This window comes from Anabrus simplex, chromosome 2 (genome assembly GCF_040414725.1).
Source record: "Anabrus simplex isolate iqAnaSimp1 chromosome 2, ASM4041472v1, whole genome shotgun sequence".
Lineage (NCBI taxonomy): Eukaryota > Metazoa > Arthropoda > Insecta > Orthoptera > Tettigoniidae > Anabrus > Anabrus simplex.
The window spans coordinates 1,187,331,489-1,187,475,667 of NC_090266.1; the positions used below are offsets into that span (position 1 = coordinate 1,187,331,489).

A 144,179-nucleotide genomic window follows, 5' to 3' on the forward strand; every position below is an offset into this window, starting at 1 on the left:
GTTTCATAGAGCCATGGGTTCGATTACAGCCTACTCAGGGATTTTATCACGTCCGGCTAATTCTTCTACCTCAAGGGTTGGGTGTTCGTGTTCGTCTTAATACACACCTCTCCATTTACATACACCACATCATAGTACAAACCACCACGAGAGACACGTAATAGTGAACACAACCCTCCACATAGGTTTGGCGTCGGGAAAGGCATCCGGCCGTAAGAAATGGGCTAAAGCCGCTAAATTCTTGCAAAGTTCCGAGCCCAGGTAATTGGAAAAAGGTCCGGAAGAAGAATGTATTCGCACTTTTGTCAAAGCAAAGTTATCATCTTGTATGTGGGGCAAGATCGTGGATTCACTTGAGAAGTATTCTGCAGTTTGATTACACAACATCTAACCTACGTAACACAGTACCTTATTTCTCTACCCACAACGTCCACTGACATAAATTATTCTTAAAGAGAATGGTAAAGGAATTTGCAAGGTAATGGTGCAGTCTTTGCAGGTAACCTTGATGAAAATGTAAATCTGCAAATCTGACAGTGTCACGAAGACGACCATATGGCCTCTTACGGTACAAAATCTCCGACTGAGTTTTATAAAAGAACACAGAACTCCGTTAACAAGAACCCAATTCCCAACCATTTTATACGGAGTGACAAATGACTTCTATAAACACAAGTGTGTACTGGACGTGTGCCACTCGTGGTCAGTTGCTCAGTTGGGTAACACACCAGGCGATGACATTTTATGGTCAGTTTTCTGTTTAGTTATGCTAACCTATGGATCCACAATAGCAATGCCCTTAATGGTTTTTACCAAAGACGATCATGTTTGAAAAAACTCTGTGGTACCTGGAACTTTCCCTATTTGTCTTCGTTAAAACTTTCGACACTATTGATTTTTTTGCTAGTGGCTTTACGTCGCACCGACACAGATGGGTCTTATGGCGACGATGGGATAGGAAAGGCCTAGGAGTTGGAAGGAAGCGGCGTGGCCTTAATTAAGGTACAGCTCCAGCATTAGCCTGGTGTGAAAATGGGAAACCATGAAAAACCATCTTCAGGGCTGCCGACAGTGGGATTCGAACCCTCAGTTGATCTTACCCTAAAGGTCGGACTCCTTGGATTCGGGATTCGATTCCTGACCAGGCCAGGGATTTTAGCCGTCGTTCTGGCTCGGGATATGCATGTTACTAGGTAACTAATTTCGAACACATTTCTTTGCTTACTGTTTAACGGCATTTAAAGGGAAGGCTTGGGAGAAAGGAGATGAGCTGCTCGAATAGGTGGTATGTTACGAGCTGTCCGTGGAGAGATGGCATGGAATTATATCGGTAGAGAAATAAATTTGAGTGATGTTTTGAAAGTAGGAAAGTTCACAATAATATAAAGTTGGAATTCAAGAGGACAAATTGGGGCAAATATTTCTTTATATAAAGAGAAGTTAGGGATTGAAATAATTTACCAAGGGTGATGTTCGATAAATTTCCAAATTCTTTGCAATTATTTAAGAAAAGACCAGGTAAACAACTGGTAGGGAATCTGCCACCTGGGCGATTGCCCGAAATGCAGATCAGTGGTTATTGACTGGTAAATAGGCCGACAATATTCACGATACTTGCCTGCACCGGGGACGAAACTTCCCTTGTTTTGTTGGAAAGGAATAGAAGAAACCTAGCAGCATTATCGTAGTCGTTTATTACAAGTACGCCAAGAACGAATTTCCGTCAGTTAAACCCATACTGACGGGTTAGTTTCACCTAATCACCGTTTAGCACTATATTATGATTACTGTTGAGCCTCACAACATTACACAGGCCAACCTCAGTGGCACAGTCGTTTAGACGTCCTATTCCATAGGTAGTGGATTCGAACTCTGCTGAGGTCGGTGTTTTAATGCGACACTTCCGTGTCATTGGTTTCCGGCAGTAGCGGCGATTAGTGGGAGAGGGGGGCAATTGTCCCCCCACTTTCGGACAAAAATATTTAAATTCCATTTTAGCCACTTGATTTTTTTTAGTTTCGGCAGACTGAAGAACCTAACAGTTACTTAAAAAAAACTCCTGAAACTAGGAATTATACAATAAAGTAATTTGTACAATCTCTATTGCTTTTCCCCTAATTCTTTTCTTTAATGTATTTAATTATTGAGAAAATACTTAGCGGAAATGCGCACAAAATATCGTTCGTTGCGGCTAATCGATTCTTACAGCGTCTCAGCAAGTAGAGGAGACTCGCACAGCAGCATGTAGCAAGTACTGTGAGGAAGGGTAGCAGGGGTATATTTTTGCCAAGGTCATGGACACTGAGGTATGATTAACCCGCTTACCGTGGGCATTCGCCAGTTTTTCTTCTTCTTCTTTTCCTACAGCTTTTTCCAACAACTGTGGGGTAACTCATATGTGGGTTTGGCCCTGTTTTACGGCCGGATGCCCATCCTGACGCCAACCATATATGGAGGGACGTAAGCACTATTGCGTGCTTCTGTGGTGGTTGGTAGTATGGTACGTTGTCTAAATATGATGAGGAGAGTGTTGGGACGGACAAATATACCCAGTCCCAGAGCCAGAAGAATTAATCAAAAGTGATTAAAATTCCCGACCCGGCCGGGAATTGAACCCGCGACCCTCAGAACAGAAAGCCAGTACGCTGACCATTCAGCCAACGAGTCGAACACTCGTCAGTCTAGCAGTATTATTCAGTAAATGGGTCTGTGCAGTTCTATCTAGTGTCTGTTCCTTTGTTAGTGAGATAATAAATGGCATTTTAATTGTATAATCCCGCTGAACTTCTATTTAATTGTTATACACGTGTAATTAATGTTCCTTTAGTGAAAGTTTTATTGTATACGGTAGTCCTATTCTTCTTCTTCTTCCTCTGCTTTATATGTTTACCCTCCAGGGTCGGTTTTCCCTCGGACCCAGCGAGGGATCCCACCACTACCGCCTCAAGGGCAGTGTCCTGGAGCTTCATACTGTGGGTTGGGGGATACGACTGGAGAGGATAACCAGTACCTCGCTCAGGCGGCTTCACCTGCTATGCTGAACAGGGGCCTTGCGGGGAGATGGGAAGATTGGAAGGGATAGACAAAGAAGAGGGAAGGAAGCGGCCGTGGCCTTAAGTTAGGTACAATCCCGGCAGTTGCCTGGAGGAGAAGTGGGAAACCACGGAAAACGACTTCCAGGATGGCTGAGGTGGGAATCGAACCCACCTCTACTCATTTGACCTCCCGAGGCTGAGTGGACCCCGTTCAAGCCCTCGTACCACTTTCCAAATTTCGTGGCAGAGCCAGGAATCGAACGCGGGCCTCCGAGGGTGGCAGCAAATGACACTAACCACTACACCACAGAAGCGGACTAGTACTATTATTCCTGCACTAAATTTGGTAGACTCAACCTTTACGTCATTATCAAAATTCCCTCAGAGAGCATTAAAAGATTACTTTTTATAGCTTTTTTTCTTTCAATTTTGATGTTCTCTCTTCCCCTCTACCCCCTCCACCCTCCGGTTAAAGTGCTCAGACCCGGATTGCCTACAATTTGTTGTGCCCCCCCCCCCAACTTCTAATTCCCAATCGCCGCTGCTGGTTTCCGGATTGAACTCATGTGGGATGAAACTCTACACCCTGGTGTCTCTTAAAATACATCGAATAATATGAACATGATATGAACAGCTGATGGTACTATTATTATTCTTCTTAATCTGTTTATCGTCCAGGGTTGGCTTTTCCCTCGGACTTAGCGAGGGATCCCACCTCTACCGCCTCAAGGGCAGTGTCCTGGAGCTTCAGACATCGGATCGGGGGATACAGCTGGGGAGAATGACCAGTACCTCGCCCAGGTGGCCTCACCTGCTATACTAAACAGGGGCCTTGGTGGGGGATGGGAAGATTGGAAGGGATAGACAAGGAAGAGGGAAGGAAGCGGCCGTGGCCTTAAGTTAGGTACCATCCCGGCATTTGCCTGGAGGAGAAGTGGGAAACCACGGAAAACCACCTCTACTCAGTTGACCTCCCGAGGCTGAGTGGACCCCGTTCCAGCCCTCGTACCACTTTTCAAATTTCGTGGCAGAGCCGGGAATCGAACCCGGACCTCCGGGGGTGGCAGCTAATCACGCTAACCACTACACCACAGAGGCGGACACTCAGCATTATTACTCGGTGATTCATGTACATTGTCTGCCTCATTCATATTTACAGTGAATACCACGACTATTCGTAAACCTGTACACCTGTGTTGTGCTGTATATACCACTCAAACAGCTGTTGAATGATAACGCTTAGGATTACAGTATATTAATGGAACGAACTTCATTTCAAAGAAGGGCTGATGACCTTAGATGTTAGGCCCCTTTAAACAACAAACATTTCAAAGATAGCATATTGCCGAGCTCGATAGCTGCAGTCGCTTAAATGCGGCCAGTATCCAGTATTCGGGAGATGGTAGGTTCGAACCCCACTGTCGGCAGCCCTGAAGATGGTTTTCCGTGGTTTCACATTTTCACACCAGGCAAATGCTGGGGCTGTACCTTAGTTATGGCCACGGCCGCTTCCTTCCCACTCCTAGCCCTTTCCTGTCCCATAGTCGCCATAAGACCTATCTCTATCGGTGGGACGTAAAGCAACAAAAAAAAAGATAGCTTATTATTTCTTCCTTTCTATCGTTTTTCTATGTTCACAATTTACACGGTGAAGTATATCGAAACAAACAAGCAACACTACAAAAATCTCATAGGTCAAAGTTATTAGTACGGGCATGAAAACTCTCCGTAAACAGTTTTGATAAGGGGAGGGCTCATCCGACAAGCTGTCTCCCGAATGCAAGCTCACAGCTACGTGACCCTAACCACACGGCCAATTTGCTCGGATTATTATTATTATTATTATTATTATTATTATTATTATTATTATTATTATTATTATAATATTCGATGCCATTCTGAGGGCGATTACTGCATAACTGTCCGGCTCCATGGCTAAATGGTTAGCGTGCTGGCCTTTGGTCACAGGAGTCCCGGGTTCGATTCCCGGTGGGGTCGGGAATTTTAACCATCTGGCTGGGTGTATGTGTCGTCTTCATCATCATTTAATCTTCATCACGACGCGCAGGTCGCCTACGGGAGTCAAATCAAAAGATCTGCATCTGGCGAGCCGAACTTGTCCTCGGACACTCCCGGCACTAAAAGCCATACGCCATTTCATTTCATTACTGCTTAACTGCAATTAATTAGCTTTATCACTGTAATATATGCTTCTAGAACAGGGGTTTCCAAGTGGCGGCCCGCGGGCCGCATGTGGCCCGCGAAGGCAGATTATGTGGCCCGCGAGGGCTTTTAAAAATTATTTTAAGAAATGTGAAGAAAATGTACAAAAATTTATTTCATAGCTCATTCAAAAATGCATTAATTTTTATACCCATTGTAGACCCTAGTCAGAACTAATTCATCCTTTAGTATTATTTCCTGCTTTTAAGTATTAACTTGATTTGAATAGATTATTTTTTATTTAAAACTTAAAATGTAAACTTTGACGGAAAATGAACCCTCACAAATGCCAGTGCTAGGTATTAATCATTATGAAAAAGGGCTATGGGATCCATGCCAACCTCACTGTGTACGTATGAATACCAAGAAATACTTTAATTGCCGTTAGTGTAAGAAGTGGTTTGAGTTCTTCGTTCTTCCCTCATTGGTAGTACTGGCTGGCACACAGTGCTGCACACTCGAAGGAATTTTCAGAGAAGAACTCCTGGAAGTACATTGCTGGGATTTTAGGCTCTTACAGCTGTATATAATTGTTCCCTTCACACTAATCCCACTAATTGTCCTTCTTTAAGTTTTGTTTTGACTATATTATTAATTCCAGTTTACCTTTAGGTATAATTTTCCTTCTTGTCATTTGTCAAATATCACTTAAAATGAACCGACATTGATGGGTGCTCTTCAAAATTCAATTGTTCTGGATACAGTATTGTTTATTTTTAGTTTCTCTGTTTTATGCAATTTTTAAATAGTGTTGCAAGCAATTGAAATTATAAAACCTTTGTTTCATTTGGACTATGCATATTATCTCATACTGGAACCTCTATTCTCTTTGCGGAATTCTACGAAAATTGGCCTACTATAGAAGGGCGGCCCGCGACCCTTCCTAAGGCTGCCAGTGTGGCCCTCGAGCCCCTACAAATTGGAAATCCCTGTTCTAGAACCTGAAATAAAGTACTATCCTAGGATTTTTTCACGGCACTGAGATACAAACCTCAAATCTCTGAACGCTGTTACTCCCCAATGCTAGAGAAGAACGTACGTAACCGATGGGCAATGTCAGCTGGCAAGGATCTTACCAACAATAGTGAATTACTATCATATTCAAACTTACCTTCGTTCTTCACATGGAAGGTCATCCGATGACCACAAAATTCGAAGTCAGAAGCAAAATTCCCTAGTGGATACTGAGTGACTGACTGTAGACTGAGGTTGAAGAAAAGGGTTTTTAAAGATGCTGAGTTACTGATGAGAGACGTGAGAATTAACATTCCCGCACTTTCTCGGCCTTCGGTATAGAAGATAGAGGTATTGTTAGTCAAACAAATATTTAAAATTACTTACATTTACTTATTTTATTTTACATTTTAAATAATTTTGATTAACCCTCAAACACACGCGTATGGGGTGGAATCCACCCCAGGTCATTTTATTTCGTAGTGAAATGTACAAATAACTTTTCTGTGGTCTCCCTGCTCTTGTACCTTTCTAGCTGGATCTCCGGCAGAAAGAGTCATTCTTATTTAATCTATCTTAAAATCTCAAATTAATACAGTAATTCACATTTTACAATACAATAACGTGTGGGGTGGAAAGCACCCCTACGCGTGTGTCTGCGTCCTAAGATCTGGCGTGTGTGCTTGAGGGTTAAGCTGATGTTTAAGGATCATCTTAGGATACTACTGAGGATGTAATACCCTCAAGGGGGTGGCAACCATGCGGTAGGATACCTAGACGAGTCTGGCAGTGTTTTCAATTACTTGTTCCAGAATACTCACTTTCATCATTCCTACCGACCTTCCATGGTCAACTCTTCTTGCCTTCCGACCTGCAGATCTGTGAGGCAAGAGGAGCCAATCTTTTTCACGTCCTTCATGGCCCTAATTTTTTTCTTTCTGATTGCAAATTCTTCGAAGGGTTGGTCCTCTTACTCTTGTTCCTCTGATTAGAATTAACAGGAGATGGTTGTACTTTCCTTTAAAATCAGCACAACTACCACAACCTTTAGGGACGTGATGAGAGAATGATATCGTCAATGACTTCTCACTAAGGCGGCCGCGGTTCGAATCCCATTCAATGTGAGATTTCAGAGTTCAGATTTCAATTGAAACTAGAAGTCTGCTGCCTATGCTGCCTTACTAATACTTATAGTTAAAAGGACGTAACTACACCAAAAATAAACGTGTTCTACTAGACTGCTAAATTTCTACTTCGGAGATATGTACATTTTTATATTTTATTTTATGTTACTTGCATTTTTACCAACAAATGGCTATTTGTTTTACGTCGCACCGACACAGATAGGTCTTATGGCGACGATGGGATAGAAATGGTCTAGGAATGGGAAGGAAGCGGCCGTGGCTTTATTTAATGTACAACCCCAGCATTTTCTGGTGTGAAAATGGAAAACCACGGAAAAACTATCTTCAGGGCTGCCGACAGTGGGGTTCGAACCCACTATCTCCCGGATGCAAGCTCACAGCTGCATGCCCCATACCGCACGGCCAACTCGCCCGGTACCAACAAATGGTGTAAACATGTTTCTGCAATTATATTGTTATACGATCTTTCTGTTATTTTACATTGAATTGTGATTTAGATTCATTTAAGTGAAGAAAACATACTTACGACTTTCTGGCTTACGGTAAGTTATAAATATTCTAAGATAAAATGTGGTAATACACTAAAAATGAAAATGTTCCACTAAAACTATAAAGTTGTATTAAAATTATGGAAGATTATTAAAAAGCTAAAAAGAAGTAACTACACAAAACAATAAATAGGCTATGTTCCAGTAAAACTATAAAGTTGTATTAAAATTATGAAAGATTATTAAAAAGCAAAAAAGAAGTAACTACACAAAAAATAAACGTGTTCTACTAAAACTATAAAATTGTATTAAAATTATGAAAGATATGTAGTTAAAAAGCTAAGAAGTACCTCGGTACCCTGGTGTCTCACAAAATCGTAAAATTAGTTCGTGCGACGTAAAACCAGTAACTTTGTTAGAATTTCAGAAGCATTTATTACCTAGAATCGTCTCCCTTCTTTACAAAAGAAATTTGACATTCATTTCCATTCCTTAATTATTTCCGCAAGGCTAGTTTATGTGTTCATGCTTAATATAAATACGTTTGCTGGTGAGACCTATTGTTTACAACCAGTCCATGTTATGAATGGTGTGAGAATGTCGCTCATAGGATCGGTTGGTGCATGCATTTCTGTGGGCTTGGCAGACTGATAAGTAATGACAAATTCTTGCTCGGTGAGGAAAGCAACGGGAAACTACACAACTTCCCATTTCCCTAGAATGCCTCTTCAGTAACGCCTAGGCATTCTATGAAAGCCGATGGCAGAGCTGTTGAAGACCAATCCAGCCTTCAGGCAAAATATTCAAGGTACAGCTTAACATTAACTACTGCTATACTCTGTTATATTCACAAACTTGACATCGGATCATCTAATGTGGAGTATCAAATCTCATAATTAATTTACTGGTACTCTCAACTAAATGACGTGTCACTCAACGTTATTATTATTATTATTATTATTATTATTATTATTATTATTATTATTATTATTATTATTATTATTATTATCTTTCTTTCTTTATGAATCTATTTATTTTCCGAAAATGGTGATCAATTTAAGGCTGGATGTTGAAGAAAGGGCGAACCCCACTTACACATTTACTTCGGCTACTTCGCCTGCACCAAGTACAGTATATGGGATTGTTGATTATGATGTCCTCAAAGACACTTGAATGAAGCAGCAGCAGCCACCATCGTCTACTTTTCTCCACTGCTTAAAACATCCCCGTGAGTCCCGAGGAAGTGTTTTTACCAGGCCGTAGATTTCTTATTGTAGGTTTTTTAATTATATTGACTAATTCCTCGCGCTGCTTGGTTTCCATGTTGCTTTTACTTACCGTTTACCACCCGGCTCCATGGCTAAATGGTTAGCGTGCTGGCCTTTGGTCACAGGGGTCCCGGGTTCGATTCCCGGCAGGGTCAGGAATTTTAACCAACATTGGTTAATTTCGCTGGCACGGGGGCTGGGTGTATGTGTTGTCTTCATCATAATTTCATCCTCATCACGACGCGCAGGTCGCCTACGGGTGTCAAATCAAAAGACCTGCACCTGGCGAGCCGAACATGTCCTCGGACACTCCCGGCACTAAAAGCCATACGATATTTCATTTCATTTCACCGTTTACCACGAGGGAGGATCATTCCCCACAATAGTGAGAAGCATTTAAATAATTTGAACTTTGATGGATGTATGTGCCTACCTCCATGTCGTTTTCGAGAAGAGGACTTTTAAATCCAAAACGTAATATTCGATTCTTGCTACATCTTAAATATAATATCGCCGGACTGAGTGGCTCAGACGGTTGAGGCGCTGGCCTTTTAACCCCAACATGGCAGATTCAATCCTGGCTCCGTCCGGTGGTATTTGAAGGTGCTCAAATACGTCAGCCTCGTGTCGGTAGATTTACTGGCACGTAAAAGAACTCCAGTGGGACTAAATTCCGTCACCTCTGCGTCTCAGAAAACCGTAAAAGTAGTTAGTTTGACGTAAAGCAAATAACATTATTATTATTATTATTATTATTATTATTATTATTATTATTATTATTATTATTATTATTAAAGATAATATCGTGTTGAAGAATGTTTACAAAATATTCCTTAGACTAGTTATAGTAGAAAGAACCTAACACGAGAATCGAGGTTCTTCTCATCTCCTCAGTGCCGGAAATACTTTTTATGAAGATTCATGTTAATGTTTAGTCCAGTTCCAGAACTTTTGTTTTTGGTTGACCTCACTACTTCATAGCGAAATCACCGATACCGTCTTGTTATCTAATTCATGATTATTTTACTTATTGCTCTTTTAGTTTTATTGGATTTACGTCCCATGAACTACTTTTACGATTTTCAGAGACGCCGAGGACATGAAAATTTTGTACTGTAGGAGTCCTTTTGTCCGCCTGTGTGACGTAGTGGTTAGTGTGATTAGCTGCCACCCCCGGAGGGCCGGGTTTGATTCCCAGCTCTGCCACGAAATTTGAAAAGTGGCACAAGGCCTGGAACGGGGTCCACTCAGCCTCGAGACGTCAAATGAGTAGAGGTGGGTTCGATTCCCACCTCAGCCATCCTGGAAGTGGTTTTCCGTGGTTTCCCACTTCTCCTCCAGGCAACTGCTGGATGCTACCTAACATAAGGCCACGGCCGCTTCCTTCCCTCTTCCTTGTCTATCCTTCCCAGTCTTCCCATCCCCCACAAGGCCCCTGTTCAGCATAGCAATTGAGGCCGCCTGGGCGATGTACTGGTCATTCTCCCCAGTTGTATCCCCCACCCAATGTCTCACGCTCCAGGACACTGCCCTTGAGGCGGTAGAGGTGGGATCCCTCGCTGAGTGCGATGTAAAAACCAACCCTGGAGAGTAAACAGATTAAGAAAGAAAGAAAGAAAGAAAGAAAGAAAGAAAGAAAGAAAGAGTCCTTTTATGCACCGGTAAATCTACCGACATGTGGCTGGTGCATATCAGCACCTTCAAATACCACCGGACTGAGCTGGGATCGAGCCTGCCTCTTGGGGATAAGAAAGCCAGAACGCTACCATCTAAGCCACTCAGCCCATCTCTCCACTTCAGTCTTCTTCAGTTTCCTGCCGTCGTGGTTTAGGAAATGTAATTATTTGTTTTAGACCGTACATGCTAATTCGTTCAGTGCTCACACGCCGGTTGTTTTGGGACGGTTCCCCCACAGGCAGGGTGTGGGAGTCTCATCAGCTGGTCCTTGGTTGCTGACCCATGTTCCCCCCACCCCTACCACTCTCTCAAAGCTGCACCATCTGCCGGAGTCGGTCAACCAGTTGGCAGTCAGCTGCTGTGTGCTGTCTTCGACGTCATTCATCGGAGCAGCGGCTGGCTGGAGAGGAACCCAAGGTGGGGGAAGGCCTGGGACATTGGCAGTGTAGTTGCTGGCGGACAGCCTTCTGGTGCGGGCGTGTATGCATGTGCTTTCGTCTGGTGCTTACTCAGCTGTTGCGAGTTGTAACCGTCTCAACTTCACAACAACGCTCCATTGTGTGAAACTGAACATTGAACCGGCTCTATTCATTTTACAGAAAAAGTACAAAATTATTAATTCGTTTGATGTTTTTGAACCCCCGTGTGTTGAACAAATTAGATACGATAGTCTTCTGGACACTTGTGAGAGTTCTGCAGTATTTTGAATGACTCATACAAGTGTACATTATATTATCCAGTGAGTGTTGTGTGTATAAACAGAGGGAGCAAAAAGCAGGCTTGGCTAGCCAGCTTCGTATGTATTCATGTGGTGTGATCAACTGCCAGGACTGCTCTTTGTTATGAGACAGACACTTGGAATTACTAATTAGTCTCCCTTGTTCGCCATCGCTCTTCATTTCAGTTAAAGTACCTTATTTATAACTGTGATCTTAATTCAGATTGTTTTTAATGCTAACAAGTTCAAAATTCTTGCTGTGAACTGCGAACGTCTCTTCAAGCAAGGGCAACATCGGCTTGTGGGCTGACGAAAGAATTCGAACATTATCAAAGAATGACTAAATTTACCTACTAGATAGAACCTGTCGCGAAAGCCATATAATGGTTCGTAGCCTTGCACAGTGGACCAAAACTCTGAGCTTCCCTGCTCGTATCTCACCCCAGAAGCATTCGTCGGTGACAACACAGACATGTGACAGCGTCATCAGAAGCGGCGCGCCAGTGGCGTCTGCAGAAGTAAGTATTCACTCATCATATTCAATACAAATGCTCGTACAATTCTCATAGTCTCCTTTCAGTTTGTTAACGGTCACTCTGTCTCAAGCTGACGTCTTCATCCGACTAGTCAGGACAAACTGGGACGGATTTCCTGAGATTAATCATAACATTTCCTTTCTTAATTTATTGGCTGTTTAATATATGCTTCCACTCAAACATATCTGGTAACCCTTGGTTTTTCTTTAATGTTATTTTTGCATAAAACAAATGTGATAATATTGCATTGCATAGGGTCAGTCTACTCATGAGTAAGACGATTGGAATTTTATGAAGTCGGTCTGCTTGACTGGGTTGGTTGAGAATTTACGACCTTGGGACGATCTCGACCCAGGTCAATGGTAGTTTAAGGGCATCTGAGACAACCTAATTTCGGTTGATTCACTGGAAAACAAAGGAACTGCTGTGCGATTCCATTCTATCACTCCAGAGTTTTCTAAAACAGTCATCTCTTGTACATTCAATCCAACCACTTCTGCTACTAACACGTTTTCAAACACTGCCATTAGCTCAATTTAGGACTTGGCCTAGGATTTAAGATAGGTGCTTTTACTGTTACCACGCTCTGCTTATGGCGAAAATCCCACCCGAAGTCATCAGTTATCGAACCTGGGACACTTGAGATGAGATCACAGCGCTAGCGCGCTTTGCGCTAGTGCTAATAGTTCTACGATTATTATTATTATTATTATTATTATTATTATTATTTATTTATTTATTGATACGTAAGCCTAAACGAATTCTTGTTGGACGAAATTCCAGCATCTCGGCTCCGAAAACCGTAAAAGTAGTTAGTGGGACGTAAAACCAGCATTTGATTAGTAAGCTGAAAGTTCCGAAGGACTGAGTTTCATATCCTACCGTTGACAGCTGACATTCGTGTATTGGTATTCTAGGATTTACATTTTCTCCTGGTAACAGTGGGATAGGACATTTTCCAAACTCATCCGCAAGATAATTACTTTTACCCACACTTTTAACACTATAACACAGGCTATTAGAAAAGCTTCACCCAGTATTGCCGTGTTGACCGTCTACCATAAAACAGTTAGAAACAACTACTTCAAAATTAAGTTAATATTACCTCCTTTATGAAGCAAATAATTTCGTGAAGCTATTTCTGCAGCCGATGTAAGACAGACCCTCCGACGAGGGTGGGCGGCATCTGCCGTGTATAGGAAATTGCGTGTTATTGTAGTGGAGGATAGTTATATGTGGTGTGTGAGTAGCAGGAATGTTGGGGACAGCACAAACACCATTTAAGGTTAAAATCTCTGACCAGGCTGGCATTCGAACCCGGGGCCCTGTGAGCCTAAGATCACTACGCTGACCATTCAGCAAGGAGCCGGACCTTTAGGTAGTAATGCTGTTCCTTATATACTCGTCTGGGTTTACGTCTTTGAGGGTGGCTGTTGATTACGTTATTTTTCCCCTTAAGACAAGAATCACAAACAATCGTCTGTCAGCTTTTTGTCTTACGATTGTTGTCATTGTTAATGTCCGAGGATTGCTTCTAAGAACGTCCAATTAAGTGCGGCCAGTATTCGGGAGATAGTAGGTTCGAACCCCACTGTCGGCAGCCCTGAAAATGGTTTTCCGTGGTAACCCATTTTCACACCAGGCAAATGCTGGGGCTGTACCTTAATTAAGGCCTCGGCCGCTTCCTTCCCACTCAAAGCCCTTTCCTGTCCCATCGTCGCCATAAGACCTATCTGTGTCGGTGCGACGGTAAAGCAACCAGCAAAAAAAAAAAAAAAAAAAAAAAAAAAAAAAAATACGTCCAAGAAACCCTGGAAATTTAATACAGTCTTTTATAGAATGTGGCGTCTTCCCGTTTCGAATACCCTCCTTGAGGTTCGCGCCGTGGTTGACTTCGTGAGAGGCTCGTATTGGTATCACCGAGATACAACACACTCGATCGTTGCGACGTGCAATTGTTTAAAACTTTGAACTGAGACTTGTAAAGATAGCTTTCTGCCAAATACGCCAATTAGACCAGTTGTAAATTTAAAGTATTTATCACTGAGCAAAGGGCTATGCAGTTTGGGTTTCGTAGCTGTCAGCTTGTATTCGGGAGATAGTGTATTCAAACCCCACTGTTGGCAGATGGTTTTCGGTTGTTTCCCATTTTTACACCAGGCAAGTTTGGAGGAACGGAGCAGGCTACATTCAGCCTCAGGTAACAACCGAGTAGAAAAGCTGGCCAAAAATTGAAAAAACCACACACATGGCTATCCTAGGATGGGTTTTCCATGGATTCCCATTCTAGTTGCTGGTGAATGCCGGGATGGTACTCGTCATACAGATATGATCTGTTCTTTACCAATCCTAGCTCCCCCTTACAAACACACCTGTACAGACACCATCTCCCCTTTTAAATACTCAGCACCACCTCACTGAGACATGCAATAGTGGATGCAACCCTCTACCTAAGGTCAGAAAGGGTTTTCGGGAGTAAAAGAAGGCAAGTCCACATTTGTGACGCAGTTTGAACCCACAACCTCACCAGTGCATGGAGAAAAATTATAAGAAGAAGAAGAAGAAGCTGCTGCTTGTACAGTCACAACAGCCACACTGGTTAGGAGACAGGTCTGGCTGGTTAGGAGACAGGTCTAACACATGCCGAGTACATCCACGATGCGCTGCAGACAAAAATCCTTCAAACCTCGTAAATGAAACAACATTAGCATCCTTGAAACTACTGTACTTCGCTGCCATGTCATTTTATTCTGATCCGAAACTTTTCCATGAGTTAATCTTCCTGTCTGATTTGTTGTTGATTACATTCGGAAGCCAGTAACTTCAAGATATGCGACTATAGACATAGTAATCACAACCTTAGGACATCTGTGTGAACTTTCGAACCGCGGTCACCTTGGTGAGTAGTCAGTGACTATGCCACTCGGCTATCACGACCTCTCGGTCAATGTTTATGTTCTCTGATCATCTTCAAACTGTCCGCCTCCGTAGCGTAACGGTTAGTGTTATTAGCTGCCGTCCTCGGGGGCCCGGGTTCGATTCCCGGTACTGCCAGGAATTTAAGAATGACAGGAGGGCTGGTATGTGGTGAAAATGGTACATGCAGCTCACCTCCAACGGGGGTGTGTCTGAAAAGAGCTGCACAACCTCAGGATCTTCAAACTTATGTTACAAAATGTTGCCTGGCGATAATAATAAGTAGTCATTCATGGTTATTCGAATTCGTCCAGAGAGTACAAATCGACTTACCTCGTATGATGTTAGTCTATACTTAAAAGCTAAAAAAAAAAATATTAACTGCTAGTGGTGTGCTGGTTACTTTTATAAAGTGCAAGGCGACGTGATCATCAACCTCTTGGTCAAAGAATGTTAGACGGGAAAGACGAAAGAGGTAGGTAAGTGGAGGCAAGGGTCGCCAAGTCGCGACACTCTTCTAAGGGGTTATGAGCCTCGGAGGGGGCGGGGTTAATGCAACTCAAGAGTGTTCTTCCCTACATTTCAGCAGCCTTCAAATGTAGACGTAAGTTTGTGTACGTAATCGTGAAAGAAAACCTCTCACGTAATAATAATGCGCATTTAGCGCACACCCCATGGTATAGGGATAGCGTGCCGTCTTATTGCCCAAAGGTGCCGAGTTCGATTCCCGGCTAGCTCAGCGATTTTAATCTTGGACTGAGGGCTGGAACGAGGTCACTCATACGTGTGAACTCAGCTTGACAGTTCTTTAATTTGTGAGGATCTACAGACCCGTTAGAGATTTTTCTTTCAATTCGCTTTACGTCACGCTGGCACAGATACGAATTAAGGCGATGGTGGGATAGGAAAGGACTAGGAGTTGGAAGGAAGTGGGCATGACCTTAATTAAGGTACAACCCCAGCATCTGTCTGGTGTGAAAATGGAAAACCACGGATGAAACCTCTACAGGGCTGCAGACAGTGGGGTTGGAGCCCACTATCTCCCGAATGCAAGTTTACAGCTGAGCGCACGGCCAACTCCGGTCGAGAAAACCAATCGATGCGGAATTAGGAAGTTTCCATGCAGATCATGTGACACTCCAATATATGCAGGTCATCTGGCTATCTGGTTGAGAAGCAGTCGTCTTGATAGTTCAAGGCCCTTATGGACTGTACAGTATGTGTGGTATACATTTACGTCCCTTGAACAGGTAGTAGATTTCAGGAAGCTGGGAGACTGAATTTTTTGTCTGAGAACAGTTCCGCAACGTTTTGGTAGACCTATATAATTTCGTGTGGCTATTTCTAGCCGAGTGCAGCCCTTGTATGGCAGACCCTCCGATGAGGGTGGGCGGCATCTGCCATGTGTAGGTAACTGCGTGTTATTGTGGTGGAGTATAGTGTTATGTGTGGTGTGTGAGTTGCAGGGATGTTGGGGACAGCACATACACCCAGCCCCCGAGCCATTGGAAATAACCAATGAAGGTTAAAATCCCCGACCCGGCCGGGAATCGAACCCGGGACCCTCTGAACCGAAGGCCATACGCTGACCATTCAGCCAACGAGTCGGACAACGTTTTGGTAAAACAGCTTTTTATACCTTCATTTCAATGTCTCTTCTATTGTTATTATTTGCTTTACGTCGCATCGACACAGCTACAGTAGGGATGGGATAGGAAAGGCTTAGGAGTGGGAAGAACACGACCGTGGCCTTATTTAAGGTACAACCCCAGCATTTGCCTGGTAAAAATGGGAAACCACGGAAATCCGTGTTCCGGGCTGCCGACAATGGGGTTTTACATGTCTTTAAATATCTACCATTTGGGCAATAATCCAGTCGTGCAACATTGGATCCTGGTGCTGAACAATTGCGCGATATAGCCAGCTTCTGCAAAGGGAGGTTATTGGCGACGTTTTAAATGATGGCATCAAAAAGTAGCGAGTTCGATTTTTACCAAAAAGTTTTAAACTAGAATTTTAGTGATTAGCCTGATAAACCAAACCCCCATGGCGCTACAGCCCTTGAAGGGCCTTGGCCTACCAAGCAACCGCTGCTCAGCCTGAAGGTCTGCAGATTACGAGGTGTCGTGTGGTCAGCACGACGAATCCTCTCGGCCGTTATTCTCGGCTTTCTAGACCGGGATTAGCTTAGTAGTGACATATTATTTCAAATCATAATAATCATCATATAATATTTCTGGTCTTCTAAAGCTAACGTCTCAGGAACTCGGTTCAGTTCTACGCTTTTCCAAGTTCCAGTACGTTTAACGTCCCTTCGATTATTTGTTTTTTACAGCTATGTTTGTTCTCACACGCAAGATATGTTAATTTTATCGGTTCTTTTCAACTCTTAGGCCAATAATAGGAGCTCGAAATGATATGGATTTATCGCCGAAGAATATAAAACTGGTAAATCTTGATAACAAAAATTTATACTAAATGCAGTTTGCAGCAGTGCGTAACTGGATCTCTCCGCCTCTATGTTGTGTGCATCATGGTGTAACGTTCCCGCTTGGGCGACCTCGTCCCTTCACCCGCAGCGTTTCTTGTTTTACTCAGACTTGCTTTCTGCTCATCCTGTTCGTGTTTCACTATTGCCTACCACTAGACCCAGAGCAAGACATTTTCCGACTAGGAAAATAAATCTTAAAAAGATGTATTTAACGTATTCTTCTTATGTCCTGGGCTTTTGCCCAGTTGCCTGGGATCGGCACGAATGTGGATCAAGCCGTGTTTTACGGCCGGACGGCCTGACTAGCGCCATTCCTATGTGTATTAAGACGATCACAAATACCCAGCCCCTGAGCTAGAGGAATTAACCAAAAATGGCTTAAATCCCTGACCCGGCAGGGAATCTAACCCGGGGCCCTATTAACTGGAGACCTCTACGCTCACCATTCAGCCCAAGGAGATGGACAAAATATATATTTATTCCAGTTGATAAAAATATAGTTAAATACATTATTATTATTATTATTATTATTATTATTATTATTATTATTATTATTATTATTATTATTATTATTATTGTCTTATGACTACTAACTGTATTCAGATGCGTTGAATTGCTATAAGTTAGTTTAGACTGCTGGCAAAACTTGCGAGCTGAAACTGTCACATTGCATATGACTTGTCATTGTGAGCTGCAGTCAGATCTTCGCCTCGATGTTTTCTTTTGAAGCGACATGAGATGGCAATGATGAGAATGACAATTAGGACTGGCCTTTTTATTTTATAACAGCGGGTTGGCCGTGCGGTTTGGGTCGCGTAGCTCTGAACTTGCATTCGGGAGATGGTGGGTTTGATTCCCATTGTCGGCAGCCGTGAAGATGGTGTTCCGTGGTTACCCATTTTCACATTAGACAAATGCTGAGGCTGTACCTTAATTAAGGCCAGGGTCGCTTCCTTCCCATTCCTATCCCATTGTCGCCATAAGACTTACCTCTTTCAGTGCAACGTAAAACAAATTGTAAAACAAAACCTACATTTATATAACTAACAAGATTTTCCGTCTGTCAAACGAGAGTATAGTTCAGAACACTATAAAATAGCTGTCAAAAATGAACAATTGTAAGTGGGGTGATATGTTTCTTTCTAAAAGGACATTTCTTAGATTCTTACAAATCACTTTTAACCATATGTATATGTTATAGTATATACAACATTTGTTTACCTTGCGAAAACTTGTCATAGATAGTGTATTGGTGATATTATGAAACAAATATAGATTGACGCTCATTGTCAAAGACGTTTTTGTTTGAGGCACTATCAAGGGCATGGTGCACGAGACTCCTGTTTCATCAAAGGAGGACCTTATCGCACAAATCCACTCAGCGAATGAAATACTGAACACAAACCCATAAGTCTTTGTCCATGTTTGCCAGTCTCTGAACTGCTGATGCAGGCTCTGTAATCAAGTTGTATTTGGTCGACAATTCGAAACTCGTTTAAGTAATGTACAATGTGATGTTCTTCCTGGACTGTTTTAGGACATAATATGGAATGCATGTACGTTCACCATGTCCGAAGCGAAGAGTATGACAAAAAGTATTTGTTTTACGTTAGACCATAGTAAGAGGCGAATTATTCAGAGAGTGATGATTCCTCTGTATGAGAGTCCGCTCAGTGTTTGTACTTGCTGGTACTCCCGTACAAACAATATTTGGCATTTGTGAGTAAGAACCGCTGTTTATAGTCATTTCAGGAAGCCATACAAGTTGGGTTGAAAACATTATTTTGAACTGAAAAAAATGACTTTGCTGATGAGAAAATTAAGTCCTCTTACTTCGCTATTTAGGGGCTGCCTGGCCGAGGTGATAAAAGAGTGATTGGTTCATCCGTAAGGACATGGGATCGATTTCCCGTTTGGAAGTCGAAAAATGTAAGAAACTATATTTCCACTAACTGAAGTGCACACGACCCTGAGGTTCACTCAGTCTACACCAAAAATGAGCAACAGGTTAATTCCAGAGGGCAAAGCCCACCACTCTACCCCACCAAATGTTGAGGGCCTTTATGGTCTTTACGGTGATTTTGTTTTTTAACTTCCTTATTTGTTGAATTTCACACCTGTCTGTGTATCATAAGTCAGTATGAAATTTCACAGGCATTAGCGTGGGAAGCGGTATTTAACCAAATACGCTACGTAACTGTCCATTTTCAAATAATACAAATGTAGACCAATGTCTGGTTTCGATTATTTTGTAAATTTAGAACTACTACTTTGCATTGTATGAAAAATGAGTTCATAGCCTCAGCAGTAAATAAGCTTCAATTAATTCACCTATCTAAACTTCTGTAAACGAACTCATAGTTGTCTTTAGCTAAGGAAGAGGAGTGTACTGTTCCTTCGAATACCTTTCCACTCCTTGTAACTTCACATTCTCAATTCATTCCATTTACAATACCAGTTCCGCTGGGTGAGGTGCAAGATTATAGCCTTCGTGCCAGGCCGCACGCTTTATGATGAAAGTTCTCACAGTAACGTTTTGACTTTATATGCATTAATTAGCGTCCTTTTCCAAGAAATTGATTCATACTAAAACTAGTCTTGTGAGCTGCGGTGACTTGACTGCACCGTTCACTTTTTAGTGTGTAGGCATATTTTTTTATATAACGCTTCTCCCTAGGTCACTTACAGTGGCAGCAGGTCGGCGACTGTCCTTGCAATGCTGAGTTGGTGATATGGCTGTTTAGTGCGTCAGATTGTGTGCTTCGTTTTCATATTAAATTATCTTTGTATTAACAGGTGGACCATTCGTAGTGTCGTCATATGGATCCCAAGATCACGGGTTTAAACCCAACGTAGGTACTCAGTCTTCTGTAAGAGCGGTAGAGAATTCAAGCAAGATTATATTATGGTCATAGTCACGGAACCTCAAGTCTTACGTGGAATCCGAACCATAGGGATGTGGTTTCTCATTTCAAAAATCCCCACGTCCGTTTTTCCATTTACAATGCCACGCGGCTCTCACGCCCCTCGTAGAAAGCCATTCGTATGATAATGGCGTGTAAAATATCTCTGGCGACGCAGTCCTTGTTTTCCCGAAGGGTCATCCAATGGAGTTCCGGTTTTGTGCCATCTAGTGAAGTTGAAATTGACTCTTAAGCAGCCTAAATGGTGTCAAATAAAATTTATGGCACTCTGTAGCTGAGGCCATACGAATAATAGCCTAATGATAATAATAAATAATAATAATAATATTTTAATCTTCAAAACATGTGTATACGTAGTGAGTAATCGCAGTTATACAGAAAAAGTGAACTCCCCGCCCAGATCTCTATAAAGTGTATCGAAAAATATTTTGTTTGTTTGTTTGTTTGTTTGTTTGTTTGTTTGTTTGTTTGTACATCAGTATTTACTTAGTTATTGGATATGGCTACCTTCAAGGTTTGGCCAATATTTCGCACCAGTGTCTGGGACAAAGAGACCACTAGTTCCGAGTACTTGGTGTGTTCTAGTGGCTAGGTTAACAGCTGTTGATGTTGTGCTAACCACGCACTCCCGGTAATCCGTAAGGCACTTTAATAAAGGCCACGGCAGCTACCTTTCCAATCCTAACCCTTTTCCATCCTTCCGTCGCCGTAAACCTCCGTTGTGTTGGTGCGACGTCAAACAAGTAACAAAAGAAAAATTCAAAACAGGGTAGTGACACTTTATATTCGCTATGTAATGTTTGATTTGCGTTGGATGTGTTGATCCGGTGTGAGGTAGGGGAGAGGGACCTACCGGATGGCACTGCAGCATTCTTCACAGCAGTTTCACCTGTTCAAGGAGCACACTTCCGTTTTCCTGTTCTGTGGTTATGTAAGATACCAGTGCTTAAACCCCTCTGGGAGGCTAAACATTTGATTGTAAACGAATCTCGCGGCCATTTCTGGTTTACTTAGGATTAGAAAACTATATATTAGGTGAATTTTTCGAGGAACCCTCCTTTCTCTCCTCTTACCAAAATTTCCGAGAGTTCATTCATCACCAGGCTGAATGGCTCAGACGGTTGAGGTGCTGGCCTTCTGACCCCTACTTGGCAGGTTCGACCCTGACTCAGTCCGGTGGTATTTGAAGGTGCTCTAATACGTCAGCCTCGTGTCGGTAGATTTACTGGCACATAAAAGAACTCCTGCGGGACAAAATTCTGGCACCTCGGCGTCTCCGAAAACCTTCAAAAGTAGTTAGTGGGATATAAAAGCAATAACATTATTATTAGTTCATTCCTCATACTTTTTCAGTCACGCTGCCCTATTCACATTATGTATTTCTTGTTAGTGGTTTATCGGGCATTAACACATGGTTTGTGCCGACATAAGGGTGGGCAAGGGAAGATTGAAGTCGTACTCGTAATTAAAGTACAGCCCCTACATTTTTCTGGTGTGAGAGTGGGACACAGCGAAACACCATATTGAAGGCTGCCGGCGGTAGGATTTGAACCCATCATCTTAAGAATGAAAGCTCACAGCTACACTAGAGTTGCTACGGGGGTTGGGTAAAGTAGCGGTCAGCTTGTATTCGGGAGTTGGTGGTTTCAGATCCTCCCACTCTTGGCAGCCCTGAGGGTGATTTCCCGTGGTTCCCCTTTTTCATGTCAGTCCTTTTATAAAATTCCCTGGGCTCTTTCCCTGTTACACCCAACTGGTAGAAAAGAAACGGCATAAATATTGATACACGAAAGACGCAGCTCAGCTTCATCGTAGAAGGCAATTTTAAACTCCCAAATTATGATGCATCCCTCTGGCACGCTCGAGTGATTTGGATCAAACCTTTCAAGAACTCGCTCTTTTCTCTCTCATAGAGGGAAGATTGTTTATTTCTTTCAGTGTATGCGGGAACGTGGTCTTTTTTTGGCCTTGCCGGAGGAAACGAAGTAATTATCTCTCTCTGTTCATGTTTTTACTGTATTCTGTATAACTGACGTTTCGTGTTCGATCTAGTGGAGGAAATTCTATTTCCATGTTGAAAAGCTTATCTAAACTTGCTGCTCACTTACACACTTTCGCAAGCCATGTTCCTTCCTTCCTGTTTTTCCGCTCTCACTCTTCTTTGCTTTACGGACACTGATTATGTTTCGCTTCTTTCCTTTTGCTTTTTAGAGAGCCTTGAAATTATTCCATTGACTCTTGCAGACACAAAACACGAACGGGCACTGTACGAGGGCCTCAAGTAGGTCTCTTTATTTCTTAATTACCGTCGCAAAGTTGCTTTTAACAACTAGTTTGCCCACGCTGGAAAACTGCCATTTGGGCCTTCCGGTCAGGCAAACTTCACGTCCACTTCATTTATTAATGGTAGTAGTTTAGTAGCTGAACACTTCTCTCTGTTCAGCATGACGTCCCTGAACTCTTTGGAGGTCGAGATTATGCCAGACATGCCCAGTCGTTATACATGAAATACTTTAAGTCACATTATGTTACTAACATACCACAGGGATAGATAACGCCTTGTCTCATCAGAATACAGTATAGCAAGTACGCAATGATGCCACGTTTTCCAAAAAATTCAGATTTAAAAATTCAGAAATTATCAAATTGGTGGAAATCTCCCGTTCTTCCGTTCTCACATCATAGATATATATTACTAGAAGGAGTCTACATCCACGATATAGTATAAATCCCTAGTGCCGAATTTCTACATCTGGCGAAGAACGACAATGAAACTTGTTCGGAAAATATTTACGGGACTGACCCTCGACAATGAACATCACAGAATTCGAGTCCGGAGCAGGGCTACTCTTATTTTTTATTAGTTTTTCACCGTCTTTTAATGTAGGGGCCTACATGAAATATCTTTTTATGCACATTTTCAGTGAATGAAAGTGTTTGCGGCCCTAAAATATGCCGATAGGGTCGGACGAAGATGGGATAAGTAGTGGGTGGCGGTGATGGGGACCAAATTGCACTAAGAATGGTTAGTTGCATTAACTAGTGCTCGAAGTGATAACCTGCGGGGTACTCCGCTGAATGGATACGCTATACACTGTGGCAGAGCCGGTGTTATTGATCTGCAGACGATGAGTTGTCGAAGGCGCTCGGGATTTTGTGACTCCTGTCACTGCTTGTTTCAAGTGCCCCCATACGAAGAAGTCTAATGGCGTTAAAGCCGGTTACCTGGCGAGCCAAGAGACAGGTCCGCTTCTTCGTACCCATTTTCCTAGGTGTCTCATTCGGGTAGATACGCACGGCTAACTTCTAGTGTGGTGGAGCTCTAGCCTGTTGAAACTACATCGTTAAACTCTCTCCAAGTGGCACATCCTCCTGCAGAAGCGGGAGCTCATGGCCTAGAAAATGCAGGTAGCGCGCGCCTGTTAAATGACTCCCAAAGAAATACGGTCCCAATTTAGGCGATCAGCCAGGATTCCACACCATACATTAATTCTCCATTGTACTTGATAGGCTGCCTCTCGCACCCATATGGGATTATCAGACCTCCAATAGTGCATGTTCTAGTGGTTGATGGTACCAATATTGCGGAATCGCGATTCGTCCGAGAGCAGTTTTTTCGATAGGATTTCCTAACAGGCACCGACAGAAATTCATTCGAGCTTCGAAACCCCGCCCGTGCAGATCAGGATTTATCTGCAGATGGCAGGGATGATATTTATGCTCATGCAGTATTCGTGGTACGGAAGTCTGGCTGATGTTCACTTGTGCAGTTATCCGTACACTCGTGTGAGGGTTATTGCGAGCTGTGTCCAGAACAGCCTTTAGATTCTCACCTGACAGAACGGCCTTCTCTCGGACAGGTAGTATCGTTTGAAGTATCCCTACTTTTCGTTAGTCTTTCAACATTGCAGAAATTCTTTGTTGTCGGATGTCACCTGTCCATATACCTTTCCTGATACAGACGTAGTGCCTGCAACGAATTCTCTCTTGCTTCCCCGTGGATAAGGAGCATGCTCAAGTATTCGTCCGTGGAATACATGGCGAATGACTGAAGCGACTTCATTCCGACCGCAGTTCCGTTAATTGGTAGGCTAGCATTTGACCATATGCGCTACGCCATTGTTGTGAGAGAGATTTGTATGAAGAATGCCTAGGAGTACTTTACTTCTCCAGTTGGCTGTTTCGTACGCTCTCCACGTCAGTGTATCGAAGTTTTAAGCCTCTTTGGTTTTAAGCGTCAATTTCGCGTGTTACTACAACCCGATCGCTTGGTATGACATCTTAACATAGTTATATGGTACAGTTATGTAGGATAAATGATTAAACGTATGCCATATTTTTCGAACGGTATGTGGTCACAGGGTGGGAACGAAAATAGTGTTCACCATCATTAAGTCCGGCTCCATGGCTATATGGTTAGCGCGCTGGCCTTTTAACATTCATTGGTTAATTCCAATGGCTCGGAGGCTGGGTGTGTGTGCCGTATTCATCATGAGAAGTTATCATAGGTAGGGCCCCATCCTCACAGACGCGCAAGTCGCCTTTACGGCGTCAACTTGAAAGACCTGCACCAGGCCTCTTCGGAGGGAAACAAAAAAAAAACAAGAATACATCGTTAAGATGTGCTTACAGTCCATTAGTACCGTACGGGATGTTAGCAAAGAAATATCGGCCTCAAGACGATCTCACAAGTTTGTTGGGCTGCAGAAGAGAATATTGGTAGGGGCAGCTGATTCGTCCAGTGCCTAGTATATAAACAGTGTTGTTTACGAGAGAATCCAAACATTTTCGAGCGAATAAAAAGCAACATGAGAGATACAGCTTATAAAATGTATCTTAATCGCAATTGTTTATTAACTATTTTACACTTGTATTATTCACGGACCCGTAAATTTCATAATGTATATTTATTGAATTGCCGAAACCAAAAGCATTGATGTATTAAGATCTCTTTCATTTTAGAATATAATTAACATTTTAATAATGATCTCAACAATAATGTGGACAACACGCATGATTTATATATCATTAGAAAGTCTATATTATATGTGTGAGAGTAAAACATTCTAATTTCTATCTACGAGGATATCTGAAATATGGGACTCGAAAGTTACGAAAAATGTGATAGGACAATTTTAACGGCTTTTCCTATAAGCGCTGTTGCAGTTCAGAAAATGTTTTTATATTACCTTCATTTTGACGCTTTTTCATATATTTGAAACTTTCCGAAATTATTAAAAAGCATGTTATTTTCTGCAATTTTTGTCGGATATGACGTGGAATACCCCGTACGGGTGGCAATACCGACCTGTAGGAGTGTGTCGGCTGTTCGTATGTTATTGTAGCAAGGTATCCATTCACCAGGTGTAGCTTGCCACAATGGGCCGGATGTGTCAGCTCCTGGATCGCCCTTGGCTTCCCCCAGACCAACAGCTGTACACAGTCTCTAGGGGAGAGATCGTAGCTGTTGGGATTCATTTAATGTAGTCGGTACGTCCGCGTACCCCCTCGCTTGTTCTTTTTAAGCGGTACGGCGAACAATTTTCAAGGGAAAATTTGAAGAAGAAAAATGAAAAAATAAATGAAAAATACGTAGCATACATATTTTTCTGTCCTGGATTTAAACTCAATATACCACAATTCCGTTGGCTAAATTATAGCATTGCCATTCTCCAAATGCAGGAGCTTCCCAGATTTCTTCACTCATTTGGATATACTTCTGGCTTCAGAAAGTGAACGAGTTTCCTCATGTCGCTAATTGTGCTGTTAGGTTCGATACCATTTTCAGCAACATAGCCATGTGGGAATTGATGTACCTGAACTATAGGTGCCGCAGCAAGTTAAATTTTGAAAGTTTCATCTGGTCAGTCAGATCAAAAATGCCGGGCTGAGTGGCTCAGACGGTTGAGGCGCTGGCCATTTGACTCCAGCTTGGCAGGTTCTGGCTCAGTCCGCTGGTATTTGAAGGTGCTTAAATACGTCAGCCTCGTATCGATATATTTTCTGGCACGTAAAAGAACTCCTGCGGAACTAAATTCCGGCACCTGGGCGTATCCGAAAACCGTAAAAACGTAGTTAATGGGACGTAAAGAATATAACATTATTCACATTGCATTCGACACCAGAAAACAATGCAGACCCATGCAGGCACACCCATCTCATGTAAAACTTTGATGTTACATTATTTCTCGTCTAAGGCAAAGGGTTAAAATTATTCATGTTTAGTTATTATTTCATAATTGGGCTAACACCAAGGTGTTGTAAACTTTCATACAAGCAGAGACTCTCAAAACTGGTGTGATGTGTTATAACTAGCACTAAAAGCTGCCTTAAAATCATTTTCCAGGTAGTCATATTTTTCAACCTATCATTTAAGGAAATGGTCTGACACCGTGGTTAGCGGGTTCGACTCCCGTTAATGGAAACAATTTTCACTATCAGAATATTGGCCGGAAGTGTAGGAGAAGTGGTGGCGTACAATTCCTAACTATTGATTTGCGTGCAAAAGCTTGGGTTCAGGTCCAAACCTCTCCGCAGTGCTCGTGTGGAGCGAGAGCATACAATGCTGTTGATCGTGATTCCCCCGTTGGATGGCGACCTTAAGCCTTGAACAGACTAGTGTTATTCGAGAGGAGCAGGTTTTGCGCCGACATCGGGTTTCATCCATCATCATCATCATCATCATCATCATACAACACATGCACTCGCTTTATGATCTTCGCCTCCGAGGCAAGGAGCAAATAAATCCTTACCCAAAGATAGTGCGCACAAATAAAACGAAGATCGCTAACCGCTCATCATCACGGTCAGTCGACTTTTATCCATGTAAAATTGAAGGTCCCGTGGCTTCGAACACGATATCTGCAACAATATATATATATATTTTTTTTAAAGCCAAAAGCTTTCTTGCATATATGTTTGTTTCAGTTTCATGTGGCATCCGAAACGTAGGAATGTGACTTTCCATTTGAATAAGCACAATGGATAGGGTGAGATTCGAACAACGGTAGCCTTGGAGAGATGTTAGCGACATTTCTGCTGACTTACATTTCAAGTCTATAGTTTTTCAGTTTTAAATGTTGTGTGTTCTTTCCGTCCTCCGCGATATTCCCAGTAACGGTAAACCATACATTTTGTCGTGAACGAGTGTTTAATATTGCCATTCTACGAACATTTGTGTGCCTCACGCTCAGACCGGGTTTCTGAAGCATACAGCACTCAGTGTTGGACGTATGAGATGATACCACTTACATTCGTACCGTTTTAGACGATTTCCTTAGGTCATTTGGGACAGTGAGTATTGAACGTGTGGGATGATCCAACCAACCTGCGCACCATTTCCATAGGACGTTTAGAAAGGCTACAGAAACAACATTCTCCCTCTCATTTTATGAAGGTTTGGGTCTCCCGGTACTCGTAACTGGTGTGGTTAAAAATGTTTCCTAAATGTGAAAAATAAAGATAATCGTCGTCATTTGCTGATTTAAGCCGAATTTGGACCATAATGAAACGACGCATACTTTCAATATTTCATTAGTTATTTCCCCTGTCTTAAATGCTTTACATTTGTTGATTAACTTCCCCTCTCTTTCTTGGATGCCTTTTCATTTTTGTCTCTCAATAACTGATGTATCACTTCGTTTCTACTTTTCGGTTTGTGTATCACTTGCATCGAAAATTCATTGATATAGTTCATGCAGAAACTTAATGAACGTTATATGTCAGAAACTTTCTGGTCAGAGTTCTAAGATGAGATATGATCACATAGCGGTTTTTCTAGGCGCAAGGGCGACATGTTCCATAGCAGAAACCTCCATTTTACAGTCAGGCTATCATCCCAGCGACAAACCAGATGAGCCTTTAAAGTGGCCATCCCAAACGACTTCTGTTGTTCATGTAAACCGTCACACGATCCTTCAAACTGACCGTCCCAAACGACCTCCGTTGCTCTAGCACAGAGGTGCTCAGCTGGGCGCCCGTTGTGGTTAGCCCAGTGCGGCCGGGCTGGCGTGACGTAAATGGGCAGCTTACGTAACAAGCTTACGTCACAGTGAAGCGAGAAAGCGAACACACTTTGCTGGGGAGGGAAGGGAACAGTGTCGTTCGATTCTCATTACGAAGCTCTCCTCTACCATTCAGCGAAATGCTGAATGAAGTACAGTATTTAAGAAAAACGCTACAATCGCATGAAAACCGACCTTTCCAAGATATTCCGGTTTGATTTATACTTCGCTCGAGGTAAACAGTCAGTTTTATTTTCTTGTATTTATACACTCAAAGAAAACTAACACGTTATAATTTGTCTGTTACATTTTTAAGCGTACAAGCTACGATTTACAATGCCTTGGATGGGAATGACAGCATTTCGATTTCTTAGAAAGTAAAATTCCTGTTATCCATTAAGCAAAAAGTAACATATTTACATAATTCAACAAGTGTACTGCTTGATTTTGCACAGTGTTGTGTTGTTTGAATTTCCCTGCTCACTGAATTTGAAATTAGTATTTAAAAATCAGGCGTCCGATGATAATAGCTAGCCTCTAAATGGCGCGGGAGTTTCATATCGAGTGGGGACATAAGTATTTACTATCCAAGATTAAAGTACAACAACGATGTATGTGTATCTACCAAATAGATGTACAGCACGCCTTCAGATAAATAACCTAACTGATGTTATTCCCGATAAACATGATTGGATTGTTGGTGAGTTTATCGGATAATTTAAACCCAAGCAATCACAAGCCATAGCTTATCCACCTTAACTCTTTATTATATTAGAAATGCTTCTAAAGCACCTCTTAAAATTTAATAGCGAAAACTGTAATGCATTACGTACTTTACAAAAATATTTGAGGTTGTAGGCCTGTTTATTGTATCCGGACAAAACATGTAAACTGCAATGAACATAAATGACTTATTTCTCACAACGAAAATTGAAAACGACGTGTATTTCTTCCCTCTTTCTTTCTTTCATTATTTTTCGTCTCTGTTCCAAACTCGTGAATCGCCGCAGTGGTCGAGATTGACTGGGAGAACTTCGCCCAACCTTCTCGGCTTGTGACGTAACCACAACGCCACTGGCTAAATAGCATACGCTCAGTGCTTTCCTGCCCGCCCACTTATAGTGCCGGGCACCCGCGGGACGAAATGCCCAGCGTGAGCACCTCTGCTCTAGCAAATAAACACTCGACCCTCACAGACGTTTCATGCTCACAACGCGTCCTTTTTTTCAGTAGAATTTGCTCATCTGTTACATATCAAACATTTATCGTATTTTACCTTTCTAAGTAACCTTTGATAAAGTCCGGTTGCTTCCGGACTTCAGATATGTCCTACGTCAACTTTACCACATGTCAAGACGTACCAACTGGCACAGAACTTCCATTTCAAAACAGATTTCAATGAATGTGTAAAGTTTTATATCAAAATCTTTACGTTAATTTTTGTCTTCCATGTGCTTTGTTTTCGGATTGAAATCGTTAAAGTACCACGCGGAAATAAAAGATTATGGAAATATTGAGGAAAACAAAAATAGATAGATTCAGAAATGCAAGAATAATGGAAGGAATTGGAGTTGGAGAGGAGCCACTTCGAATATACATAAGCAGGATACAAGCTAACTTGGTTAGGACATGTAAGAATGGACGGAGAAAGTAAAGAAAAACAAATTCATGAAGAAAGGCCGGAAGGCCAGCATGTCGAACAGATTGGAAGGAAACTGTATAAAGGAATAAGAGGAATGAAGAGATTAGCAGAGGATCGTGGGAAGTTGATAAAATGGATCGAAAATGGACCCTAGATGCTGTAAGAAGAAGAAGAAGAAGAAGAAGAAGCTCGTCATCCCTCCTAAAATTTAGCGTATTATGTGAAGTGATACTCTGAGTGTGGAAGACTTCTATGTTTCTAAGCAAGAATAAAATTCAGGAAACTACCTTGTAGCGTGGAGAAAAATAACTTGGGACTGACGGCTAATTTACAACGTCTGTCTTGGTCTGGAAATATAAAAGATGGGGGCTGATCGACCGGAATGTTTTTGTTATGGTATAATAATCCTTATCGTACATAAACTATTTATTTACAGTACAACATAGCTTATTGCTTACATTACAGCAGACTACACAATAACATGCACCCTTTTGAGAGCATAGAAACTCCAGTATTAAACGCATCTGTATTTTTATCATAGTTTGCTGAGGTTAATTGTAGATACAGATCTCCTTAGTGCTGTTCACAGCGGGAGAAGGCACGTTCTTCTGATGGCAAATCTTCTTGAAAAAGTCGATTTGCCGTGAACAGCTGAAAGGACTACAGTATTTAGTTCCGGATCTGAATTCGTAACGGAACTACCTTGGTTTCTGCTTTTATTTTTATTGTTCTTTGTTAGGAAATAGACGACTAAGACATGTTCTTGGGAAATAATCACCATGTTAAGATCAATCGATTGGCTAGCTAATTGCTTCCATTGAGTGTGTAACTGTGTGCATAACCGCAGAAGTCTAACAGTAGCTTGTGTACGACTAGCATATTTAATGAAGCATTATTGTAGTTGTGACCGCCAACCAATAAACAGGTTAGTTTATTCTTTGTTAACCGCCATACCACAATTTATGAGTATATTATTGTTATAATTTTGGTGATACTGGTTATTGTACTTACCTTCTGAGACAAACACTCTAATGAATTAATATGGGTTATTTCCTTCGAAGATGGCTTTTATCTTCCAAGCACGCGGTCACACACATAATTCATTGACTATACTGTATATTTAAGAGTGAGACTGAAAACAAGACCGTTAAGTCCCTTAAAACAAAAATAATCATCTTTATTATCATTAGCGTACATTCGCGTTCGTTAGATCCTTTACGAATACCAATCTTACTCTATTCAGTAAATAAAGTAGATCATACATTTTGCTCACATAATAATAATAATAATAATAATAATAATAATAATAATAATAATAATAATAATAATAATAATAATAATAATAATCTTCGATAGCATGATTCTCAATTCGGTTCTTGCTAGTACTAGCAGATCATCGAGCAAGCTCCACATGAAGCATCTTCTTGAGACCTGTGTAAACCAGAAGGGCAGCAACCAATGACGTCTGAGATTTAAAAAAATAAAAGTTCTCACGGTGGACCGCAGCACCTCATCCCAACCCCGAAGTGTATCAATGGTAATATAATTTATTATAATAGTTATAAGTCTGAATGGTCAGCGCCGAGGTCTTCGGTTCAGTCGGGTCCCGAGTTCGATTCTCGGCTAGGTCGGGGATTTGAATCGCGTCTGCTTAATTCCTCTGACTCGGAGATTGGGTGCCTGTGTTTGTACTCTCCTTTTCATACACACACAATACACCAAACTGCTAACGTCCACAGAAACACGCAATAGTGAATATATCTCTCCAGGTAGGGTTGGCGTTAGGAAGAGCATCCGGTCGTAAAACAGAGTCAAGCCCACATGTATGAAACAGTTCACTCCCGCGACCACACCAGGATGTGGGAAAATCGAAGGAAGAAGAAATTAGTAATAATAAATGTCGTAGGTCTACGAACGAGTTGTTTGACACTTTTTATTTATTTATAAGTGGCTTTACGCCGCACCGACACGGATAGGTCTTATGGCGACGGTGGGATAGGAAAGGGCAAAGGAGTGGGTAGGTAGCAGCCGTAGCCTTAATTAAGGTACAGCTCCAGCGTTTGCCTGGTGTGGAAATGGGAAAACACGGAAAACCATCTTCAGGGCTGCCGACAGTGGGGCTCGAACCCAATATCTCCCTGATGCAAGCTCACAGCTGCGCGCCTCAAACCGCACGGCCAACTCGCTCGGTTGTTTGACACTGACGTTTATATAAAATGATAAAGTATAAATGCAATTTGCTGGTCTGAGTATGGCATTTTCCGAAGTATATTGTGGCAGTAGTGCAGAGGACGTGATCTGCTATCATCAAAGCCTGTTCACTTAGTATACATATACCGCATATTGGTTTATGAGGATGAATAAATCTCGCATATTGTGTTTGAAAATTGCGGTTGAGGTGTACAGCATATTTCACGTTATGTCATTACATTTAGAAATGACATTTTACAGCTAATCTTATTAAGATACTTGTTCATTAGGTCTTCACTTATCATAAACTGTATGACGGGTAGTGGTATATTCAAGGTTGTCGTTATGCTATTCTTTTCTACTTCACGGTCACTATAGTAACCGGTTTATTGCTGAGAATTACGTGCTTCTGAGTTACGTAAAATCTTATTATTTTCGATTTGCTAATGCCACATTGATACAAGGAACTGAACCGCTGGTGGATAAATTGCTATTCTTAGTCCTGCTTGAAAGGCGTTTGGTGGCCCAAGCCGGAGTGAGTTGCGGGATCCAATTTGTATTTTATTGGCTGGATCGTGGCCCTCTCGGCTTGGATATAAACACAAATGCCCTGCAGTATCAATATAGATGAAGCCAAGTCTCATTTTTCTAATAAAGTAAATGGCAGCAATCACATCGGTTAAAAATTGTGCCGCAAACAATGGTTTTATTTGTTTTTGAACGGTGCGGCGGTCATGTGTCCACTTCACTATTATCGAATGTGTTTGAAGTACGTACTGTATAGAGCCGGTGCGCTACAGCTGAGTGGTTCGCTTGCAGGCTTCGATGGCTTGCAGTAGACACCAGAGAACATTTTTCTCATTGTTCCATGCTCTCTCCAGGCAAACACTGGGATAGTACGTATGTTCTTCATTCAAGTCTATAGGCACCAATGCCTTTCTTAAGATCCAGAACCCTATATTACAGATAATTCAAGTTAACAGATAGGTTCCAAATTCCCTAACTTAGGAGGCTGATTAATAAAGATGTTAATAGCCTCTGTAATGTAATGAAATGGCGTATGGCTTTTAGTGCCGGGAGTGTCCAAGGACAAGTTCGGCTCGCCAGGTGCAGGTCTTTTGATTTGGCGCCTGTAGGAGGACCTGCGCGTCGTGATGAGGATGAAATGATGATGAAGACGATACATACACCCAGCCCCCATGCCAGCGAAATTAATCAATTATGGTTAAAATTCCTGACCCTGCCGGGAATCGAACCCGGGACTCCTGTAACCAAAGGCCAGCACGCTAACCATTTAGCCATGGAGCCGGACAATAGCCTCTGTAATGAGTGAACGACAACAGTAATATCAACCTGTGCACATTGTGCTTTGTAATATGTATTTCATAGAGGAATGTGGGAAGGAAAATGGATAGACGGTGAAGAAAGATATTTTTCACGTAGTAAGTAGTGAAAATATGCATTATTGGGGATTGTAGACTGTAGAACATACTTGAAGTTCACGAAATACATCATGAAGTCCATACCTCTTTGATTATTGTATGACCGGGCGAGTTGGCCGCGCGGTTAGGGGCGCGTAGCTATCAGCTTGCATCCGGGAAATAGTGGGTTCGAACTCCACCGTCGGCAGCCCTGAAGATGGTTTTCTGTGGTTTCCCATTTTCACACCAGGCAAATGCTGGGGCTGTACCTTAATTAAAGCCACGGCCGCTTCCTTCCCATTCCTAGGTCTTTCCTATCCCATCGTCACCATAAGACCTATCTGTGTCGGTGCGACGTAAAGCAAATAGCAACGAAATTATTGTATGATTATTTCTGGTAAAAGGAATGGGATAAATACAAGAAAATTGTTGTTAAATTTTGTAATATTCTTGTTTTGTTTGGAATACCTTTTGTATTTTAAATTAATAATAACTGCATATAATCAGTAACCCTGGTCATCTGTGATTGCAAGAGGAATGTAATCTATTCTCTCCACACAGAGAAGAGCCAATTCACTTCATTCACGTACACCTGGGCTAAGCGTGTCCTTGAAGCACATCATATTTCAGCATTGTTGCGCAAAGCTATATTATTATTATTATTATTATTATTATTATTATTATTATTATTATTATTATTATTATTGAAACAGACTAAAGATGCGATATTACAGATGACTCGGAAATATTAGTTGCGTTTAATCTGGGTCAGAATGTATTAGTTCATTTCAGAAAATTTTTATTCAATTTTCCATTATGTTGTGAAAGTATAATTCTTAATAGTGGCGTTAGAACTTCCTGTCTGTGTTCACTTTACTGACAAATCGAGAATATCCGTATTAGCTAAGAAATGAAATTCGTTAAGCCTAGCTGATTGCCTCAGACGATAGAGCCAATGTTGGCGAGTTCGATCCCGCAGTACTGTCTGAGAATTTTATTGCGTAAACAAATTCGAGCTCTTCGGCATTTTCGGAAACCGTAAAATTAACATTATGAAGTTCGTTAAACCGGGCGAGTTGGCCGTGCGGTTAGGGGCGCGCAGCTGTGAGCTTGCATACGGGAGATATCGGGTTCGAACCCCACTGTCGGCAGTCCTGAAGATGGTTTCCCATGGTTTCCCATTTTCACTCCAGGCAAATGCTGGGGCTGCACCTTAATTAAGGCCACGGTCGCTTCTTTCCCACTCCGAGCCCTTTCTTATCCCATCGTCGCCGAAAAACCTGTCTGCGTCGGTGCGACGTAAAGCAAATTTGAAAGAAGGAATTCGTTAAATGATGAGAAGTTTCCAACATATTCTCGTCCATTGATGCAACACGTGACTATCAAGCTTCTAACTGCAGCATCAGCTAGCAACGCAACAAATATTTTATAGGTCTGATTAAGTGGATATGAAGTGCCGTGCCTCCTTTGCTTCTACCCCTTACCCCCTCATCGAGGGTCTGCCTTACAAGGGCTGCACTCGGCTAGAAGTAGCCACACGAAATTAATATTATTACCTCTTACTCCACAGGGGATCTCAATGTGCTGTATGGCTGAGTTAAGCTTGTCCTGTATGTGTAATCCACAAAGTAGTAGAAATTATACAAAGCTGTTGTAAGATGGAGACTGTTTCAGGCTGTACATTTGATTACAGACAACTTTATTTGAATTGTTCACGTGGATTGTTCAGTATATAGCGAGTGAAACTGTGTCGTTTCATACTTTAACCTGATTGACCTTACAACCACAACGGAGGAGTGTCTGTTCAAATGGTGCTATTTCCACCATAAGAAAGTTGTGGAAAAACACAAGGAAACGTATAATTAAAGGAACATGGAACGTACCCATGATCGGGTATGGTACTTCTTTTAAAGAATTCCATCTTTCTGGTCTGGATTGCTCAAGGCATTCGATAGTATTAAACTACTGCGATGGATGTGGACGAAGTACTAAAAAAGTTCTGAAGGGGAAATAACACCATTTGGGCAGACACCCCTCAGTTCTCGTTTTTATAGTCAATTGAAACTGTAGTAGGCATAGAAATTGCTCCTCTCCTACGTCAACATTCATTGATCGTAATTAACTGAGTTATATTATGTTCACTGCCGGCTATCAGATTGCATTCTGAAGATGGCAGGTTCAAGCCGGATGGTTGGCAGCCCCAAATATTGTTGTCTGTGGTTTCGCATTTTTACAACAGAAAAATACTGAAGTTGTATCTTAATTAAAGCCACGTCAGCTACGTTACAAGTCCAGACCCATTCTTTTTCCACCGTTGCCGTTCATCCTCTAATGTTTGTGTGACGTTAAACAAAGTAAACAAAACAAAAAACGAAAAATATTCCGACCAGTCCAGTTGATATTCCGACCAGTTGATACACTGCTCAGGAGCTATCTGCTTATTTCATATACACTAATTTTGCGCAGAAAGTTCAAGTTTTAGTTCTACATAGGAAAATTTGAGGTCTTCAATTCCAAACTTTTTAACTTTTCAGTTTTGAGTGTTTTACTTGGAAGGTGCATTTGAAATTTCGCTTTGAAGACTGCTGGCATTTTAAGTGACAAAATGTGGAACTTCCTAAACATTTCGTTTTCATCCAGTATAGCAAACGAAGGCATGCCCGTACTAAAGAAAAGGAATCTTCCCCATCTCTCAATTTATGAAAATGTGCTGTACTAGAATTTTCATGCTTTTCTTTCATGTAACGTTTCAGCGATAAAGGGAGCTTTGACCACTGTAATAGTTCCACAAATAATGAAATAATAATAATGTTATTGTTTTTACGTCCCGCTAACTACTTTTGACGGTTTTCGGAGACGCCCAAGGGCCAAAATTTTGTCCCGCATGAGTTATTTTACGTGCCAGTAAATCTACCGACACGAAGCTGACTAATTTGAGCACCTTCAAATACCACCGGACTAGTACAGTTTCTTCACGACTCACAATTTTTGAAATTACCCATTCAGTCCTTTTGCGTCTTTATTACAAATAATATTAGCTAGACTTGCGGTACATTATGTGCAAATGTATCGTATCGTATCGTAATCTGTTTACCCTCCAGGGTCGGTTCTTCCCCCGGACTTAGCGAGGGATCCCACCTCTACCGCCTCAAGGGCAGTGTCCTGGAGCTTCAGACTCTGGGTCGGGGGATACAACTGGGGAGGATGACCAGTACCTCGCCCAGGCGGCCTCACCTGCTATGCTGAACAGGGGCCTTGTGTGGGGATGGGAAGATTGGAAGGGATAGACAAGGAAGTGGGAAGGAAGCGGCCGTGCCATCCCGGCATTTGCCTGGAGGAGAAGTGGGAAACCACGGAAAACCACTTTCAGGATGGCTGAGGTGGAAATCGAACCCACCTCTACTCAGTTCACCTCCCGAGGCTGAGTGGACCCCGTTCCAGCCCTCGTACCACTTTTCAAATTTCGTGGCAGAGCCGGGAATCGAACCCGGACCTCCGGGGGTGGCAGCTAATCACACTAACCACTACACCACAGAGGCGGACTACGTTCAAATGTATGGTATGAAATGGAATGGCATATGGCTTTTAGTGCCGGGATGTGCCCGAGGACTTCGGCTCGCCAGGTGCAGGTCTTTTGATTTGACTGCCGTAGGCGACCTGCGCGTCGTGATGAGGATGAAATGATGATGAAGACGACACATACACCCAGTCCCCGTGCCAGGGGAATTAACCAATTATGGTTAAAATTCCCGGCCCTGCCGGGAATCGAACCCGGGACCCCTGTGACCAAAGGCCAGCACGCTAACCATTTAGCCATGGAGCCGGACAATGTGTGGTAAATTCTGAAGAATGAAGGCAGTTGCTGTTATTCTAGGTATTCTCTGGTTTGCTGTATCGTGAGAGCGCGCGCACGGCACAGTGAACCCTCCGGCAAGTGCTCGTCAAATATGCCAAGGCCCTCGACACACAAATACTTCACTTTGCATAAGAATCTACCAGTGAATCACAAAAACAAGTATGGGGGACAATTATGCCTTGCATTTAAATATGAAGGAATTCAAACTGTAATAGACCAACAATTTTCTTCATGATGAATTTTCTATAATGGCGTACAGTTACAAGCAAGTTGAAGGGAACACTAAAAGCAATACACTGACCCGCAAAATTAATGGATCACTTGAATTTTCAAAGCAGAGAGCATGTTAAATTGTGAAACATTTGTTTTATAAATTACATTATTTTCATGGACGAATGTTTCTTTCTTTCTTTCTTTCTTTCTTTCTTAATCTGTTTACCCTCCAGGGTCGATTTTCCCTCAGACACAGCGAGGGATCCCACCTCTACCGCCTCAAGGGCAGTGTCCTGGAGCGTGAGACATTGGGTCGGAGGGATACAACTCGTACAAGCAGTACCTTGCCCAGGCGGCCTCACCTGCTATGTTGAACAGGGGCCTTGTGGAGGGATGGGAAGATTGGAAGGGACAGCCAAGGAAGAGGAAAGGAAGCGGCCGTGGCCTTAAGTTAGGTACCAATCCGGCATTTGCCTGGATGAGAAGTGGGAAACCACTTCGAGGGTGGCTGAGGTGGGAATCGAACCCACCTCAACTTAGTTGACCTCCCGAGGCTGAGTGAACCCTGTTCCAGCCCTCGTACCACTTTCCAACTTTCGTGGCAGAGCCGGGAATTGAACCCGGGCCTCCGAGGGTGGAAGCTAATCACGTTAACCACTACACCACAGAGGCGGACGGAAGAATTATCTAAGTAGTACCTGTCTGTTTATGCTACCCTTAGTTACTTATTTTCATTAAACAATTCGTGTAAATAACAAAACAAATGTTTCACAATTTAACATACATTTTCGTTTGAAAATTAAAGTGATATCCATTAATTTTTCTGGTCAGTGTAGAATGAATTTTGATCTCCTTCTACTATTTTGGTGCATTCTCTAATGTGAATGTCTCATAAATTCCTTTTAGATAGGTAATGTGTAGTTTTCAAATTCTTCTTGTATTTTTCTCCCCTTGTTTTCTTGTAACCCGAATAATGAATTCTATAAAAAGTTCTATGGGATTATAACTGGTAAGGGTGGAATAATAATTTCACTTCCCTTCAATTGTTATAGACCTTAAAGGACGCCAGAGTGTCGGAATTTTGAGCCGTGATTTTTTTAACGTGCTGGGCAGTAAAAAAATCTTAGTTGTAGCATTTAAACTCTCTTGAATAGTATTGAACCCATTATTTTGGAAGCAGAAGGACGACGAGTAACCTACTGCACCATGAAGGTCGATTTGCATCAAACTGATGACCGGAATAATAATAATAATAATAATAATAATAATAATAATAATATTAATAATAATAATAATAATGATAATAATCACGTATTTTGTAATCATTTATTGGAGTGGGATGATATCCACAATACTAACGCTTCTGCAATGCAGTTTTAAATGAATTATTCCTTACTATTATTTTCTTAATCCTTGAAGTGATGTGTATTTCCGTTAGTTTGGTTGGTAGCGCGTATCGGCCAATTTGTTCCCCTGAAATAATATACGGTGCGGAGCTGCTGCCAACTTGTACTCTTCTGAGAACTCCCAAGATATATCAGACACTCGTTAAATTCCTGTACGTTCCTCACCAGCTCGTGCAGTCCATACTTAGTTGAGTTGATACACTGCTCAGGAGCTGCTCGTCTGCTGCTTATTTCATATATACTACTTTTACACGGAATATTCGAGTTAAAGTTTTAGTGGTATATAGGAGAATTTGAGGTCTACATTTCCAAACATATTTTTACTTTTCAGTTTTGAGTTTTTTACTTGGAATGCGCATTTGAAATATTGCTTCGAAACTGGTGGCATTTTAAGAGACATAATGTGGAGTTTCCTTAACATTTAATTTCCATCCAGTATAGCAAACGAAGGCATGTCCGTACTAAAGAAAAGGAATTTTCCCCATCTCTCAATTTATGAAAATGTGCTGTACTAGAATTTTTACGCTGTTCTTTCATGTAACATTTCTAGCGATGAAGGGAGTGTGTACCACTGTAATTGTTCCAGAAGTAATGAAGTAGTGTGTATTTCCGTTAGTTTGGTTGGTACCACGTATCCTCTGTCATAGGGCCTACTTACGGATGATTTGTACATGTACTTAAGAAAAGAGGATACGTGTCAAAATATCTGAGATAAATAATAAAACCATTTAACTCTTTTTGAAGATGGTGACGTATTACTTCAGTAGGGAAGTAAGAACATCAAAGGAATATTTCAGTCATGAGGATTTTAATCATTGCATTCGAAATGAACACAAAGCTGACGGCTTAGCGTAGTTACCTGAGAAATGAATCGAATATAACTGAGTGTAGTTTTGAGAAAGACACGTAGCAACTTTTAGGGAATGTGACCATATTTCAATTATTTTATTTCTTTTACATTTGAGAATGGCCCTGAAATGTGAAGCTGAGTGGACGGACGCCTGTGCGGAATAGTAAGCTTTCAACTTTGAACACATCGTCCTCTGGTCTTTCGAAGAATAATATTGCTTGTCTTATTCTTCAGTATACATTTGTCCAATCTATTCTGTCAGGAAAGTGACAAGCAGCGTTTATGGCAATTTGTGGTGAATATTATCATTTAAAATCGTTCTACATGCACAGATTTGAATTGTAGAAAACCATGCATTAACTAGACAAGAAATCTCTATGACAATATGCTCCTTCTTTCGATCGTGCTTGTACTCCTGTACTTCACATTTTCTACCTAATACTTTTTGAGCCAGGAAGTATGCGTACTTCCCTCCCATTATCTTGCACGTACTTGAGATGATGTGGTGGACTTGTTCCGAACAAATCCAGCCTGTCCTAGAGTCGGAATAGTGAAAACTTGAATAACTACTGAAGGTCCGGCTCCATGGCTAAGAAGTTAGCATGCTGGCCTTTGGTCTAGTGGGTCACGGGCTCGATTTCTGGCCGCGTCGTAGATTTTAATTTTCATTGGCTCGGGGTCTGGGTATTTGTGCTGTCTTCAACATTAGAATTCATTTTCGGTAGAGCTCCATCCTCTCAGATGCGCAGGCCGCCTATAGGGTATCAACCCGAAAGACCTGCACCAGGCCTCTCCGGAGGTCACACGCCATTATATTATTATTATTATTATTATTATTATTATTATTATTATTATATTTCAAGGGAGGCTGTTGGCTGTCTCCTGATCACCATATCCTCTGGTACTGTGAATAATAATAATAATAATAATAATAATAATAATAATAATAATAATAATAATAATAATAATAGTAGTAGTAGTAGTAATAAATAATGATAATATTTTACGTCCCACGAACTTTTTGCGGTATTCAGAGACGCTGAGGTGCTGGAATTTTGTCCCGAAGGAGTTCTTTTACATACCGATAAATCCACCGACACGAGGTTGTCGTGTTTCAGCATCTTCAGAAACGCCTAACAGAGCCAGGATCGAACCTACCGACTTGGAGTCAGTTGCTCAGCACGGTAGGCACTGGGTACTGTGCTACCTTGGTGGGTGTGTGAGGGGAAATTCGTGCTATTTTTTTACAATTGGCTGTACGTCGCACCGACACAGATATGTCTCACGGTGACGATGGGATAGGAAAGGGATATGAGTGGGAAGGAAGCGGCCGTGGCCTTAATTAAGTTACAGCCCAGCATTTTCCTGGTGTGAAAATAGGAAACCACCGAAAACAGTCTTCAGTGCTGTCGATTTGGGGTTCGAACCCACTATCTCCCGAATGCAAGCTCAACAGCTGCGCGGCTCCAGCCCCACGGTCAGCTCACTCGGTAGAAATAATTCTCGGGGAGTAAGGAAGGTATGGGCATTGTTTCTTCACATATGTTCTTTGTTAATCTAATATACTGCTTCTCAGCTTGAGGTCTGTATAAAACTCCATGTGATACAATTTGTTCACGTTTCCTGCGACGCTGGGCGTTTGCGGCTTGAGCCCAACTCCCGGAGACATTATAAAGGAAGCAAGTGACCACAAACTTGATTAAGTTCATCTCTGGAATGCTTTATGGGGTGTCGATAGCCAGGAAACGAAGAAGCCCAGCTATGACTTCGGACGGAAGTGAGGTTATCTGGAAGCCAGCCGCGAGGTCAGCCGTTGCGTGCATGGACTGTGGGGACCTCGAACCGGCTGGTGGATCTGCCCAAGGCAAGGCTGGACGGGACCCACCGGATGTCACCACATGCTTGAGCCGGCGTATCCGGTACGACACACTTGTCTATGTTTACATCGTACTGGGCGCATGGGAAGAATTACTACACATGTACTGACGTGAAATAAAGACTGACAAAGGTTGCGCGAGTTCAGAGAATGTTTCCAATATTCCTCACACAGATTGCTTCTCAGCGAGTTTCTCCATTGCTTGTTGATTAGAACAGGATAATTTGAAATGCAAAAAGATTCGTCGCAACCAAGCTTCTTTTAAGAAGTTGCTTGAGATTGATCAACTTCTTTTCGCAACATAATACCCAAAATTGACTATATTTTAAGGCCTTTCTCAAAAACGATTAACTTACAAATTGGTTCATTTGTGCTACAAGGGGTTCTTCGAATTTCTATTTTAGACACAATGTAAATAAACATTAAGCATTAGCTACGTTGAATTTTCCGTCGCTGCGGTCGAAAGTTAAGACTTTTACCCTAGGGAAATGGCGACATTGAGTTAAGTTACGATGCGTTGTATGTATTTGTACTTTGTAGCACTCGTACGTTCATATGTCGTCTCATTTAGACAGTTATAGCCCGTTGAAGGGGTCTAGGAAGAAACAAGTTTTCCTCAGGCTCCTTAACACCCTGTGTGTTTCCTATTTATTTCACCATACTTTTGAAGTCCAACATTCTTCCGCTGCGGCTCTTCTTGCGAAACAGCTTCGAATCCGACAGACATGCACAAGTTTTGACTCAGTGTGATAGAAATATTTCTAATTACCTTTATTACACTCCCCTGTGACTAACTCCGTTTCAATTCCCTTTGAAATTATAGTTTGTTTATCGAATATCCCTATCACTACCAGCATTTACCAGCTGGCGCCAAAGCCGGAAAATGAGGTGGTCTAAAATACGCCAGATATAACACTAAATCCATGATTCCATTGCAGTTGTGGGCTCGCACCTGAAATTTGGATTCGTAGAGTTGATCTTATTTCCACGAACATTTTGTTACCTCGCAAAGGACCTGACGTAGGTGGGTGGATGATAGTTCGCACAGTTGTGGTAGGTATAACGCCCCCGACGTCCTGTGTGATGGCCACCTGTTGAGTAACACGGAACCAACCGGTTCCTCTCCCACATTTTCGTTCCCTCCCTCTCTCTCTCTCTCTCTCTCTCTCTCTCTTTTACATCCCAGCCAAGCTTTATTTGGAGGCTGCCTAATGAGCTGGACACCACGCATCTCTTTCCACGATCCAAACGTGTCTTATGTCAAAACTCATAGGAAATATTCGCAAAACTAAAGAAATAGCCTCCAAGCGCACGTAGGTGGGGTCAGTCACCTCTGACCAGACGTCAGGCCAGCACCACACAATGCGTTTACTGACCTTGCATTGTATGGGCTCCTACACTGTTATTATTATTATTATTATTATTATTATTATTATTATTATTATTATTATTATTATTATTATTATCTAATAATGGGTTCGAACCCCACTGTCGAAAACCCTGAAGATGGTTTTCCTTGGTTTCCCTTTTTCACACCAGGCAAATGCCGGTGCTGGGGCTGTACCTTAGGCCACGGTCGCTTCCTCAGACCTTTCCTATTCCATCGTCGCCGTATGACATAGCTGTGTTAGTGCGACGTAAAGCAAATTGTAAAATAATAATAATAATAATAATAATAATAATAATAATAATAATACCGAGCTCGATAGCTGCAGTCGCTTAAGTGCGGCCAGTATCCAGTAATCGGGAGATAGTGGGTTCGAGCCCCACTGTCGGCAGACCTGAAAATGGTTTTCCGTGGTTTCCCATTTTCACACCAGGCAAATGCTGGGGCTGTACCTTAATTAAGGCCACGGCCGCTACCTTCCCATTCTTAGGCCTTCCTATCCCATCGTCGCCATAAGACCCATCTGTGTCGGTGCGACGTAAAGCAAATAGAAAAAATAATAATAATTTCACCATCGACATATTCTCACTGAAATACCGAATTACGCGAAATCTCCGAAGATAAGCAATATTGGACGTAATCATATTTGGATGGGTAGCCGCGTGCTGTTAGCAAGAAGAGGTCCGAAGAGCAACAGGCCATCCTAACCTAAGTAAATTCTGGCTCAGAATGCCTGAAAATTTACCCTTGACCCAGCTGGAGTTAAAAACTGGCTCGCCAACGTCCAAACACGTGTTTTTTTTTTAAATGTTACTGCAGTTTGATATAAAACTACTTCGAAAGTTTGATTGTTCGTAGTGAAAGGACCGCGGTGAATCCCGGGTAATGAGGTGCACTTGTCAGAAGTTTGTAGTTTCCTTGAGATTAATTCATAGAGAATACACCAGGAGTAACAACTCTTTACTGGCTACTACACTGTTGTTCTCCGGGTCATCGGTCCATAGACTGGTTTGGTGCAAGCCCTCCATACTCCCTTATCCTGGGCTAACCTTTTCATTTCTACGTTCCTACATCATACATCTACTCTAATCTGTTTGTCAGATTCATATCTTGGTCTACCCCGGCCGTTTTTACCGCCTAGACACCCCTCAAAAACTAATTGAACCAAGTCCTAACTTAAGATGTATCCTAACATTTGTATCTCTTCTTCAGGTCAACTTTCGCCAAATCGTTCTCTTATCATCAATTCGATTCAGTATCTCTTCATTCATCTACCCATCTCACCATCAGCATTCTTTTGTATCGCCACATTTCAGAGATTTCTGTTCTCTTTCTTTCAGAGCTAGTTAATGTCCATGTTTCACTCTTCTATACAATGCCACGCTACTACACTATCCTATCGAACGTGTGACAAGTGAAGGATGACACCAACTCAAAATTTGGAAGGCACATGGCTTGGGGACATCCGAATAATTTTTGAGGGTTCAGAAGTATGATGATCTCGTTATTTAGGCGTGTCTGTTATCATAAAAGTAAGCTTGAGATTTCACGTAACCAGAAGTTTTACTGTAAATCAGTAGTCATGAGACCTAGAGTCTTCAATGGAATCCGAGCCACACGAACGTATTTCGCGTGCAGAAATTGTTTATGGGTTGATATTGAAAAGGATACCCGAAAATTAAGGATAGAGGTAATGGAGTAATTCAACATGCCACCGAAAGTCAGCATGAACTAAGACTGATCTACCGGACCTAACCTTTTGAATCTTCTCGTAATTCAGAAGGTAGGTTTAAAAACAATACTACAGATGCCTGGAAGTTAGCTGAGATTTCAGTATTTGGGCATAATCCTAACAGACTGGCTAAGATGATTTTATATTCTATTATTTAACACCATTTTGAGCTGTCCATTTTGCTGCAGAAAGAACTCCTGCTGGACAAAATTCTGGCACCTCGGCTTCTCCAAAAACAGTAGTAGTAGTCTGCGGGACATAAAACCAAGAATTTGTTATTCATTTGGAAACAAACACTATACTTGCGTACATTGCTCTTAAGCATAAGCCTAGTAAATGATACATAATGGGGGCCAATGACCTTTGTTTGGCTCCATATAATAATAATAATAATAATAATAATAATAATAATAATAATACAATTATAAATAACACTAACCTTTCACGGACCGTATTCACATGTTTATGCGTAAATTATAGGCCTACTTACCGTTTACTTTTATATCTTACAACTGTGTAATCCTTTAACTCCCTGCAGCCTGATCTTCAACAAGAAGTCATGTTCTTTATCTTTACTGAGCTTTATTTAAAGTATAATAAAAGAAAGCCATCGTTACTCTAAAACGGGCTGGAAAAATAAGGTATGGGTCTGCAGTTAATATCATTTTATTTCTGCATTCGCCACTTCTCTCGCATCTTGGGGAACTTCGCTTAATTTATGGCCAGATGCCCTTTATGAATTGAGAAATTTATTCACTGTTACAGGTTTCTGAAATAGTTGGTAGTTGGTGTGATGTATATAAATAAAGAAGTATGTATGAAGACGAACACAGATGCCAGGTCCCCGAACTAGAGGATTATTTACCAGAAGCACCCAAAATTCTCAGTGCCGGTCTGAGTGGCTCAGATGGTAGAGCGCTGGCTTTCTGAGCCCTAGTTGGCGGGTTGGATTTCTGCCCAGTACAGTGGCATTTGAAGGTTCTCAAATAAGCCAACCTTGTGTCGATAGATTTACCGGCATGTAAAAGAACTCCTGCACGGCAAAATTCCCGCACCTCGGCGTCTCCGAATACAGTAAAAATTGTTAGCGGGACATAACACCAATAACATTATTAAAAAATTTTGCCCGATGGAGGACCGAACCCGATGTCCTCTGTTCTGAAGGCCTCTGTGCTGACATTCAGCAAAGCAACCGGACGAAACTCAATGCAGTTAATACACAGTTTAACAAAATTAGGGATACTTGTTTCTGAACGTATGTATGACATGCTCTACAAAACAATACCTCACACCCTGGTATATTACCAGCTAAACCTTTGTTCTTTACCGTTGAAGTATACAAAAGAACTTTGATGGTTTCGCGTTCATTTTCAGAACACAAACGGAAATGTCCAAATAGGGGCGAAAACAAAGCGATAACAGTCCTCCAGGGTGGATTTTTATCACAGTTGGAAAGCTTCAGTATGGTGTATGTCCGCCACGAGCATTTATCACAGCTTGTCACCTACGTGGCATGCTCCGTGTAAGTCGACGGAGGTCACGTTGCGGTATCAGGTTCCATTCTTCAATGAAAGCCTGTTCGAGGTCTTGGAGAGTCTGTGGTGGAACAGGAAGCCCACGAACACTTCTGTCAAGCCTATCCCATACATGCTCGATGGGATTAAGGTCGGGACTCACTGCTGGTCATTCCATCTCTTCTATGTCCAGTTCTCGCAAGACACCTCTGGTGATGCGCACTACATGAGCCCTGGCATTGTCGTGCATGAGTACGAATTCAGGGGCAACACCGTATGCAGCAACCAACATATGCTGTAGCAGTATCTGCACGATGTACCTCTCAGCGGTAAGATTACCACGGACGACGACAAAATCCGTACGGCCATCAATACTGATGCCACCCCACATCATCACAGAACCTTGTCGGAATCGGTCGCCTTCCTGGACAACATTTTTGTCATGTACTGCTCACCACGGCGTCTTCATACACGTTTACGTCCATCACGTTGTGTCAGGGGAAATCTGGACTCGTCTGTGAACAACACAAGTCTCCATTGGCCTAAGTTGCCATTTGACGTGGGTACGGGCAAACAGAAGGCGAGCTGCGCGATGTTGCTGCATTAAACGGGGCACGCGAGCAGGACGTCTGGGTCGTAAGGACACTTATCTTAACCTGTTCCTTACTGTCTGGTCAGACACCGTGACTCCAGTGACCCTCCTGAGGTCTTGTTGCAGTTCTCTGGCAGTTGCTGAACGACGCCGCAACGCACAGATGGTCAGATATCGGTCATCCTGTGGGGTTGTCATGCGTCCACGACCTTGTCCAACCCTCCTTGTGAAATGGCCTGTCTCATTGTAGTGATTCCACAAGCGTGGAATAACTTACGGAGAGACATTGAGATCCACAGCAACACGACGAAAAGTCCATCCTTCCCTGATCAAAGTGACGGCTCTTGCGACTTGAACCTCGTTAAGATGTCTCATGGGATGTGCTGGTTGATGTACAACGTGCTCAAATGACCGCAGTAGTCCGTGTACTTCACAGCGACACACGGATGCACCGCTATTCACTTTGAGGGGTCACCTGATAGTTTAATGCATGGCTACGTCTACAGATGGACTATAACTTCGATTTGACATACCCTGAGTAGCTAAGGTCTCAAGATACGCTGTACGAATATTGGAACCCCATCTACCAAATTAACGTTCACATACCAGACGTCACAAAATATCCCTAATTATTTTGAAGTGTGTATTTTAGTACAGCATCTAGAAAATCAAATGCTTATTGTCATCATCTGAGACATTATGGCTTGTTACAACGCATTGTTCCCTTGTGCACTGTTAACTTACAAGAAAACATATTTATTCGACTACAGTACACTTCGTGTCGGCATTGATGCAGTCCTCCACATGAGCAGGTGGGATAGATCGTTGAAATCTTGTTAATACTGTGACGTAAAATTCTCGTTCTGCCTGCAGGCTATGTAAGGACTATTCTAGAAAGTTGAGTGGAACATGTTTCTCTGCTGTTTCGGAGGAACGACTATGCTATAGGCTTACATTGACGATGGAAGGAGTATAACAGCAGTGGTGGATGTTAGAGGCAAGGATAGATGAACGTATACAGTTCATGAATCATGGATTAAACAATATCGTGATGGCCGGAGATTTACGATACTGCGGAATAGCGACGTAAATGTAACACATTGGACTAGAAATAATCTGAGCCAGGTGAAAAGTTAAGGATCATGTAACTCGTATCATGGTTTACGACTTCATTCATAAAGGGGTTATTTCCGAACTAGGTCTTGCGGAAATAAGTGCGATTAATGGTGCACGCTACTAGTTTTTTTTACAAGCTGCTTTACGTCGCACCGACACAGATAGGTCTTATGGCGGCGATGGCGCAGGAAAGCGCTAGGAATGGGAAGGAAGCAGCCGTGGCCTTAATTAAGGTACAGCCCCAGCATTTTCTTGGCGTGAAAATGGGAAACCACGGAAAACCATCTTCAGGGCTGCCGACAGTGGGGTTCGAACCCGCTATCTCCCGAATTCTGGATACTGGCCGCACGTAAGGGACTACAGCTATCAAGATAGGTCGCTACTTGTTTTATTGTAGTTTCTGCCCTTTGATAGTTACTTCACAGTTTTATAGAAGCCGCGGTGCAATGGCAGCGTGCCTGCCTCATACCCGGAGACCCTTGGTTCGATTCCCGGCCAGGTCAGTGGTTTTTACCTGGATATGAGGGCCGGTTCGAGGTCCACTCAGCCTACGTGATTACAATTGAGGCGCTAGCTGACGGTGAGATGGCGATCCTGGTCTAGAAAACCAAGAATAACGGCCGATAGGATTCGTCGTGCTGACCACACAACACCTCGTAATCTGCAGGCCTCCGTGCTGAGCAGCAGTCGCTTGGTAGGCCATGACCCTTCGGGGCTGTTGCGCCATGGGGTTTGGTTTGGTTTTTGATAGCACAGAGTTCACTTATGCGACAGTGTTCGCATCGTCGACCCCACGAGTGTGGAAGAAAGCGGGATAAGCATAAGAATCAGAACTCCACAAATTGGATGACTAAAGTACTTTTAATATCTTCGTCGTTATAGCCATTGCTTCGGGAAACTTGGCGATGTGGCTTGAGTCTCCACAGCACATTGGCGATTCATAACTTTTTTTTTTTTTGCTAGTTGCTTTACGTCGCACCGACACAGATAGGTCTTATGGCGACGATGGGACAGGAAAGGGTTAGGAGTGGGAAGGAAGCGGCCGTGGCCTTAATTAAGGTACAGCCCCAGCATTTGCCTGGTGTGAAAATGGGAAACCACGGAAAACCATTTTCAGGGCTGCCGACAGTGGGGTTCGAACCTACTATCTCCCGATTACTGAATACTGGCCGCACTTAAGCGACTGCAGCTATCGAGCTCGGTTCATAACATTTTCTAAAGAGTTATAGCATGTCGCCTATACTTACTGTTGTGTATTTATAGATCACGGCTATAATGTAGATACGTAGTACAGTGTCTGCCAATATTTTCCTTGGTTTATCTTTTCGCAAAATGGGCATAATGACCTATTCAGTGAGTGATGGTTAGATATGAGATCATTTCATTAATTATTACATAAATCTGCTCACAAGACCACTGTTATAGGCTGTCATTACAGAAGTCTTAATGAATGATAACCGATAACTTTTGACATTTGACATAAACTGGCAACTTCTAAGTACTATTGAAAACTGGTGATTTTCGACATCATTCAGTCGAGGATCAGCGATTATAATTAAGAAGAGACTTTCCTAGTACTACGTTTTAGAGTGTACGTCGTCGGACAAGGCGAGAGTGAAGTTAAACTGTAAGGCTATCAGGTCTGCAGGTAACTGAAGTATGATAATGATACATGTTTTATAGTCTTTGTTCACTTATTTAAGGGTCTTAAATTCAACTTTGGTCGATAAAATTACGAAAGATATTCCAGGAGAATGTTCAGGTTTTCAAAGGCAGTTTCCTTAGATCTTTTTATATGTATATATACAGGGTGAAGCGTAATTCGCGCACTCGGGCGTCGCAGCGCGACTCCTAACATGCCAGCAATAAAAAAATGTCTCTTACAAAATTTCATCTTGCGAGTATATCCGGCAGAAAAACGACGTTGAAGATCAGCAATCTTAATGGTAATACAATAACATTATTTATAAAATCATTTTGAGTTGAAATGGCGTATGGCTTTTAGTGCCGGGAGTGTCCGAGGACAAGTTCGGCTTGCCAGATGGAGGTCTTTCGATTTGACTCCTGTAGGCGACCTGCGCGTCGTATGTTGAGTTAATTTAACTTAACAATTGTTATGTTGAGTTAATTTAAGTTAACAATTCACTCAAGTTGGCATTGCTTTTGGGTAAATGCATTCTAATGTCTTTTAATGATTGCTCCTCAACTACTACTACTACTACTACTACTACTACTACTACTACTACTACTACTACTAGTATAGGTACCTTGTGCATGTGTTTTGATTTGAACCCATTTCCAGATCACGGTGAAACCGAAATTCTGTTATGCGACCTTTGACTGAGTTTTATAATTTTCTCGGATAAAAGAGCAAATGTGTCACCAGAGAACTTCTACGTGCCTAAATCGTACGATATGGAGTGCGGAATGGGCTTTAGTGCCTTTCGAAAATTCGGCTACATCTGCCAGAGTACTCGTTGCACTGACCACGCGTCACGTCATAATCTGGATGTCTTTGGGCTGAGCAGCGGTCGCTTGGTAGCCCAAGGCCCGTTAGAGCTGTAGTACCATAGGGTTTGTTTGGTTCTGAGCCATAATGCTTGACGTAAAGGAGGAGCTGTCTTTATATTTTAAACAATTCCAGCAATGTTTCGTTCGAAGCTATCACATGAAAAATATTTTAATTCTAATAACAGCTGGCATTATAGGAGCCACATACTGTACACTGTTACATTAACCGAGGATATCTTGTCTAAATGCATTGATTTAAGAATTACTTTTCACCCTAGGAGCAATAGTAAAAGATGAACTGGCCACTTTCGAAGTAATGCATTTATGCAGCTGTTTTGCTGGGAATGAAGTATCGTGGGGTCAAGATAAGTACACGACACTGCTTGTTGTCATTCTGGTAAAGCCTGCCGGATACAAAGGGGGGGAAAAGACAGCGGTGTGATACAATCCGATAACATTCACAACTGAGATATGAGGTGAATATTCCTATTATTTAATATGGTGCTCCTCAGTCGTTTTGAGATACAGTGTAACAATTAAATGATGGGAAATGTCCAGCTCCATGCATGCCTCGGAGTCCTGAGTACTATTCCTGTCTGGGTCGTAAGATTTTAATCGTAAACGGTTAATTCCCTCGACCTGGAGACTGCGTGTTATTATTATTATCATTATTATTATTATTATTATTATTATTATTATGATTATTATTATTTTGCTAGTGACTTTACGTCGCACCGACACAGATAGGTCTTATGGCGACGATGGGATAGGAAAGGCCTAGGAGTTGGAAGGAAGCGGCCGTGGCCTTAATTAAGGTACAGCCCCAGCATTTGCCTGGTGTGAAAATGGGAAACCACGGAAAACCATCTTCAGGGCTGCCGATAGTGGGATTCGAACCTACTATCTCCCGGATGCAAGCTCACAGCCGCGCGCCTCTACGTGCACGGCCAACTCGCCCGGTATTATTATTATTATTATTATTATTATTATTATTATTATTATTATTATTATTATTATTATTATTATTATTATTATTATTATTGGTAGAGGGAATGAAAACTCATGGGTTGCAGGTCGGTCTTTTAACCTGACATATTATGATATCCCAATTTGACCGAAGCGGAATATATGAAATTATTACATAACTTCCTGATTTGATTATGCTCACTTTCTTGTGGTCTCCTACATCCTGGTGAGTTTGCTCGATTGATTCCGACCACTCTCTGTGCACTTATAATTAACTAGTTTCGTTCATAGTAGTGATACTCGAGTGACATTATCACTGGCTGCTCACCAAGGCAGCCATGTTTCGAATCCCATTACATATGGAATTTTAGAAAAGGAAAGTTACATTCCTCTCGCTCGGATTCCACGTAAGACTAGAATGTCCGTGACTATGATCACAATATCAAGTCACGTAAAACTACAAGCTTCGTATTAACGTTCAGCGTTTAATCTGCGATCCATGGCGTCGCATGACTCCACATCCGAAGCTGTTTCATTCACATTCACATTTTCCTCTAAAAAATAAAACAGAAATTCATCGTATGATTTCAGGTTTGTCGAAGCGTAATATCGGACAGATAAACTCTCTTCCCTTCCATAAGAAAGTAAATCATTTACGCGGACTATTGACTCAACATCCTCTTACGTTCCTTGAAACACTGGGGAATGGAGATGCTTCAGTCCTGTCCGGAATACAACACAGGGGTGATTTATTTTCTTAATTTCAGTTACTCTTCTTTGTAAAATTAATTGCCATTAGCGTACCAATCGGTATGTTTCTTTTCATGGATGTCGTATCTAAAGGCCTTTACACTTCACGACCTTTAACGGTCTCCGTATTTAAATAAATCACCGCGAATGCTAATTTCAGTCTTGTGTGCCTACAGATTTATCCGGATCCAGACTCCGAGAAGGCCATCATGGGCTCTATTGTTTACTGCATTCACCATAAGGATGGCTGCAAGTGGTCCGATGAACTCAGGAAGCTGAAGGTAAGATTCATTTTACATTATTGCTCGGTGTGTGTGTTGGGGGCCGGGGGGGGGGGGGGGGTAGGAGAGAATCATACACTACTACTACTACTACTACTACTACTACTACTACTACTACTACTACTACTACTACTTTTCCAGTCCGTTCCTGAAGGGGACGGCGGGCCTCCTAGACGGTAACGCCGTCTCTCAGGCCAGGGAGATGTGATACGGTGAAGGAGATGTTCAGAGAAGGTGAGGGGGTTGGCGGCCATGGCCTAAACTAGGAACTGCCCCGGAATTCGCCTTAGTGCAGCAGAATGGAAAACCAGGGGAACCAATCTCAGGACAGCCGATAGTGGGGGACCTACCTCTCCGCCTCCCGAATATATAGCTGCAAGGCTATATAAAATAGTAAAAACCAGGCCTCCGCTCGGAGACGTAGTAGTAGTAGTAGTAGTAGTAGTAGTAGTAGTAGTAGTACTGGAAGTATACACTAACTGGCAGTGCGATTACTGATTACATACTGGAGGAAAAACAAGTTACAGAATTCTTCTTTTTATTATTATTAATATTTTTTACGATTTGCTTTACTTTGCACCGACATAGATAGGTCTTGCGGCGACGATGGTATAGGAAAGGGCTAGGAAGATCTGAAGCGTATGCCTTGGTTAGAAATATGTCAACATGGGACATTTAATTACATATTAAAGCAAAGTCACCTCCGTAGAGGCCATGAAGGCCCTTGGAGGAGTGGAAGGTAAAGGCTTCCACCATTGTTAGCCGCGGCACGTGATGGGGGTAGAATGGTTAGCTCTACGTCCGGAGGCCTTTGCCCCCAGGAATTAACCTGGTACTCATTTTTGGTGTAAGCTGAGTGAACCTCAGGGCCATATGTTAATTACATATTACAGCTTATAAAAGTTTATATAAGAATGTTTGACATGAAGGGGCGTTTGTTCATGCCATGCTTGTTAATTTAATACTACCGAGGTGGCCTCAGTTCGAACCCTGGCCAATTCATAATATAAAATTTGAAAAACCTAGCGATTGGCTGCGTGGTTTATGTCACGTAGCTCTCAGCTTCCTTGTGGGAGATAGTAGCTTCGAACCCCACAATCGGCAGCCCTGAAAATGGTTTCCCGTGGTTACCGATTTTCATACCATGCAAATGTTGGGGCTGTACCTCAATTAAGGCTACGGTTGGTTCTTTCCCGTCACTATCCCTTTCCTATCCCATCGTCTCCATAAAACCTGCCTGCGTCGGTGCGACGTAAAGCAAATTGTAAAAAGAAAAAAAAATCGAAACAGATAGTCCTCTATGGTTCAGCGTCCACGTAAAACTAGTGGTCCCGTCGCTGTGATCATATCATCAACAGTGACGTAAAGGTACAACCTCACTTGCGTTTAATTTAACACTAACAGTTGAAACACTTGTGTGGCACAGTGCTTCAGGGCCTGGGAACTCGAGACGTGAACGATTAGCACCTATTTAATTGGGCGCTTAACAGGCTGTGGAATGTCGAGTACCGTGTTGGATTAGGCCAATTGCTCTTCCCTGCCGCCATAGTGGGCTGTGCTTATGAATGCTTATCACTACCAAGTATCAAAATGTTCTCTGTCTGTGTACTCAGCCAAGTACCATTATTTAGGTAATGACATTCTAGTTCGAGCCAAGTACTGTAATGCGCATACAGGATGGTTTTGAGCCAGAAATCCTGAACTACGAAAATTCTATAAAATTTCAGTTGAAATCTTTTTTAATTGTTTCGTGACTAGCATGTTAGTTATTAATTTCCTCGAACTTCTCTATTCTACGTGCCAGCCGTGCGGTGTAGGGGTAGCGTGTTTGCTTCTTATCTGGAGGCCCTGGGTTGAATTTCCGTCTCATCCATGAGTTTTCACCCTGTACTTAGGGCTTGAACGGGGTTATCTCAACCACATTTCTACGGCTGAGGACCTGCTTGATATGAGAGGTGACGGACCCGGTCAAGAAACCAACTAATACGGCTGAGGGAGTTCACTACAGGTTTCCGTTGCACTGACAAAACCAGGTCTTACGGCAGGGGAAGGGCTAGGACTGGGAAGGAAGCGACCGTGGCCTTAATTAAGGTACATCCTTGATGTGAAAATCGGGAAACCATATTCAGAGCTGCGGACGGTGGGGTTCAAATCCACCAACTCCCGAATGCAAGTTGGCATCTGCGTGACCCAAACTCCGTAACCAACTCGCTGGGTGAGGAAGTTGTCACGTTGAACCCCTTATTGTGGAGCCCATGTTAGTGTGTGGAACTGTTTGGACATTGGATTGCCATATATACCGCGTACTACAGTACAAAGTCCATCATCGAACACGCGTTACTATGTGGCTTAAAAAATGCCAGAAAATTTTCAGTTGGAGAAACGCATCTTTAGCAGGGAATGAGCTCCGAATGCACATCAAGACTTTTTCAGGGAAGAACATATGTGTTTAGACAGGATGCTATTTCTGTAGCCTGACAAGCGCAGATGGATAATGTACTTCTTTTCGTGGGCGCCGAAGTTAAGATAAATACACTTAATACAAAATAAAAGATTTAAAGAACTGAATATTGAACATGAACAACTTTAATCATTAAGCCACGAGAAGCTCGTCTAACTCACACAAACAGATTGAATAATGATTAATGATTTTTTTAGCATGGCAGTAAATCTACTAATATCAGTCTCTCTCATTTAAACCCTATTATATGTCAACAGTTATTTAGCTTGAACTCTCATAATCTGTAAAATTAACTTATGGTTTCAGCTGTTAAATATGACTATTAATGAAAGATGGAAACTTACACATTACTCTAATGGTTCTAACCTTTCTGTGGTTTTACAGGCTATTTATTGTGCGGATTGGAATATTGTTTTAATTAAGCTGGGTTCACACGGTGCGAGTGGACTAGCATGATGCGCACGCATCTCCTGGCCAGCTATTCGCATGTAATGGGTGTTCACACGACGTTGTACTCGCGTCTGAATTAAGATGCCGGACCTCGTAAGGGAAGGGATATCAGCTGTTGCTGATATCTTAATTGTCGAGTTAGTGAATAGTGTTGGAAAAATAAAAAGGAAAGAAAAATGTGGGCGCGAGAGTGGATTCTACGACTTAGTGCATTCGGTGTGTCGACAATTTTTTTTACGTGAAGTTCCAGAGGAGGATGAAAGTACATTTAAAAATCACTTACGACTCGCTGCTATCCAGTTCAATCAGCTTCTACAGATGATTAAAGTACAAATACAAAAACGCTACACAAATATGAGAGCGGCTTCACCTGCCTGTCTGAAACTCCAGGTTACACTACGGTACTCGGCGACTTGTGACTGCCTCAGATCTTTGGAATCTTTATATCAAGTTCCGAAAATTACAATATCCACGTTTTTGCCGCCTGTGTTGTATGCGATCTATGATGCACCTAAGGAATACATTATAGTGTGTTCGCATGTATCATGTATTAAGTGTCAAAGAATATTGTACATTGTTAAACGTTCACTCAGCCCGGGAACATTGAATGGTTTACAGTGTAGGTATTCTATTCTTTGACCCTTTAATAAATGATAGATGACAGCACAGTAATAAATAAATAAATAAATAAATAAATAAATAAATAAATAAATAAATAAATAAATAAATAAATAAATAAATACCACACTCTTACCAAGTTGGTGAAATTGCTTCTCGTATTCATTACTCCATTCAGGAATCTATCAGCGATGTTAAACCATTTAACTTTCGGTGAATAAATTTCTTCGGGTGATGTGCCTGACTTCTTGGATTTCTTAATTTTAATAGTTCTTGTTTGTATGTGCTACGAATGTTTTTAATCTTTTTTGATGACTTCGACGCCTACCCCAGGAATATTCATTTTTCAGCTCTCCGTAGCAACGCTGAATCCCTGGCACCTTTTATTTTGTAAATGGGAAGCCTAGAATTCCACAACACTTCTTCAGATTCGTATAATTGTACAAATTTTATTGTCTGCGTATCGCTCCACTTCCCTCCTTGCACCGTCTTCAAGCTTTCCGCCATCTTGAACCTGTTACTCGCTTGTAGAAAATTGTGCACGGTCCGAGTTGACTCGCTTCTCTCAAACTCAGGCAACTGGACTCGCATCAGCTGTTCATATGATGCGAGTGGCGGGCCAAATATGCGCACGTATCATGCGAGTCCACTCAATCCTAGTCCACTCGCACCGTGTGAGCCCAGCTTAAAAGGAATCGTGGGTTATACTTTTAATATTGAAACTGCCTTCAGTTCTCCTTCTTATTAGCTTGAGGAGGCATGGGCATTAAAGCGGATATTATATGGAAACTTTCGTATCGTAAACCAAAATGAGAGAAAGAAGTAGTTTAGTTTCTAATTTTCTTTACATGATTTGACTTAATTTCTTTATCAAATTCTTATTTACGTGTATTATATGCCTCTGTTCTAGAAAATCCAGAAATTTCTGTGAAATATTCAGGTTTCTCCTGCAACTTTCATTGAATAAACTGCATCCATCGTACGATGTTGGTTTATTCATGCTGTGAATATAAGGTGGCTCTGATTATCCATTTTAGATGACGAACCCCTATTACATAAAGCATAGACCATTCGGCTCCTGAAATGTCTTGTCTAATCGTGAAGTACCGGTAAGTAGGTTGATAGAAGAGTTAAAAAAAGTCATCACGTGCAGAACGTGAAACTTAGTGCTCTCTCTGAGGATGCGAGCTCCTTTTATGTTACCTTACCTAGGCTCTACCACTACTACTACTACTACTACTACTACTACTACTACTACTACTACTACTACTACTACTAGCGAGGTGGCTACGCGGTACGAGTCGTACTGTAAGGTTTTACACGGGATATGGGTTCGAACTCTAACATCGGCAGACCTGAAGATGATTTTCTGTGGCTTTCCATTTTCACAAAAGGCTGAACCTTAATAAACAATAATAATAATAATAATAATAATAATAATAATAATAATAATAATACTAATAATAATCAGACCCCTTGGCTGAATGGTCAGCGGTGATGCCTTCGGTTCAGGTGGTCCCGAGTTCGATTCCCGGCTGGGTCAGGGATGTTAATCGCGTGTGATTAATTCTTCTGAATCGGGGGACAGGTTGTTTGTGTTTGTCCCAACACTCTCCTCTTCATATTCATACAACACACAACGCTACCAACCACCGCAGACACACGCAATAATGATTACATCCCTCCATATAAGGTTGGCGTCAGGAAGGACACCGGCCGTAAAATACGGCCAAATCCACATGTGCGACACAGATCGCACCCGCGACCTCACAAGGTATGGGCAAAATGTTGTAGAATAATAATATTAATAATAATAATACTAATAATAATAATAATAATAATAATAATAATAATAATAATAATAATAATAATAATAATAATAATGTATTCAGGAGATAGTAGGTTAGAACCCCACTGTCAGCAGCCCTGAAGATGGTTTTCCGTGGTTTCCCATTTTCACACCAGGCAAATGCTGGGGCTGTACCTTAATTAAGGCCACGGCCGCTTCCTTCCCACTCCTAGCCCTTTCCAATCCCATCGTCGCCATAAGACCTATCTGTGTCGGTGCGACGTAAAGCAACTAGCAAAATAATAATAATAATAATAATAATAATAATAATAATAATAATAATAATAACTGTTATAGTATATATGGGCAGTAGAGAGGAAAAAGGGACAGGGCCTAGGCTACTGGACAAAAATGACCACAGGACCACACAAAAAACTTTAAATGTTTGATAGATTTCCTAAAATATCTTTTCTTTCTTTTCACTTTATTTTTTTCAAATATAACAACAACAAGTGTTTAACAAGAAATAACGACCAGAATTAATATTTAGAAAGGGATATTACAGTAGCAAGCTTAGAGCTTAATAATTAACAGGGGAGAAGGAGCTTCCATTTCATAAGACTTTATACATCTTTGGTAAGGCAGTCTGGTATTTTATGAAGAAGCTTGAGCTTCCAAGACAACATGTTTGATTTCAGACAGATATCGAACTCTTAGTTTTAACTTTCAATGGCCGAACGGGCCTAGAATTCACTTCCAGGTAGGCCAACCACTTATCACACTTAAAAGCATGTCAGCTTTACCCAATTAGACACCGGCTGCCTTTACTTCAAGGAGAAGCAACAACACATGTTTGGGATTCGAAGGATCCAGGAAAGCAGGAGCAGAAGCTCACACTACGCGACCAAGAATGACGTGAATAAAGGTAAATAGAAAACGCCGAAAACAAAATAGAACGGGACGCTGAACTCACTCAAGCAATCCCCTGACATGACCTGCCATAAAGCCAAATGGGACGGAAGGCCCGGTGACACAGAGGATAAGCAATACTGCGATGGTGACTAAGACGGGAAAGAGATTTACTAACTGAAATGCAAGATGAAAAATTGAATGCTAGAATGCGAGAGATAATTTGAGTTGAGCGTTTGTCTTTATTGCATGACATTTTTGGTTCATAAACAATTACTTATAGCCCAAAAAATATAGGAAACTTAAAATCTGTCTTCTAATACCTATTATTTATCTGAAAATTTTCAGCTTCAATTCCCCAAATCTGAAAAATGAAATTTAAAAAAATCGGTTACTTTTACAACAGTCGAATTTTCATCAATTACTTGTTTTAAAATGCAGTTAGGTTCAGAGTTGCTTCAACACGAATTTCTTGTTACATTTAAGGTTTACTAATAGTGCCTGGGGTGTAAGTCACACCGACTCTAAGCAGCTATCTGTCACCGCCAGCTGTGATGTCGACACTTAAAACATGTGACAGCAAGCGCGTGTGCTATTGGCTACCATTAGCTGACTTAATGCTACCGCATGGCTTAGCTCCTTTTCGCACTGCAGATTGCTGTTCACAGATATTCCAAAATCTTTCTTTTTCTCAGTGGGAGAGTAAAAGTGGATAATAATTATTCATATATTGTGGGATAATCAAATATATTATTTCAGTAGTATAGATCCCTTTTGCGGCGCTCACAAGTAACCGATCATGACAAATGAGCATTCAAAAGAAAGAGAATAACATTAGCAGTGACCAGTTGCATTCTCATTTCATAAATATGGATAATTTCTTTAAAAATGAGTTAAGAAATTGTACGAAGTGTACGATTGGCAAATACGGTTGCTGTATGAAAATACTTGCCATAATTGCCGTCCACTTCACATTTCAGCCGCTGGGACGCCTGTTTTCGGTCATTATAATATGCTGTAATTATCAGTTAAGAATGGAGTGGTAGTAAAACCAAAAAATACTTCCGGAACATTCGTCAGTAAAATAATGCACTTACATTTGCTTCCGATCAAGTGGATACCATAAATGTTAAAAAATCAAAGATAACATTAAGTGGTAAGACTGTGTAATATTGTACCGATTTGTGCATTCCTTAGTTCACCAGTAGCTCACCAGGGGGCTTATTCCACCACATATTTTATGAACATGCGAAATTTCTCGTTCGGGTCCCCTAGTAAATATATAATAGTACTATCCAAATATGACAATAATTCATTTTTTAACAATTTGTGGGTTACCTCCCTCTCTCATTCTAGCACACAGTTAAGAAAAAATAAAATCCTGGTCACCAAAAAGCAAAGTAAACGAGGGAAACGAGGGTCCATATCGTACATCCTTAAGATATTACATGACACTTGTGTGGTTACACTCCGTCCGAAGACAGCCTAGAAACCTACGTTAAATAAATAAAGATAGCCTACATTAAAATAAGATAAACGCGGCTCATCCCTAAGTGTTACATGCTACAGGAGAACACTGGTATCTTTCCGTCGCCACAGGCAAGTAAGTTCACATGATAGAATAAAATGCAGCCGCCTAGCTTAGAACTGCCCCACCTCGCCGGTGGCCTCTTGTGAGGAGAACCTCATAGGCCTAGCTTGTAGCATTGTTCACGATCCACCGAGCTCGATAGCTGCAGTCGCTTAAGTGCGGCCAGTATCCAGTATTCGGGAGATAGTAGGTTCGAATCCCACTGTCGGCAGCCCTGAAGATGGTTTTCCTTGGTTTCCCATTTTCACACCAGGCAAATGCTGGGGCTGTACCTTAATAAAGGCCACGGCCGCTTCCTTCCCACTCCTAGCCCTTTCCTGTCCCATCGTCGCCATAAGACATATCTGTGTCGGTGCGACGTAAAGCCAATAGCAGCAAGCAGTGGTCACGATCCGATCCAGGTAGATAAATAAGATTCAAGATTACCCCTATTTATTGGTGCGAGCTGGGCGATGTTAGGTCGATTTAATTTGAAGTCACGGTTGTGACAACTTAGAAACAGTAGACGTAAGCATGCTTGTGCCAAACACTAACCAGTTACAATACTCAACTATACACATTCCAAGCCCTTAGGTGGCAGTCCAAAATCAAAAGTAGTGACATCTCTTAATAACATGAAAATAAAGTGCTGTTCAGAAAGTTCAGCATATTTCCTCAAGATTTCACCGCCCTCAGGCGTTTGAAGTGTTGCCTACCACTAGGGAGAGGCCTCACTGATGGTACAACAACAACAATAATAATAATAATAATAATAATAATAATAATAATAATAATAATAATAATAATGTCGGCTGGGGTATGATAACTCAGGGTTATGCGGTTCCTCAACGCAGTAACGTAGCCAGGATCGGCCGTTGTGAAGGGGGGTTTATAGTTAAAAAATGATAGAACACAATGAATGCTTGTGCGTGTGTGGAGCGCGCATGCAAGACTTGTCATTATAAGGACACTGATACAAGTGAATTGTGTTGATATTCAGATTGTAGTACACTAACTAACCAACTAACCCCATGGCACTACAGCCCTGAAGGGACTTGGTCTACCAAGCGACCGCTGCTCAGCCCGAAGGCCTGCAGATTACGAGGTGTCGTGTGGTCAGCACGACGAATCCTCTCGGCCGTTATTCTTGGCTTTCTAGACCGGGAGTACACTACAAAAATCTTGTATTTAAATACAGAACAAGAACAATACGATCAATGTCGAACAGTTTTACAACAAATGGTATGTTCAGTTTACAGTCTAAAATTCAACATTCGAGGCTTCTTAGAAAATATATTCAATAGGTTTGTTGGTTGTACAGTTATGTCTCTGAATGTTTACTTAGTTTATTGTTTATTGTAAGTTTCGGTTTATTTTATTTTCGTAAAAGTTCCATTGAGGGTGGGGGTGGAGGGTCTAAATCCCCAGTAACCCTACCCCCTGGCTACGCCCCTCCTTCAACGTACTGTAAATCTACTGATATGGGTATTTCGCATTTAAGCTCTGTCTACTGCGCCGAAACTAATATTACTAAAAACTTCTTCATTCCTCCCCTGGAGGGGGAGGTGGGCCTCTTTGACGGTAACGCCGTCTCTCAGGCCGGGAGATTTGTTACGATGAAGGAGATGCACGGAGAAGGTGAGGGGGTTGGCGGCCGTGGCCTGTACTAAGAACTGTTCCGGCAATCGCCTTAGTGTAGGAGAATGGAAAACCACGGAAAACCATTCTCAGGACAGCCGACGGTTGGAGCCAGCCGTGAGGCCCAACCCTGTCCCGTCTCCCGAATGCAGAGGAGTAGAGCCAGGGTAGAGCCATTGCCACCCCTCCCCCGCTCGGTTGGCCGGTCAGAGTGCAGAGCTGTTGGACGACGGACCAGCTGTGGCAACTTACGGGCCGAGACCCACCCTGCATTCACCGACCTGAGCCCAAATTCACCCGCACACTTTTGAGCACAGAATACTGTACTTCGCCTGCGGGTTTCTGTATTCAGAAAATACTAATATTTGTGAAGTTTGAGACTTCTGTTTCTTCTTTTTCTGCTGCTTTTCCCACATTCTCTTTGGATCGCGAGTGCGAACTGTGTTGAACATGTGGACTTGGGCCTGTTTTACAATCTGATTCCTTTTCTGGCGCTAAATCTGTGGGGAGGCATGTATTCACTATTGCGTGTCTCTGCGGTGGTTGGTAGTGTGGTGTGGATGTGAAGAGACAAACACTAGCATTCAGTCCCAAAGTCGGAGGAATTATTAAGATGCGATTAACATTCCTGACACGGCCGGGATTCGAACCCGGGCCCTCTGGCCTGAAGAAGTCTATGCTGACATTCAGCCAAGGAGATGGACAAGATATTTTGAGACTGGAGTTGATAATTTATTCTCAGAGAAGGAGAGCTACTATTGACTGTACTTGCTTGAGATATCTCGCTCCTATTAGCTTTACAGGACATATCTGCTTGTGAAAGAACCTCGGCGAGAGGTTATTTTTGTCCTCATCTTTAAAGTAGTGTATGAATATTTCTCTTCGAGAACGTTCCCCCTTCTGCTGAGTCCACGTGGGGCGCTTGCACTTCGGACCTACGGATATGTCTGCGCTCAGCCACATGCTGAGTTTTGGCTTCTACAGCGTCCGTATTTTGTTCCCTGTGGGAATGATCCACATTCCACCTGACTGTTGACATTATCACGTCATCATGTTTAGTATCGTGAGTTTGTGAAGGGAAATGGCGAAATAATAAGCTCCGTACAGCATTTTAGTATGTACACTGTTTCTACCGTGTGGTAAGGAAGTTCTATTTTTGCAGTCTTAAAGTGTAAAATATGTCGAGTGTTTATCTCATGGTATGTCGAATCAATACACGTTCATGTAAAACATTGGCAGACAGTTAAAACTCCTAAGCAGTTCTGTGACTTACACAGTTAGATATAGTCTTTCACTGTCGCATGTTAGGTTCAAATCTAGGCGACGGCATTGAACATTGATACTGAGCAATGTGGAGGCGAGATTGATTGCAATTTATATTGAGCAATGCGAAGGCGAGAAAAAGAGAAGTCCAGTTTTAAGGATATCTACTCAGGATAAAGCAAGAAAGGCTATGTGAAACATCCTGATGCTCTTTCAAGGAGTAAAGGTTGTCAACAGGAAAACCGGTGTTGAAATGGAAACAACGGACACCCGACAGGAACAAATCCATGGAAGAAACCAATCCATACGAATGATACCACACTTGAAAATAGTTCCGAGAAGTAGGAAGGAAACCTCCAAGGATAATATTTTTCCTTGAAGGAAGGAAGGAAGGAAGGAAGGAAGGAAGGAAGGAAGGAAGGAAGGAAGGAAGGAATACTGGCGGAATATCAAAGCCAGTAGTGAAAAAAAAAACGTTAATATAAAAATCCAACCTATACCGAAGTTGTTACTCCGCGGTCCGTAGTGCATTAATTGGGAACAGAAGAGCAAGAATCAAGAAGCACTACACTAACCAAGAAGTTCATGCATCTGTGTTCTGAATGTTTTTATTACTTCTCCATGAGGGATTGGAGTACACTTGCCCCAAGAAAGAAAGAAAGAAAGAAAGAAAGAAAGAAAGAAAGAAAGACAGAGCCGGGCTGAGTGGCTCAGACGGTTGAGGCGCTGGCCTTTTGACCCCAACTTGGCAGGTTCGATCCTGGCTCAGTCCGGTGGTATTTGAAGGCGCACAAATACGTCAGCCTCGTGTCGGTAGATTTACTGGCACGTAAAAGAACTCTTGTGGGACTAAATTCCTGCACCTCGGCGGCTCCGAAAAACCGTAAAAGTAGTTAGTGGGACGTAAAACAAATTACATTATTATTACGAAAGACAGAAAGAAAGAAAGAAAGAAAGAAAGAAAGAAAGAAAGAAAGAAAGGTAGAAACCTTGGAAAATTTATCCAGGGATTTGATATTGTATCTTCGTAGACTTGTGTATTAATTAACGTTTATATTCGACTTCAGCATCGTTATTGACTGCTCATCAAGGCGGAGGCGGTGCATATCTCGGCCGAAGCATGTAGAAATTTGGAAATGGTGAGTCACGTCCCTGTGGTTTAAGATTCCATCCCAAATTCGACGTCTCGCGGCGATGGTCACGGTATCATTAGACCAGTGAAATTTCAAGATAGCTTGCTTGTTTATTGGACCCCAACAAGGTAATTCGCCATCGTTGGAATTAAATTATGCTTTCCTTCTGGAAAATTGATTCTTCATAACATAATTGTATTATCTTATTCCCGTGTAGTCTAGTCCGTGGCTTTTCTTGAAGGCAGCCGTGGTTCGAATCTCGGCGAATGGTTGTGGGAGTTTTGAAATTATGTAATGTCCTTGTGCTTCGGGTTCAACGTAAAATTGGAGGTTCCATGGCTATGATCAGCAGTCACACAAAATAACAAGGTTACTTTCTTATTCGCGTACGCACTTTGTCTCTCTTCTGCAAGTGATCGGCTGTGTGGTTAGTGTTAGTGCATGATAAGCCGGGTTGAGTGGCTCAGACGGTTGAGGCGCTGGCCTTTTGAACCCAACTTGGCAGGTTCGATCCTGGCTCAGTCCGGTGGTATTTGAAGGTGCTCAAATACGTCAGCCTCGTGTCGGTAGATTTACGGGCACGTAAAAGAACTCCTGCGGGACTAAATTCCGGCACTTCGGCGTCTCCGAAAACCGTAAAAGAGTAGTTAGTGGGACGTAAATCAAATAACATTAATTATTAATTAGTGAATGATGGCGGAATCGAATTCTGGCATAATCGGCCGCCATATACTATTTAGACCTGTAAACCAAACCAAAGCAAACCCCATGGCGCAACAGCCCCGAAGGGCCATTGCCTACCAAGCGACCGCTGCTCAGCCCGAAGGCATGCAGATTACGAGGTGTCGTGTGGTCAGCACGATGAATCCTGTCGGCCGTATTCTTGGCTTTCTAGACTGCGGGCGCATTATCACCATCAGATAGCCCCCAATTGGAAGGAAACCTCAAAGGATATTTTCCTTGAAAGAATCCCTGACCTGGGCGGGAATCGAAGCCGGTACCTGTGGATAAGAGGCAGGCACACTACCCTACACCGCGAGACCTGTCCCCGTGGATTAACTGACATTTTGAGGAGCTACTTTTAGGTAGTACTACATCGACCCAGTATCTCTCTTCGTAAAGGGGTTAGAACCCATGAAAGTGGTACATTTAACGCTACAGTAAGTTACTGCTTGTACAGAAATTTCATGTTTGCCATTGTAACCTATAATTAGAACTTATGTGTGCACGAAGATGATGTTCAGTGGCTCGTTATTCCCTACTACCATTCTAGCTGGGAGGAAGATTTTTATTATCCTGAAATAAGCCACTCTGATGTTTCCGTCCGTGGTATTGTGCTTCGACTCACGAATGCATGTCATTTCCGCCGCAAGTGACGTAAGCTGAGTGTAGTGAAAGTCTTGCTAACCGTGACGCTCCTCTCCAAAGGTAGCCGCACTGCAGATAGTTCTTATCCTCTTGCAATATACTGTACAGTACTTTCAGCGCATTAAGTAGAGATTGCAAAATCTCCAATATGATTCGTATTTTTCTTGTCTGTAACTACATATCTGCTGACCGGATTTTATCCCCCCTTTCACACATACCGAGAGAGTTTGCTACGCGGTTCTTGGCGTGCAGCTGTTAGTTTGAAATTTGAAGACAGCATGTTCGAACCCTACTGTCGGCAGCCCTGAAGATGGTTCTCCATGGTTTCCAATTTTCACATGAGGCGAATGTTGGGGTTGTATCTTAATTAAGGCCAAGGTCACTTCCTTCCCTGTCCTATCCATCGTCACCATATCATCTCCTTGAGTTGGTGCAACGTAAGACAAATAGCATAGCACTGTCATAGATTTTGTCCCCTTTCTGATTCTTTCATAAATCTCTTGAGACGGTTGTTTAAGGGTTAAGGCAGTTACCTTTCAACTAGAAGGACAATAATGTTCTGTTATTACCGATGGAAAAGTATGATTTTGGGACGACTTTCCGTACTATTGAAATTAATACTGGAAACATTTTTTTCTCTTGACGAATCATGAGAGAGCATGGAATTACGGCACCTTTTGTTTCTGTCGAAATACTTTTATCGGTATTCATAAATTCTTTCAATTGCTGTTCACAGTACGTGTATTTGTAATAAATCTAAGTCACTGTATAAGAAACATTTTCATATAAAACAATTTTGTACAGTTTTTTGATCATCTCTCAGTGACATTAGACTCTATTGTATATATGTTAATATGAATAAAATTATCTTTCGAAGCAAATAAAAAAACTACTCAAAGAAAATAAACATCCCTCCCACATGTCCGTCCTGTGTGACTGTTAGTGATTTTTTAAATATTCGTATTCATTATCAGCAAATTAATTCACATGTATTTTTTTATAAGTTCCTTTACGTCGCACCGACACATGTAGGCCTTATGGCGACGATGGGGCAGGAAAGGGCTGGGAATGGGAAGGAAGCTGTACCTTAGTAAGGTACAGTCCCAGCATTTGCCTGGTGTGAAAATGGGAAATCACGGAAAACCCTCTTCAGGGCTGCCGACAGAGGGATTCGAACCCACTATCTCCCGAATACCGGATAGTGGCCGCATTTAAGCTACTACAGCTATCGAGCTCATTATTATTATTATTATTATTATTATTATTATTATTATTATTATTATTTTGCTACCTGTTTAACGTCGCAATAACTCGTGTAGGTTTTCGGCGACGACGAGGGCAAGGGCTGGGAAGGAAGCGGCCGTGGCCTCAGTTGAGGAATATCCACAGCATTTGCTTGGTTTGAAACTGGAGACCATTGAAAATCATCTTCAGGGCTGCCGACGGTGGGGTTCGAACCCACTATCTCCCGAGTACAAGCTTAGAGCTATATGGCTCATACTGCGTAGCCAACTCGTTCGTTACAAGTAATACTACACTTTACGCAAGGAACTTTTCAGGATTTTGTAATCTTAAATACTCATAAGATATCGCGCTATATTTTCTGCCTTAAGATTGTAAGCGTGGCGCGGAAGAACTAAAAAGAAGGAAGACGAAAGGAAGGGGGATGTGTAGGCCTATGCTTTGGTAACGCAATGGCATTAGATCATTTTTGAGATCTTGGGAATATACGTTACGTTGGGGGGGATCCTAACCTAGAAGTAGGTTAACGAAAAAACTTAAATGGAAGATTTTAAATTGTTTTTATTCTCTTCATAGTAGGACACAGCTAATCGTAAATATTCAACTGTTCAACCCCTTCATCAAACACTTTTATTATATTTGCAATTATATTGCGAGCCTCTCTACGAATAACTTTACCACGCTTCATTTTACTTGACTGTGACGTAATTATTATTTTTTTTTGCTAGGGGCTTTACGTCGCACCGACACAGTTAGGTCTTATGGCGACGATGGGGTAGGAAAGGCCTAGGAGTTGGAAGGAAGCGGTCGTGGCCTTAATTAAGGTACAGCCCCAGCATTTGCCTGGTGTGAAAATGGGAAACCGCGGAAAACCATCTTCAGGGCTGCCGATTATTATTATTATTATTATTATTATTATTATTATTATTATTATTAACTACGTCGGATTACTTTCAGATTACATTTTTTGGTTAAACCATTTCGTTGGGAGGAGGGGTTTATTTGCTTTCTATTAATAATATCACATGTTAACGAACACTTAATTATCACCCGTTAAATTAATTTTATTTGATTTATAATAGCACACCCAATATTTAGTGGCGAAGTCCCACAGTCATTCCAGAGATTTTATTCTTATCTAATTCTATCTGTATATATAAAATAACGTGTCCTGACTGACTGACTGACTGACTGACTGATCATCGCCGAGCCAAAACTACAGTACTTCGCAGAAAGAAATGCAATTCTGGGGATACATTTATATTAAAGTGCAGGTGCTCACTAAGAGAGGATTTTTGATATTCCATCGCTAAGGGGGCGAAAAGGGGGGGTAAATTATTTAAATTAGTATATCTAAATCTCAAAAACCTGACAGTAGAGACTAAAAAACTGGTATTTCGAATCTCCTTTAAAAATAAAGAAACATGTATTTTTTTGTTTTCGGAAAGTCCGCTTAAGGGGCTTAAGGGGGGATATTTGAATTAGATTGAATTATTTTTATGAGGGTATTTATATCTCTTATTCCATCGCTAAGAGTGTGAAAAGGAGAGCGAGTTGTTTTAAATGAGTATATCTATGTCTCAAAAACCTGACAGTTTAAAAAATTGGTATTTCGAATCTCCTGTAAAAATAATGAAACTCATATTTTTTCGTTTTCTGAAGATGTTACAGACGCGAAAATTGGTATTTGCCATCTCCTTTAAAAAAATCTCATTTATTTTGTTTCAGGAAAATCCATTTCAGGGTGGGGAGTTGAAAAGAACAGAAAAAAGGAGGTCAATTATTTTTATGAGGGTACTTATATCTCAAAAACTGGAGATGTTACAGACGTGAAAATTGGTATTTTAAATCTCCTTTACAAATAAAAAAAGACATATTTTGATTTTATGAAAATCCACTGGGGGTGGGGGGTGTTGAAAAGAAATGAAGGAGTTGAATTCTTTTTATGAGGAAACTTACGTCCCTAAAACTGAAGACCTTACAGACGTGAAAATTGGTATGTATGTATATGCAATAAGCACCAACTAAGAAAGGGTTTCAAAAATTTCTACCCCTAAGTGGATAAAACGGGGGTAAAACCCTAAAAACCAAAATATTCATTCCTCCGAAACCGTTCACCAGACAAAGTGGAAATTGCACTCAGTGATTGTTTCTTTATGTACTAGACGTTAAATAACACAAGTTTAGTAAAATTCAGCCTTTAAAGGTAAAATGGGGGTTATTGGCCTACCAAAAAACAAATAGCGTATATTCCTTTCTCTGTAACCTTTTGACATACGAGGTTGAAATTGAACATGATGGTTCCTCCTGTATGTCTTGAATTTTCTATAAAGCCTGATCTTAAAATTATACACTCCTAAAGGTTTTTGACCGTGGGGGGGGGGGTGCTGACAACATAAATATTTATTTATCTCCAACCGTTTGAGATATGGGCTTGAAATTTCACATGATGGTTGTCCTATATGTCTTAGATTTTGAATAAGAAGTGGTCTTATATAATACACCCCTAATGGGGGGGGGGGGGAGGGACTTGACTAGGGGTTGAGGTCTTGACAACATACTATTAATGTGTTTCAAACCATTTGGCGTACGAGTTTGAAATTTCACACGAGGTTGTCCTGTATGTCTTAGATTTTAAGTAAGAGTGGTCTTAAAACAATGCACCCCTAAGGGGTTTTGACTGGGGGGTGGGGGTAAGGCCCGATCACAAGAATATAAATTTCTCTGAAATCGCCCGATATACGACGTTGGAATTTCACATGGTGGTTACTCCTCAATATCTTGGATTTTAAATAAAAATGTTGGTCTTAAAACAACGCTCCCGTAAGGCGTCTTGACAGGGGATGATGTCCGATCGATGATAAACCGTTTGACACACGAGGCTGAAAATTCACATCATTGTTGTTTCTATACATCTTGGATTTGAAATGAGAAGTGGTCTTGAAAAGATATATATTCCTAACGGGTTTTTACTGGAGTTCGCGATCTAATGACAAAAATATGAATTTCTCTGAAACCGTTTGACATACGAGGTTGAAACTTCACATGATTGTTCCCATGTGCAATACATTTTAACTAAGAACTGGCCTTAAATCAACACACCCTTAAGGGTTTTGATTGAGGGTGAGTTCTGATGACATAATATTTATTTCCCTGAAACCCTTTTTTCTGAAACTGAATGATTTTGAACTTGATACGCAACTGGAGGAACATTTTTTGTGACTGTATACCATTAATGGTAACTACGATTTCTTTCAGACATTGAATGTATAATATTTAAGGGGAAATGGAACTGTTAAAATGGTCAATAATATCATTTTTTATATTTTTGTATTTTATGAATCTCCGAAGTCCGCTCTCTAAAATGATGTATAATACATTATAGTTTAACAATTAAAAGTTGCCACAAGTGTAATTTAAACTTGCGCTAACAATGAGAAAATCATATGTGTGGAAAGTTTTAACTGCAATTTTCTCAGTTTCCATTTTTTTCAAATGTATGTTCCTTTTTCTAGGTGACTATTTATCACAGAGCTGTATAATTTTCATCATGGATGTGTCTCATATTGATTAACATTTTAACGGAGGGATTTCCTGATTTAAATAAAACTGTTTGAGATTTGGCCGTTTTTAGGAAAAAATAATTCTATTTATTGACTGTTTAAGAAAAATATGTATCTGAGTCCCCTTAAGTCCAATTACAAAAGCGCTCCGTCAGTATGTCAAGTAAGGTTTGAATAAGATGCGACATAAATTTCATTTTCATAACTTTATTAGATCCTTAGAAAAAGGAACATGAATTAAACAAATTTAACATTGTTAAGATAGGCCGCTCCGTATCCCCTTAAAGATTTAAACCTCTCAAATTACTAATCACTTTCCACAAGCTTAATACATAAAATAGGCCTAAATAATAAAGAAGGTTTTATCTCGATTTTTATCCGAGATCGGTGCTGCCCTCTATACACACCAGATTATATGTCTTAGATTTTAAAGAAGTGGTCTTCAAACAATACACCCTTAAGGGGTTTTTGACTAGAGGATGAGGAATGATACAAAGATATTCACTTCTATGTAAGCGTTTGAATTACGAAGTTAAACTTTCAAATCTTATCTTACGTGTTAAATAACAGAAAGTTTGAAACAAATTTAACCTCTCAGAGATTTAAATGGGGTTTAAGATCCGTAAATATATATATATTCACTCCTTCCTCCGAAACCGATTAACGTACGAAGACAAAAATTCAAATAGCAGTATATGTTTTCTATCGTAGGCGTGAATTAGGAAATATTTTTAAACATCCCACTCCTAAGGTATTAAGTGGGGTTATCTCCGCAAACGAAATTATTCATCCCTCCAAAACCGTTCGACTTACACATTTGTAATTTTACGAGAAGGTTCTTCGTTTATGTCCTAGATGTAAAATATATACCGAGCTCGATAGCTGCAGTCGCTTAAGTGCGGCCAGTATCCAGTAATCGGGAGATAGTGGGTTCGAGCCCCACTGTCGGCAGCCCTGAAGATGGTTTTCCGTGGTTTCCCATTTTCACACCAGGCAAATGCCGGGGCTGTACCTTAATTAAGGCCACGGCCGCTTCCTTCCACTTCCCAGACCTTTCCTATCCCATCGTCGCCATTAGACCTATCTGTGTCGCTGGGACGTAAAGCAACAAAAAGAAGATGTAAAATATCGTATACTTCAAAATATTTCTCCCTTAAGGGGTTTAGATGGTGGTTGACCCTCAAAAGACACAATATCCATTTCTCCGAAAGTTTCAGGCACGATCTTAAAACTGTACATGAAGGGTGGTCTTTCTATGTCTTAGGTGTTAAGACATTTTAAAACATTTCGCCGCCTAAGAAACATTCATTCCTCCATCATTGTTTGACGTACAACATCTCAATTTCACAAGTTGATCACTTTTACATCCTAGATCTTAAATAAGAAAGGGTTTAAAAAAAATTGCAATTCTTCTGTACGGGGTTCAAATGCGTGTTAAATAAGAACATTAATAATCATTCCCCCAAAACCATTTGACGTACGAACTGAGGGTGTGCTGTACTTTACAGGCTCAATAACTTTGAATTTAATACCGTAGCGAAGCACGGGTATCTTGCTAGCAAGTAATATAACTTCCTATAATCTCATCACAGAACTTGGGTGCAGGAACTACTCTAAGTATTCTGAATTGGCGTTATTTGATGGACATGTTATGATAGCTATCTTATCAAAATCTTAAAAGTGCGTTTCCTTGGAACGAACTGTTTCCGTTAGATTTCTTTCTTTCTTTCTTTCTTTCTTTCTTTCTTTCTTTCTTTCTTTCTTTCTTTCTTTCCAACTCCTGTTTGGCAAGTGTGTTTCCTTGGAACGAACTGTTTCCATTAGATTTCTTTCTTTCTTTCTTTCTTTCTTGCTTTCATTAATTTTCTTTCTTTCCAACTCCTGTTAGGCCACTTTTTGTTAAAATTATTTATCAACTAAAATATTCCTTTTCTCCTTTGTCTAGAGCTAGACTATTCGCAAATACAGAATGACATCTCAAATGCATAACATCGCTGTAATATGCTTTTCAAATATAATATTTTTACAACAGGCATATATTACCTACACTATCTATTTTATATTCTGTTCCTTGCTGTTTCTTGATGAATGCAGTACTTCTGCATCTGTCTCTTGGCACAGTCCAGAGCAAAATGTAGCTTCCACCGAAGTCTATCTGATTTATGGTTGTCACAGGATGGAAGCTGCTAAGTAATGACTAAAGTCCGGAAGTTAAGGCAAAAGGCATTTTTTATTTGCATGCTTACCGGGCGAGTTGGCCGCGCGGTTAGGGGCGCGGTGCTGTGAGGTCGCATCAGGGAGATAGTGGGTTCGAATCACACTGTCGGCAGCCCTGAAGATGGTTTTCCTTGGTTTCAGGAAAATGCTGGGGCTGCACCTTAATTAATGCCACGATCACTTCCTTTCTATTCCTAGGCCTTTCCTGTACCATCGTCGCCGTAAGACCTCTCTGTGTCGGTGCAACGTAAAGCAAATAGCCAAAAAATACTGCATGCTTATATCGAAGTGTCAAATAGAGACGAATATATTTCCGTACATTTGGGAACGGTAGGACCAGTTATTGTTTTGCCTCTTTTTGCCTATTTTGGCCTCCGTTGCCTATTTGACAGTTTAATGCAATTTTTTTGCCTTTTTTGAGTTGTGGATATTTTCTGCTGCTATTTATTAATCAATTGGAAGAAAAGAACATTTGATTCCAATGTACTGTGTTAATAATACAGAAGACTATCTCATGTTAATTTAATAGATGAAAAATAACATTTCCGCGAACGATATTTTAATATCACACAAATCTCTACTGAAAACTCACTCCAAAAGCCAGATGGTCGAGAGGGTTGCCAGGTCCCGTCCCTGGTACGTAAGATTAGGTGTTGGTGATTATTATTGTTTTAAGAGGGAAAGCTACTTGGTAACCATCTTCTGTTAACACTAATCAGAAGGAAAATGGACCTATCTGTGTCGGTGCGACGTAAATCAACTTGTAAAAAAAAGTGCCCATTTTTGTCATTATAAATGCTTATTTAAATTATTTTACTGCGTATTTTATGAATTTTGAGTGTTAATTTGCCTTCCTATTTTAGCCAAAATAAATGCCTGAACTTCCGGGCTCTAGTAATTACATTCAGAGCGCAACTAGTGCTTCTGGACGTTATGAAAGGTACACTCATAGGACCCCTCGTGCTGCAGTATTTTCTGGCCCAGTGAAGGAAGTAATAACACACTGTCACTCTTCTTCATGTCTTTTGAGTTATATGAAGCAGTTAATGCTACTGGGTTCTTAAATGCTGTGGTTGACCTTGATGTAATACGGAGAATGTTGAAATAGGAGAGCGATGGGAAGACCAGCTCATCAATGACGGCATTTAAAAAAATCGGTTATACAGAATGACATCCCAGTTATACAGCATCGTTATAATACAGAATGGCGTTCCAGAAATACAACATCGCAGTAATTGAACTCTTTTCTGACCTGTTTGATACGCAAACTAAAATTTTCATTGGCTAGCAGCAGAAAGTCAGTTCATGAATTAGCGACATTTGTTTGTATTTAGAAGTACTTTGCTAAAAGTGCTTCGTCCATAGAAGTCTGCCCGTCTTCCTGATCCGCTGTAACTCTACCCCATCAAAAGTCTCTAACTGTGTCAGTATGTAATTTGCCGATGCGATGTTATGAATTCCAGTTTACTGAAGCACAATAATAGCATTATGACCTTACGAACCTCATGGACAAGAATAGCTGTAAATACACGTACTTTATAGTCACGGGTGAGCTATTAAAGCGGTCAATTGATCCTTTGTTTTGACTGCATGCTCAATGTGTCGGCAGCTATTCTGCAATGCGAAGCTATTCTACAACCGCGTGCCTCTAAATTTCAAACTCCTTATCATATTATTTTTGCAGTCGCCTTCCTGTCACACCTCCAAGTCTCATTTTGAAACTCGTATCCAGATCGAGTGTAAAGCTTTAATAACCATTTATAGCCTGATGAAACTAGCACTGTCTGTAATCTGTTTCATATATCGGATGCATAGGGTATATTATAACGTTGTTGCATTCGGGAGATAGTGCTTTTTATTTGCTAAACCTCCCTTCATAGCTGTTAATTTTTAAGAGAGGCTAGGGTGATAAAATTTTGTCCAGTAGTAGTACTAGTAGTAGTAGTACGGTTGCATTTCAGTATCCTCAAATACCAATGACCTCAGCCCGGATCGAACCCCTTATCTTGAAAACAGGACAGAACTAACAGACTCCGCCTCTGAGATTGGCATGCGTATTATATCCCTTCCCAGAAAATTATTATTATTATTATTATTATTATTATTATTATTATTATTATTATTATTATTACTGTAATTATTATTATGAAGCCTCCGTGGCTCAGGCGGCAGCGCGTCGGCCTCTCACCGCTGAGTTCCGTGGTTCAAATCCCGGTCACTCTATGTGTGATTTGTGGTGGACAAAAGCGGAGGTGCGACAGGTTTTTCTCCGGGTACTCCGATTTTCCCTGTTATCTTTCATTCCAGCAACACTCTCCAATCATTTCATTTCATCTGTCAGTCATTAATCATTGCCCCAGAGGAGTACGACAGGCTTCGGCAGCCGGCACAATTCCTATCCTCGCCGCTAGATGCGGGCTTCATTCATTCCATTCCTGACCCGCTCAAATGACTGGAAACAGGCTGTGGATTATTATTACTATTAATTTGGAATTTTAAACCTGTAGTTATGTCGTGTTACCTTTGAGAAATAATTGTACGGGCGCCATTCACAAAATGCCTTTCCTTCTTTGTGTTTCTCTGCTTATATTTTAGTAACGGCTCATCCATCAGGTCAGATTGAGTGGGAAGGTGCCAAGTCACGGGTGGGCCCTGCGTGATGTCACGACCCGACCGAACCCGACAGGAGCCGACCGCACCCGACCGGACGTACACGGGGAGTGTGTACCGGATGCTGTTCCTCTTATATTAGCTATCTCTACCGAATTTCGAATGACAGGTGTTATGACCATCTTCCACGCAATTCAAGCCGTGAGAGCGTGCTTATACGGGGTCTCTGGGACTCATTCCCCGAAGCGCATGATTTGAAAGGTCAGATCCCCATGAGCAGGTGTGTCGCTTCAAACGATCTTCGGTTTAAAATGTCTGATGATAACTGTAGTATATTCCGGTTTTTGTTTTCATATGTAATAAGCAGAAGATGGAATGTACATTAAATAAATAACACGCTGTACTGTTGTAGTGGGACAGCTTCTGTTAACAAGGTGGTCTTTCCAACTTTCAAAGAAATGTAATTTCTTGGAATGAATCACTAACAGTATAAGATACTGTTAACTAACCGAACTGTCAGACGCCAATATTGTATTTGTACGTACTTTTAGGTTTGAATTGCAGACTGCTATTAAAAAAAAGAAAAAAGAAACTTGAAATATAGCCCCGCGATACTGCTGTCAGTCCACTAAAGATATTAGGAGATTTCTGAAAATGATGGCAATTACTTAGTTTCAAACCACTCAACAGTAATCGTTAAGTGCACGGGAAGGTGAACGTCCAACGAAAGTGTATTACAAATATGAACTCTCGTAAGCTTGTAGGGTTTTTCTTTTTTACAATCTGCTTTACGCCGCACCGACACAGATCTTATGGCGACGATGGGATAGGGCAGGAATAGGAGTGGGAAGGAAGCGACCGTGGCCTTAATTAAGGTACAGCCCCAGCATTTGCCTGGTGTGAAATGGGAATCCACGGAGAACCATCTTCAGGACTGCCGGCAGTGGGGTTCGAATCCACTATCTCCCGAATGCAAGCTGATAGCTACGTGACCCAAACCGCACAGCCACTTGATCGATACCTGTAGTTTTACATAACTGATAATGTCGTTATCATAGCCATACAAATTTATCTAATATCCATGGTTTTCAGTTCATCCGATGCCCAGTAAATACACATATCAATTATATCGTCCCTACATTTTCCACGCCGTTGTCACTAGTCTGATCCTATTGCAGGATACCTTGATCTCAAGGATTAAACTTTAAAGCAAAATTGGTGAAAATTCAAAGAAACAAGTTAAAATTAGTCAGTAATGATATTATTTCGTGTGGCTATTTCTAGCCTGGTGCAGTTTTTGTACGACAGGCCCTAAACGAGGGCAGACGGCATCTGCCATGCATAGAGAACTACATGTTAGTGTGGTAGAAGATGGTGGTGTGTGTATTCTGTGTGAGTTGTTGGAATGTTAATAGTTTTGATATACTAAATTACAGTAACTAGAATATTTACCTCTTAGAGGTATAATGCATGTTGTTGAAATTTGACCCAATTTTACATTCTGTACGAAATACTGCAAAATTTCTGTGAATTTTCTTCATTTATAATTTTGAAAAACGTTCTGAATGGGAAATGATAATTGAAACGCGTTCTGTGCATAGTTTCATTTTATTAAATTTTCCCTTTAAAAAAAACGGTCTAGAAAGCCAAGAATATCGGCCGAGGGGATTCGTCGTGCTGACAACACGCGACCATCGTAATCTGCAGGCCTTCGGGCTGAGCAGCGGTCGCTTGGTAGGCCAAGGCCCTTCAGGGCTGTAGTACCATGGGGTTAGTTTTTTATACATTAAAAACATGTACTATAACGGGTGTTGCAAGAATCGTTGTAACTGGTGTTACACAGTACAAACGAACTAAACATTCTTTTAAATGTTACACAAATTAGCAAACAAATTGATACTCTACATTGATCTGATTATCTGAGACACATCTGACAGCAAACAAATGTTCAGTTTTTTCCCATTTATTTTAACTATTGAACCAAATTCGTATATAGCTCTGTTTTTGCTTCTGACTTTAATATCTGGGGTAGGAGGCTTTCCAGTTAACTGAGGAAAAATTTACAATGCTTTCATCATGCTTTTTTCTCCCCACATGATTTAAAAAGGGTATCGAAGTATCCTGCATATTTACTATTAAAGAAATGTGTTCAAATTACATAAAATCAAAACAAAACAATTCTCTTATGGCAGGAAAAAGTGATATTGTAACTGCTGGTTAAAAAAAGGAAAAAGCAAAGAAGAAAAACTTACTGTTCGCTAAAATGAAATCACTTCTTAGGTTCACTTTTGCATGGTACAAGCAACACAATCTAGTGATTTAATTTCACTAGATCACCGTATCCTAGTTTGAAGTTATTGATTTGCTAGGTACAGCTGGCCAAATACTCCTGATAATTAATTTTTGAATATCGAATATTTTTACATGACCCTTCGATTTCGAATTAAAAACTCTTCTGTAAAATAAAGAAGCATGAAAGTTGTTGAACTTTAGAAGCTGAATTTTCCCGCCATGCTCTCTCTTCTAACGCTGGCAATCGACTGCACATACACTTGTTGGCTCCACACCAAACACAAGAATGAGTCACCGTAAGTTGTTTCATTTCATAACATACCGTACATTCTCTAATGTAAGCTGAGACTATGTCTCAAGTTGCCATTATCCATTTCTACATAAATGTTCTTAATGTCGGTTCATTTGAAGGGTTAAAGCCTGGTGTAGGCGTATAGAAAAGGGCAGTTACAGAATAGAGGGCTGACTTCTTATTTGCTGGTTGCCCTGAACTTCAAGGTCGGATAGTGCCTTAATCCGTCTTTTGTGAGAAGCACATTCAGACTGAATCGTGTATTTTGAGAAAGACGGCGCCCTTCCCCCCCGCCCCTGGCGCTACAGCCCTAATGCGGCTTGGCCTACCAAGCGACAACTGCTCAGTTAGAAAACCTTCAGATGACGAGATGAAGCGTGGTCAGCGCAACGAATCCTCTCGGCCGTTATACTTGGCTTTCTAGAACGGCGCCGCTATTCTCACAGTCAGACAACTCATCAATTGTAATTACACAGGCTCAGTGGACCTCGAACCAGCCTTCGTATGTAGGTAAAAATCCTTTACCTGACCAGGAATCGAATCTGGGGCCTCCGGGCGAGAGGCAGTCACGCTACCGCTAGACCGCGGGGCCGACTAAAAGGAATGAGTTTTTTTAACCAGGCCTAGTTACATGTTCGTATTATCTGATTCATATTATGGATTCGATTCCCACACCAGTCGGGCATTTTGTGTCAGTCGTTTATACCGGAACGTGGAAGAACTCTGGACGTAAACAAGAAATAAAGTAATAAGACTTATTAAACAATTTATTTTATATAATAATAATAATAATAATAATAATAATAATAATAATAATAATAATAATAATAATAATAATAATTACAGCTAGGAAATACAAAACCGGAACAGGAGGATTATTTCAAGTACTTCGGATGTGTATTTTCTCACGGTGGTAGGTAGCGTCGTAAATGTACTCTGATGAGGAGCGCTTAGACGTACTGGAGACGAAAACAAACTCGCTCTCCCTGCGCCCCCCCCCCCACGCCCCCACTCGGGAAAAGGCAAGGAGGGGTAACCACAGATCACAGGAACAGGTGTTGCAAAGCTAATGCAGTGAACTCGTAGATGCAGTCAATGGTATTGTGAGAAAGAAGGGAGTTATCCGACGTAATATCATCTTTACATCGGTGTGATGTGAGAATAGCGAGAATGTTAGCTGGTACAACAGGCGGGAATAAGAACAATGAAGAGTTAAAGGCTAAGTTAGCAAACTACATATTTACTACATATTTACCGCCTTCGGTGGTAGGGTTGTGTGAGGGATCTAGGTGTAAGAGGACATGACCATGGGGGGAGGGAGACCAAGAGGACGATGGTGATACTCAGCTTTAATTTTAAAGATAGGAAATACAGAACTAAACGAGGCTACATAACTAGTTGCAAATAGACGTTGTGGATGTGCAAAGTTGATTCATAGAGCCTTACATACTAATCACTGAAAAGCATTACAGTCCATAATGAAGTATGTATGTATGTATGTATGTATGTATGTATGTATGTATGTATGTATAATTAACAACAATGCATAATTACCAACAACACGAAGAACAACAGCAAATGCTACAGTACAACTAAAGTAAATTATCTCATTCATAAAATGATTAAAGTAAAACTCAAGATTTCCGTAATAAAACACGATCGTCGTGTTGCAACTTTGGGACCACGTTTTGCTGTGTTTATAGACATGATTAATTAATTTTGAAGTTGCTTTATCATATTACTGAATTCATATTGTGCAATTAGGCCACCTATATAGCAATGAGAGGGCATTGGGTAATTCGATCTCGGGCCACAGTGACTTTCGACGACTATTTGTGAACTCTTCCCTCTGTTTTCTACAATACCGATCAAATTCCAGGTCCGTCTTCTTATGCATTGTCGAGATGGATAACCTGACACGTACTTTGCTACAACATAAAGTGCAGAGGAGGATTTCTGGTGTAGTGTAAACTGTACAGTTTACGTACGGCAAGATATCGTATCCTTACAACGGTCGTATTTATTTTGCGACATGTACGCGAGAGAATGCTAACAGAGTGAATCATTCGTATTAATAAACGCAATCGTTCGTGAAAGTTTCGCTCCATTAACATAATGTTATTCGTATTGAATAGTAATACCATTTTTATGATATAATCAGGAAAGACCTCGGTAATGCTTTTAAAATGTAATTTACCGAGCAAGGTGACCGTACGGTAAGAGGCGCGCAGTTGTGAGCTTACATTCGGGAGATAGTGGGTTCAAACCCCATTGTCGGCAGCCCTGTGAAGATGGTTTCCCATGGCTCCACATTTTCACACTGTTTTGCGACGAAAATTTGGGAGACCTCCCCTCTATTTTCTGCAATACCGAGCAAATTAAAGCCACGGCAGCTTCCTTCCCATTCCTAGCCCTTCGTCTTAGTAAGACCTATCTGTCTTGGTGCGGCGTAAAGTAGCTTGTAAAAAATAAAATAAAATAAATTTGGTCTGTATATGGCGCACCTTATGCTTTTGCGCGAGACCTAGTGTTTACAGTGCACTGTGTCTTCTGGTATGGGCTAGAGCAATTTTGTTATTTTCACTGATCTGTCTCACTCTTATCCTTGGCTTTGACAATATGAAAGTGACTGAGGTATGAGCGATGCTAGTAATGCCATTCCTTATGCAGCCAGTTCCTGCTATGGATGGTGTGAAAATGTTGTTCGTAGGGTTTATTTCAGTGGGATTGGCAGGCAGATATGTAAAGGCAACTTCTGGCTCAGTGAGGAAAGCAACGAGAAACTACCTCACTCCTTATTTCCCTCGTTCACTTCTTCATTGATGCCTAGGCCATTTATGACAGCTAATGGTGGAGCTGTTGAGGACTCACCCAGCCTACGGGCTGAGGACTGAACATACATCGCGTAGTTGTGAGCTTGCTTTTGGGAGAAGGTGGGTTCGAATCCCACTGCCGGCAGCCCTGAAGATGGTTTTTTGTGGTTTCCCATTTTCACACCAGGTATATGCTTGGGCTGTATCTTAATTAAGGCCACGGCCACCTCCTTCCCAATTCCAACCCGTTCCTATTCTTGTGTCGCCGAAAACCTTCCATGTTTTACTGCGACGTTAAACAACTAGCGGAGAAGAGCAGGCCTGTATATCATGGATTAAACCACGATCTCTTTGCACTGAACCCTGGTTATCCCAACTAATTTGCAAATCGTCATATTCTGATACACGCTCCTCAGGAAAGATAATTTCTTTCAATAGGTTCAACGAAGAGAAAGTTTCATGCCTCTTCACATGTGCGTTGTTACTTAACGCCGAATGTTAGTGTGCAAGTAGTGCTGACAGGGATTAAGCTACGTATTACAACATAGTTCACTTCTCTGCTAAGTGCTGCTAGTTGTAATAGTACTCATTCCTCCTGTTTCACTTCGAAACTCTATTCCTTTGTTGCGTAACGTTGTTCGAGACTCGGCTGATTTCCCGTGCGGCCCGTTGTTCTAATGGATTATGTCCACGGACCTTGGAGTAGTAACTTTATTTGAATTACTATCTAGCTTATGGCTCCAATGACCAATCCGGTTTAAGAATATTAGTAACTTCAATCAATCAATCAACAGCTGTCTCTCGCCACAGTATAATCACTTGCGTGTTAACGCACCTGCGTGCATTTGTTTTCATACAAATTCATCAGAATAGCGCACTGAAACATCTTCGATAATATATTTGACCACAAACCGCACAACCAACTGGACGTAACTTTTGTTTTTGTGATGAAATGAAATGTTGTATGGCTTTTAGTGCCGGGATATTCCAGGACGGGTTCGGCTCGCCAGGTGCAGTCTTTCTATTTGACGTGATGAGGATGAAATGATGATGAAGACAACACATACACCCAGCCCCCGTGCCATTGGAATTAACCAATCAAGGTTAAAATCCCCGACCCGGCCGGGAATCGAACCCGGGACCCTCTGAACCGAAGGCCAGTACGCTGACCGTTCAGCCAACGAGGCGGACTGTTTTTGTGATGAAGCAGACATATTGGGAGAGTGGAGCCGTGTGTAAATAAGAGTGTATTTCCGTGCTGAAATGTTTGTTCTGTGTAAAGGTTACGAATAGCTACAATATGAATTCATTGCATGTATATTAATGCAATACCGAGCGGTTAGGGTCGCGCAGCTGTGAGCTTGCTGAAGATGGTTTTTTGTGGTTTCCGATTTTCACACCAGGCAAATGCTGGAGCTGTACCTTAATTAAGGGCACGGCCACTTATTGCCCAATCCTAGCCCTTTCTTATCCCTTTGTTGCCATAAGACCCATATCCTTCGGTGCGACGTAAAGCAAATCGTAAAAATTGCATTACTGCAATTTTATTATCATGACTTTCAATGCTGTAGCTATTTACTAGATACTGTAGTAAAAATAAATGCAGCTCGATCTCCAGATTCTCTTTTGGTATATTCTGGAGCTCTCGGTATGTTACTACAGATTTTTTTTTGTAGCAGAGTGGCTATCCTTTTCAACAATTATTTTTCATAATCTTTGTTCCCTTTATTGCGCTCTGTTTAGACCGCCGATGATAGTCCGTATTCCAAACTTCATTCAACTGCAATCGAACCCATAATAATAATAATAATAATAATAATAATAATAATAATAATAATAATAATAATAATAATAATGGTTTTACGTTCCACGAACTACTTTTACGGTTTTCGGAGACGCCGAGTGCTGGCATTTTGTCGCACAGGAGTTCTTTACGTGGCAGTAAGACTTTCGATTTGAAGGCTGGGGTATTTCAACACCGTCAGATACCATTGGACTGAGACGGAATCGAACTCGCCGAGTTAGGCTAAGAAGGCTAGCTCTTTTATCGTCTGAGCCACTCATATCGATCAATCAATCAATCAATCAATCAATCAATCAATCAATCAATCAATCACCGAGTGAGTTGGCCGTGCGGTTAGGGTCGCGCAGCTGTGACATTGCATTCGGAGATAGCGGGTTCGAACCCTGCTATCGTCAGCCTTGAAAATTGTTTTCCGCGGTTTCCCATTTTCACACCAGGCAAATGATGGGGCAGTACCTTAATTAAGGCCACGGCCGCTTCCTTCACCCTCCTATCTCTTTCCTATCCCATCACCGCCATAAGACCTATCTGTGTCGGTGCGACGTAAAGCAAAATTGTAAAAATCTACCTATCTATCTATCTGTCTATCTATCTATCTATCTATCTATCTATCCACTGGCAGTTAAATTCTGTAAAATTACCGGAGTAAAACACACCGGAAAGGAAATAATAATGTATTTTACAGCTTTTTATATTTCATTTGCATGATTATTGCTCCTCCCACATTCTTTTTGACTGGAAATTCCTCTCTTACAACCTCTCCGGACGTGCGATACAGTAACTGTATTTTACTTACCTTTATGCTTCCAGGCTCACCTGAACACGTGCAAGCATGACGCCGTGCCGTGCACCAACAAATGTGGAGCGCAGATCCCACGTGTGCTAATGGAGGACCATCTCAAGTACACGTGTCCTCAGCGCCGAGCCAGATGTGAGTTCTGTGGTAAGGACTTCACAGGACACACCCTTGAGGTAAGCTCTATTTACAAATACCACATTACCAGCTGTGTTAAAGGAGTGTACCAAGCCAGAAAATAAATTAGATTGGGTTTTCAGTTTGTTTCCTCCTCCTATTTGTACAGTACAATAATAATAACTTATAGCAAAGTCAAATCAAGCCAAATGGGCCACGAAGGCCCCGAGAGGAATGGAAGGTAATCTACTTTCTGTAACTTAGGCTCTAAGTGTGGTGTGACAGATTGGTTAGCTCTACGCCTAGCCTCCAGGAATTAACGTGGTACTCATTTTTGTAGCAGGCTGAGCGAACTTCAGCGGCCATCTGCCTCTACAGAAGTGGAAATCTCGTTTCTAAATGTTTTGTCTTCCTAGCGGGAAATCGAACCAAAGTTATTCCTCACGTACCGAGCACGCCTTTATCGCCTTGGCTAGGCAGTCCCTAATGGCTACTTGTAACTAAGCAATATGAAATACATAGTTATTCTTCTCCTGCATATATTTTCAAGGGAAAGAGCTTAGCAGAAGAATCAGCAGCGACTTCAATCGGATGTTGTCAACTTTGGCAGTAGACAAATTTAAAATAATTACAGGCAGGGTTTTTGAAATAAAGTTAATTTAATGTGAAGTCATTCAAACATGCGCAGGTTCTCATGAGATATGTTTTGTAGAATTATGGGAGTCTAAGTAGCTTCATGACATTTCTTAGTGCATCGAAAAATATCCAAAGGTTGAATTATTTCTGTCTACAGTTAATCAGTACATCAAAGGAGGTAGGCACCTTCCTGTTATCCTTTACTGAAAAGCCGGGCTATGTGGATGAGATGGTTGAGCGCTGGCTCAAGTAGACTGGTTTGATCCCGGTGATATTTGAGTGTGTTCATATACCGGCACATAAAAGAACTCTTGCGGGACAACATTTTCGGCATCTCCGAAAGCTGTAAAATTAGTTAAAGGGAAGTAAAACCTGTAACATTGTTATTTATTCTAATGTCTACTATCCCTGAGGTCATTTGACAGGTAGATTCGAAGACCATCGCCACGTCGGCCATACTCGAAATGATCTTCCCACGAGAGCCCATTTCCACTCATAGATAATTTTAGGATGGGGCTTTTTTCATAGGTTACGGTCGTCTCTTCACCAATTCTCTGTGTAAACCATCCTGATTCCTATTCCCGTAAGTTTTCCTTTCCATCAAGGCTAGCAAGGATGGGCTTTAGGCCAATCGCCTTAACTGTACCCACTAGCGAAGGTATTGTGTAGAAGAAGGTGTCAATACCCGGCATAGACAGTGTGGATTCGAAATTGTGAAGAAAAAACTGAGAGAGAGAGAGAGAAGAAAGGGGATCAGTTGTGAACACCCTCGTTCTGTGGCAATAAATTGTTATATAACGCTTTGTGCTGTGATCGGAATCTCACTCGCGGAGAAGTCACATGACTACTTACTTGAACGAGTCTCGTTTTTTGCAGGGAAACTTTCCGGTTATAATCAACTGGTTAGAGCTCTCCTGGACTCTTTAACACTCTTACGTTAGCCACTTCGACTTGTCAGTTTCTGTCATGCAGGATAAGAAATGAACGTTAGCTGCGAGAGATTGTCTCGCGACGGTCAACTCCGGGGCATTGTTATCATTGAGTGTCCTTCGACGAAGACAACTTCCGCTAGAGCTGGCCTCCACCTCGTCAATTATTCAGTTGCAAAACGAGTTTTTCGAACCTAAAACACAGGCTTTATCTGCATCGCTGTGCACTTTCACGTGGCCAGTCTTGAGTTACACAACGCCCTGTAAAATGATTCTACCTGTGCTGGTAATAAAAAAGTAACTGGTGAAATTGAGAAAAGACTGAATAAAAGGTATGCTAAACATCTGGCATGTCATGCGTGTATGATGCTCAAGCTTGATTTAAGTATATGCGATGTTTAAGACGTATTGGAACATTCTTCCATAAAACGTTAAAGTGGCATATCTTTCATCTGCTCTTTCGAACACTCATTTAAAATATACCAACAGGCAAGTGTTGATGAATATTCAATAAGTTTGTATGTATAAGCCAATTGTAGCACTTGAGAGAAGGCTACGCCTTTCAGTTCCTTGTAAATTCACACCAGTGTATTTCTAATCTCTGCATTTTGCTCAAGATTTTTAAAATCTCGTAACACGTAGTTGGTGCCTGTACATAGGAATTTATGTGAATAACATAACTGATTTTATTTGAGGCTGGGATTATGAAAAGTAGACTAAATCTGTAAATAAATCCAAGTAAAGTTTGTTGTAGATTTCATTGTTGCAAACGTATTTCAAGAAATTCTTACAAATGTGCTTTATTCACTCTCGGTGTATTTAATTTTCTTCTCCCTGCCCGAAGATCTGGAAAAAATTCCAACCACATTATTTAAAAGACATGAGAAAAGCTACCCCGCGGTGTACCTTGCCTACCTCTCATTCGGAGGCCCCAGTTTCGATTTCTGGTCAGTCCAGGTATTTTAATTCTGGGCTGTCCAACTCGTTCTGTGAACGGTCAGCGTACTGGCCCTCGGTTCAGAGGGTCCCGGCTTCGATTCCCGGCCGGGTCGGGGATTTTAACCTTAATTGGTTAATTCCAATGGCACGAGGGCTGGGTGTATGGGTTGTCTTCATCATCATTTCATTCTCATCACGTCAAATAGAAAGACCTGCACCTGACGAGCCGAACCCATCCTGGGATATCCCGGCACTAAAAGCCATACGACATTTCATTTCAATTCTGGATTAAGGGCTGGGACGGAGTTAACTCATCTTCGCGAAACCAACTATGAGGAGCTGTCTGATACGAAAGGCAGCGGGTCCGGTCAAGAACGCCAAGCAGTATGGTTAAAGATGTTGTTACGCTCACCACGTGTCACTCCTGTACATGTAGCCCATATGGCTGGGCAACAGTCGTCTTGGCATACTAAGGTCCCAGTAGGCTGTTGCGTTACGGATTTATTTGTTTTTTATGAGGATGTTAAAGACCTCATGGCGCTAATCATTTAGAAATAGGCACGAAAACGAGAGGTAGTTGGAATATATAGGCTATACAGGCCCGGATTCGACTCCGGGCTCTACCACGAAGTTTAAAAAGTGGTACGAGGACTGGAACGGACCTCCGCTAAGCCTCGGGAGGTCAACTGAGTAGAGGGGGTTCGATTCCCACCCCAGCCATCCTCGAAGTGGTTTTCCTGGTTTCTCACTTTTTCTCCAGGCAAATTCCGGGATGATACCTAACTTTAAGCTACGGCCGCTTCCTTCGCTCTTCCTTGCCTATCCCTTCCAATCTTCCTATCCACAACAAGGCCCCTGTTCAGCATACCAGGTGAGTCCGTGTAGGCCTGGTACTGTCCTCCTTCCCAGTTTTATATCCGATCAAATGTCTCACGCTCCAGGACACTGCCCTTGAGGCGGTAGAGGTGAATCTGAGGAGAAAACCAACCCTGGACGGTAAACTGACTAAGTAATAATAATTATCATCATTTTGTTGCATTTTTTACAGTCTGTTTTTTAATTTTTGAATTATTGTTGTCCATACTCTCACTCCCTCCATCTCCTTCCCACTCGGTATCTCTCTCTCCCCTTTCGACCTCGCTCTCAGCCCTGGGCGAAGCACGGAGCCTATCCACTTGGAATGGTCTGCTTAAAGTAATGGTCACGACTTGCAACAGTTTTCGATTTGACCCTTTCCGCACGGTACTTAAAATGGTCTTCTATATTACGTTTAGATCTTCCTTTATCACTCTCCTGTCTTGCAGAAAATAGTTTTTCCGGTCAAAGAACATCCTTTTTTCTCTTACGCACTCTCGCCATAACGATGCACTCAAGTGCTCTCAAGCAACATTGAGGATCAGATTTTCCAAAAATAGTGTCCGTAGGGGTGTACAGGGAGTTCAATACCACACTGTAAACATAGTTTTTCACAGTTTTCTTGTCTCAAAGGGAATATATTGTTGATTTATGACAAATGCATGGTATTTGCTCGGGGAAAGGGGTGGTCTGAGGGTGAAAATACTTGGTCATATGAGAATATCATTCCGTGCCAAATAAAAGTGGTCGAGAATTGAGACAGTTGGCTTAAAGAGATGGTCATCTGGAGAAGTTTCGAAGGGAAAAACATGTTAAATTGTGAAATATTTGTTTTATTATTTACATTGATTAATTTAATGAGAACATTATCTCAGTAATGTTATCTGTCTGTTATTGCTACCCTTAGTTATTTAGATAATTCTTCTACCGCTTTTCGCACACCTTGTAGGGTCGCAGGTTCGAACTGTGTCGCACATATGGATTTGACCCTGTTTTACGGCCTGATGTTCTTGACGCTAACCTTATCTGGAGGGATGTAATCACTATGGCTTGTTTCTGTGATGGTTTGTAGTGTAGTGTGTTGTCAGAATATGAAGGGGAACGTGTTGGGACAGATACAAACAACCAGTCCCCGAGCCAGAAGAATTAATCACACGCGATTAAAATCTCCGAGCCAGCCGGGAATCGAACCTGAGACCCTCTGAACTGAAGGCCTCAACGCTGATCATTCATTCAAGGAGTCGGTCTTCATTGCATGCTCTTATACTATACAAAAACAAATATGACATAAACATTGTAAATATGTTTCAAAATAAATTAACTATTGTTCAAAATTTGCGTAGAAGCCCAGCAGCAAGCAGGCTACATTCCTAACATTCTTCTGTCCTTTCTATTTTGACCGTTTACTGCTCGCGAGACCTTTAAACTTCATTTAAGCACAAAACATGTCTAGGGAAAGAATACAAAAAATTAATTCATTCAGTTACCTGAGAAATATTTTACTTAATTTCAGTTACAGATTACTTCTTCAACAAGTATTCAGTAAAATTACAATTACTTCTCAGAACGTCAGTCTTAATGAAATCTTCGACTTTTTTTCTCGCATGGGTCTGTGATGATACAAGACTGCGAAGTAAAATATAGGCCTATTTTGCGGGTTTTTTAAGTATATACAAGTTAAGTGACTTTCTTCACTAAGCGAGACTAAGCACTTTGGGACTTTCAAAATGATTTTTCTCATAATTTTTATTTTTTGACATATAATTTTTCATTTACTTTACAAAATCATTGGTTCTTAAAATTCTCATCACTAAACCAAAGAAGATTTCGCACTTGCTGAAAAGACATTCTACAGGGGCACTTGAAGGAATACCAATGTCTAAGTTTTAGAACAACCTCAGCAGTGATGGAATTACTGGAGAAGTGAAGGCACTGGTGAAGCTACAGGTTCTGCTGTAGTAGAATTGAAAAGTTATATTCATCATCATCATTTAATTCCTTTCCTATATCTGCTTGCATGCTCTGTTGCCTATATCGAGTGATAAAATGTTGACGATTACAATTCTATTTCAAGGAGTAAATTCTTTCTTTCTTAATCTGTTTATTGTCCAGGGTTGGCTTTTCCCTCGGACTTAGCGAGGGATCCCACCTCTACCGCCTCAAGGAGTAAATTACGACTAAAAATTACATTTCGTAAAAAGTAACGATTACGAGTAAAAATTACTAAAAGGAGTATTCGCTACTGGCAATTCAATTACATTTACTCAGTTACTTCCTGTCCGGCTCCATAGCTAAATGGTTAGCGTGCTGGTCTTTGGTCACAGGGATCCCGGGTTCGATTCCCGGCAGGTTCGGGAATTTTAAGCATAATTGGTCAATTCCGCTGGCACGGGGCTGGGTGTTTGTGCTGTCCCCAACATCCCTGCAACTCACACACTACACATAACACTATCCTCCACCACAATAACACGCAGTTACCTACACATGGCAGATGCCGCCCACCCTCATCGGAGGGTCTGCCTTACAAGGGCTATACTCGGCTAGAAAGAGCCACACTAAATTTGTATATTATAGTTACTTCCTGTCACTGTCGTTTCAAACCCTGTGAATAATACGTAGAGGACGGCCAAAATGATTATAATATGACCAAAAATATGCGTTTGTATCATGATTTTGTTCAAATATGTCTTAAAGATGAAATAGAGTAAAATATGAATGTATGTGATCAATAAAAACGGTATCAAAGTGTTCGAAATGTGTTTAACTTAAGTTCAACCGAGCGAGTTCGCCGTGCGGTTAGGGGCGCTCAGCTGTAAACATGCATTCGGGAGACAGTGGGTTCGAATGAGACTGCTTCAGGTTCCCAGCGTCCCATATGTTACAGTCAACGCATGAACAGAATAAGGTCTTTAACAGGCAACTGTCGACACTAGTTGCTGTGTGTGAGGCAGCCTGTGAAACTTGGCATTACATCTATGTCTGTAGGAGTACTGTTTAACAGAATACTGTTCGCTATTCAGATTGGCGTCAAGTGTACGAGGGAACAACTGGGAAATAATATAAGGAGAGTATTGTCTCTGATCTCTTGAGTTCAAGCCGTTGGCCTGTGTGTACCTTATCCCAAAGTTCAGATCTCCTCAGTCGATTAAATTGTTTTCAATCTGTCTATCAATATGATATACAGTAGTGTATTTTTAACATCTCTTTATTTCCTGCGAGTCTGAGTAAGTATTGGAAATTTGGTCTATAGAAGTTTTCCTTTATGAGGCAAGAAAATCCTCTAACCTCGGCTGATAACAAGCGATCTCCAAGGCCCCGAAATGAGTAACAGCTACCACCTCCACCAAAGGTCTCACCCAAATAAAACCATACTTAATTGTCGATCGACTATGTCGAGATTGGATCCCATGACCTTAAGCACACGCGACGAACGCTTGAACAACGGCGTTGCACAGCCAACTTGGTCCGTTCAGGTAACTGGCTGTAACACAGGCAAAGTGTGAGATCCATGCAAGTGGAATTGCTGGCTTGTTACAGTACCCTCTTAATGCAAGTTGCTGATAACGTCTATTCATACCCTTGGAAAAGACGCACCGTGATATATTCGCGTACATCGTGCGTTGTTTGGGTCATCAGTCCTTCGACTAGTTTGATGCAGCCTTCCATGCTACCCTATCCTGTGGTAACCTTCCCATTTCTACATAATTAGGGCCTACTACATCCTACATTTACTATAATAAGTTTGTCATATTCATGCCTTAGTCTACCCTTACAGTTCTTACCGCCTAGACTTCCCTCAAATACTAATGGAACAAGCCCTGGGTGTCAAGATGGGTCTTATCATTCTGTCTCTTCTTATCACTATGTGTATTATGTTTAAGTGTAAGAGAGGGAGGGCCAAGAGTCCTAACTTCGACACTAACAAAGGCATAAAATAAATAAATAAATAAATAAATAAATAAATAAATAAATAAATAAATAAATAAATAAATAAATAAATAAATAAATAAATAAATAAATAAATAAATGTTTAAATTATTTACTTCATTTTTCACTATTCTTGAAAAAACCCACAATTCTTATTTGATCCTCATCATCATCATTGGGGCCGACGACCTTAGATGTAAGGCCCCTTTAAACAACAAGCATCATCATCATCATCATCATCATCATCAATGTCCCACTCCAGTCACCTGGGTGTGGTTTATTTGGTCCTACAGCAAAGAAACATATTTTATAGCTGACATTCTCAACCTGTTTCATCATTACAGCTTTTTTTCTCTCTTAAGATGTGCCTAATGCCTAACAGTATGTTGTTGTCCCCTTACTTCATAACCATATCTAACATCCAGAAATGGTAAATTTTTTTGGCTGTAACAAAAACATTGTTCTATGATTTATCATAATTACTGTACTGTTTGACTGGCAACTGAAGACAAAACTTCTATGATGGATGAGAATGTTTTCATCTTTAAATCATCAGGTTCTGAATACTCTGTTTTTTTTTTTTTTTTTTTTTAAATTGAAATATTACTCATGTGGCATACCATTTTCAGTAATTATTTCAGTTACTTGACTATTGTTCTTTAGGGCAAGGCACACATGCTAAAATTGTATCAAAGCACAGAAATGTTTAATCTGCCACTGATAATGTCTTGAATAAAAAATTCATTCATTATCTAACTTTTTAAACAGTTTCCTGAATAATAGTTATTACTAACCAGTTATTTGAGTTGTACGTTACAGGATTAAGTTATATAGTGGAATTTGACTTAAGTTTTCAATACAATTTTGTCTAATTCACAGTAGAACTTGAAATTATTAAATTATTTTGTAAATAAATTTTATTTACGAAAACCTTACTACTTTTCCCATCTGTTCCAGGCCCATGTTGGAAGTTGCAGTTATGAGCCAATTTACTGCGAAAACAAGTGTGGCATGAAAGTACAAAGGCGTCATTTGACCCAGCACAAGGCAGCAGAATGCTCCAAGAGATTGGTTCCATGTCGTTATTGTGGCAAAGAATTTGTTGCAGATACCTTACAAGTTCATCACACAAAATGTGGAAGGTTTCCAGTTGCTTGCCCTAATCGTTGTGAAACAGCCATATTAGCTCGAGAGGACCTGGATGCCCACCTCAAAGACAAGTGCTCTTCACTTGGCATGTCCTGTGCATTTAAGGATGCAGGCTGCAGATTCAAAGTAAGTTACAATTTTATCATGAAGATACCCATTAAATCACGTTACAGATGGGTATGTGTTTCAGAAGTGAAAATTTTTGCTGATTGAAAAATGTTTTGTAAGCAGTTATGTTATGAGCATTGTACATTGATGTGAAACTGCTACAGTATAGTTCTTAAATAGGCCAAGGCCTTGGGTGGCATATTGATGCACAAATATTATGATCGGATACTGTTGATTTTTACAGAACAAGGTATTTGTACTCTCCACATAGTCATTATTATTATTATTATTATTATTATTATTATTATTATTATTAATTTTTTTGTGGCTCCATAGCTGAGTGGGCAGCATAGTGGCCTTCGATTTAGAGGGCACTGGGTTCCATTCCCGGATGAGCAAGGGATTTTAATATAAAAATGATTAATTCCCTTGATTTGGGGACTGGCTGTTTGTGTTGTCCCCAATATCTCTACAACTCATACACCACACATAACACTATCCTTCACCACAAAAATACGCAGTTTTACTTAGTCAGCAGATACCGCCCACCCTTAGTGGAGGGTCTGCCTCACAAGAGCTGAAGTAGGCTAGCAATAGCCACACGAAATTGTATATATTACTAGCAGTTACCCGCGGCTTTGCTTGCGTGGATTTCACAATTTTATAAAATTAGGCCTAATCGTTCCTCGGTACTGTACTAAAATATTGTCTAAAAATCCCTAAAGAATTCAAACTCGCTGAAAAATTGAGTTTCATTTATGCCAGAACCTCTCTGTAAACCACGTTTATGGTATTGCCTTTTGTGGCTAAGATGACCATGTGACATAGAATAGTACATGTGAGATACAGTCTTCTCTCAAGTCGGGGAAAAAAAAAAAAAAATTCTTTATTTTCAAAGGAGATTCCAAATACCTGTTTTCACATCTGTAACATCTTCAGTTTCTGAAATATAAGTGTTCCTATAAAAAGAACTCAACCCCTTTATCACTCCTCCCACACCCACCAAAGTGAATTTTCCAAAAACAAAAAAAATACATGTTTCTTTATTTTTGAAGGAGATTCCAAATACCAGTTTTCACATCTGTAATATCTTCACGTTTTGAGATATAAGTATCCTCATAAAAAGAATTCAACTTCTTCACTTCTTTCCACCCCACTCTCCCTTAAGTCGATTTTCTGACAACAAAAAGAATACGTGTTTCTTTATTTTTAAAGGAGATTCCAAATACTAATTTTCACACCTGTAACATCTTTAGTTTTTGAAATATCAGTATCCTAATGAAAATAATTCAACCTGCTTTTCAGTCCTTTCTAAGCCCCTTATGTTTTTTCTGAAAATAAAATATACATGTTCCTTTATTTTTTAAAAGACATTAAAAATACCATTGTTCACATCTGTCACATGTTAAGTTTATGAGATATACTGTACATTTGCTCATTTTAAAAATTCTCCCCCTTTTTCAGTTCTCCTCGAGTGGATTTTCTGAAAACAAATGATCTATGTTTCTTTACTTTTACAGGAGATTCCAAATACCAAATTTCACGTCTGTAACATGTTACGTTTCTGAGATATACTGTAGATATAGTATTTTTAAAAATTCACCCTCTTTTTCACTCCTGTTCACCCACCATTAATTGGATTTCCCAAAAACAAAAAAAGGAAAATATTTGATCCTTTATTTTTAAAGGAGATTCCGAATGCCAATTTTCATGTCTGTAACATTTTCAGTTTTTGAGATATAAGTATCCTCATAAAAGGTATTCAACCCATTTTTCACCTTTTTTCACCCCGCTTAATTGGATTTTCAGAAAACAAAAAAATAAATGTTTCTTTATTTTTAAAGCAGATTCCAAATACCAATTTTTACGTGACAATGTGTATTCCAACACTTGATCCAACAATAAATAAGAAGTAATATAGCTTCTAACCTGCATAAATAACATTTGAGACTAAACAGTTACAGGGGTACAGAGACTTCTCGCTCAACCTGTATATATATAAAATAACATGTACTGACTGAATGACTGACCGACCGATTCACCGCCGAGCCAAAACTACTGGACATAAAGAAATTAAAATTTGGGGATACATTTATATTAGAGTGTAGGTGCTTGCTAAGGGATGATTTTTGGATATTCCATCAAAGGGGGTGAAGAAACGGGGTGAATTGTTTAAATGATAATATCCATATCTCAAAAACGTAAGCTTCTTTCATACTACATCGATTTTCATGCATTCACATTATTCAAACAATTGTTTAAGAAGCCTTTCTCGTGGACAGTCGAAATTTTCTTCTGATGACGCAGAGCACAATTCTCTGTGAAACGTAAAGAATTTCACCTTATTTTCTTGACACGGCATAAGCCCAAAAGCCTGTACGGTATCATGTCTATAAGTATGGGCCGTGAAAGCATCAATGGCAACATTATTTAAATAAAATAAATAAATTCAACATTGTAAAAGTATAAATAAATTACTCGTGTGCAAAACCTCACTTCCGACCCTTGTAAGGTAAATAAAGCTAATACGTAACAGAATTGTACTCGAGTCAGTCATCTTTTCTTTCTTTTCTTTTACTATAGGCCAAGATAAGGAAACCTTTTAACAAAAGAATATAGAAAACATAAAAGTAGACCTGGCAGGATACACCATTTTTAAAAGTCATGTATGTTTGAATTCTGACAGATAACAGGATAGCCCTTGAAGAACTAATACAAAATATTTAAATAGTTGTCACCCTGAGGACTGGGAATACCTATTATTTGTGGCAAAGTATGTCTGTATGTATCAGTGGCATGGCGTAGAAATTTCCTGTGCGTTCCTGGTTCGAAACTAGTACAGTCGAGGAGTTTTCTTGAGCGTTCTACAAATATTTTACGGGGTTTCCAAATGCAATATCCCATATCTAATGTGACCAAATGTACACAGAGTCATGGTGATTCTGTATACCATGATACATTAAAATATATTTCAAAACCTTCATGTGATTTAGCCTTTAAGTCTTTTAATTGAGAAGTTGGTCTCCCATTCAAAATAATTATTTCTCTCACTAAATGTATATGATCCTAACAAATTGTTTAAAGGGCTCTCTATAATAAAGTCACAATCATAGGAGAATACTTCACCTGTCAATTTAGCAGCTATGCTAGTGGGAGTGTAGGGGAAGGAAGAAAAAACTGTTTGCCTTTGAGTCTAACCAGCAAATAATGCAAAACATCAAGCACGACAAACTGTCATCATGGCACGTAAGGTCACTGGCACCCTACCTGGGGGAGTTTGCCATTGAAGCACTGCAGGCAGCACATGGCATAAATTGGAGACGTTTTGTGTATTTACTATGTGCCAGTTCAATTCTTCGGCGCTAGATGGCAATCGTGCATTTTCTGACATGTGCCTTGGGAATCCGGTGGATTTAGATTGTTGATGGAAAATAAAAGTAAAGTAATAAGGAATATACCTAATTTCTACTTTTCTGTATGTTGCTGGTAGCAACATTGGCAGTGTAGATGCCATGCCCCTGGTATGTACAGTATATAGCCTATGTATGGTCTCTTCTGTAATATTATTGTGTTTGTTACAGGGTAACCGCTATGCTCTGGAGAAACATCTAGATGAGAATACGAAACAGCATCTGGTGCTTATGTGCAGTGTGGTAACTAAGCAGCAGCATCAAATTACCAGTCTCAAGAGTGCTTTGTCACGACTGTCACTCAATTACTCAGGTTAGTATATCCAGGCTGTACCCTAGGGGGGCGGGGGGCAGTTAGAGGGGTCCGAAATCCACTCTACTTGACATATTTAAACAACACAAAATTAAAGAGTTGATGAAAGAAGGGTCTCATTTGGAGTGTAGTAGAGATTGCAGAAATCATGATAATAGAGGGCAAGTATTCAAAATACCCCTCCTTCCACTTGTGCAGGATCTATAGGTTAGATATGCTGCCATCAGTGGCTGGTGAAGACAAGTCTCTCCAGAGAACCTGTCTCTCTTTGGCATCAGTCAATATTTAAAAAATTTCTTGGATCAGGAAGCTTCCCTTGATATGTGTGAGGCATACAAGTTGACAATTTCAGTCATCAATGATCTACATTTTGGACTTTTGGCTAGGTGGCAGGTTCCCTATCATTTCTTTACCCAGCATTTTCTTAAATATTTTCAAACTTTTGTCCTCTTGAATTCCAACTTTATCTTCAAATTATGGTCTTTCCTACTTTTAAAAGCTCCGCTCAAGTTTATTCATCTACCAATGTCATTCCACACCATCTCTCCACTGAGAACTCGGAACATACTACTTATGATATAGATGTTGATTCCGACAGGAAACCTGAAATACCTGTCCTGAGAATGAGCAAATGACCAGGTAGGGATCAATTTTTGAAAATGAGACGGTCTCTGATAGTGCATTGGCACTGCTGGTGGCTCCAAGCAGCCTACGCAGTGGCCTCCACGGTATGCACTAGCCAGCGTCTTAGTAGCTGTGCTATTTACCAACTGATGAGCCCAAATTAGCACACTGAGGTGAAACGCTGGCAACCAGGAATGACTTGGCTGGAAAATTTATTATTTCCAATAACATTCCACTTAGTCGAGCGTCTCGTGTCCTTACCCCAAAGTTTCCAACATCTTCGTAACACTACTCCTTTGTTGGAAATCACTCAGAACAAATCCTGCTGCTTTTGTTTGGATCTTTTCCAGTCCCATACACTTGATTCATACTCTTGATTGGGGTCTTACCAGGGATTTATATGTCCTCTTCCTTACATCCTTATTACAATCCCTAAATACCCTCATAACCATGTGAAGAGATCTGTAACCTTTCTTTACAACCTTGTTAATGGGACTACCTCAATGAAGATCATTCCTCATATTATCACCTAGGTACGTCCGCCTGATAGAATGCCATCTTGGCTTCGAATTATGACAATGGAGCTCCTTGTGTAAGTGCAGATGGTACAGGTTATTGTTAATTTCGTGTGGCTATTTCTAGCCGAGTGCAGCCCTTGTAAGGCAGACCTTCTGATGAGGGTGGGCGGCATCTGCCATGTGTAGGTAACTGCATGTTAATGTGGTGGAGGATAGTGTAATGTGTGGTGTGTGAGTTGCAGGGATGTTGGGGACAGCACAAACATCCATCCCCCAGGCCACTGGAATTAACCAATGAAGGTTAAACTCCCCGACCAGGCCAGGAATCGAATCCGGGACCCTCTGAACCGAAGGCCAGTACGCTGACCATTCAGCCAACGAGTCGGACAGGTGGTACAGGTGAAATCACTGGGTATGCAATATCTGCATTACAGACGTCTGGCTGATGTTCATCTCCTGTACAATAGCCCATGTGCTAGTGTGAGGTTTATGCCAGATAGCATCTAAGACAACCTCTTCAATGCTAGTAGACGTCACGGTATGATCTCAAGCAGGCTGTGACCTTCCTAGGGATGCAGTAACCCGCAGATGTCTTTCACACTCTGAAATGTCACGTCTGTCTGTTGTCTATCTGGATAGTGTTCTTGATACAGGCGTATGCATTCTGTCTAGCTTCTCCATAGATGAGTGACATTCACATACTCGTCGCTGGAATAAATCACGAGGCAGTGAATAAGCTTTGTGTTGTGTTGTGACTTGCCTTGATAGAGGGGAGTTCGCACGGGTACTTACCTACCTGCCATCACATATTGTTATCGTTCCAGTGGGGCACAAATTTCCCTATATGTGGTCTACGGAGCTTGGAACATGTGCAATGTAGCTAACTGTTGCCTGTGTCCTAGCCACAGACAACTACCACCTCCTCCTCCTCCTCCTCCTCCTCCTCCTCCTCCTCCTCCGCCTCCGCCAACCCTGCTCCATACCCTGTGGCACAATACGTATGGCCCTTTACAGGGCAAAATAAACACATCAGTCTGTGGAAGCTGTCATGTATGCAACTTTACCACATCCCAGACAAATGGCACTAAAGAAAAGAAAGGAAAAAAACTTGCGAGAGATTCAAACCTTTGAGCACTGCCCACTATCACATATCCCACCTAACCCTTGCCATGTGAGCTACTGTGAGGCTTGACGTGCAGCGCGCAGTTCGCAGCCTATACAATCCCTGCTCCTGGTCTCTGTGTGCACCTCCTGCTTTAAGGTATGTGTTCTTCGTATCTGTGCTCGTGTTACGGGTTCATTCGAGGTACCCATAATTAATAGTGGTGCTCATAATTCCTGTTGTCTTCTCATTATATTACCCTGTTTTTTTTTGTTTTTTTTTTTCCCCCCCCCACAATTGACTTTACGTCGCACAGACACAGATAGGTCTTATGGCGACGACAGGACAGGAAAGGATTAGGAGTGGGAAGAAAGCAGCTGTGGCCTTAATTAAGGTACAGCTTCAGCGTTTGCCTGGTGTAAAAATGGGAAACCACAGAAAACCATCTTCAGGGCTGCCGACAGTGGGGTTCGAATCCACTATCTCCCGGATGCAAGCTCACAGCTGCACGGCCAACTTGCTTGGTTTACCGTTGTTTTGGGAGAGGGTTCAGTGTATTTCAGAATTGTAGTAAAAGTGGTGGGATGCCTAAAATTAGATTGCGAGTGACTGGTGGACCACCTGGTATAACAAAACATAACGGTCCAATAATACTGTATCAGATAACACTTAACCTGTCCGACTCGTTGGCTGAATGGTCAGCGTACTGGCCTTTGGTTCAGAGGGGTCCCGGGTTCGATTCCCGGCCGGGTCGGGGATTTTAACCTTAATTGGTTAATTCCAATGGCTCGGGGGCTGGGTGTCTGTGCTGTCTCGAACATCCCTGCAACTCACACACCACACATAACACTATCCTCCACCACAATAACACGCAGTTACCTACAAATGGCAGATGCCGCCTACTCCCAACGGAGGGTCTGCCTTACAAGGGCTGCACCCGGCTAGAAATAGCCACATGAAAAAAAAAAAACACTTTACCTACTCTGATGTGGATAATCAAGAGTTTGCTGTATTAATGTATGATGTGTTAAAATTAAGGGTACTGTAAATATATTTTCATGCATTTGTGCTACAAACCACATAGTCTAAAATCACTCTCCATTCTATTGACGTAACTATGTTTTACTTCTCTATTTTTTCTCCAGTGCAGAAATAAGCTCTGTGTTTTGTTGAGGCTCACTGTCGTGTTGTTTCTTTCTTTTAGTGAACATGATCACATTTTTGCATTTTAGGGACACTGATTTGGAAGATAACGGATTATTCATCCAAGCTAACTGAAGCCAAAGCCAAAGAAGGAATGGAATTAGTCAGTCCCCCATTCTACACTAGTCAGTATGGTTATAAGCTACAGGTATGCTATCATTTGGAAATTATTCTAACCTATGTTATTATTTGTCTCTGCTTGTTAGAAAAGTAAATTCTGTGATGAATACAATAATATTTTGAATCTAAATCTTGATTGACTCTATACAATGTAGCAGTTATCACTTTTCCTTCTTTATATTATCCTTCACTGATAATTTGAACCCACTGATTGTTCAGTTGAGTCCCCAAGATGATATTTGTGAAAAGAACAGTCCTATTTTAAGATTTTGCACTAAAATTTCATCATTCAGGTAGAGATTAAAAAATTAATTGTATAGTCATACTATTAAAAGAAGCGCTCTGACAGTTAGCACAGGTGGAAGGAGCTACTGTAGTGTCGTTGCTGAGAAGTGAAAGGTCTGGCAACTCCAAGTGGACAGTAGGCTCCTCCCCATGGCAACCACAGTGGGTCTGTCCACATTTCCGTGGCAACCAGACCCCTACTCCCTTCTATCCAGCTAGCCAAGCAGTAAATGGACCCTCCCTGCGCTAGCTATCAGAATGTTTATTTTCATATTAGGACTATAAGTAATGGATTAAAGGGACACCCAAAGGTATGCTGAGCAAAATAAGAACTATAAATGTGTAAATGATCTGTTTAAAGACCTGAAGTAGGGAATTATGCCTCCACTCATCCTTCCATAAGTTTCACATTCACAAATATCCAGTTTCTATTATTTAAGTTCATAATTTTTGGCAAAGCAAGCATATATTTGTATCAGGAAATGATACATATGTCTCTTTGTTTCAGGCCTCTTTGTTTCTAAATGGCAATGGTGCTGGGGAAAGTACACACATTTCAGTGTACATAAAGATTCTGCCCGGAGAATACGATGCTTTGCTTCGATGGCCCTTTTCTCATTCTGTGTCTTTTACCCTGTTTGATCAGTCGCTAGTCCCAGAAAAGGTAATGCATAATATATTTATTAATACATTTGTATTCTAATTTGGCATATTAAACTTTTGGTTTCACCAGTAGAAAAGCTGGCAGTGGCATGAGATATAGTAGGGTGAATAGAGCATCAAAACTGGCATGAAAGGCATCCAGATGGTGTTATATCATGAGGCTTGCAATCAACAGTCCTGCTTATTCAGTAGTTACACCATAAACTGTATATTTAAAGGTTAGGTAAAAATTTAAAGAGGCTTGATGCATTTATAATTTCAACTTGTCTGGCTCCATGGCTAAAGGGTTAGCATGCTGACCTTTGGTCCAAGGGGTCCTGGGTGCGATTCCCGGCTGGGAGAGTGATTGTAATCTTAGTTGGTTAACTCTGATGTGTGTGTCTCTCTCTCTCTCTCTCTCTGTTTGTGTGTGTGTCTCTTGTCTTCAGCATTAAAATTTATCACGGATAGGGCCTCATCCTCACAGACACGCAGGTCGCCTATAGGAGTCAACTCGAAAGACCTGTACCAGGCCTCTCCGGAGGTCACTCGCCATTATTTGTATTTCAACCAAACATGTGCAGGCATCTTAATTGGACATCATTTAGGCAGCTTGAATGTCAAATTTGATATTCCATTGTACTCTACCCAAAAGTCAGGAAAACCAAATCTGTATTGAGCAACCTATTGCAGAATTTTTGAAAATTATTTAATTAAATTAATGAAATATTGTTTTGGATGAAGGCACCAAATGTATCACCAAATGTCTTTTAAATACTAACTTTATATGACATGGAGTGTCAAAGGAAGTTTTCTGCCCTTCAAATCTCCGACTGTGGTACCGCAGCCTAATTTGAACTATTAAATCTGGGATTAATTTATTCATAATTTTTAAATAAATGAATCAATCATCCAACTCCTAGGCCTTTCCTATCCCATTGTCACCATAAGACCTATCTGTATTAGTGCGACATAAAGCTACTAGTAGCGATATAATTTTATGAAAGTCTATTTTATTAAGGTCTGTCTCATTGGTTCTTCAACTATTTATCTATTTCAGGTTTTGTTGTAATCATTCTGATTTTTAAATTTTTATTTTATTTTACAGGCTTGTAACATTGTGGAGAGTTTCATCCCAGATCCAACTTGGAAGAATTTCCAGAGGCCCAGCAAAGAGCCAGACTCCTTGGGTTTTGGATTCCCTCGCTTTGTTTCACATGAAATGTTGAAAAAACGTCACTTTATCAAAGATGATACGATGTTCATCAGAGTTAAAGTAGATCCCAGTAAAATTGTTGCAGTGTAAATCGTTGTTACCAGTGCATTACCTGATCGTTAATTTATTTTTCTGTACATGGACTAAGGTAATTTAAAATAAAAGCACAAACATTTAATGCCAGTCAGTACTGATCTTATATCTGATTAATACATTGATATATTTGGCTTTTGAAATCTTCAGAGATACAAGAGTTGATGTAAATAGGTACTACTGGAAGTTATGAAATTAGTTTTTATAGTAGTCTGAAGAAATCAGAACAAGTTTAAGTATCATGAGACCTGACATCATAATCATAGCCATTGATTTCCAGTGTATTTGGAATCTGAGCCACAGACATGTGACATTTCATTTCAAATATCCCTCATTCGTTGGCTGGGACTTGAACCACGGTGTGAAACCAAGTGACAAAGTCACTTTCCTATTATGCCTGTTGTATAGTAAAACTGTAGGTAGAAGTGGTTAAATGGAGTGCCAGTGAATCATTTTACCAATCATATCTTAGGACCCAGCAATTTTTCTAGAAAGTTAATTGTGTTTGTTTACATAGGTATTTATTTATTCATTAAATATCTCATCCCTCATTTGTTGATCAGGACTCAATCCATGGCCGCCTTGGTGAGAAGCCACTGACTAGAACTATTCAGTCACTTGTATTTAAAGGATATTTTGACGAACATATTATACTTAAAAACTTCCAGTTAGGTTCTTATAATTTACAATGATTTTATTGCTTAATTTTCTATACAGTATGGGTGTTCTATTTCCATTCCTCTGTATATCTAAGTTTCTTAAAGTGCTGGGTGTTTGACTTGCTGCTCATTTCAGGAGGTAGAGAATTCCAGCTGTGGCTGGTAGAAATGATAATTAATTTACCAAAGCCAATTGATTAGTGAATGGGTCTATTTAGCACAGAACTAGATCAGGATCTTGTTGATAGGCTAGTAGGAAGCACGGGCGCCCATGCCCGGGGGAAAGGGGGGCCGCAGCCCTTCCCTAGCTCTCAGGGAAAGGCAAAAATCTAATGTAGCCAGGTGTCTTTCTTTCGAGAAAATGATTTAAAAGTCGATATTACGTGGATGTGGTAGTACCGCCCCCCCACCAACAGGCAGGGGATACCGTGGGTGTTCCTCCCCCCACCAACAGGCAGGGGATACCGTGGTTGTTATTCTACCGCGGAATACAAGTCGCCATTCCTATTCCTAAATATTAAAAAAATACAACCCCCAGGCTAGCCCCCACCTACAAAAGGTCATATGGGCGCCCATGGTAGGAAGTGACAGGTCATGGAACTGAGAGCAAGGAATTTTAGTGTATTTAGGTTTAGTATGTACAGTGAAGATTTTAGCACTCTTTTAAGTGCATCTGTGTAAATTGGCAGAAAGCTGGAGAAATATTATTAAACATGGGTATTGCAAAATAAATTCAAGATATTCATTATGGGTTTGTTGAATCTTGGTGGAAAATATGGTGCTCAGGCTGTTGTCAGCATGCCACATTAATTAAGATCATTTTACATTTTTCACAAATAATTTCCTTACCCTTCGAGGAAATATTTCAAAATTCTTTTACAGAATGTAAATGATAAAACACCTGCTGACATATACTTACGATATGTTTGTGCCAAACAGGGTGTTCATCCATAAGCAGCTCATGATATTGAACTGTATATTTAAATTGCAACAGAGTTCTGTTCGGTGTTATTGGCTGAATGGAATTTCTGTTAAGCTGTGTGTTAGCTTTTTTTGGTACTGGTTCCCTACAGACTGTTATGATTTCAAAGCATTCCGTGTGTGTGTGCGTGCGTGCGTGCGTGCGTGTGTGTGTGTGTGTGGTTTTTTTTTTTTTTTTGGCATATGCATCTTTTTCTTTCATGCCATGTACTGTAGGTCTCAGGGATGTAGGATAAAATGTGTGAAAATGTATAGGTCTTCTGCATACGTATGATAAGTATTGTCTGTTACAACACAAGGTGATACGAAGAGTTTAACAGTAGGAGAGAGATTAGCACAGACCTGTGTAGTATTCCACTTAGTAGACTGCCATGAACAGAAATTGTCCTGTGCAAAAATGTATTGTTGACAGGCTGAGAGAACTGACATCACTGAGTCTGATATTATTTATTTATTTATTTACATAGAAGCAATCTATATATTTTGATATAAGCGTATTGATTACCGGTATCAATATCTTCCATTTCAATGCATCGAATTTGTCTCCTAGTATGGGCTAGATCAAGTTTGTTACTTTGATTGATCTGTCTCAATCTCATTCTTGGTTTTGACGTCAACATGCAATAGTGAAATCATCCCTCGTCATAGGGTTGGTGTCAGGAAGGGCACCCGGCCATAAAATCGAGGCCATTTCCAGATGTGTGATACCGTTTGCACCCGCAATCCCACCAGTAAGGGAAAAGCGGTAGTAGTTGAAGAAGATTCATACAACTGACATCATCTTTCTCTTTCTGTTTAATTTGTCTTAATTTTCTTCTTTATCTCAAACTACTTATATCTCCCTGTTCACTGTCACGTTAAGATATTTTGCATTGAAAACCTGTAACATGCCATAGCAAGACATTTGTTGAAACATCAGTTTTAATTCTAATGTGCATAGTATAACAGTTATGAAGGCTTTGAGATGTGGTGGCAACAGAACCAAATATTTGTGGATGTTCTTCGAAAATATTTTTGATGGTACATATCTGATGATTCTTTTACAAATTTATTATATATATTTTTATAAATAATTGTAAGATCAGTACTGACAGGCTGTGAAATTTTTTTATTTTCACAATGTATGTCAATAGTCTTAGAAAGTGGCATTTTTCTTCTATTTTGCTAGAATGGCATTAAATAGCACACATTGTTTGGTCAAATGTTTAATAGTAAATAGTCAGAATATATAAGAATGAAAAGAATTAGGAAGTTCGTTATCTTTAACAAGTTACTGTTTCTTCTCATGTATTTAATTTTTGCGCGTATCAGATTAAATCTTGACTATACCGGTATTAAATTCACTGTCCAATTTTAATATTGTGCATAAGATATTTATTTAGAAAAGAAAACAACAACATTATGTCATTAACACATGTATATGCAGTACCGAGCACTAAATGAAAGTAAATACCATATCTCAAAATGTTGAAGAAGATTTTGTTGAAAGTACGTTCAGTGGCTTTGTTATTGAAGGGTAGGAGAGTGTTCTTTTAATATTACAGTGTGTTACTGTTCCTCATAATTTTGGATGTCTTTGTTGGAAAAGAAAAATGTTATGAATAGTAATAGGCAGGAAATATGTTCATTTATGTCTTTTCTTAACTAGTCAGAGAATATCTCTATAATGTGATTGGAATTTCATACATTGTACACAGTGTTGTATAATTGTGCCCTAGTTCCATGATATGAAAATAAACGCTACATTGCTATATTCTCTTCTTGTACTTATGGACCAAAAACATATGTAACATGTTTACTGTTATTTAGACTTTAAATATCTATGTGAAGGTTAAGGAAATACCATATGTAAATCTATCTAAATTGCAACAGCAGCTAGGGTTGATGGCCAGAGATATGACAACTGATTTATCTTTCCAAAAATATTCTCAGACTGGAGCTCCTTCAGTGAAAATTACAAAGATATGTCCATTGGAATGTTTGCTACCTAAACTGTAACTAAATTGGTCAATAGTTAGAAGAAATAATATTCGTAAAGGTGGCTATTTAAAAAATAAAATTTTGCTTGGACGTTAAGTGGGGACATTGGTAGACAAAGCTGATACACGACATTAATTGTTTTCAACATTTTACTTTTATTTGCTCCAAAGGAGTGCGACAGATTCATTAGCAGTCGTAACGTGAATCAGCAGCAGCACAAGCAGGTGTTGGCTAGGATCAGGTAGAGTTCATTTAGACTTTAAATCATCTTGCATAGGATGATAGTATTTGATCTTGATTCTCTCAGTTTTGCACGAAATAGTATTTTCATTCAAGATTTGTACCAGATTTATCTTTCTTGTTTTTCTTAAATGGAATATTTACATTTAAAAAACCTTTGTAATAACCCACCGAGGTGCATTTTACTTGAAAATTAATTTGATTAGGAGTTTTTTAATGCCAGAGTAAATGGTGATGATCGATTCTTAACCCATTCAACGCCAAACCCGTACATATTACTTTATTGGACACCGTGCCTCGTCTGCAAAACTCATATATGTACGTTTTGGTGCCGTGTGTACTTACTGATCTCTTAAAAGAACGGGATATAGTGTCGTGCTTTGAAATTCTGTGAAAATGCACAACGAAGTTCTGTACGGCAGATATACAACTCCATTTCGCATGTTTTGAAAGCGATCTGGTGTTATTTTAGCTTCGTTGGAGTGGAACATATTTCCCACTATCGTGTAGTCATCATGGTGTTTTGCAGTATACATTCATCTCTTATTGATGAAGAAATTGAATATTTCCTCATAAATAGTGATTCAGGAGAGCTATATTTTGATAATGAAGATGGAGAATATATAGGGGGCGATAGGCCTATTGAACTACAAGAAAGTGCGAGACAAAGTAGTTATGATGAATCTCATGCAAAATTGTCACCTCCTCCTCCGATAAATTATTTTTTCCCCAAATGTTAATGATCTTGATAATACCAGTTCTTGGATTAACAATTTTATATTATATTTCAGTAATAGTATCACTGAGCGGAGTAGCCGTGCATGTTAACATGCTGCCGCTATGGAGCCAAACTCTGCATTTGGCAGTCGAGTGGGTTCGAACTCCACCGTCAGCTGTCCTGAGATTTTTTTTTTTTTTTTTGGTGGTTTACCTTTTGCACTCCCAAGCAAGTGCTGGGACAGTTCCTATTCATAAGCCACAGCCGATTCCTTCCACTTCCTTATCTAGTTTCATTCACCATCATTCATTTCATAATCATTATCTTCTCAACTGAGGCTTGCATCAGGTAGGGCATCTGGCCGTAAAAAATATGCTGTAAAATATAATCTCACTTCATCCCCGACTCCGTATTGTGCTGCGGGGCTAAGGGGATGATATGCATTCCAATAATAGTGTCACTAAAATTGTATCTGTAAAAGAGCTTCTTCCTTAAAAATAACCTGGCCCAGAGGGTTCGCCTGGTCATCAAAATTCGGCAGTGAAAAGGTTAATACCAGTACCCCTTAGGATGATCTTTTAAAGAAATATTGCTGAATAAGTTCTTAATTTTTCTCGCTGCAATGTGAGGTTTTAGAGCAGGGCCTCTCAGGGTGCATGCACTGTGCACATTGCAAAAGACGACTTTGCTTGGTTGACCAGCGTGCAGATTTGGAGCAATAGCGCTGTCTCCTTCTTTCCCCATGCCTGTCTTGCTCGCTGCCCCTGTCTCCCTCTTCCTCACTTGCTCCGTAGTGCTCCAAATCTGAGCCAAGTTGAGCCAAGCTTAGCAGAGTAGCCCAGAGACGAAGCGTTGGTGCGGGCCGAGTGGGACCGATGCACTGTGCACAGGAACTCTGCGCCACTGTTTGCACGCGTGAGATTTCGGACGTTTGAGAGGCCCTGTTTTAGAGGGTGGTAAGTTTTGGTTTTATGCCGTGCAAGAGCAACAAGACAGTTTTCTACTGGTCTAACTTTATTTACCATTTATGGTATAGGAGTAGGGTATGCACATCATGTTTAAAGAGCCAAAAAGCAAGAATACACTATTTTCCTCCTTTAATAGTAACAATTTTACAGAGGAATATTACTGAGGGAATTAATTTCAAATTTTGATCTTTGGCTGATTTTTCCTTTTGGAGCAAAGTTGTCCAGTTCACTGCTAGGACATAAGCTTTATAATGGCCCTGTATAATAGTAGGTGCATTTTACATGAAAAATAATTTAATGAGGAGTTTTTAAATATCAGAGTTACGGATCATATTTAAAGATCATGTTTGCAATTTCATTGACTGTGTGCTTTCAATATGTTTCACTGTTCAATCCTTTTAGGTACACTATGTAAGAGGTATAAATATGAGTTAAACTGAATATTTCTTAGGGTAGGAGAAGAAAACTAGTCGCTTTAACTGATGAGTTAATACTTAAAGTTGAGCAATATTTAGCACTCACGTGCGACAAAGAATGATATCACAGGTCACAACACTGATGTAGAAAATTGGCATGAGTGTCAAAAATATTTGACATCCCTGTGGAAAACTGGCAGAGTAAGCAGAAAAAGTATCTGATTTTGTTGAGCCTTCCTTGAAGCACATTATACTTATAACCCCATGTGCACTGTTTACAGTATAAGAATTTGTCAAGTACTGACAGTAGAAAGTAGACTATCACATAATATAGGACTAGTGGATTTTATGGATGTTCATGAAAAATAACCAAATAAATATACATAGGTGTACCCTACTCAAGATTTCCTGTTAAATGTTTTGCTCCTCTGAATTTTATAGTGATCATTCAGTAAATGCTAGTTGCACTGTTTTACACAAGAGGATTGTAAGGCGTTAGTTGGAAATATCACATTATTACAGAGAGTTGGTGCAGAGTGCTACTGGGTGTGCATAAGAAGAATTTCTTTGTTTCTTCATTTATTAGGTTCTGCATATCTAAATAACTTTTATAAACAGTGATGCACATGTTGCTAATATTATTGGGAACAAGATCAATTTCTGTGTAGAATTCTGGTTTTTAATGTCTTCCCAGACTTCTCAATCTTGTATGAGAAGTCACTCTCAGAATGAAAGATTGGCTTTGACTACCGCAAACTAAGCTGTTTTCATGCAAATAACATTCGCTTTTATAGTAAGAGTAGAAAAAACACAAGGAACAAAGTTGTCTTCAAAGATTACATCACTTTTCTATTGGGCCAAATCAGTCGGTCATCGTCCTTCTCTTACCAAGGTAGCAGGTTCAGTCCTCGCTGAAGTCTCTTGTAAGGGGACATTGCTCTGTAAAAGATAATATTTAATAATGATCCCTATTCTTTTCTTGTCTATGAATTCACCATATACTTAATTAAGATAAATTTATTATAATTATTCATTGTGCAGTTTGCTTTCATAAATCAAAAACCTTCAGGCACATACAGCCCATCAGGGGCCTGGGCCTGCCAAGACGACCAGATTCACTGCCTCTCATACTGTATCAGACAGTTCCTCAGTTGGACTCACAAGATCGAGTGAGCCCCATTACAGTCCTCAGTCCAGGATTAAATTTCTTTGATGAGCCAAGAATCACATTACAAGGCTTCTAGGTAAGAGTCAGACATGCTAACCCTGCACCATGGGGCGGGTAACATAGCTTTTATACTGACTGATTTAATAAAGTATTTTTCAAGAATTTGAAGGAGATAATTAATTACTGTATTATACATTGAGGGTATCTTCAAAAGATAGATAAAGAGGTCATACCCAGACGCCACTCAGAAGAGTCGATTTGTTGATTACATTCCTCTTACAGAAACTAGTTTTAGAAGATCAAAAGTAGTTTGAGTGCTAACACTAAACTTACAAAGCTGTCACAAAATTTGCTTGAAATTAATCAGCTTCTCAAAAAGACTTCCAAGTGTAAATATGTACATTCCTTTGTAATTATTTTGCCATCAGTGTTATGTTTAGTCTCTTTTGTTATATATCGTAGATTTTTTTTTCCATTCTCAAAATGACATACGGGTACCAATTCTAAGAATTAGTATCATCTTTATAAGAGATGAATTTTATAGAATCCCAAATTACTTCTAAATTTATGAATGGACACTCAATTATTTTTTAACATAATGCATTTTTCTAAACTACCTTGAAGAGTGTTCTTTTCCATGTACTTTTAAAGCTATATCCAATACAGTTTCCACTGAAATATATTATAGGCTGTGATCAGGCACAAGGAGAGCCAGTATTACCCATTAGAAAAATGCCAAAATATCATCTAGAGAATACTTCTGGACAAGACACTACAGCCCAGTATATTGCAGTAGGAAATAAAAGTTGAACTTTTATCTGTGAAGCCACTTGTGCTATGGTTATTCAAATTAGAAATGAAGTGGCTATTTAAATGTTATTGTTGAGTTTGGAATGTGTAAAATCAGTGTTTAGTTGATAATAGTTATTTATCCATTGTAGATCATTTTAGCCAAAGATTATGTAGATGAATGTTATCCTTTTTGTTTTATATCTAAATGTTGTATAAGTTCTACTTACACCTTGAAATATTGTTTCATTAGATACCAGTAGCTATCAGTTAACTTACTATTTCACAACATTTGCAGACTGTTTTTCTTATTGTTTCATGGTTTTCCAAAATATGTTAGAACTCGGTATTTTTCATGCTAATTATGAAACTACCGTATGTGTAATTAGGTAGGCAAAACATATTTAGTGTTTTATGCTGTCAGACATCTATATCTGTGCCTATATCTATATCTAAAGAAATATTTAGATTCATTCCTGATTAAAAATACACATCTTTGCATTAATTGTGTTAATTCTGTAATATCTCTTTCCATGGTTCTCAGATTTTCTGATTTCTCAGTAATTGTATCCATTGTATGAGGTAGGATGATCCAAAAGTTTGGAGACCTGGCGTATAGTTCCTTACCACGAATATATAGAGCACCAATTCACAACCACCTTCCAAGTAATCTCCTTGGACGAATATGCACTCTTGCCAGCATTGGTAAAGCTTCTGGAAATAAACTTCAGTCCATTCTTTGCAACCTCCCAGAATGCCTCCTGCAATGCTGTTTACACCTCTTTTACTGATGCAAAACATCATCCTTTCAGTTGCTTTTTTCATCCTTGGAAAGATGTAGAAACTGCAAAAGGCCTGGGTGAACAGCCAGAATGTTCAAGCACAGAGTGTGCCAAATAAAACATTCTGGGGGGCAGTAGGGACTGATATACAGGCCTATTGTTGTGATGGATAGACTCTCACAAACAACCTAAAATATCTGGATAACCTCTTCTGCTATCTTGTTTTTCAGGAAAAAAGAATTAAAAAGTATATTAAAAAAAATGTATGTTGCTGTTTCCTTGTTCACTCTGTTACTTCCTCAATGTTTGTGGGTCATCGGATGTGCACAATCTCCATACTTTTAGATAGTACTTAATAAGTCAGTGAGAACATTTTCTAAAATGTACTTTTTGATTCTTTTTCCTGAAAAACGAAAGGATTCAGCATGGAATTAATAAAAGAAAGTGAATAAATGAAAACCCTATGTCATGACTTTCCCTTTTGCTCTTGGATTTTTTTCAGTATTGTCATTGTGCACTATATTTAGCATTCTGAGGGCTTTCAAAAGTGTATTTGCCAAACACAATTTCCAATAGAAGAACACACCTTAGTATGCTGCTGTTTCCTTGTTCACTCTGTTACTTCCTCCACGTTTGTGGGCCATCGGATGTGCACAATCTCCATACTTTTGGATAGTACTTAATAAGTCAGTGGGAACATTTTCTAAAATGTACTTTTAATACTTTTTCCTGAAAAACTTAAGCGAATTTCCTTTCAATTTTAGACATACTAATAAAATAGTGGACTTATATCATGTTACCTCCTGAATGTGTATTGGGTTCCTGAACATTAATATTGTTCTCATTTCCTATTATTATGAAACATTTTAGGGATTTTGTCTTGTGCTCTTTTGACTTGTACATGAGAACTGACCATATAGTGTTCATTCATGAACTTATGTAATTGATGTGAAATAAAATCATGGAAATAAATATTTTCATGTATAATTGACCTGTGTCAGTGTTGTTATTCAAATTATATCTTCCCTATGAAATGCCTAATGAAATAAAGTTAGTGATAATGTATGTACAGGATGATTCAGCTAAGTTGTTCACCTCAAATATCTTCTGATCCGTTAAAGATATAGACATTTTATTTTCTAATTCTTGAATCGCATTGAGGGGCTCATAAAATACTATCCTATTCCTCTTGATCACATACATACTTACAGAGAAACAGGCAGCAACTTTGTTTTTTTTAAATGGGACTATATTAATTTCACCCAATAGAACAATTAAGAACTGAGTGACAAATTCAGTGATGTGCTTATTTTACAAATCAGACAAGTACTTTTAGTGATATTAAAAGGTTTCAAATGTGTGGGTTTTTGACAGACAGAGATGCACTACTCACTGTGATGCCCAGTGTATTGCCCTCCTGCATGCCTCATGCTTCGTTGATAAACACACATACCGAACATATTCCATACGTAGCATAGTGTGACTAGCGTAGCCAGGATTTCAGTTTGGGTGGGGGGTGCATTAAGGTAGTTCTTCATCCAGAATTTTATTTTGATAGGTGTCCAAACTTCCAGAGTTAGGTAGTATAGAATACCTAAAAAGGAAATGAGTGTCCTTGCATCCAAGTAAGAGTGGTGGATTCATGCAGATTCGGGAAGTTAATAATAATATAAATTATATCGTCCTCGCTCTGGCAAACTAACAAATGTGCAAATTGTCAAAAAATTAGGAGAGCTGAAAGAAGTTGTGATTGTTTATGTCAAATCAATTTTTATATTCACTGACTGGTTTTATGTGTTTGCCATACAGAACGAGTTGCAGATGTGAGACATTGTCAGAGGGCAGACATTATATAAATAATAAAATCTAAACCAGAACTTTAGAACTACAGATTCCCTAGTTCATCACTTTCGCTAGTTTGTCATAGTGGGGACGATATATAAAATGCTTAATAAAAGTACATTCTTTAAAACTTCTGGGGTGTCTGGACTCCTTGGACGACAAACACCCCCCACTTCCCCGCCAACCTCCGTCATTCCCATCCCAACATGACTGCAGCATTTCATATATTCCAAGTACAAGTGAAATGAATGCAAGAGTATATAGTTTTAGTAAAGATGTAATGGTCTGGTTTAAAATAAATACGGAAATTTTATTATAATAGTCATGTGATAAGCTATAAAGAAAGGACATTTTATACAAATAATGGGGCAAAGAAATACATGCACACAACATATATATATATATATATATATAGAATGTAAGGGGTATGGGTATAGAGCTTGTGTTAGTTGGTAGGCCTAAAGAAAAATACACATCACAAAATACGCTAGGTACGGTTTACCTTGTCCTATTAGTTTCCCTCGCAAGGCTGGGATACAGAATATAATAGTATAAAGTTACAGTTTTGTGATGCTAATATTCATATGTATAATTTTTATTAATGTGCCAGAAACCAGCAACATGGAGCTGTTGCCATTTCAACACCGTTTTAAGGGCCATCGACCCAAGCCGGGATTTGAACCTGCAAACTCAGACTCAGAAGGACAGCGACTCAACCAACGAGCCACGTGAAAAGGAGGTGTTTGTGATTATTGTTATAAAAAGATGCATTTAGTATTTTTACAAAGGTTTTATGAGGAGCATTTATTAAAGCGTACGTTTTCCAACTGTCCTAAATGCACGAGACCGGATGGAAGAACTAGCTGGAAGCTAAAGAGCCTTGCAGGGATGTCGCTTCCTTCCCTGTTTACTTTTCCAAACCAAACTCCATGGCGTAACAGCCCCAAAGGGCCATCGCCTATCAGACAACCTCTGTTCAGCCCAAAGGCCAGCAGATTACAAGGCGTTGTGTGGCCAGCACGATGAATCCTCTCCGCTGTTAATCTTGGCTTTCTAGATTGCGGCCCCCATCTCACCATCAGATAGCTCCTTAATTATAAACACTTAGGCTGAGTGAACCTTGAACCAGCCCTTTGATCCAGGTAAAAATCCCTGACCTGGCCGGGAACTGAACCCGGAGCCTCCGGTAAGATGCAGCCACGCTAACCCTACATCCGGGCTGGCTGTTTACTTTTAGGTCTCCTTATTATAGAATTTGACATAATACATCCTGCACAGCTGTGAGCTTGCATCCAGGAGATAGTGGGTTTGAACCCCACTGTCAGCAGCCCTAAAGACAGTTTTCCATGTTTTCCCATTTTAACACTAGGCAAATGCTGGAGCTGTACCTTAATTAAGACCACGGCCACTTCCTTCCCACTCCTAGCCCTTTCCTTTCCCATCGTCGCCATAAGACCTAAGGTGCGATGTAAAGTAAATTCTAAAGAAACACATAACTGGTGCAGGTCAGATCTCTGCAGCGCCCATAACATGTGCTGTCACTTTCATAGCTTTATTGCCAGAGGGCTCCACCTGCCAATAGCTGCCTGTCTCTTCACTGTCGTTGCATGTCAGTGCATGTTCGAGCCTTAAACAAAAGCGGCTCATTGTTTCCGGTGAATCTGGGTCTGCCTGACCCACTCCATACCACGAGTGTGGCATACATTCACCTTGTCACTGTCTCCTCCCACTGTTATTTCTTTTAGTTCTTCAAATGTTCTGTGTTAGTAGATATCCATACAGTGTGTAAATAGTGTGTAGCAGCTATGGCGAGTAGTCCTGGGCAAAATAAGACTCTGGACATTGAGCAGATTCTTGTTACTTTGGATGAAGAAGATGTAGATCTTGAAATTAACAGTGATGTTTCAGACTTTGAAGACATTATAGAAGATTGCGAACGTTGTACAGAAAGTGAACAGTCAGAATATAAAGAAAGTGTTGAAGTTAGTGGTGGCAATGATGTTGACTTCTTCTATGGCAAGGGAACAAATCCATTCAAGTGGACTGCAAGTTCTTTGCAGCGTACGAGTGTAAGGACCCCTGCGCACAACCTTGTCAGAAAATTTCCAGGTGTTATTGGTGATGCAAGAAAACTTGATAAAGGGTCTAGTAAAGAAACTTTATGGTCGTGTCTGTTTAGTCAAGATATATTAGACAAAATACTTCTGGGCAACAATGAGAAAATTCTGTCAGTTCAGAATCAGTGGTCTGAGCAACAGAAACATTTGTTGGAAGAAACTGACATTACTGTGCTGAAAGCATGTTTAGGCCTATGTTACCTCTGTGGAGTTTACAAGTCTAGACATGAAGACTTGAGCTCACTGTGCGTGATGAAACAGTCGTGATATTTTTCAAGCTACAATGACTCTTTCTACTGAGTGCAATGTGTTTTCGATAATGCTCTTGACAGAGAGGAACGTAAGAAAATTGATCCTTTGGCTGCTATTTCATACATTTTCAATCTGTCCAAAATCTTAAGGTCTTAAGGTAGGACTTTGAGGAAAAATAAACGAGAAATACCAGCAGAATTTCAGGCTAACAAATCTAGCCCAGTTGGCTTGTCATTATGACTTTGCTATCCCATGTCCCACAATGGAATAAATCAGTTCTATTACTCTCAAGTATGCTCCATACATCTGGAAAAGGCAAGGACACAGGAAAAGAAGAGATCATAGAATCCTATAACTGCACAAAAGGAGCAGTTGACAGTCTGGATCAAAAGTATGCCAATTATTTGATGGCTAGGCGTACTCAGTGGTGCCTAATGGCTTTGTTTTATAACATGCTTGATATTGCTGGGGTGAACAGTTATATCCTCTATCATTCAGTTAACATAGAAAATTCTGAGTCACATGGTTTGTTTCTGAAAAACTTAGGTGTACAACTCGTTATGCCAAATATTTTGCAGCAAATTTACAATAATCGCTTACCTGTGGAACTTCAACAGGTGATGTGTCAAATTTGTGGAGTTCAGCTTCCTCCTAGTAGTGACAGTGACCCTATTCCAACAGGAAAAATGAAGAGGTGCTATATTTGTCCCTCCAAAATGGACAGGAATACAAAGGAGTCTTGTAAAGGATGCCAGCGACCTATGTGTGGAATGTGCAGCGTGCGATACTGTCTCTACTGTGATCTAAAATGAATGGTGTTGAGGAATGAGTAATGTAGCATGTGAATCAAGATTTCCTTAAACTTTGAATACAATATCACCCTTTTATTAATAGGACTGTAAAATATCTTAAATTTGCTCAAAAATGCCGTTCCCTTTTGAAGAAAAGTGACTAAAATTTATATAGTGCTCCATTAAAAAAAAATGACTGTCACAAACTATAATCTTTTGTGGAACAGTGTTTTATGTATTTAATAGGTAATAAAGATGTGTAAGATAAAATAGGAGTTTCATTTATCAGTTTAGATTTGTTAGAAAAGGAAAATATCTTTCTGGGTCGTTTAGACCAGCACCATACCAGTTGTGTTTCTAAAATCCACCATACCTGCTGAGGGTAAAAAATAAAAAAAAATCTTTTCACAACCACTTCCAAAGAAAAGTTGTATCCACGCTACTGGCCTGGACTTATACCTCACCCACTGAAATTATTTTGTGGGTACGCCACTGCATCCACTCACCATTTAAGGTACATGGTAAGCCTGAAGATTTGTTGGAAACTCAAAATGATGCGGTTATTGCTCAAAAGTACTAAAGAAAGGTAAGGGATGGGATCTAGTGTTTTAAGTAGAATCCGAATCAATAGAACGTGACTTCCAATTTTAAAAATGTTTCATGCATCGACTGCGATTCAAGCCTCAGCCGTCTTGATGAGAAGATAGAACCATTGGAACTGAGTTATCATGCCCGCTAATTACAAAATAGTTACCCGCACATTTGATGCTGCCATTTAAGGTTCCAATCAGTTCTCGGGCATTTGACAAAATATACAGGCCTACCTACAGAACTTAAGCATGCATCCACGATCTGTCTTGCTACTGTTAGAATAAAAATACCTTTTTCATAACTTACCGAGGCTGCACATAGTTTTGGTTACTTATTTGGCACAAAATGAGGAACTAACGTGCTGCTCACAATCCTGTCACAGTCTTCCCAAAGCTGCAACTTAAAACAGCACATCTCTCAACCATGGTAGAAACCCAGGATCTTTAAGATATTGTTGTTTCCTGCAACCGATGTACAAAAGCTGACACGATGTTGTAAGCTTGCAACTGTTTCTGGCCGTGGCCCCCGTTATCTCGGTGGTCACGTTCTAGCCCTCTACTGAGTAATCCCTTGCTAATTGAACTTTTCTTCATCTCTTGGCAATTGTCAACACATGGTTATATTTCCAATACTGAGGCCTCTACATGGAAGTATCCCCACGCATCACAATCCTAAATGTTTTCCTTTCATTCAAGCAGTACAAATATGGAGAATTATGTATGGCCCTACTGAGCCTTGCTAGTATAATAGTTAATTTAACATTTCGGCGTAAGTTTTTAAGTTGTTTGTACCGTATGTAAAACAATGGCTGATCCTCGCTCTAGTTTCAGGAAACATTTCGGGGGGTGCCCCCCTTATCCCCTCCCCCCCCTGGCTACGCCAGTGTAGTGTGATGGTACTGTGCAGTCAAAATATCTGATGGTCAGCCACACTCATGAGAATAAAATTAGAAGAGATTAGTTCGCAAGAAACTAAATGGGCAAGATTTGTTTCATTTAAAATTTTAATGTGTAAATTAATTCACTTTTCTCAGGTTCGCCATTTCTGAATGAGTACAGAACTCTATTTCAAGTCGACCATTGCCTGTTGCTTACGTACATTGATCTTACATGTTGGCTTTAAAAAGGACCAAAGAGCCCAAAAATACTGTTGTCCATTAAGTTTGATTTCAGTTCATGTACTGTGTGCTCATGAGGACAATAAAGCACTTAAATTATTAAAATACACTGTGTTATCTGGTCTTTTTCTGATTCAATGGCAATAGAACATAAAGCCTACATCGTACTGTTTTCTTCTTCAGCCCCCCCTCAAGATAATGGCAAGATATGTGTATTTTTCAATAAGGCGTGTGTCAAGCACGCAAACTACGCACCCGACATCAAGGTGAGTGGCGCATCTCTTTCTGTCTAATACCCACACATTTGAAACCCTTTAATATCTCCAAAAGTACTTATCGGATTTGCAAAATAAGCACATCACAGAATTTGTCACTCAATTCTTAATTAGTATATTCCCATTTAAAAGACAAATTTGCTACCGTTTTCTCGGTAATTACATATGCGATCAAGAGGAATAGGGCAGCATTTTATGAGTCCCTTACTACAATTTAAGAATTTGAAAACAGAATATTTATATCTTTAACGAATCAGAAGATATTTCAACTGGACAAATTAGCTGATTCACCCTGTATGTGTAGGAAACAGATGAAGAGCTGCGACTTACCATGTGAGCACATGCAGATTGGGTACACATAAAAGAAAGACATTGGTTCAAAATATTTGGCTGCAGCCTTTTTCAGTAGAGGATAGAATAAGAATGGTGGTCACTGTTGACAAGTACTGTACTGTTGAGAACTTACTTAATTTATAGGATAAAGAATGTGACCACCTGTCAGTCCGTCTTCCTAAAAAACATTGTGTCGTAACTTCCAGAGTGCATAAAATGTTAATTCAAGAACTAGTGCTAGGTCAATTATGTTTCCTCTGAAAGTACAATTATCAAAGATGGTCACCTAAATGGAACCAAGTCGAAAGATCTGCACCACATAACTGAGGCCATACATTATTGTTCTTTTTTTAAACTAGTAATTTAATATTGCATTAACACTTCAAAGCTTTTCAGTGTTAGAAGGAGGGGAAAGGGCTAGGATTGGGAAGGTAGTGTCCATGGCATTGATTAAGGTACTGCCCAAATATTTGCTTGGTGTGAAAATGGGAAACCATGGAGAACCATCTTCAGGGTTGCCAGCAGTGGGATTCAAACCTACCATCTCCTGAACGCAAGCTCACAGCTACGTGACCCTAACTGCATGGCCAGCTCACTCAGTATTATTATTATTGTTATTATTATGGTTCAAAAATAAAGCGGAATGATTTAACTAATGATGCTGTTTCTGTTTAGATCAAACAAAGGCGTTCAGCACCTACTGTTGGATTTTTTATTATGAACTCTTGTGTTTAGGCTTTAATTACAAACAAACCGAGAGGCCTATTGCAAAGTGAGTTAGACCAATATTTTTCTTGTTTAATTCTGCACTAGGCTGTATAAGACACATAGCTTTTGAAGTTCATTAATTATTTTTTATTTGCGGTTGTAGTAAATATTGGTGGGTTTTTGGCTAATTCTCTAGGAAGCACTGACTTATGAATATATACAGGGAAAACTACTTGTCTGATGGTAATGACATTTTTATATACCATAACCACATGTATTTGTAGTGTAATAGTCAACTTAAAACTTTTTTAACCACCCCTAAAAATGTTATCATTTGTCTAAAACAACTCTTTCTCAGCCCGGGATAAATAAACTACAAGAAACTTGGGCTTGTTTTGAGGCACTCAGTCATGGCTCTCAGAAACTACTACCAGTGTAATTGTACAGTGTGGTACTGAATTTATGAAGAGTAATGTGAAGGGAGGTTTTGTGTATGCTGAACTGTGTGATGAACAGCAGGTGTGGTGGTGAAATCGGGCGCAGTGTTGCCGCGTTCAGTAGTAATCACGCACGCATGGAACACAGCTTTTCGTTTACTTCAACCTTTAATTTTATTTCCTCATATAAATTTCACTTGCCATCACCTCTTCTCACAAGGGCTTTGGACCATCAATGGCATATTTAAAACTGGTTACATATATCACACTGCACAAGTATTACAAGGTTTATTTACAATATTTAATTCTGTCAGTTTTCTTCGTCTGAAAAATCACTATATTCTGATGAATTGGTGCTGCTGTCATTTATGTTCATTATGACTGCCTCAAAATAAGAGGCATTTTCAGACAGTCCATCTTCCTCTCAGTAGTGGTCTTCAATTTTCTTATCATGTTCAAGACATTTTTTTTCAGAGTTCAGGTGTTACGGTACGTAGGCTTCTCAGCATAAAGTGTTAATTGCTTCCATATGTCTACCATTTTCTAGTGTGTTAGCCATATCTGTTTTTTATATTTTCCCTTTTAGGTAAGCACAATGAGCTCAATTGGATTAAGCTCGAAACAGGCCAGTGGTAACCAAACAAGCTGTATCTAGTCAAAGTTGTTTAGTCAGTTGTTTAAGCTTCATTACTGGTGTTTGAAAATAAGGCCTGACAAGGACAATTAGCTCTGATTTAGTTAATTTGTTATAATCGTCAACTCCAGCTGGTAATGAAATATTCTTTGACGTTATCCAAGAAATAATTTCAGGTTCAACCATGACATGTTCAGGTTTTTAGTTGAAGGATCGACCATGGAGCTTGATCTATAACGACAGCCGACCTTTGAGACAATAAACTCCGGACTTTCGTGAACCATTCTTCATAATGAATTGAGTTCATCCCATTTGGGTATACACCACTCCATTTCTTGGTAGAAAAACAAAGTTCTGCACCATCAAGAAATGTTTCTTCACTTCCGATGTGTAAAATTATGATTTGCTTCCCAGCTCCAGAAGGTGTTTTGAACCCTCCACACCACCCATAAATTTGCTGAATGTACCCTCTGTACCGATTATAGTTGTCAAAGTCAACCACGTTTTCTTGCCACCCATATTTCATCATATGGTTCTGTCCGCACCAGGTCTCACCTGTAAAGAAGATCCCTGTGCTCTTTAGTCTCTAAATCATCTGAGGTAGGTCTGATGGGACTGACATAGATTCCATTAGCACTGGTTTTCTGTTTAGGTTTTTGAATCGGAATCCAAAGCATTTAACTACTTTTAAAAGCGTAGAAATTGACATATAAGGAAAATCTGCCATATTTTCTATCAGTTTCCTTTGGAGGCTTTTAATTGTGAGAAATACCTTATTCATATAAAAATCGTGTATATTTCTTTGTATTGTGCCCAAAGTAAAACCATCGAGTTGGATTTTCGAACGCCCCAGTCTCACACTGCTTCTTTCTTGACCTGGATGAGTTATTTCCATCATTCTCCTTTGAAGTGGCTCCTACTTTCTTCACTGATGACAGCGATAATCCAAGACAATTTGCCACATTCTGGTACACAAGGAACATCGTGTCCCCGACTTTTCTCCCCTCACTTTGAAAGATACAAATAGCACTCAAAATCATTGAAAGTTCACCCTCTGATAACGGCGGTATCAGAGGCATCTTGAAGTGACGTGTCTAACATGCAGAACATAGGTCAACTGAAAATAGCTTGTGGATAAACTAAGGTCACAGGCATTCCGTTTCACAACTGCTCGGGGTTAGTGTACACGGTAACACTGCGCTCGATTTCTCCACCCTGTCTACTGTTAATTGTACGGTCCAACATACACAAGACCTCCCTTCAATATTACTCTTCATAAATTCAGTACCATGCTGTACGGTTACACTAGTTGTAGCTTCTGATAACCATGACTGAGTGCTTCAAAGTTTCCTGCTGTATGTTTATCCTGGGCTGAGAAAGAGATAAGAGAACTTTTTTTGGGGGTGGTTGAAAAAAGTTGTAATTTTGAGTATTACACTACAAATACATGTGGTTAAAAATATAAAAATCTAATTACCAACAGACAAGTAGTTTTCCCTGTATATATTCCTAAGTGAGCACTTCCTAGAGAAGAAGCCAAAAACCCAGACAAAATTTACTACAACCACAAATAAAAAATAATTAATGAACTTTTCTAGTGCAGAATTAAAGAAGAAAAATGTTGGTATAACTCACTTTTCAATAGGCCTATCGGTTCATGTGTAATTAAAGCCTCAACTTGAGTGTCCATGATAATAAAATCCAATAGTATGTTCACTGAGAACTCGGGACCATTACGGGTATGTCACCTGTTTTACAGTAATAATTAGTTTGGAATTTATCAGCACATCTGTTTGAACGTCGTGAATGAAATGTGTTGCATTTAATCATGACCTCAATCAGCCCTTATAACAAAGTTTAAAAAAGTAGTTTTATTATATGACTCACAGTAAGTTATACTTTGGTTTTTAAATAATTTCTGGTAGTTTTTGAGATAAATGTAATTCAGTCCTGCTCAAAAAATTCTGAAAACAATACATAAAAGACTGCAAAAAGAATTGAACTTGCAACTGGTTCATTTGATTTAATTAACTTCACTCCACTTTCAATTTATATTTTTAATGAGCAATATTAGTACAAAAGGGAGAATTGCCTGAGAGTTGTGAAACTTAAAAATGTAAGCAACAGATACATCTCAGAAAAATGACATATGGCCTAAAAATTCACTTATCACTGTCAGCCGTTTTTTTTTTTTTTTTTTTTTTTTACAAGTTGCTTTACGTCGCACTGACACAGATAGGTCTTATGGCGACGATGGGGCAGGAAAGGGCTAGGAATGGGAAGGAAGCGGCTGTAGCCTTAATTAAGGTATATTCCCAGCATTTGCCTGGTGTGAAAATGGGTAACCACAGAGAACCATCTTCAGGGCTGCCTACTCTTCCATCATTGTCCAAGTGGCTTTCTTGGTGTTAATCAGTTTGTATCTGTGCTCTTATTAAGTTGTAATCATCACTCACTGTTTGTGTTTATTTTTCCTCTTGTGACTTCCAGAGGACTTTCTTTGAGAGTGCATAGATTTCTGCAACTCAGCAGTTTCATTTTCTGTCTTCATAATATCTTAAAATAATAAGTGAGTTATTCCACCTTTTCAATACAAATTAAATATTGTTTATTAAATAAACATTTAATGGGGCTAGTATTTGGTTTCAAACATGATATCACTGAAGATGACCTTTAAATAGGTTGAAACTAGTCCCATTAAATGTTTATTTTATAAACAATATTCAATTTGTATTGAAAAGGTATTATAAGTCACTATCTCCCGAATACTGGATACTGATATAAATGGTCCGTTATTGGACATTATAAATTTTCCAACTCACTCATTTCTGGTTGTCAGCGTTTTGCCCCCATGTGCTAGGCTGGGCTCATCAGTTGGTACCTAACACACCTACCAAGACGCTGGCTAGTGCATACCGTGGAGGCCACTGCGTAGGCTAGTTGTAGCCACCGGCAGTGCCAATGCACTATGAGAGAATTTGTCTCATTATCAAAAACTGATGCCTGGTTGGCCATCAGATGATATAGATGTTGATTCCCATAGGGAATCTGAATATTGGTATTATAAATTTACTCATTCGGAACAAATATTTCAGATTCCCTATGGGAATCAACATCTATATCATACTGGATACTGGCCGCACTTAAGTGACTGCAGCTATCAAGCTCGGTCTTTCATTCAGAAGTTATGCTACTTCAGAGTCAGAGATGAACCACTATTTCTTTCACTGTTATTTTTGTCCTTGTCTTCACTTGAGTCCACACCACCTAAGTTTATAATAAAGTTACCCATTTGATCTTCCAATAGACCATTCTCCTAGAACTCATTTTGCAATTTCTTGATGTGCCGTTCAAGCTCTTCCCAGTCAGTTAGTGTTAGAGATGACATAGCATCTCTCGTCACTTCCTGCAGCTTTGGCAGCGACAAGTCCACAGTTATATTATGTTCCCTTACAGTTCTCTTGATTTTTGCCTAAGCTAACTTGATTACATTAAGTTTACACATGCACAGCTGTAGAACAGTGTACCTATGAAGCTTTAACACTTCATCGAAGCAATATATTTTTCTTGCTTTTTGAACTTTTCACCAAGTTCAAAATGCTTAATTATTTCATATGTTCAGAAAATGGAACATTGTTTTACTGTAGCCTTTCCTTCATCTCTCATTTGACAGCATATTGAGAGAGTGGTTTATTTTCTTTAAATCTGTGACAAGGGGCACAATCCAATATTACAGTGTTTTCTTTGGATAGGTTAGGAAGCCATACCTGCTCTATAAATTAACTGTGCTCCAGCAATAAAGTCACTTTAGGATCCAGCGTGGATGAGTGTTAGCCTATTTGAAGAGCTTCTGTTGGTTGTAGTAATAATAATAATAATGTTATTTGCCTTACGTCCCACTAACTACTTTTACGGTTTCGGTGGTACTGAGGTGCCAGAATTTAGTCCCAATTGAGTTCTTTTACGTGACAATAAATCTACCGACATGAGGCTGACGTATTTAAGCACCTCCAAATACCACTGACTGAACCAGAGTCGACCCTGCCAAGTTGAGTTCAGAAGGCCAGCACCTCAACCGTCTGAGCCATTCATCCTGGCTCTGTTGGTTATGATTCTGGAAATGATTTCACTCTGCCAACATTTACCAAACATAAGATTATTATCCATCCAGCTCTCATCCATGTGAACAATATTTGTATTTTGATCACAAAAAGTTCTGATGTTCCTTGTATACTTGGCTTGCCAATGAATAATATTCGGATGTTCAATTATTATTATCCTGTTTCTACCACCTCTCTTTCACTTGAATCCCATATCATGGAACAATCCCTCAAAGAAAGTTTCTTTTTTTCCTGAATGGCAATAAGAAATTTTGGTGCTGTAGGAACTATTTTCTGTACCAAGTATTATCCGCACACTTTATGTTGGTGCATTTACACCCTAGTGCTGAATCGGTCGACCTCGGCGATCTTCGAGATTCGTACTGGCAACCTTTGAAACACAAACTATGAATCGCTTAAGCATCGTTGTGCGACATCTGGCGTACACTTTACGTACTAGTACTGTTGTTGTTTACACAACAAAGCCAAAGTATAGAATTCATGCTAGGAACAAGATTCGCATCGAGAAATGTTTTATAATGTTATATAATGTGTATGTGACATAGTTGTTGGCTTAAGATGATAACGGTTTAGAAACTTCGTATCGATCGATCATATTCTCGATTCAATTCAGATTTCATTTTCCTTCGGTTGGTAGCACTATCAATACCGGGACACCTCCCTCCTTACTCCTCAACCCCGTACACAAATGCACCAACATAAAGTGTGCGGACTATAGATGCCCCTTATAATGTCTCTTATCATTCATCTGTTAAAATCATCACAATTGAATTTATAATCATAATCCCTTCTTTGGAATAGTAGCGATACTTTGAACACACACACCAGCACAATCTGCAACACACAGGTTACTTTGCTTCAACAAGTACTCAAGTTTACCTTCTCTAGCTATCTGATCATGCTGCTTAATAATGTTACCTATTATTAGCCTAGACTCACTACAAAATTGTTTCTCCCTTCTAGTGAATGGTAGATATTATGAATCTAGAGAAATGAATTTCATTTTATGGGTCAGTATTGAACTTTCATTGAACCAAATTAAAATAATAAGTGACTTATTATACCTTTTCAATACAAATTGAATATTGTTTATAAAATAAACATTTAATGGGACTAGTTTCAACCTATTTAAAGGTCATCTTCAGTGATATCACGTTTGAAACCAAATACTAGCCCCATTAAATGTTTATTTAATAAACAATATTTAATTTGTATTGAAAAGGTGGAATAACTCACTTATTATTTTAAGATATTATGAAGACAGAAAATGAAACTGCTGAGGTGCAGAAATCTATGCACTCTCAAAGAAAGTCCTCTGGAAGTCACAAGAGGAAAAATAAACACAAACAGTGAGTGATGATTACAACTTAATAAGAGCACAGATACAAACTGATTAACACCAAGAAAGCCACTTGGACAATGATGGAAGAGCAGGCTGATGTTTGCTGCTACCTAGTAGTAAGGAGGTGGGTCCGACAAGGGAAGCTTCCTCCGTTCTCCACTTCTCCCCATGATAGCTATCAAGTCAGCACCATGCAGTAGATGCTGTTGTGGGGTTTAGGAAGGTGGGAGATAGGCAAGACAAGAAAATAGAAGAAGAGGAGCAGGTATCTAATGTTAAGTTCGGCTGCTTTCCTAGACCATATTGCAAGTTGATATCCAACTTTGGAGTCTCTAGGTGGGAAGTTGGGGGTAAATATTCAAGAACTTTAACTCTGAAACAATCTTCAAATGTGGTATGATGGCACCAGGTGTGAATGGGGACAGGAAGACTGATGTTATAGGTTATGTAGGTAGTACAGTAGCTGCATACGCATTTGGCTTGAGTGTTGGTAGTTAAGCCAATTTAGAAAACTGTGCAGGGTCTCTGCATTGAAGCTGTTAGATGATGTTGGATGAAGTGTAGTCATGGTGAGCTTGCATGGGGAAAGACTGGTTGGTAATAAAGTGAATTAGGCATGGTGCATCTCAGAGTACAACTCCTTATGGTGGAGCCGATGGTATCAATTTCTGTTGCTAGTCTTGGTGATGCAGTCTGTTAGGCAGGGCCCTTCTGCTCTCAAGATAGAAACTTCAACCCCAGTAATGCTCAGTGGCATTTGAAGGTGTTTAAATTGTGAAAAACCAAGCTCGATAGCTGCAGTCACTTAAGTGCGGCCAGTATCCAGTATTCAGGAGATAGTGGGTTCGAACCCCACTGTTGGCAGCCCTGAAGACGGTTTTCCGTGGTTTCCCATTTTCACACCAAGCAAATGCTGGGGTTGTACCTTAATTAAGGCCACAGATGCTTCCTTCCCGCTCCTAGCCCTTTTCTGTCCCATCATCGCCATAAGACCTGTCTGTGTCAGTGCGACGTAAAGCAACTTGCAAAACAAAAAAAACAAAAAAAAACAAAAAAAACAAAAAAAAAAAAAGAGAAAAAAAATTTGTGAAAAATCTTTGTTTTTAACTTCTGGTATGTTAAGAGAATCCTGTAAGGCAAAATTCCAATACCCTTACATCACATAAAGCCTATAGCAATGGAAGGAATGTAAAACATTTAATATTATTAATCATATAATACAGTAAGTCCAACTCCTTGGCTGAATGGTCAGCGTTGAGGCCTTTGGTTCAGAGGGTCCCAGTTCAATTCCTGGCCAGGTCGGGGATTTTAATGGTATCTGATTAATATTTCTGGCTTGGGCACTGGGTGTTTGTGTGTGTACCAACACTCTCCTCTTCAAATTCAGACAACATGCGACACTACCAACCACAACTAAAACACTCAATAGTAATGACATCCCTCTACATAGGATTGGAATCAGGAAGAGCATTTGGCAGTAAAACAGGACCAAATCCACATGTGCAACACAGTTCGGACCCGCAACCCCACAGGTGTGGGAAAAGCGGTGGTAGAAGAATCATATAATACAGTGATCTTTTGAACCAAGAACCAACAGTTTTTCCCATCGGTGATTTTGACACCTGTTGCCCGAGTTCAGTGGACAGGAGATGGATGTCCATTTGTCTTGGCCTTGGGTGTAAGGCAAGCTTGTTGGTGAGCGCCCATCAAAAGACGTGTTTGTTAGTTATATGCTGTATTTTGTGTATATATATATATATATATATATAAAGTCGCAGTGTTTTATGTTTACAAGTTGACAACATTATTTTATTTATGATTCATATGTGTTAACTCAACAGAGCAGAGTGGCCGAATGTGTTAATTCACTACGGTTATGGAGCCGAGCTCTGCACTTGGAAGATGCGTGGGTTCGAACTCCACCATCAGCTGAACTGTGAATGGTATCTCGTTTCCCATTTTCGCGTCCAGGAAGATGCCGGGACAGTTCCTGTTCATAGGACACTGCTGATTCCTTCCACCTCTTTACCCAATTCCAGTGACCATCATTCATTTCATCTTCATCAATACTCAACTGAGGTTGGCATCAAGAAGGGCATCCGGCCGTAAAAAGACTTGCCATACAAATTCATCTCACCTCATCCCCGACCCCTCATCAAGAAACATCCATCCATCCATCCATCCATCCATCCATCCATCCATCCATCCATCCATCCATCCATCCATCCATCCATCCATCCATCCATCCATCCATCCATCCATACATACATACATAAATACACTGACTGACAGAGCAAATGCAACACCAAGAAGGAGTGGTCAGAACTTTATGCCAATTGCAGGGTAGACTGACGTCACTGAGGTATGCTCATGATGTGAAATGTGCCGCTGTGCTGCGCACGTAGCGAACGATAAATGGGACACGGCGTTGGCGAATGGCCCACTTCGTACCGTGATTTCTCAGCCAACAGTCATTGTAGAACGTGTTGTCGTGTGCCACAGGACACGTGTATAGCTAAGAATGCCAGGCCGCCATCAACGGAGGCATTTCCAGCAGACAGACGACTTTACAAGGGGTATGGTGATCGGGCTGAGAAGGGCAGGTTGGTCGCTTCGTCAAATCGCAGCCGATACCCATAGGGATGTGTCCACGGTGCAGCGCCTGTGGCGAAGATGGTTGGCGCAGGGACATGTGGCACGTGCGAGGGGTCCAGGCGCAGCCCGAGTGACGTCAGCACGCGAGGATCGGCGCATCCGCCGCCAAGCGGTGGCAGCCCCGCACGCCACGTCAACCGCCATTCTTCAGCATGTGCAAGACACCCTGGCTGTTCCAATATCGACCAGAACAATTTCCCGTCGATTGGTTGAAGGAGGCCTGCACTCCCGGTGTCCGCTCAGAAAACTACCATTGACTCCACAGCATAGACGTGCACGCCTGGCATGGTGCCGGGCTAGAGCGACTTGGATGAGGGAATGGCGGAACGTCGTGTTCTCCGATGAGTCACGCTTCTGTTCTGTCAGTGATAGTCACCGCAGACGAGTGTGGCGTCGGCGTGGAGAAAGGTCAAATCCGGCAGTAACTGTGGAGCGCCCTACCGCTAGACAACGCGGCATCATGGTTTGGGGCGCTATTGCGTATGATTCCACGTCACCTCTAGTGCGTATTCAAGGCACGTTAAATGCCCACCGCTACGTGCAGCATATGCTGCGGCCGGTGGCACTCCCGTACCTTCAGGGGCTGCCCAATGCTCTGTTTCAGCAGGATAATGCCCGCCCACACACTGCTCGCATCTCCCAACAGGCTCTACGAGGTGTACAGATGCTTCCGTGGCCAGCGTACTCTCCGTATCTCTCACCAATCGAACACGTGTGGGATCTCATTGGACGCCGTTTGCAAACTCTGCCCCAGCCTCGTACGGATGACCAACTGTGGCAAATGGTTGACAGAGAATGGAGAACCATCCCTCAGGACACCATCCGCACTCTTATTGACTCTGTACCTCGACGTGTTTCTGCGTGCATCGCCGCTCGCGGTGGTCCTACATCCTACTGAGTCGATGCCGTGCGCATTGTGTAACCTGCATATCGGTTTGAAATAAACATCAATTATTCATCAATGCCGTCTCTGTTTTTTCCCCAACTTTCATCCCTTTCGAACCACTCCTTCTTGGTGTTGCATTTGCTCTGTCAGTCAGTGTACATACATACATACATACATGTGTTAACTCAGTCAGCCTGTCAAGTCCAAACACGATTTGAAGAAAGTTTTCCGAGTGTAAAATTTCCAGGGCATACTCTTTGTAATAAATTTCAGTCTATGGGAAGTTTACAGCAGGTATCAATGGGGTAGTTTATAAATTTTACATGCACAAGACAAATTTGCCCACTCTAGAAGAACTGAAGCAAAATATCTTCCAGGAAATCGACACCGTTATGCATGTTCTTTTATAAAGTTGGTAAGTAACAAACTTCTTAAAATTGTTCATGATATTGTTGTACGATTGCACCGCACCACTGTTGCTGAACTCTTCCGACACACAACAAAGGTCGCACTTGCTGATGGGCAAAGCACAGCGCACTTAGTTCTTCATTCAGATACTCTCACTGTAGCTTTTACTGTGGATCAGTGGTAGAATGTTAGTCCATGAATCCAAAGATTACAGATTTAAATCTGGCAGAGATTGTCAGATTTTTGATGGGCAGAAAAAAGTCCATTCGACACTTCATAAATATCAGTATGTAAATAATCTCTGATGACACACTTTTTGTTTGATGGAATTAATTATAACTCAGGAATAGGTTGCCCAAACAAAGTCCTGGTTTCTCTGCCATCTAGTAGTAGAAACTGGAACGTCAAATTGACATGCAGTTTACGTTTACAACTGCACAACATGTGTTTATTTTTATGGTTCATGTTATGTGTTAACTCAGTCAACCTCTCAAGACCAAACACAATTACAAGAAAGACCCGCGGGATTATAATAATAATAATTCATTTAACGCGCACAATGTGCAAAGAATTACTATATAAAACATTAATTTTCGTTGCAAAATTTCACCAGTGATTCTGATCGCTGTTTACAATTTAAAACATGGTACCTAGTACAGTGTGCACCACATCTTAAACATACAACACAGTTCAAACCTGGTTCATGATAACGCTTTATATTACACAGTTTATAATGGAACCCATGAACGGAGAACCTTGTCAGCAGGTGTCGCAGTTCATATCCACCTTGAACCCACTCGCGATTTAGCATGGCATCTTTAGAGTAGAAATGTTCCCAGATGTCAGCCTTCTTCGATCATAGGTCTCGAAGCAGATGTATATAGGGTGTTGTTGCTGGAAGTAACAACTGTAACCTTAGCTCTTCCACATAAAATCCCTCTCTGGATAGCTCATACACGAGCCGGGAAGGAGAATATTTGGAGAGGCACAGAGCCCGTTTCAAGTAGATTGCCTCCAACTTCTCGATTTTATTTAACTGTTTCATACTCAAATGTTCCCAAATGTTTTCCAAGCCATATGTTGCTATAGGGCTGATTTTTAGATGAAAGAGTTTTATAGCCGTTTCTAAAGACAAGTTTCTCAGATGCTTAATGTCAGATATTGCTTTCATAGATGCATTTAGACGGTCCATGAGATGGATGGTGAAAACATTACCTTGGGTTTGAAAAATTACACCCAAGTATTTAAAATGCTTTACGGACTTAAGTTCTTGGTCTTCATAATAGAAGATTCCATGAGGTCCCCCTCTTCTAAACGTCATGGAAACTGATTTTTCTACATTCAGTTTGAGCTCATTCTTATTTATCCAGCCTACTATTTGGTTGAATGATTCCTGGAGTTCCTTCTCTGACGTTGATGTTAAGACCATATCATCAGCGTACATTAATAGTTTAACGCTTTCCTGGTTTACCAAATCTACTATGTCTGCTGTCGCAATGATGAATAATAATGGACTTAACGGGTCTCCCTGTAATACCCCGGTTGTTTGTTCCAAAATAATAGATTTGGTAATGCCATCATCTACTTCTATTGAATTGTTGAGCAGTAAGTTCCTAATCAGCGGTATAAGGTAGTTCGTACTACCAATGATACTCTCCAATTTTTCTAACAGTATGGTTCTGCTTATGGTGTCAAAAGCTTTCGAATAATCTATAAAGATGGCATGCATTTTACCCCCTGGTTTCTTTAAGGCTTCTTCTATGTCATTCTGGAGACAGCGGATAGCTAAAGTCGTTGATTTTCCTTTTCTAAATCCGAATTGTGACTCCGGTAGGTTATTTTCCACCAGTTTAATGAGACGTTTACCTACCGCGGGATTATAAGTTCCAGGTTGTCGCATGATATAGTGTTTCTACACATATTATTTGTGGTCATACGATTATTATTAATTCATTCATTTATTCATCATTACAGCCATCTGTGGGCCATGTTCAAAAAAGCCACGTGTCCTCCGATCCTTCAGCCTTGTGCCTTTCCCTTTGCACTCTCGCCAAAGATCCTGAAGTCTCTGATTTCCTATTTCTTTGCTCTCTCACCGAGATGATTTGTGGCTTATGAAGTTGTTTCTTGAGTACATCCCTCATTTTCGCAGTTTCCTTCCTAAAGAGTGATCTTTGCAGTATCCAAGCCTTTGTGCATCTCCCTCAGCCATGGAGATTGGGTTCTCCACTTTTCTTGTACGATCAGTGTCAGTGAAGGGAAAGGTACAAAGAAAAAGTAGCTGGGCTAAATTACAATTAACTTAGAAAAATGTAGCCTTCTGATTGGCCAAAGCACTTGCCAGTACTTCAAGGCAGCTTAAGCCTTGAGTGCGCTGAGGCATGTGTCACGATAGAGGAGGTGGAAGGGGGTAAGCATGCATGTGCAGTCAGATGTCTTCCTGGTCAGCTGTACTTCGCGGACAGGAATAGCTGCTGTTTTGCTGCCCAGCGGTTGAAGAGTGCACATTACATTCAAAATTGCTTTAAATTACATGAGTGTCCTGTATGTGGATTAAAATTAAATTCCAAAGCAGCTGACGATATTCAATTAGCACAGCATAGTATGGGATAAATCTCCAATGGCAAATAGTCGTTCTTGAATGTGTGTGAATCATCTTCTGAAATATATCATAGATAACGACATTCCTTCTGGTGGGAAAATTATTGTTCTTGGGGGAGATTTCATAAAGGTTTTGCCTCTTTTGCCACCTGCTTATCATCAAACAATTATTTATTTATAGTTGTATTAAATACTCTCCTCTTTGACCCTTCTTCAAATTATGCTGCTGACATAAAAATATGCAGACAAAACCACAAATAATGGAATTTTCTGTCCAACTCGTTGGCCGAACGGTCAGCATACTGGCCTTCGGTTCAGAGGGTCCTGGGTTCGATTCCCGGCCGGGTCGGGGATTTTAACCTTAATTGGTTAATTCCAATGGCACGGGGGCTGGGTGTATGTGTTGTCTTCATCATCATTTCATCCTCATCATGACAGGCAGGTCGCCTACGGGAGTTAAATCAAAAGACCTGCACCTGGCGAGCCGAACCCGTCTTGGGATATCCCGGCACTAAAAGCCATACAACATTTCATTTCATGGAATTTGCTGATTTCTTGCAAGAAATCAGTGACGACAACTACTCCTCTGCAGATGGTGATGGATCAAATCTTATTGAACTACCAGCCAGAATTTTAGCACAAGATGATATCATGACTGAAATTTATAGCAAAACATTCACTGTTGCAAAAGATGTCATTTTCAACAGATTAATACTGGAGATGAAAGCTAGCTAGTTACTTCCACTTGCAACAAAATTCATGAATTCCTTGGAATTAACAGTTTGCCTCCACATATTCTTATTCTAAATATTGGAGCCATAGTTATGCTCCTTAGAAATCTGAACGTTTCCCATCAGCTCCTGAATGGAACCAGATTAGGGCCTAATTGTAAGAAGTATGTATGGAAATTTTTTAGATTTAGAAATATTAAGTAGAGATAAATCTGGACAGAGAGCTCTAATCCCTCAAACTGACTTAACAACATCTGATAAAACACTTCCATTTTCTTTCAAGAGGCATCAATTCCCAATTCACTTGGTATTTTGTATCATGATCAATAAACCCCAAAGGACGTGAAGGTCTGCCGGCCCCGTAGTGTAGGGGTAGCATGCATGCCTCTTACCTGGAGGCCCCGGGTTCAATTCCTGGCCAGATCAGGGATTTTTACCTGGACCTGAGGGCTGGTTCGAGGTCCACTCAGCCTACGTGATTAGAATTGAGGAGGTATCTGACGGTGAGACAGCGGCTTCGGTGTAGAAAGCCAAGAATAGCGGCCGAGAGGATTCGTCGTGCTGACCACATGACACCTCGTAATCTGCAGGACTTTGGGTTGAGCAGCGGTCACTTGGTAGGCCAAGGCCCTTCAAGGGCTGTTGTGCCATGGTGGTGGGGGGCCGTACGTGAAGGTCTCTATTTACCTCAGCCAGTTTTCAGCCATGGCCAGTTAAATGTTGCATTGCCAGGAAAGCAGTGTTTTAAAGTTGCAATAGTGCCAAAAGGTAATTGTACAAGGAATGCACTGAGCAAGTCACTGCATGATCTGGGTCATGTAGCTATCAGCTTGAATTCAGCTTGAACCACACTGTCATCAGCCCTGAGGATGGTTTTCTGTGGTTTCCCATTTTCACATCAGGCAAATGCTGGGGCTGTACCTCAATTAAGGCCATGGTCACTTCCTTCCCACTCCTAACCCTTTCCTTTCCAATCACTACAGTAAGACCTACCTGTGTCTGTGTGACATAAAGAAAATTCTAAAAAAATTAAGTACAAGCAATGTCGTTCATAAGGAAATCTTTCAATAAATGTTTACCCCTTTGACTGTCATGTTTTGATGGGTTTCAGCTAGTAATTTTTTATTTATTGACTTTAAATTTTCAAATCATTTGCCATTTACTTTACAAAAAATATTGATTCTTAAAATTCTCATCGTCAAGTTTTGGACAATTGGGGGAAAGTACATCTTTGCATTTGCTGAAAAATGTTCTGCAGGTAAAAATTACTGAAAGTTATTTGTTACAAATACTATGATTGGTAACTTGTTGGACAGCTTCCCCAGGTTCATACATACTCTACATGTATCCATAGAATGCCTAGTCAACTTTCTTTCTTTTTCTTTTTTTTTTTTTTTTTTTGCTAGTGGCTGTACGTTGCAATGACAGAAATAGGTCTTATGGCGACGTTGGAGCAGGAGGAAAGGGCTAGGGGTGGTAAGGAAGCGCCCGTGGCCTTAATTAAGGTACAGCCCCAGCATTTGCCTGATGTGAAAATGGGAAACCACAGAAAACCCGAATACTGGATAGTGGCCGCACTTAAGCGACTGCAGCTATTGAACTTGGTAGTCAACTTTTCCTTGTGCTAGTTGTTATTATTATTAGACTATTATTATTATTATTATTATTATTATTATTATTATTATTATTATTATTATTTTTCTTTTACTCTTTCATAGAGTTCCTGATTTGGTTTCTAACAGGTTTCTAACAGTAGGGAAGTCGTTTTCCTATCATGGAAGCTTGTGCGACTAACAAGCCCTTAGTCCCCATGAGGTTCAAACTAGATTGCCGAGTTCAGCTGACCATGACCTGGATATATACATTGAACAGTGAGCCAACCAATATGGGAATAGATGCTATGGCTGATTTGGTACAAATTTGTTTGGGTTGGTTTCCCTTAATATTGTTCTCAGCCACCCCTCATTAGGGTACTCTTGCTGCCTTGGTTTGCGGTCAGGGTTTTCCTTCCCTTTGCCTTAGGGAACCCACTCCCTGCCCATAAGGCAGTGGGAACAGCACTTATTTCATTGCATTGCTTACACTCTATGTCACATTGTAGTCACTGAGGTAAGTCACTGAATGTGGTTTCTATTGAGAATAAACCTGCCATGGTAACACTACCTTGCCTGTTAGTTAATCACCTCTTATGACAAGCAGGGAGACGGCAGGCCTCGTCTACCCCCAAACCTGCAGGGTTTATTATTATTATTATTATTATTATTATTATTATTATTATTATTATTATTATTATTATTATTATTATGTCCCACCAAGTACATTTTTATGGTTTTTGGAGATACTGAGGTGTTGGAATTTTGTCCTGCAGGAGTTTTTTATGCTCCACTAAATCTACCAACACGAGGCTTACGTATTTGAGCACCTTCAAATACCACTGGACTGAGCCAGGATTGAACCTGCCAAGATGGGGTCAGAAAGCCAGCACCACAGCCACTCATCCTGGAATTATTGTTATTACTATTATTATTGTTGTATTTTTCCTTCTGGCTCAAGGATTGGATATTTGTGTTTGTTTCAACACTTCTTTTCGCCTACACACAACACACCATACTACAGTATAAACCAGAATAGGAATGTGGAATAAGGAATACATTCCTCCTCATAGGGTGGCATCAGGAGGGTTATCTGGCCATAAAAGTAGGTCATATACATATGAAATTCTGAATCAAATAATAGGGTGAAAATCAGGAAGAAGAAGATTGTATTTTTACCTTATTTTTTAGAAGAAATCTTTATTTGTTGATTATTATTATTATGGCATGTGGCCTCCAGAGAGGCCTGGTGTAGGTATTTTGATTTGACACCTCTACCTGTGTATCTACAAGGTTTACGAGGTGAAGAATGGTCTGTGTGACGAATCCTCTTCGCCATTATTCTTGATTTTCTAGACCGAGGTTGCTATCTCACTGTCAAATAGCTCCTCAACTGTAATCACATAGGTTGTGTGGACCTGAAACCAGCCCTCAGGTCCAAGTAAAATCCCTGACCTGGCTGGGAATCAAATGCAGATACTTCAGGTGAGAGGCAGGCATGCGACCACTAGACTGGCTGGCTTCAAATTATAATGCTGTAATTAAATTATATTATGGTTAAGGGAATATTAAGATTTTTTTTTAGAAAGTTCCAAGGTAACATGTATAGTCTCACTTAGAGATGACAGCCATTTAATGTCTCTATGTTAACAAATATGAAATATCCAGAGCCTGTTTCCAGTCAATCGACCAGGTCAGGAATGGAATGAACAAAACCCCTATCTAGTTGTGAGGATAGGAATTGTGTTGACTGCCAAAGCCTGTTGCACTCCTCTGGGACAATGATTAATGACTGACAGATGAAATGAAATGATATTGGAGAGTGTTGCTGAAATGAAAGATGACAGGGAAAACAGTAGTACCTGGAGAAAAACCTGTCCCATCTCCACTTTGTCCAGCACAAATCTCACATGGAGTGACCAGGATTTGAACCACGGAACCCACTGGTGAAAGGCCAGCGTGCTGCCACCTGAGTCAGGGAGGCTCCTTCCTCTACCTGTATATATATAAAATAACATGTCCTGACTGACCGACTGACTGACTGACTGACTGATTCATCATTGTCAAGCCAAAACTACTGGACATAAAGAAATGAAATTTTTGAACATCAGGTATTTGGCTTGAATCTAAAAATGTAGTGACAATGGTAACCCCATGGGGTGGGGACACTAATGTCAATTGTTATTAAATGTGAAAGAGCTAGTATGACTGTACTACATAGTGTTTTCCAGGCAGATTGGTGAAAGAGATATATTATAAATATATTTTACAGTTAAAATCTTACAGTTGTGTCAAACAATGAAAAATCTACAAAATGTGGTTAATTTTTCCTTTTCATTTCAAGTTGATGCCATTAAACTTTACATAGAGGCTTAGTTTACTCCTTCTTTGTTCAACCGGAGGGGTAGTATTTTAAGAAATTCATTCACATTGATAACAGAAATGTCTGCTCCCTTTGGCCACACAAAATATCCATGACATCTTCTGAGAAATGTAGTTATCACTTCTTATTCTTCTGAGGAGTACCATCATCATCTACCACTTTAACTATGCAATGCACTTTCTTTTTAGGGTACTAAACTCTTCTGCTGTTGGTTTCATACGGCATTCATCATTATCTTCTTCTTCTGCCATCATGCCTACTTTCATCTTTACCCAAGTTTCTTCATCACTTTCATTTAACTGAATTTCAACATCACTTTCAGAGTCTGATGAATCTTTTCTTGTACACCTTTTCTGCTTCTTTTTGGAGACTGGTACTGGTAACACATGTTTCACCACTTGTTCTGCTTGAGAAATGGTGGACAAGGTTCAATATCTTCCAAAGAGACACTTTTTCCTAGCTCAACAAACAATCTCATACTGAGCTCGATAGCTGCAGTCGCTTAAGTGTGGCCAGTATCTGGTATTCGGGAGATAGTGGGTTCGAACCCCACTGTCGGCAGCCCTGAAGATGGTTTTCCATGGTTTCCCATTTTCACACAAAGCAAATGCTTGGGCTGTATCTTAATTAATGCCACGGCCGCTTCCTTCCTATTCCTAGCCCTTTCCCGTCCCATTGTCACCGTAAGACCTATCCATGTCGGTGCGATGTAAAGCAACTTTAAAAAACAAAAACAAGAAAAACAAAAAATAATCTCTTTTTTGTTGTAGGGCTATTTATTTTCTTTGAATAGTGCATTTCTTTCAAGAAAACCTGAGCCAGGAATACCACTAGCAAATGAAGAATTATTGTCAGTTTCTAGGACAGACCTTTCTTTTGGCAGGCAGTTCAACACTTCAGTTCTTTTGTAATTTCTCACCATTTTGCTGCTAAAACTGAAATAAAAAGGATACAAACATGAAAATATGAAACAAACAAGTGAACAGTAACATATAAATATATTAATTATCTACAATATTTAACAAGAGTATGTATCAACATTACAATGAGTTGAAACTCTTGACCATAATAACCCCAGAAAACAAGACTATTGTACTATTGTTTATAAATGTGCACTTTTAAGGTACAAAACAATTTCGGATGAAGTTAAAATACCTTCGCAAGGAATAAATGAAGGTAAACAACACATCCGTTTATTTATATCGGCATTCATTTTTGTTTCTAACCATGTTACCTCTAGCTCATGTTTGAAATATCTTTAGTTCATGCAGCTTTCATTCCTATAATATGTACCTTCTTTCCCATATAGCAAAATTTGATTTATTTCAGAAATGGTTAATTTTCACGGATTATTATTTAAGATGGCTTTGAAATTTTTCTTGTGAAATCCCATTAGTTTGCATTTGGCTGGATTGAACCTAGCATTTACTCAATAGAGATCATTTTTCATAACTGTAATTAGATGAGCATTTTCTTTGTAATGAAAATATTAAAAAATTTACTAATACATGCTGGATGAGGTACTTTCTTATCTCTCCCGTACTTTCAAAGACATCAAACTTATTCTACAATATCCAGATCTGCTGGAAATGTTCATAAAATTATACAGGGGCATTCCTTTAAGTGCCTCTGTAGAGCTTCTTATCAATAAATGCAAAGATATAGCTTCCCCAAGAGATTTCACCAGTGGGTTCCGTGGTTCAAATCCTGGTCACTCCACGTGAGATTTGTGCTGGACAAAGCGGAGATGGGAGAGGTTTTTTCTATAATTTGTATTTTAGTTAGCAACTTCTAGTATTTTAAATAATTTGCCATTTATTTTATTCAATAAATGGTTCCTAAAATTCTCATCGATAAACCTTGATCGTTGGTGAAAGGCCAGTGTGCTGCCAGACACTGGTCTAGCTACTCACTCGATACTCACAAGGGGGCATTCCCTACTTGTCACCATCGATTTCGCTCAAATTTATAGAACATGCAGGGCTTGGCTAGAAAGGAAAGTACCCGAATTGGGAACTCCAGATGGCCAAGCGTATCAAAAATAAAAATAAAAATAAAAATGTTGACGTGGCTCTCGCACCGTATAAGTCACTTACGTAAGTGCGCACGCTGAGCAGTAGTGGGCATAGCGGTAAGAGCTGGGACTAGTAATTCGGTGGTCGCCGGTTCGATACCTCGTGTGGAGACTTATTTTTCTATGGAAGCGTTGAATCAACGATGTGGTTGTAAAAGTACGGCGTTCATGACTTGTACCAGATGCAGAAATAATTATTGTTTCCTCTGTTTCTACGATAAATATCATCCAGACACATGTAAAGCATCGAATGCCAATGAACAAAGTTTTGAATTTTCATGTACAAAGTCTTTTCGTACGTGCTTTAATTACAACCCCTTGTTGAAAAGTCTGACAATGAAATCCCATTATTTTTAACTTTTCTATGGCTTTTGAGTATAAATAAATAAATAAATATATAAATGAATAAATAAATAAATAAATAAATAAATAAATAAATAAATAAATAAATAAATAAATAAATTAAATAAATAAATAAATAAATAAATAAAATGATTATTCACCTCTTTGCTTAATTGAAAAACGAATAAAATAAAAATTGAGAGGAAAGAAAAAAAGTCTCCACACGGGGAGTGGAACCCACGAGCACCGAATTACTAGTCCGAGGTCTTACCGCTATGCCAACTACTGCTCGGCGCACATATTAACTTAAGAGGTTTATACGGTGTGAAGCCGCGTCAACGTTATTATTTTTATTTTCGGTATGCTTGGGCCATCTGGAGTTTCCACTTCGGGTACTTTCCTTTCTAGCCAAGCCCTGCATGTTCTATAAATTTGAGCGAAATCAGTGGTGACGAGTAGGGAATGTCCCCTTGTCAGATGCAACAACCAACAGCTCCTCGTTCAGACACTGGCAGGACACCACCGACAGCCAACACCTCTGTTGTTTATAAGTTTCATTTCCGTATTGATAGATATTACTTACAAAAAACAATATGTATATGAGTTTCCACCTTATCAATACAAATTTATTTTACATTAAGCAAGTAAATATAGTCAAGACTAGTTTCGACCCCTAGGGGGTCATCCTCAGTTGACAAGCGTTAAAAATGTATTGTTTACAAAAACATCACATTTAGTGGTAAAAGCTTAAATTAATTTGAACCGATCATTAATGTTGGTATGTCTGGTACATGATTGACTAGTGTGCATCATCCATGAAGACACATATTTTGCTACTACCATCCAATTTTTAGGTTATACAATGTGGAATATACATGCATTTATGCAACTCAACAGTGGCAAATTTAACAATGTACATTTAAAGTTGGTTCATAAATTACACATTGGCTATTGATTAGGACGTTGGTTTGAACACTTTTGACTAGAATGTCAATGTAACACCTTGCTGGCATATATCTTAGATGCTAAAATCAGTTTGTAAAATCTGTTACTCTTGATTGAGTCTTAGTATAAAGTTAAAATTTTAAATGAAAGCTATTTGCTTGGTATAGGCATTAAATAATGCTGTTAAATGGACGTAGTGGTAAGAGCTTAAATTGATTTAAACCGATCATTAATGTTGGTTTGTCTGGTACATGATTGACTAGTGTGCATGATCCATGAAAACACATTATTTTACATGCTACCACCATCCAATTTTTAGGTTATACGATGTGGAATATACACACATTTGTGCAACTCAATAGTGGCAAGTTTAACTATGTACATTTAAAGTTGGTTCACAAATTACACAAATTGGCTATTGGTTAGGACATTGGTTTGAACACTTTTGACTAGAATATCGATGCAACACCTTACTGGCATATATCTAAGATGCTAAAATCAGTTTGTAAAGCCTGTTACTCTTGATTGAGTCTTAGTATAAGGTTAAAATTTTAAATGAAAACTATTTACTTAGCATAGGCATTAAATAATGCTGTCAAAATGGACATCTAGTTAAAACAGTGGTATATGTATGTCATATATGCCTGGTTAAAAACACATTACATTAATGTTATTGATATATGGTGCAACATGTACATTGTTTTTGGAACAAATGGGGTTGACGAATTTTTCATAACAGTCTTAGATATAGTGTTCTAATAAAATAGGTGCGTAAAAAATATTTGTATGTACAAAACAGTTAGCATTTAAATAATCCGCTGTAGATCGGGTAATGCTTAGATATATATCTGGAGATATATTAGGCAGCTACTAATGTTGGAGTTATTAGAAATATTAATGGAGCATGTTTTCCATCCGTATGTCGTGATGTTTCTGGCTGGTGACATTTGTCAGAATGTGTTGAAATTATGCGTCTTGATGCACGTTGATTTTATCGTGGAAGCGTATATGTTGTAAAAACAAGGTACAGTATGTAAGGTGTTGGAACCGTGCGTTCTTTGTAGCTGCCTGTTAAATTTGCCACTGTTGAGTTGCATAAATGCATGTATATTCCACATTGTATAACCTAAAAATTGGATGGTAGTAGCAAAATATGTGTCTTCATGGATGATGCACACTAGTCAATCATGTACCAGACATACCAACATTAATGATCGGTTCAAATTAATTTAAGCTTTTACCACTAAATGTGATGTTTTTGTAAACAATACATTTTTAACGCTTGTCAACTGAGGATGACCCCCTAGGGGTCGAAACTAGTCTTGACTATATTTACTTGCTTAATGTAAAATAAATTTGTATTGATAAGGTGGAAACTCATATACATATTGTTTTTTGTAAGCCAACACCTCTGTCAACCTTAGCCCAGCCATCGAACCAACTCCAACTTCAAACTGAGTCCAACACCGACTACCTGTTCGCAGCTAGCCTCCTTTTTATAGCTCAGGTGATGTGTACTGGAATATTTGCGATGTGGCGAGAGACGGAACATTCTCGCTGCATGTTCCAGAAACACATGAATAAATCAGATGAAGAGAACAGTACATGGAAATACCAGCCATGCTCTCCAGGCTGGCTGGGAGCACCCTGGATTGCTGACTCACTAGACGTACCACATGGCTGGCACGTAACAATACCTAAGGCATCAAAAATAAATAAATTAAACAGAATGAAAGTAATCCCTTCCTATTTATGACATGAATTTTTGTTTTTAAGAATTTATTTTTTATTTAATCATTTAACAGATGGCTTTTAATGCCAGGAGTGTCTAAAGACATGTTTGGCTCACCTGGTGCACATCTTTCTATTTAACGCCCATGGACGACCTGCTCATCTGGATGTGGGATGATGATGATGATTTCGGGAGAGGGTGAAACTCAGGTCGGCAGATAGCGTACTCCTGTCGAATAACATTCCCATCCGACAGACAAATCGCCATCAACAGCGTCATATGCCTCTCTCCATATGAACACTGCGCAGAGGTTTGGAATTGAATCCAGGCTTTTGGCATGCAATCTAGTGAATATAAATAGTATGTCACATTCTCTCTTAGCCTGCCTGCTAACATTCTGATGGTGAAAATATTTTTGACCAAAGGGACTCGAACCTGCTAACCATGGCGTCAGACCTTATAGACTTTAATGCCTTAATGATCATGGCTACCAGGGGGACTGTTCTTAAGAATATTTAGGTAAATTGGTAATAGTAAAAAGTAATTATACAGGGTTATTCAGGTAACTTGTCCACTTCAAATATATTCTGATTCATTAAAGATATATGCATTCTGTTTTCACGTTCTTGTATTTTATTAAGGGGGTCATGAAAGACTTGTCCAGGTCGTCTCTGTCACATACACAATCACCTAGAAACTGGTAGCAACTTAATTTTTTTGAATGAAGCTATACTAATTTCACCAAACAGAACAACTATGAATCAAGTGACAAGTTCAGTAATGTGCTTATTTGGCAAACCCAATGAGTGCTTTTGGATATATTAAAGGGTTTCATATGTGTAAGCATTAGACAGAAAGAGATGCACCACTTGCTGCGATTAGAGGGCATGCTACATGACTCAGTGTTGATAATCACACATACCTTGCCCAGATAAACAACAGTATGATTTACAGAGTTTTGGAGTTACAAAACTTTTGTTTCATTGACATTGAATAGGAAAGGGATGATATAATACAATGAAATTGTAATACTTTATGTGCTCTATTGTCCTTCTGATGAGTATACAGTATATGAAATCAACAACATCAAAATCCAATGGATGACATGGCCAATGAAAAGAATGGATGAAAAAGTTAATGGAGAGTGTTACTGTTGGGTTCTTTGGTCCTCGTTAAAGCCTGCATGTAAGATCGATGTACTGTACCTTTCCAACAGTCAGTGGTTGAGTTGGAAATAAATCAACTCTGGTATGCTGGCATAAACCGCTGTTTAGACAAAATAGTTCAGGTACTTTAGAAGCATTGTTTCATTCTCCCCTTTTTCAACCACTTCCAACATGCATGGAAATGTACAGTCACTCAAAATGTGGTTGAGTGCATGTTATTATTTTAGTTACTCCCTGGTATGAACTATCTTGCTTGATTTACATGTTGCTGATAAACAACACATGTTTGTATAAACCCAGTGAGATGGTTTAATACAAGTGCAGATATGCAGTAAGAGATAAAATATCATGTACTCAACCACTTTTTCAGCGACTGTACATTTTCAACTTAAAGGAGGACCAAAGATCCCAACAGTAACGTTCTCCATTAATTTTGCATTCTTTCTTTTGAATTAGGTACAGAGACATTCATTTGATTTTGAAGTTATTGGCTTCATTACATGTACCATGTATGCATGAGCAGGACAATAAAGCATCTGAAGTACTTCAATTTCACTGTGTAATTTTTTTCTTTCTTATTCAACTTCAGTGAAAGAAAATTTTTGTAACTCCAAAATGCTATACATCATACTTTTGTTTCTCTGGGCCCGCTCGAGTTAAGGGTAAGGTATGTATGTTTTTCAACTAAGCATGAGTCACGCAGAAGAACAACGTGCTTGACATCACAGCGAGTGGTGCATCGCTTTCTGTCTAATGCCTACACATATGAAACTTTTTAATATCTCCAAAAGTACTTGTCGGATGGGCAAAATGAACACATCACTGAACTTGTCGCTCAATTGTTCTACTGGGTGAAAGTAGTATATACCCATTAAAAAAATGAAGTTGCTACCAGTTATTCAGTAATTACGTACACGTTGGAGGTGAATTGGGCTGTGTTTTCTGAGGCCATTAATACAATTTAAGAATTTGAAAACAGGATGTATATATTGTTAACGGATTAGAAAATATGGTCGTTCCTTCATACAATGCATGACCTTTGATCATTTTTTCACTTGATTAAATATTTCAAACTCTCATTTCTTCAGATTCTGATAATTTTTTCGCAGTCAAGTGTTGTTGGGAATGTAGAACCGGATGCCCTCAAACGAGTGGAAATGAATTTTTTAATTTTTAGGACTTTGATCATTTTTTTCCCTAGATCTTTCAACTTCTTTAAACCCATCCCATTGGCTGTTTACATTTTTCCACTGATCGTAATTGCTTTTCTTAACTTTCCCATGTATTTTTTATCAGGCATATGGTATTGCATAATAGTCCTTCTTTCAGAACCTTCCTTTCTATTGGATTTACTTTTAACTACAGCAAAGAACAGCTTCATGTTCACATATAACATCTATCATTTCAGTTTCACTACAGTCCTAATCTGATCTTTCCAACACCACGTCTAGAATATTTATCCCCCTAGTTGGTTCCATCACTGTCTGATTCAGTTGTCCTTCCCAGATGATCGTATTTGCCATTTCTTGGTCATGATTACTGCCATTCGCATTACTACCCCTTTTACAATTGGTAAATTGAGATCACCTGCTATAATCATGTTCCTTTCAGTGCTGTTTCCCACATGGCTCTTTATCTTATCAAATAATTCTGCATAAGCATTACCCATCCAGGCCAAAAACAATAAGTTGCCCATGATCTTTAGAAA

The 144,179-nt window shown here is 40.3% G+C and overlaps 1 protein-coding gene across 1 annotated transcript; it reads left to right on the plus strand.

Annotated features, from left to right (window-relative positions):
* The first annotated feature begins 11,772 nt into the window (after positions 1–11,772).
* Traf4 (TNF receptor associated factor 4) lies at positions 11,773–103,415 on the plus strand. Its single transcript, XM_067139807.2, has 8 exons — positions 11,773–12,026; positions 52,577–52,681; positions 83,524–83,685; positions 91,870–92,187; positions 95,751–95,892; positions 99,369–99,487; positions 100,253–100,408; positions 101,495–103,415. The coding sequence occupies exons 1-8, from the start codon at positions 11,892–11,894 to the stop codon at positions 101,690–101,692; spliced, it is 1,335 nt and encodes a 444-aa protein (XP_066995908.1). The 5' UTR covers positions 11,773–11,891; the 3' UTR covers positions 101,693–103,415.
* The last annotated feature ends 40,764 nt before the right edge of the window (positions 103,416–144,179 follow it).

Coding starts and splice junctions, on each gene's coding strand:
- Traf4 (XM_067139807.2), top strand. CDS start 11,892: ATGGTTCGTAGCCTTGCACAGTGGACCAAAACTCTGAGCTTCCCTGCT. Junction 99,488..100,252: donor AGTATGGTTATAAGCTACAG/GTATGCTATCAT, acceptor TCTTTGTTTCAG/GCCTCTTTGTTTCTAAATGG. Junction 100,409..101,494: donor AGTCGCTAGTCCCAGAAAAG/GTAATGCATAAT, acceptor TTTATTTTACAG/GCTTGTAACATTGTGGAGAG.